Source organism: Urocampus carinirostris, chromosome 1 (genome assembly GCF_059441175.1).
Source record: "Urocampus carinirostris isolate Australia breed hairy pipefish chromosome 1, RoL_Ucar_1.0, whole genome shotgun sequence".
Taxonomy (NCBI): Eukaryota; Metazoa; Chordata; class Actinopteri; order Syngnathiformes; family Syngnathidae; genus Urocampus; species Urocampus carinirostris.
In genome coordinates this window covers 8,250,311-8,394,489 of record NC_142349.1, presented here as the reverse complement: position 1 = coordinate 8,394,489, position 144,179 = coordinate 8,250,311, and the positions used below count along the sequence as shown (strand labels likewise).

At 40.9% G+C, this 144,179-nt stretch overlaps 3 protein-coding genes across 5 annotated transcripts in view; 1 reads left to right on the top strand and 2 right to left on the bottom strand.

The window, feature by feature from the left end:
- The window catches only part of sec14l1 (SEC14-like lipid binding 1), an 18,780-nt gene extending 15,908 nt beyond the window's left edge, over positions 1-2,872 (bottom strand). Inside the window, exon 1 of one of the 2 annotated variants that reach the window (XM_088355371.1) lies at positions 2,708-2,872. The gene's annotated coding sequence lies outside the window, so the exon portion shown is untranslated. The remainder of the gene's footprint in view (positions 1-2,707) is intronic. The other variant, XM_088355454.1, reaches the window with a different exon arrangement.
- Positions 2,873-29,804: 26,932 nt separating this feature from the next.
- mgat5b (alpha-1,6-mannosylglycoprotein 6-beta-N-acetylglucosaminyltransferase B) lies at positions 29,805-133,553 on the bottom strand. The gene is made up of 17 exons (XM_088355280.1): positions 133,280-133,553; positions 127,374-127,486; positions 108,896-109,040; positions 98,882-98,991; positions 94,512-94,585; positions 93,648-93,815; positions 88,741-88,905; positions 82,796-82,965; positions 45,510-45,641; positions 43,910-44,043; positions 43,488-43,618; positions 38,339-38,494; positions 38,096-38,242; positions 36,329-36,445; positions 33,157-33,231; positions 31,582-31,853; positions 29,805-30,435 (listed from the first exon to the last, which is right to left on the bottom strand). Exons 1-17 carry the CDS (start codon positions 133,339-133,341, stop codon positions 30,237-30,239), a joined length of 2,370 nt encoding a protein of 789 aa, XP_088211406.1. The 5' UTR covers positions 133,342-133,553; the 3' UTR covers positions 29,805-30,236.
- Positions 133,554-138,608: 5,055 nt separating this feature from the next.
- LOC148373400 (uncharacterized) lies at positions 138,609-142,759 on the top strand. 2 transcript variants are annotated; one of them, XM_088353162.1, is made up of 4 exons: positions 138,609-138,663; positions 138,750-138,836; positions 140,370-140,675; positions 142,347-142,759. In XM_088353162.1, the coding sequence occupies exons 2-4, from the start codon at positions 138,761-138,763 to the stop codon at positions 142,700-142,702; spliced, it is 738 nt and encodes a 245-aa protein (XP_088209288.1). In that variant the 5' UTR covers positions 138,609-138,663; positions 138,750-138,760; the 3' UTR covers positions 142,703-142,759. The 2 variants fall into 2 exon arrangements, with proteins under 2 accessions (XP_088209288.1, XP_088209298.1); XM_088353172.1 differs by lacking the exon at positions 138,609-138,663 and having other exon boundaries at positions 138,791-138,836.
- Positions 142,760-144,179: the final 1,420 nt, after the last annotated feature.

Genomic DNA, 144,179 nt, shown 5'->3' with positions numbered 1-144,179 from the left:
TATCCTGGAGTGCCATGTCTAATCTTGTTGCACACAATATTTCACCACGTTCAAATCACCATGACAGTAAAGGCAATTCAATTCTATTATATTCATTCCTGAGCTACTTATAGGTCAAGAGCAAAGGGAGAGGAGTAAGAAGTCCCAAATGCTTTGACCTCCAGTTCCAACGTTGCTTGATGCCAACTTAAATATGTTAATATGTTTTGGTAAAACAAAAGAAGAAAATAATCCATCTACTTTTGACCACCTGTTGATTACTAGATACTATTGTTAAAATTTTATTCAGAAATAACTTTTGTGTGGGGTCACTTAACCCCTAACGATCCGCCTGCGGGCTGCCAGACTTTTGGTGAACAATTACGTGTCTGTACAATGTCACCAGTCACTGAAATATGTCATGCTACAAATCATTGGAAAGCTCAAACTCTTGGGATTCAAGTTATGACTATTATAAAATATACTCATCACAGATACATCACGATCTGTCTGAAACAGGATACCGACGTAACGCACCAGTTACGTCCCCTGGCCGTCGTGGTATTCATTTATTGTACGCAAACATGGCTTCATTACATCTGTGTAACGAATTTACTCCAAAAAACACAATAATGCAGACAAATTAAAAATAAATCTGCCTAAAAGTATGTATTCTTTGTTCGAAATTGCTTCTACCAATTTGACCGCTCCACTTTAAAACTAACCCTCTAGAAATAAAAACACTCGTAAAATTATTCCCAATATGGTAGTTAGCTTCTGATCTTTAGATTGACACGTTTCTTGACCAAGAGCAGGCTTTTTTCATGGTCCACAGCGTGCATTAGCCTATTTGATTAAAGGGATATCCCCTATAGCAGGTCTGAATATCTTCAGCCAGTAGTAACCAATTTGAATGATGATTGACACATTGGTTAGCCAATGAAATTTCCAAGATAAATGCATGCAATGAGTATTCAAATGAGAGCCGAAATTAAACGTGTCCATATCAGTTCAGGGTTCATTTTCATGGACCATTGTTACGTGTGCACAATCATTGATTTTACTTCTGTAAAGAGAAGTGAAACAATTACAACTCTTCCATGAAGACAAAAAGTGGAAAAGAATAAAATACAAACTTGCAAACGTTGTAATGTTGTAAACTGGTCGTATCCAAATGGCCACTTTTGAAAAACTTTAAACCTATTAGAAAAATGTGCTACATTCCTTTGGAGGCATTTAATTGCCAAAAAATTTAAAATAAATAAATAGGAGGGAATAGAAACCTTCTACTTCTGCGTGTTCCATCTCGGATTACTCAATGTTAGTCAAATTTGAAGTAATTATTTCTAACCTTTTAAAAGAGACCATAATTGTCCAGATTCTCCAAAGGGTTCAACAACAGCATTGAAATTACTTTGGGTACGTCTTGAACAGAGATTTTAAGCAACTTTTACAGGAACAGTAAAGTGTTAAACAGGGATTTTTTGTTTTTGTCTTACTTTTATCAGTAAAAGGGAGATGTATTATTCAGCCCCTGTCAGTGGTAAAAAACAAAACTTAATTAAAAGAAAAATGGCATAAAGTGTCAAGTCAAGTTAAATTTATTAATATAGCCCTTAATCACAAAAATGTCTTAAAGGACTGCACAGGATTACAATGACACAATTACCTGATCTTAAACCAACATGACAAAGTGTCAATCTTCATTTGATTTGGGTACTACAGGCTGAAGATATTCAGAACTAGAGGTGATTTCCTGTGGACCGAAAGTGGTGACAATCAAAGGTTCAAAAGACTGACTACCTCTTTTGGAATAATTTTACTAGTTTTCATTTTTAAAATGGAGTTTCGGGGCAAAACGAATGGATAACTACAAGGAACGTCCAACTGAGCAGATATGCTTTTAGGCAGATTTATTTTTCTTTTTTTTTTTTGTATTTGTCGGCATCATTGCGTGTTTTGGAATGAATATTTTACACGGTTGGATTCTCTGGATTGCCGTCGATGTATCAAAGCCATTCTTGTAGAAATTCAACTCATTTGACGACGGCCAAGGGACGTAAATGGTGAGTTACACCGACTTTGAAATTTTCGGATTTTCTGTTTCAGACTGATCAAGTTTTTCTGTTTTAAGTACACGCAATGGTCATAGTCTCTTGAATCCCAAGCCTTTAAGCTTTCCAATGATATGCGGCATGATATGTTTCAGTGAGTGGTGAGATCGTAGAGACGCATTTGTTTATAAAAAAAGTCTGGCGGCACACCGGTAGGCCGTCGGAACGTTAAATTGACAAATTAACAATAATGATCTGAATAATAAGCAAAAATACATGAACTATCAAGTAGACCTACATTATTAGGTATTCAGTAGTCAGGAAAGCTTTTTTTTTGCATACCGTAAGGCTTACATCTCGGTGCTAATGGTATATTTTCAGTGTTTCTGTTGACATTGAGAACATGTAAATAGTAAATTTACTTCGCAATTTAATCACTACAAAATATGTTATCTTCATGGGGTATGTATAAAAATGACACATGTAATATAATTAAAATTCAAAATGTAGATAGTAACAAACATAATTACTATATTCAAGACCTCCATTCGCGCTAATAAACTTAGGACTTGAGTACAAAGTTTCGTCCCGACCACACTCCAGGATTTCCAATGCACAAGAGCAGATGAAATCGCCAACACGTCAAGCAGGAAAAAGACTGTTCAAAATATTACCGTGTTGCATTTTAAACGCCTGATCTTCAGAACGCCAAATTTCGTGACAAAGTTCTGCTGCTAGCCATCAACAATTTCATTAAATTTACTTCCTGACCGGAAGTCAAAACACTCGTGACCATGGAGCTTTGTCCCCGTGACATCGACAGGCAGCTTGATCACGTTTTCAACTTGTTTTTTATTGGCCACGCTAAAATTCGCCATCTAAGGCAAAAATTCGTCAACATTGTGTGACATAAAGAGTTCCAGATTATTTAAAACCGGTGTCTAAAGCAAATTAGCTGTACGTTGACTGACGTCATGATGTCAAATGACGTCACGGCGTCAGGTTATTATTTTATATTTTTTAAATTTGAGTTCATTGAATGAGATTTGTGTATTACTAAATATATTATACATTACCGTTTCTAGGTCTGGCCAGAAAAAGATACTTTTGTGTGAAACCTGATGGGCTAGTCTGGTGCTAAAAATCATACCTGTCAACCTTGTCACGGGGGACCGGACCAGAACGGAGGCAGGAGGCAGGAAGGGAGAACTCATGTGCGTTGACAATCAAAACTTTTATTTAGTAAAATAAAAGTCGTCCAAAACTCAGAGACAAAACAGAACAAAAACAGGCTTTTACTCAAAACGTGAAAACACAGGTTTCCTCCGAATCAAACTAAACAAGACAGAGCAAAACAGAACGGGAAATGCAGACAGAAAATGCAATGAGCCATCACCAGCAAAACCCCAAACCCCCCTTAAGAAGCAAACGCGCAAATTAAGCGATCTGCTTCAGCTGTTGCCCAGGGGGCGGGGCCAGCCGGTTGCCACGGCGACCATGCCAGACACGACAGAGCCCCCCCTTTAAGGGACAGCTCCTGAGGTCCCAAAAAGAAGAAATTATTACCTCGCACCCCGGAATGGTTCGACGCTCTCGATTGGGGCAACCCCGCTCCCTCCTCCGAACACGCAGGAACGGGGAAAGGCAGGCGCCATCGGCGTCGGACGGATCGGACTCGGCGCTCGGCAGGGGGGGTCGGACAGGCGATCGGCAGCGGAGTCGGAATGGGTCGACGCTCTCGATTGGGGCAACCCCGTTTTCTCCTCCGAACACGCATGAACGGGGAGAGGCAGGCGTCATCGGCGTCGGACGATCGGACTCTGCGCACGGCAGGGGGGGGTCGGACAGGCGATCGGCAGCGGAGTCGGAATGGGTCGACGCTCTCGATTGGGGCAACCCCAATCCCTCCTCCGAACACGCAGGAACGGGGAGAGGCAGGCGCCATCGGCGTCGGACGACTGGACTCGGCGCTCGGCAGGGGGGGTCCGGCGGGCAAACTGGACAGGCGAAATCAAGACAGGACAGGCGAAAACAGACAGGCGGAATCAGACGGGCAAAACAGGACAGGCGGAATCAGACAGGCAAAACAGGACTGGCAGGCAGGGGAGTCGGACAGGCAGGCAGGGGAGTCGGACTGGCAGGCAGGGGAGTCGGACTGGCAGGCAGGGGAGTCGGATGGGCAGGCAGGGGAGTCGGACGGGCAGGCAGGGGAGTCGGACGGGCAGGCAGGGGAGTCGGACGGGCAGGCAGGGGAGTCGAACGGGCAGGCAGGGGAGTCGGACGGGCAGGCAGGGGAGTCGAACGGGCAGGCAGGGGAGTCGAACGGGCAGGCAGGAGAGTCGAACGGGCAGGCAGGGGAGTCGAACGGGCAGGCAGGGGAGTCGAACGGGCAGGCAGGGGAGTCGAACGGGCAGGCAGGGGAGTCGAACGGGCAGGCAGGGGAGTCGAACGGGCAGGCAGGAGAGTCGAACGGGCAGGCAGGAGAGTCGAACAGGTTGGCGTCAAATCTTCCCGGGGCAATACCCAAAACCCCCCCTCGAACCCCGGAATGGGTCGACGCTCTCGATTGGGACAACCCCGCTCCTTCCTCCGAACACGCAGGAACGGGGAGAGGCAGGCGTCGGACGGATCGGACTCGGCACTCGGCAGGGGGGTCGGACAGGCAGGCACGGGAGTCGGATGGTATCGTCCGCTGAGTTCAAATCTTGGCTGGCTCATTCTGTCACGGGGGACCGGACCAGAACGGAGGCAGGGGGCAGGAAGGGAGAACTCATGTGCGTTGACGATCAAAACTTTTATTTAGTAAAATAAAAGTCGTCCAAAACTCAGGGACAAAACAGAACAAAAACAGGCTTTTACTCAAAACGTGAAAACACAGGTTTTCTCCGAATCAAACAAAACAGGACAGAGCAAAACAGAAGGGGAAATGCAGACAGAAAATGCAATGAGCCAGCACCCGCAAAACCCAAAACCCCCCTTAAGAAGCAAACGCGCAAATTAAGCGATCTGCTTCAGCTGTTGCCCAGGGGGCGGGGCCAGCCGGTTGCCACGGCGACCATGCTGGACACGACAAACCTGTACGGTGTTGCTGTACAAAGTACGTTTACTGTACAGGTATTATGCATTTTAAGACGTGTACGACGTACGAAAAAATCTGTACAGAAAAACGCATATTTGTCAATTATGGGCACCATCCGGTATACACCGACTATTTTCAAACGGCAAATCAATCAAGTCAAATGAGTTCGCCGCGGAAGGCTCTATCTCGATATCGTTTTTTTTTTCGTTGCAAGCGGTTTGATGCTATTGTGCGCATGAGTCTGCCGCCTGGGGATTTCCCACCATGCATCATTTAGAAAAAAAATATGGTGTAAGATTATTTTGTATTTTGTACGATAAAATAGGACAGTTTGTATGGGCATGGAGCGTGGAGGTTGACAGGTATGCATTTGGCAGTTTGGTTAAACAGAACCTACAAAGCACCCGTGTCTGAGGTGAATCCGAGATGCTGGCCTTCAAGGCAGAGTAGCAAAGAAAATTCCATATTTGAGACTGGCCAACAAAAGAAAGATACAATGTGGACAAAGGAACACAGACACTGGACAACTCATTAGATAAATAAAAGTATGACTTTTTCATGGAGACCACACAATTTTCTTAATGACCCCAAACTTTTGAACAGTAGTGTAAATAATCTAAAAATCCAGAATGTGCTTCCAATATACTGTTCTTAATATTTGTATTTTAGATCACATTCACTTGACGGTTTGCTTCTGCTGATCACTACAATTGACAATTACTGTATTCTAGGACTATAAGCCGCACCTAAAAACCTCAATGTGGAAGTGCGCCTTATAAACCGGTGCGTCCCATATGCTGGAAAGTACAGTGGATAAAATTGGAAATACATAGTTACAACTAAATGACACTGCATACAGTAAATGTTCTGTATTTGAGAAACATCTAGAGTGGACTTTGAGTGTCCTCTTGTGTTTAATATCTTAATTCTTTGTTGCTAAAAACAAGAAAAAAAACTAAAGCGAAGCACAGAACTATGACAGCAGCTAAAAGTTCAATTTTCCAAAGCTTATTGCAAATCCCCTTGTGTTGTTGCTCTGGCCACTTATTGCCCTTGAGTATGAATCGTGTTGTGATACCTTGAATTGAGATTTTTGTTCAAGGTAACGTTTTTGTGCAAAATGACATACTCTTTTTTTGATTTATTCTTAAATGATACTCAATACAGTAACCTTTTTGCCTTTGAGGAACATAGTGACAAAAAGGCCCTAAACGCAACACACAAGCTCCTTCATATGAATTCAAGTTTACATTGATCTATTTATTTCCTTTGAATATAGTTATCAACTCAAATGTTTGTACAAATAAAAACTATTATGTCCGAGAACAATGATGAAAATGTGTTTTTTAGGGTGAAAAAAGAAAAAATAATGGAGGAAAATTTATTTTTTTAAGATAATATTCCACGTGGTCAAAAAAAAATTTTGTTAGTTTTTTTTAGAAAAGTTTTTGATCTGAGAATAAATTAAGTCTGAATTGTCTTTGGGTGCCAGTAGCTTAGGAGGTAATGCGCTCATGTTGAGATCAAGACGTTACAGGTTCAGTTCCCAGCTTAAGTGTGCTTTTATACGAAAAATATATTACAAAATACTTTTTTTTGGTAAGAGGGGGTTGGGGGGTGTATCTGGTGCACCTTACATTGTAGAAAATACGTTACCTTCACATTCTGCCATGATGATGACAAAATATTTTTTTTTCTCGAATCATATACTAAATTGCTTTGGAAAAGGTCACAGCCCAAATTTGTAATACTGCTCCTACTGAGTGATTGTTAATTGTTACACTCTTTTTTTCCCCAATATCCAATTAAATGAGTAAAAATGATGCATTCTCATGAAATGCATCCAATTTCCCTTTGTCTGCTTGTCTGCTTGTTCTGGTTTCACTAAAATAATGATTAATTGTGTCATGGTTTCAGATACGCACAAACAAAAGAATGCAGCATTGCAATAGAAGCGACATCCAGCAATCGCAGCTATATGACTTTTGTTTGTAGTTTTTTTATAGGTACAGTATATACTCCCATTTCTCAGTGAGCTGTTGAGAGAACTATATTTTAATGTATGGTCTCGTTTCTGAGGCAAAGTAGTTCAGCTTTTGTCCACTTGAGGTCCTCAGTCAATTAAAAAAAAAAAAAAACAGGATGCCCTTTATGCAGCTCCGCAGTATCTTCCCTTGTATTTGAGATATAATTTTCTCTGCTCGTTTTTGCTTTAGCAAATCCCACAGGCAAACGAGAATAAATGGCAATTAAATAATGGGAGGATATAAGAGTGTAAGCGCTTCAGGGTAACTGGAAAGTTCCTAATGGAACCTCACTGCTCAGCATTGTTCTTTTGCATTCTGCTTTCGTAAAAATATTTCCCATGTGTTCGTCAATTAAACAAATAATTTCCTTAGATGCTAGCTTTGTCTTATCAAACAGAATGGCACATGAGTGGTTTGCACATCTGCGGCACAGTTTTGAGGTCATGGGTTTCATGTTCTCTACGTGCTTGCAAGGGTTACCTTTGGGCACCCATTTTTCCTCCGACATTCCCCAAAAACATGCATGTCAGGTGAATTGGCCTGGTCCAGGTGAGAATGAGCGGGTGAATGGTTGACTGTCTCTGTGTGCCCAGCAACCAGCTGGCAACCAGTATGGGGTGTCCCCTGCCCACTGCCCAAAGATAGCTGGGATGGACACCAGTATCGTGTGACCCTAGTGAGGATTAGCACTTCCGAAAATGGATGGCTTTTGTTTTGTATTTTGCTGCTAAATTCATTGCAACAAATTGTATTCAAACAAGGAGGCTTCCCAGTTGCCTCAACTTTCCATCAATATTGGTTGATCAGTGATGCGTAAATTGTCTACGACACTGGTCAACTAATGGGCTAAACCAGTTTGACCGCCCCATCATTTGAATAATATTTTGTTGTCACAAAAGAAAATATATGCCAAAAAATTTGCAAAATACACAAATGAAAAAATAATTGACAAAATACACGCCAGTATAGATTACATAAAACATCACAAACTACACGACAAAATACACGTCCGAATAAATGACGAATACCAAAATTAAGAATAAGATAAATGAAAAAACACAACAAAATACACAACAAAATACATGACCAAATAGACGACCAAATAAATGACGAATACCGAATGACATAAATAACATAATTAATGACAAAATAGATAAATATATGAATACCTTGCATTTATGTCAACTATTTAGGTATTACCAACCAGTCCAGGTTTCCCCCTGCCCACTGCCCAAACATGGCTGATATGAGCTCCAGCACCCCAGCTACCCTACTGAGGATAAGGACTGGAGATACTGGGTTTAGGTATTACCTGATTTATATGGCCTTTTTTTAATGGTATACATTTATTTCTATGCATGGTCCTCGATGTATTAAAGAGTACTTTGCTGATTTCATGACGACAAACATGAAACTGGTCAATGGTAGACTCAAAACCATTTTTATTCACATATTTAACAACTTTTAAAGGTAAATTAACTTAATCTACCCTTTAACAAATTCTTATCCTTCTTATCCCAGCCAATCAATTTGAATGCAATTGCATTACATTTCATTTATGTGGCCAATCTTGTGTGTAGAGTGGTCATGCTTCCACTGCCCCAAGGACCAAAATGTTTATAGAAACATCCTGGTTTGGTAACTTGAACAGGTAAATTACTTTTTTCAGCAAGTTGATTAAATAGGAAAAATAGAGATCCTGAGTAAACCACTAATACTTGGTTAATAGCAGAAAAAGACTCCCAATCTGACTCAGATACAGTAACTTTGTCTTCCGGTTGCTGTTGTTTTTCGGTAGAAAGCGTTATCCAGATCACGGGGGGAACATTAAAACTCCACACAGGAAGGTTCGATCTCATGACCTCAGAACTGTGCTAACCAATGCGGTGCCCGTGCTATCGGATGCCCTACAACTGGTACTACTGTATTTATAAGGAACAACATCCAGAATGTCTAGAATGTCTTTCTCAACCTGGATTTGATTGAACCATAGGGGTTCGGTGAGTCAACCTAATGGGTTTGGTGAAGCCTATGAAGGTGTCTGACAAATATGTTTGATATAACTTCGCAAACTTCCCCTTCTTTACAACTATGTAAGTAAGAGCGAAGATGTCTCTGGATCTGGTGAGGTTTTTGTTCTCATGAAACTAAAACAAGCAATTGCCAGGAACTTAAATAAGCTTGCTAAGTCTTTCAAGGGATACTTCACTGTACAAGCCTATCCAGGGTGAGATACCATTCTCGTTTGATGATGAGGCAGCAGAAGTCAACGACAAATACCTTGATAATTACTGACAAGAAAGCCCTGGAATTTTTTTTATACAATTTGTGACAAGATATCTTTGCAAGCAAATATTTTCAAGGATGCTAAGCATAAAACAATGAAAAGGCATAGACTTTACTGTGAAAATGACATAAGAGTAGCACAGCCGAGGTGAAGCCATGCATACCTGAACTGTTCTCATAAAGACAATAGCAGAAGTGACAATGATTTTCAGTTCTGTATTTTTTTTGTAAGTTAATGCTTTATGTGGGCAGCACACCGGCGCAGTGGTTAGCGCATGTGCGGCACAGTTCTAAGGTCTTGGGAACCTCCTGTGTGGGTTCAAATCCAGCTACCGGACTTACTGTGCGGAGTTTGTATGTTCTCCCCGTGCTTGCGTGGGTTTCCTCCGGGCACTCCGATTTCCTCCCACATTCCAAAGACATGCATTTCAGGTGAATTGGTCGGTCCAAATTGTCCCTAGATGTGAACGAGCGAGTTGTCCGTCCCTGTGAGCCCTGCGATTGGCTGGCAACCAGTTCAGGGTGTCCCCTGCCCACTGCCCGATGATTGCTGGGATGGGCTACAGCACCACCGCGACCCTACTGAGGATAAGCGGTGCAGCTAATGAGATGAGATGAGATGCTTTATGTTGCTTTTTGTTCAATGTATGGTTTGTATCAAGGCCACTTTAGATTATCTTCCTTTACACTGACTAACTTTTTTCACTTTTTTCTTTAAAAAAGTTGTTTGGTCTTTGTTTGAATTTGATGTGAAAGTCTCAAGACCATTAATTAACAGGAGAAAAACAGCAGTGACCACTGTGACATTGCCGGCTCGCGATACTGCAACAGAGGCAACAACATTATATGGGGCAGAGACCAGCTAATGTTTTTCTTAGCTGTGTTGGTTGCGCTCCGTATGTATATTCTGTCTTCTGCCGTCCTCGCAGCGTGCCACACCAAAAGGCTGTTTGCCAGAATGCTCTCCACTGTGGCTTTGTAGAAAAACACCAGCAGCTGGGGTTACAGTATGTTCTCATGAAGTGAAGTCGCTGATGGTCTTTCCCTGCAACAACCCTGTGATGTGCTGGCCCAGATGGAGTACCAGGGAGGATGCTGAGGGGCTGTGTGGACCAGCTGGCTTTTCTATTATCTCCATCTTGTCCCTGTAACTAGCATTCCATCCTGCCTCAAAAATTCCACCATCATTCCCAAGAAGTCATCAGTGGTCAGCTTCAATGACTACAGGCCTGTCGCGCTCACGCCTGCAGTAATGAAATGCTTTGAGAGTTTGGTGTTCCAGCACATATTAATGTTTCCCCCGTTACAGTATTGAATGTTCTGTATGAAAAATGAGATCCCCTCCCCAGAGGCTCCCTGACACTTTTTGTTTGATGATGGAATTTGGTGTCTGTAGGAGAACAAACACGATACAGACATTCTTAACCATTTCCAATGAAGATAGATAAATATGGTATGTGTTGCCTTCCTTACAAGGCTTATTTAAAGCTTGTAATTTTTTGCAGCTCCAGGCATGTTTTTGGGGTCCAACAAGGCTCTTTCAACATGTTGGGTTGCCACCTGTGGTCTAAGCAATGAGGAGAGGGTCTTTTTTGTTTTGTTTTGTTTTTGTAATCATGGCACTTTGAGCTTAGTAGGTTTTGCCATATATAACTTAGAAACTTTAGATGTCATATAATTTCGCAATGGAAAATCAGCTATGGTCACTGGCCAGTGCTTATTTAGACAACAATATACAACAATATTACCTTCATTTTGACAAATATCCCTTTAGATGACCCCTTTAGATGTGCTGGATGAAGTTTGAATATTTAAAATGGCAGAATGTTAAGTCACTCAGGTCTTGAAAAAAATATCAGGATTTGGTCTGTATTTACTTTCTTATGACATGCTTTAAGTAAAGGTAAGCCCAAAATATTGAGTGATGGTTGATAAAATAAAGCACAATATTCCATCATGCAAGCAGAACCAGCACTAGGTTCGCATTTCATTGCAAAACAGAAGGTCCCGGGGAACACACTAGTGCTGACGGAAGCATCTAGTTGTGGAGGGACCATTTTAAGAACTTCTGATGTTTGAGGGAACATATTTGCACTTACTGAGGGAAAGTTGTTCTTGCTCATTTGGCGCCAACCGCTGCGGGCTCTGAACCGCTGCGGGCTCTGATTGGCTCCCTGTCCCTATTCAAACAGAGTCTTGTAAGTCCCCTGTTGTCAGTCCGTCTGCGAACCTCTGCTTATACAAGGCAAGTCTTTTTCGACCCTGACTCCCGCCTTTCCCGTTTTTGCTTCCGTTTGTCTCCGGCTACAACCTGTTTTGATCCCGACCACGTCTGCTCTCCCGTCCCGGCTTACGACCTGTTTCTGACCCCGACCACTTACTTGCTCTTCTGTCCCGGATATTGACCTGTTTTTCCGTCCCTGACACCGTCATCGCCTGCTACGGAAGATCCACTTCCGTATTCGGATCACAATCCGATTGCGAGAGCGACTTTCTTCCTGCGTCCAGCGAGCATCGGATCGCGGGCGCTGCCCTTCCTTTTTTGATAAAATTGTGAGAAAACGTTACACGATTGGGTCTACCCTGTGAGCTGGTCGTGACAGTTCTTTTCCTCAATGATCAAAAAACATTTGCAAGTTCCAGGATAACCGGACTTGCTGCCATGCCACCAACCTGGATTCCCCTGATGCACTTTTGCCTGCTTAGAAATAATGACGTAAACAATTTTGGTCCCAAAACTGAACGGGTATCTGCAAAATCTGTCATATTGAGATTTTTTTTTTTTCTAATTTCAAACATTTTTTGTCATTTTTCTGAAGAGAAAGATAAGAAATACCTCTAACCCTTGAAAAACAGGTTAAAAATATAATAAAATCCCAAACTAGTGTATAATTTCGTTTACCAAAATAAACCACAGTGACCACCAATGATAAGAAAAACTTTATTCTATCAATTAAGGCACTATGATAAGTTAACCTTTAAAAGAGTAACGGAATTAGTGCCTGGAAATAGTTTTTGATGGACGGTATGCCTCGAGATATTTTAATTGAAAAAGTGTGCCTTGGCTTAAGAGAGGTTGGGAAACACTGATTTAAACGACTGGCACAGTCTGCCAACAGCTTCTTCCATCAGTACATAATTAAACATAAACCAAATCAAGCAAGACCAATCTTAGCTATTCCATAAGATAACGGAAGACACACATCTTTTACAATGATTTTTTACATTTCATCCATAAATGCCAAATTACAACAAAAAGAGAATATGGTGTTTAGTTGCTGTTTGTCAAAGAAAATGATAAAAAAATAAGGCCACCTCTTCAGTTTGTTTAATAATCACAAAAGCTCGTCGCAATCAAAGGAAGGAAGTTTACATCTGATACTTTTGGGGACATGAAAAGTACTTTTTGTATTTAATCAGGCCTCATCAATTGACGAATCAGCTGCACACATCCAGTTTTGGAATTTAATTTGTCAAGTTCTCATTTTGATAAAAGGCATACTTTTTCAAGATGGAAAACACACAAGTCCATAACGAAAGCATTTCAAGGGATATGGAGCTTATTTAATCATACTTAAGCTTCTTAATAATGAATTGCTGTCATGGTGCGAGGCTACTTGTTTTGAATAGTGAATAATTATAATCCATTATCCAAGCGGGAGTATATTTTAAGAGAGTGGGAGTTTGGAAACACCTAAATTTGGTCATATTTACTCTCTATCTCACTCATGTTCAGCTTTTGCACGTGCAAAGGTGAAACAGCTAATGAGAAGTTGCTGCATGTTGTCTCCAGGCAGCACTGCATTTTCTCATCTTTGCAAGAACTTTGACATCTCCGCTTTGACAACTCTGAACAGCGAAAACTTGTTTTTCTGGCATTTGAACGGGATGAACTTTGTACCGTGCGCCCTTGGTTTTATGTCAAGGAATTACTTTAAAGTTAAAGCTATCTTGTCTCTCAATTGGTTGCTAATTTCTTCCCGTCATTTCCCTCCCTCTTCGTTTTATTTTCCCCCTGCCACCTGATTCAGCCACTTCTCTGTGTCAACTTCCGTTCAATCCGATTGAGGAAATTTCTTTTCACACTCAATCACCCCAGTGACAGCTTGACAGTCCACTTAGACAAAAGGGTCAGCGATGCTCGTGGACTGTCTATCAAACGTTTCTCCATCTCTTCTCCTCCTCTCATCTCGATTGCAACACATCTTCTGCTCGCTTATTTAGAAGACATGATTGTATAGAGCCACCAAAACAACCCTTATGATTCACAAGCTCAGATTGACAGACACACATTTCTTTCTTTTTTTAAGTCAGTGCCCTCTTAATATCAAACAAGTCACTGTTAATTAAAGGGACATTGTGATTTATTTGCACATCCTATTGAAAAAATCTATTCCATTAATATGGATTTGAATAACAGCAGAAATACATGAATTACCATACAAACAAACATTTTTTGAAATATTAATTGCTTGAGTAATTTTTATTTTGCTTTACCTAGAGGGAGAATACATGATCATCCGCCATCTTGCTGTTACCTCCAAAAACCCAAAACCTTGTAAAATTGTTAATTTTAAATTTTAGCAAACACTCAAAATAAAGGGGAGAACACATCAATGGATTTTGCAAAAACTGGGAAAGGGGCTTTAAGATAAGAGAATTCCATCCCGTCCTAGAGGCCCTCCCCTGAGCCTTTTATTCTAATTTAATATCCTCATTAAGAAAAGCAGATCCGCCCTGAGTATGTGGATTGTTAAGGAATGCCTTTTTCCTCGGCATGTTTGTCTGTTCTGGATTCAGAGAAGGCAGGAGATCAAAATGGAGGCCGGAAACAGATAAGAAGTTCCTTCAAAGATTTTATGTCCAGATTATATTCCGGGCACAAACATACATCGGCTATAGGCATTCAATTGTGTCAAGGCTTTGTGTTTCATCATGACTTGGATAGAAAAAGGGCCGTCCACAAGGTGATTGAAAATTCATTACAAGTCAAACATATCAATGAATGTAGCACTGTTCTACTGATGGCAACCAAGCCATCCTGCTCAATTCTTGATTAACAAATGTGTTCATTATTTTATGTTAATTTTTTTTGTTAACTATGTTTTATTTGTGTACAAAACTTTGTGTTCATCTGTGGTTGAGTTAAAGGGCTTTATGATTATAGTTGAGTTGAGTTGAGTACAGACTTCCAAACCATACACCTGAACAGAAGAAGGAAAGCTGGAAACGCAAGACTGTCAATGATAAAAATAATCTTGCTGTCAAAACAGCAAAGGCAATTGTTTGTCTTCCATTTAAATGCAGCATACAAACCACTTGCAACAAGTATACCTCCAAAGTGAATCACATGTCATTTGCCAATGGAACCATAGCTGGAAATTGTTAATGACCTAAATTGTAGAAATATTACTGTTATTTTGCAAACAACTGTGACAGTGGTGCAGCTAATGAAAAGGCAAGGAACACATGATGACTAAAATATAACAGAAAACACACTGGACCAAATACAGTCATGATGGTTTGTACAAAATCATATGGCAACGCACCACTCGGTGGCAACTCTACTTTTTTTGTGCACTGGGGACATTTTAGATAGATAGATAGATAGATAGATAGATAGATAGATAGATAGATAGATAGATAGATAGATAGATAGATAGATAGATAGATAGATAGATAGATAGATAGATAGATAGATAGATAGATAGATAGATAGATAGATAGATAGATAGATAGATAGATAGATAGATAGATAGATAGATAGATAGATAGATAGATGGATAGATAGATATTTTATTCATCCCCGCAGGGAAATTCATATTTCCAGCAGCATCCTTTCGCTGAGAACAATACAATAATAAATCAAAAAGAATACAATATACAAATACCCAATGTGACGTGCTAGAATAAAAACATTTGTCAGGTACTTTACGATTATTTTCACTGTGGACCAGTGAAATCGAAAAAAATACTTGCAAAGGCTCATTTGGCGTCTTCATACGATGCAAAACTGTATGTCAACCCTTTTCATAACTCCCATTGCCCTCACCTGGGCCTGCTCGTTTGGTGCCAGCTGCTGCTCGTTTCCTGATTGGCTCCCCTCCTTTTAAACTCAGTGCTCCCATTCACTCCTTGTCAATCCGTCAACGAACCTCTGCACTTGCAAGACTTACATTTTGACTCTGTCCGGTATCCTGCTCGTGTATCCAGTATCTGTTATCGATCCCATCTGTCCCGTCCTGTCCGGAACCTTGCTCGTGTATCCAGCATCCAGTATCGATCCCATCTGTCCCATCCTGTCCGGTATCTTGCTCCAGTATCCGGTATCGATCCCTTCTGTCGTGTCCTGTCCGATATCTTGCTCGTGTATCCAGTATCCGTTATCGATCCCGTCTGTCCTGTCCTTTCCAGTATCCTGCTCGTGTATCGACCCCATCTGTCCCGTCCTGTCTGGTATCTCTCTCCTGTAACCAGTATCCGGTATCGATCCCGTCTGTCTGGTATCCTGCTCGTGTATTCAGTATCCGGTATCAATCCTGTCTGTCCTGTCCGTTTTTTTTGTCGTCTGCCCTTGGCTTGCTGTTTTCCTGCGCCTGACTTATCTGTCTCACTACTTCTGCCCAGTGATCGCCGAATCACTGGCGTTTGTGTTCCCATGCATGACTGCGTCATCTCCGTAAAATAAAGCTTGGTGTGAAAACGGTACGTGTCTGGGTCCACCGTCTGTTCGGGTTCTGACAACCCTACCTGAAAATGCTTCCACAGAGAGCTTTGTAGCATGACTTAGCATGTTAGCTAAGACAAACGCAGCCATGTAGAATAATGATCAAGCAACTGCGTACTTACTAACTGCAGCTTCAATATAGTCAAGTCAAGTCAGGTCAGATTTATAGCCCTTAATCACAAAATGTCTCAAATGACTGCACAGGTGACAATTACACGATCCAACTGGCAATGAAAAACTCAAAAACCTGAGAATGAGAAAAATAAGAAACCTCTGCAAGGGGCCTCATAAGTGGCAGATGAGTTTTCTTTCACATTAACAAAAAATAATGTTCCCTCCCAGTCACTATGAAAAGTATACAATTTCTTTCTTCTCCTGCCATTTTTAGTATTTAGAAATCGATTTGGACTCCTTCATGATGCTCAAGATCAAGGCTGCAATTGTCATGCGCGCTCACCTCTGCCCCATGTTACGTCAGAGTTCTCATATTATCAAAGTCTGCTACTTTGAATTTTTTTTGGTTTCTTTTTATCTATATTTTTTATACTTTTGGTTTTTAATTTACATCAATGTAAATACAATTTCTTTTAGAAAAAAGCGCAACACGATTTAATCACATTTTAGACATTGGTATTTCGTGATTAGGCCTTTTTATTTTTTTAGAACGGGCCCGCGGGCATGTGATAATGTTTCCGCGAGGCTGGCGACCTCTGCTCTAGAGCCTGCAGACTCCTTCTTGGCTCCTGGAGTCACAAATAGAGGCCCAGTGTAGGAACATTGGGGCATAGCTTTGACTGCCATGACTACCCATGAAGAACTTCTTTTCCACTGGCAAGAAATCAATGTCAACCTTTGGATTGCTTCTTCTGAGCGCCAAAGAAAAAGCTGCAGGCTGTTGATTCTATTGTCAAATTTGACAGGTTACCATGAGACAGTTGAACATCGCGCTGAATAAGCTGTTCCCTAAAGGATAATACATTTCTTACTTCGAGCATTGCAGGCAAAAAAAACATTGTTGTGATATTGTAAAAGTATTAATATGCCTTTTTATTTACAGGATCAATATCTTAGTGGGTGACTCTGACACTAAAGTATTCCAAACAATGATGTGCGGTCAGGGGAAGCAATAGATGCTATGCCTCGCAATGTCATCATGCAAATATGAAAGTAAAAACATATTTAATGATTTTATTTATTCTGTGTTTTAAGATCACAATTTTGGGATTTTTTTTTGTTTTCAAAATGGCAGAATTTTCTTACGTATCATGACTATTGTTAAAACAGTTAGTATGTAACGTATTACGGTACTGAGCATCTGCAGATGCAAAATGTAGCAGTCAATCCGCTTGCCTCATGGCAGAGGGCAAAAGTGAGACCCAGGATTCTGATTTGGCACATACCCCAGCCCAAAACAATAGAATTAGTGATAACAGCAATTTAAGCCATCCAGTCATTATCTTCTCGTTGCATGGACTTTTTTTTAAACTGGAGAATTACGTATACATCAAAACATTTATCCAAACGGAGCAGTACATAAACTTGATTTAGAAGTTAAGGTAAGACAATAAACTTTTTTGTATGCTACAGTTTATATATTGCTTTCTTGTTTTGGCAATTCAATGATGAAAAAGATGCAGGTTCATATATTTGTAATTCTGTAATTCACCAGACACGAACTTCACCCAATGTGATGATTTCAAACCCTCTAACATAAGGAACAGTATCAAACTGTCCAAGGGCCTTGAAAAATAATTTATTTTGTCACTTAGAATGGGTTATGAAGAGGTTGCCATTGAAAATTGGGTGCCTGTATTTTTAAAATTAGCTTCTTAATCCATGTGACAATGTTAGAAAGTACAGTGTAAACTACAAAACAAAAGGCAGCCACCAATGCAAGGCCAAAGCCAAAGTGTATAATGACTCACAACCAGAGGTTGCTGTTGTTGTTGTTGTTGTTGAGTCACTCAAGGCGCCTAAGGTAATCCTTAGTAGCGCTAGACTCGCTTGTGGGAGGCTCTGTAGTTCTCCGAAGGAGAGGGGGCTGCGACCCTCCTGTGCCGCCAGGCCCGACGGGGTGTGACCCAAGCAAACCAAGCATACGAAGCCTCTGAATTCCTTAGTACGTTCGGACAGGCCGGTGCATGATTTATCGAAGCCCCGTGGGCAGGTAGTACAGGTGATTGGGGTGTGGTCGCAGCAAACGGTTCGAAAGCACCACTGGCATTTGGACTGGGGGCCAGGGTTGCTCCCGATGTTGCCCGCCCTAAGAAGAACAGAGAGAGGAGAGTAGAAGAGAGAAAAAGAGAGGGACAGATAGAAAGAAAGAGAGACAGGGTAAAACGCAAAAAGGGGGAAAAGAGAGTGAGAGAAGTGGGGAGAGAGTAGGAAACAGAGGGATAGAGAAAATGAGAGACAAGAGTGTAAAGGGGGAAGAGAGAAAAGGAGAGACAAAGAAGGAGAGAGGACCAAGAAAGAAAGAGAGAGTGAGTCTGAGTGGATCGAGTAGGATTCGTAAGGCTCCCGTGGGAGAGAGCCCTTCGCAGGACACCACGGGAAGGTTCCTAGTCTTTGTCCTGCAGAGGTTGCTGTGTCAGAATGCGACACATGCGATTAAAACATTTTACTACAGAAGCCCAAAGGATAGCACTTCACAAAATTCACATGTCGTCTTATGAATATTATTTCGTAAAGGAAAAGATGCATTTTGTGGTGAGTGATATGACATAAATCTCTGCAAGTGACAACAAACAAACATGCAAGCTTGATTTACCCAGAGCTGCTCAAAAGAGTGACTAGTTGGAGTTGGTCTAGCTGTAGACTGCAGAACAAGCAACTAAAAATATCCATTAAAAGCTTGCGAGAGTTAATCAAAACTGTCTAGCGGCAGAGCCCAAATCACTGAGCCTAGTAACAGTCGCTTGCATTTTTCTGCTTATGATTTAAATGAAATATATTTTAAAATCACTAAATATTTATTTTACGAAAAAGGGTCACTATGAGAAACACTAGAGTTTTAAAAAACAGTCAACCCTTTTAGGCCTTGTCCCCTGCCACTCTGGCACTAAATGTTTCATGAGTAAAATGCTTCGACATAATAATACATTTACACTGGAACTCTAAGTATCATTAGAGTAACGACTAATTCAATGCAGCAGCTTGCCTTAAAATGTAGTCCTTCGTCAGTGCAATGCGCACACATATGAAAAAAATTGGATAACATCTCCTTGTGGCTATAAAAATCTTGACAGTTTGCATCAATCGTTTAATTTGAAGCTAGAGATCCGTGAAACAGATTTTGATACCATCTGGGCTGACAGACGTGGCAGCACCGACATTCGAATGTGCTATTGTCTTGATTATTGAGCGATGGTAAATGAGATAAGCTGCGATTAAATTTTTGTCTATTTGTCTGTCTGTCCGTTCATCCGTCCATTTTTTTTTTCCCTTATATTTTATTTTTCAAATTGATTTATCTTGGCCTTGTTCCACATTGGCAGACAGTGGGATAACACATTAAATTATACTGTAACAATTTACTTATCTGTAGTTTACTTACAATTTGACAAGTATTTTTTTTACCTAAATTAAATTTGAGAGCAAGTTTTTGTATGTTTTACTTGAGTACATTTTTGATTTTCTTTAGGTATCATAATAGTATAGTATAATAGTTTTTTTCTGAAACTTTGACCCAGTGCAACGTCTCGTGATACAATGAAAATGGCAGGAAAATCAGCCTGAAAACCAGCCACCAAACACAATCTCCCTCTTTTTTGCCACCAATTAAAAACTCTATTCTCCATAAAGAGCAAGCGGAGTCAGGTTCACATCCAACCGCTAACAGTTTTAGTGCTGAATTTTCTTCTTAATTACGATTCCAGATCATTTCGTATCATTCTCATAGTGAAGGGGTCAGGAGGAAGTGGTTAAGGGGGCACATGCAGTTCTTTGGCGCTCCCTAGTGGCTCCCTGGCACTTATTAAAAAAAATTTGATAATGGAAAATCATATGGTATTTGTTGGAGGAAAACATGACTCCAAATTCCAAACATTTTCCAATTAATATAGATGTATACAGTACGTGTTGCCGTTCTTATAAGGCTTAAAAAAATGCTCTTTTAATGGTCCAATATGGCTCTTTTACCTAAACCCTTGCCTGAGTAAGTGCTTTATTGTTGACTGTCGGGGCCACAGTCCTTCAAAACCTGCACATTATTATTCAAGAGTACTCCTATCTTTAGCCTTATCAGAATTCAGTGCATTTTATAATTATCTTTCTTCAATTGTTTGTGTGTCCTTTAAAGAGTGAGCCTATGTGTCAGTTTTTCTTATCCTTTTTTCTAGGACTATCTTCTTCAATGAATGTTACTTTTCCCTCAGTAAACTGATGGCTAAAACGTACAAGTTCTTCCAATTAATCCAAATTGACTTCGCAGCTACAGTATGGACTCCAATTCACATGCATAAGAGGTGGTTATTTTTTCAATTATGTGCACTATTCGTTAAACTTCACACTGACATCACAGAAATGTGTTGACTGTATAGATCAACCAGAGCTGTTCGTATTGTATTATGAAGAGAACAATGTTTATAGCCAGTTATCTTGAATGCTGGTTAAGGTGAAGTGAGCCATAGATGCTTCAGATTGTATTGATCACGTGTTTGGGCTCATGTGACCGTTCCAAATAGACACATCAGATTCATACCATACAGCGTTGATACATGTTTTATGCGGAAACATCTCATAAATACAAGCCAATGTGCTTGAGAAGTAATGCAAGTGAAATGAAGTTGGGATGCCAATGCGACAGATACTGTGGAAAAGTACTGTGGCAATTACGGTGGCAATTAAACTCTTGAACCCTGCACTTTGTTCATTCGTGGTGGGTAGTATAGGAACTCCAGACCCCAGGATTTGGCGTAAACAAGACGTTTCAAATGGGACTGTGTGCCGGCAGGATGCAGGCTCTGATAAAACATAGAGAGAACTGTAGCGTGTTTCCAGCTGATTGATTTAAATATAGACAACTTTGATGGAACTGTGGATGTTAAAGTTAAAAGAACAAGAGCGCATTGTTGAATAGTAAATAAAGAATAACACAATTAATGTTACTGCTACTTGCTCTGAATGTCATAGTGTATGTGTATTTATAATATAATAATAATAATAATTTCCTTGTATTGTCATTCTGTGTAACAATGTACACAGAACGAAATGTCGATTGCACCTGACCCGTTGTAGCGAGCCGATGCAGCCGCAGCCAACAGAGGGCGCCGCCGACCACTTTTTAAGTCTTAGGAATGACTCGGCCGGGGCGCGAACCACCGACCTCCCAGTCTCAAAGCGGGCGCCTTACCATCTAGGCTACTGAGCTATTGCCTCTGCCATATAAGCATAAACAACATCTTAAACCAGGGGTCTCATCTCATCTCATCTCATTAGCTGCACCGCTTATCCTCAGTAGGGTCGCGGGGTAAACCAGGGGTAATACTGGTAATTTTGGCATTGATTCGATAAAAGTAAATACATAGTAGTTTTGATCAATACCTATTCGATACCAATACTTCAATACTTTTTGCTTGGAAATGTCATGATCATCGAATAATCGAACCCCCCCTCCTTGAGTGCTATTTTAGTTGTCTTGTTGACACTCTGAAATATAAAAAAAATGTGAATATGCTTGATGGCTGTGTTTTGCTGCTGTTGGTGTCAGTGGATTTGTTCAGACCGAGGACAATCGACTTTGGCCTGGACGGATCTATTGACACTAACAAAGATGTTATATAATGAAATTGTGAATATGTTTGATTTTCGAGAAGGTTTGTTCAAACCTCACTTTGTGTTTGCTGTTAAAAACGTAATATTGGAATATAATATTGTGAATGTGCTTAATTGCTGTTGAGATTGTCATGATTGTTTTCTGTTTTTAGTGTCAATAAATTTGTTCAAACCAAAAAAAATTGGCAGTGTTTAAATTTTCATTTCATTGCTGCTCTTGTGATTTGGCTCTCCTTTCTTTTGTTGTAAAACAGTTGTTGTCATTGAAGTATTTTAATTTGTATACCGTTAAAGGTTTTTACATCATATTGTGTGTGCCATGGGCAGCACGGCGGAGCAGTGGTTAGCGCGTGTGTGGCACAGTTCTGAGGTTTTGGGAACCTCCTGTGTGGGTTCAAATCCAGCTACCGGACATACTGTGCGGAGTTTGTATGTTCTCCCCGTGCACGCGTGGGTTTCCTCCGGGCACTCCGGTTTCCTCCGACATTCCAAAAACATGCATTTCAGGTGGATTGGCCGGTCCAAATTGTTCCTAGGTGTGAATGAGCGAGCGAGTTGTCTGTCCCTGTGTGCCCTGCGACTGGCTGGGAACCAGTTCAGGGTGTCCCCTGCCCACTGCCCGATGATTACTGGGATGGGCTCCAGCACCCCCACAACCCTACTGAGGATAAGCGGTGCAGCTAATGAGATGAGATGAGATGTGTGTGCCATTTGCACGTAATTATCAAAATATTGTGCAATGGAATGTATCATAGATGTCATGTAGACTTAGTTATATTTGTATTATTGCTGCATTTTCTTGGTTTGATTCTTTTGAATTTTGTTGTAATCAAAGTATTTATATTTATTTAATTCATAAGATTGCGTTGTTATTCAATGAAATGCATTTCCTCAATACAAACAGATCGCACTATTGCCCACGCTAAGGGCCCGGTCACACGGCCGTTTGCGTCTGTATCGAGGCTGAATCACAGACAGAAATTTCTGCCTGTGAAGCGGACGCTGATGGACGCTTTGAGATCGCCATACAGACGAGATACAGCAGTGCTTTACACGCAGTCGGAAATTCACACGCGGTTGGAGGCGCGAAAAAGTTTTGCGCTGCTCAAAACTTTAGACCACGTGTTAACCGCGGGTGGCACACGTGGTACACATGAGGTAATGACGTAGAAATGACGCGGAACGACGTGCTATGGCCGCGGCCAGGGCATGGTTACACGTGGGTAGGACGCGAAATTTCAGCGGGTAATCGTGGGTGGAGCACGGTCATAGCATGTTCTGCGCCTGTATCGCGGTGTTATTACGTGAAATTAGCGTGTTACGCGTGTGACGGTCAAACGCCTTTCTCCGCGTATATACAGCGCGATTTGCCGAGCACACGTCAGTTGTGCTCGAGACGTCAAGGGGTGGACATGGATCCCCGTCACCGTAGTGACCTCGTCTTAATCTATTTTTATTTCTTGACATTTCGTTTCCTTTCATAACAAGATAATAAAATAAAAATGAAAAACTATTACAATAATAACATATTGGCTTCTTCGGTGCCATAGCTTGAAATCTTCGCGGGACTGTGTCTTGAGCGGTTATGATTTCTACAGCCCGGTGTTATGCCGAGATTTGCATCCCCTCGCTACTACAACCACTTTTACCTCGTTTTATCTCACTTTTATATCACTTTTAGGGAATGTAATGGCGAACATATAACCAAATCCACTTCGTCTTGCATTTGTTGGGAATGTAATACAACTTAAACCATTCCGTTTTTGTTGTGAACGTAATCGAACAGTAATGCACACCGTATATAAATCACTTTTGAGAACTGTTATGCACTCTACCGTAAAGCTTATTATGCAGAAATAAGCTTTATGGTAGAGTGCATAACAGTTTCAATACGAGCGATTTGAATAGAAAAAGGCAAAATAAACATGTCACCTGCTCAAAAGTGGTTTGTATACGGCGTGCATTACCGTTCCATTACATTCACAACAAATACAAAGACGGAATGGTTTAAGTTGTATTACATTCCCAACAAATGCAAGACGAAGTGGTTTTGGTTATATGTTCGCCATTAAATTCCCTAAAAGTGATATAAAAGTGAGATAAAACGAGGTAAAAGTGGCTGTAGTAGCGAGGGGATACAAATCTCGGCAAAGATACATTTCTCGGCATAACGCCGGCTCGGCAGCTTTTATACCCGTGGTCCACACGAGAAAATGACGCTGAAATGACGCGATGAGGAAGCGGAACAGTCGCCGGCGTCTGTTTTGCGGGCATACCACCGATGAACAGCGGGTTGGCCAATTTTGCGCATTTTCCATCGCGGGCAACCACAGGCAAAAAAAACCGCAAAATTTTACCCGCAATACAGACCCAAACGGCTGTGTGACCGGGCCCTAAATAAGCGGGGCTCAAGGTGCACTTCATGTGTCTTCTTTGTATATATTATTAGGTATAATGCTCTAATGATGATCAAACACCCCAAAAATTCCAATGAAAATCACCAGACTGATGATGCAGACTCCCCAGCTCCAGTATTTTTCTATAGTTTTAAAAAAAAAGGCTATTGATTTTTTGAAATTTCTTTTCAGGTTCATCAATGGTATTCACTCATCCAGAAAAGGTGTTTTGTGTGCTTCAGTTTGCAAAAATGTAATCACTGACTGTTGTCTGTTGCATTTCGCAAAGATTTTGGAAAAGAGAGGAAGTTAATATGAGATGGCATGGTGAAATCATAATGGATGGATGCCTTTGCCGGCTAAAAGAACAGGAAAACTGGTCAATGGATGAATTAAGAAAGAGTCTGGTGACTTAATTTTCTAAAAGGATGGGGCACAACCACACTGGAGCCTCAGGGTTAGGCAGTTTCTGAACACAACACTGCCACAGAGATGCATTTGACGATCTGGGCAGAATGATCAAGTTTTCATGTCCTTGCTACCTAAATTGCCAGATCTCAAATCTTGCTATTACTTTTTGTGTGGATTTGTGAAAGGATTGGTCCGTGTGCACGGGCGGCATGGCAACTGAATAGTTGGCACATCTGCGGCACAGTTCTGAAGACATGGGTTATAGCGACCAGCCTTCCTGTGCAGAGTTTGCACGTTCTCCCCCGTGCTTCCTCTTACATTCCAAAATCATGAATGTCTGGTTAATTGGCCTGTCCTGATTGTCCCTGGGTGTTAATGAGCGAATGAGTTGTTTGTTTCTGAGTGCCCTGCAACTGGCGGGCAACCAGTTTAGGGTGTCCCCTGCCCATTGCCCAAAGACAGCTGGGATAGGCGCCAGCACCTCCGCGACCGTACTGAGAATGGATGGATGGATAGTATGTTCAAATACATATGAAGGAGCTGAAGGCACAAATAACAAGCTGTTGCAACCATTGACGAAGCTTTGCCGAGACGCATCCTGGAAAGAAAAAGGGTACTCACATTAAGCATTTTTGACCAATCCATGTGGAATTTCAAATTACAAGCTTTCTGAATGTATCAGATGTGTTTGAACTACTATTATTATTTCCAATATATTCAATGTCAAAATGTGTTTTGGGACACCCTGTATTGGTGAGGACTAAATAATGATCACTCAATATTGGTTTGTCCATGCCAAAACTGCGTACCCAGAAGAGTTTGGCAATGCTGGAAATTACTGAAACAAACCAAAATCCAGCCTAAAAATTCTGGGATGAAACTTACTTGACTGAGGAGAATAACCTTTGCTAAAGTAATGAAAACAGAGTGTGGAGGAAGAGAGAGCATGTACATGACTCAAGACAAGCTTATCTGTGAAATGTCAATGCTTGGGCAAGCATGGCTGTTTGTCGAATAGGTTCACTTATCTTTGCTAATGAATAAGACATGATGGAGAAAATTACAGAAGTCTATAGAAACATTTTAACCACCACATCAAAAAAAAAACGTACAATCAAATTGATTGTGAGTTCCTTCGTAATGCTCGAAAATAATGACAGCAAATGACAAAATGGCATCACAGATAATCAGGCAGGAAGGAAGAGATTTTTTTGCAGCTCACGCTTTGTTTTCAGCTTATTGATGCCAGGCTAAATATCCAACTTATCAAATAAAAAAAAGCTGTACGTATGCATGATATTTACCAGCCTGATAACAGCAAAATATCATGTGATAGATATTGGCTTAATAGCTCAGAAAGAAATACACCTAATAATTGGTCCCCTGGATTTATGCCATTATAAACAAACTATCAATAATCAGACACTCCTTGTTTAAAGAATTGAGGCACTTATGTTGGTAATTTTGATTTTTTAAACTAGTATGAGGTAGCACAACTTGTTGGCAGAAGAAGTAAAATAATAAAAACGTAAGAACAGAACTAAATGTTAAATGGTATGCATTTATATAGTGCTCCCAAAGCACTTTACAATTTGCTTCACACTTACCCATTCACACACACTCACACACAGATGCCCGAGGACACTTCAGCATGTAGAAAAACAAAAAACAGTAATAAAGAAATAATAACCACCAAAAATAATGACTTGCCGAACTGCACATTCTAAAGGGGAATTGGGCTGCTGGTTCTGGCTTTCATAGTCGTCAGGGGGCAGATGTACGAACGCGGGGTCCATTCTGGTCTGAGGATTCTGTCAAGGAAGACCAGAACAGAGCAGGAGACCCCAGAGCGTTCGTACAATTCTTGATTTGGGGAAGCGTAAGGGTTAGCGGGAGACGCGATGACCGTCGAACGTCAGCAGCAGCAACGCCGTGAAGACAACTTCGGAAGACGTAGCCAATCGTAGCGTGGGACAGAGGCAGGTCGAGTTTACCGGGACTGGAGAGAAGATCGTAGCGTGGGACGGAAGCAGGTCGAGTTTACCGGGACTGGAGAGAAGATCGTAGCGTGGGACGGAAGCAGGTCGAGTTTACCGGGACTGGAGAGAAGATCGTAGCGTGGGACGGAAGCAGGTCGGATCGGAGGCAGGCAGGCAGAATCAGGTAAACAAGAAGGCACAGGTAATCGGGAGAGTCATACAGGGTACAGAAGTATCCTCAGACGAAGAGGTCTCCGCGTAGCGTGCTTAAAAAGGGAACACAAACCAATCAGGGAGCGCATTCCAGCGCGTCAGATGATTACCCCAGGTGGCTCCATTTAGGTAATCATGACAGTATTATTGGGCTAAGCATTTGCAGATGCACAGTGAGGCAAAAAAATTCTCTTGCCACAAGGCAGAGGACACGCACCACAGCCCCGAAAAATAGAATTAGTGACAGTATTAACAGCAAGTCAAGCCATCCAGTAATTGTTTTCTCGTAGCATGGACTTTTTATCAAAATGGAGGATTAACTATATATTGAAGCTTTTATTAAAAAAGAACAGTGCATAGACTTTGTGTATAAGGTAAGGACAATAAAATGATTTGGTTTCTCTGCTATAGTAATATATATATATATATATATATATATATATATATATATATAGGGCAGCACAGCAGCGCAGTGGTTAGCGCGTGTGCGGCACAGTTCTAAGGTCTTGGGAACCTCCTTTGTGGGTTCAAATCCAGCTACCGGACTTCCTGTGCGGAGTTTGTATGTTCTCCCTGTGCTTGCCTGGGTTTCCTCCGGGCACTCCCGTTTCCTCCCACATTCCAAATACATGCATTTCAGGTGGATTGGCCGGTCCAAATTGTCCCTAGGTGTGAATGAGCGAGCGAGTTGTCTGTCCATGTGTGCCCTGCGATTTGCTGGGTGTCCCCTGCCCACTGCCCGATGAGTGCTGGGATGGGCTCCAGCACCCCCGCGACTCTACTGTGCAGCTAATGTGATGAGATGAGATATATATATATACACATATAGCTTTCCTGCGCTGCCAATCAAATGATGAATAAAATGCAGTTTCATTTATTTGTGAATTCGTGCGTCACCAGACAAGATCCACTCCGCACGGCACCGGTAAAAATCGTATTACACATCATTAAACACCAAAATACAATTCGGGATGAGTGCTTTTGACCATCTAAGTGTCTGTACAGAACTGCAAACGAAAAACAGTCCCAAATGTTCACTCGTGTTTCGACCTTCCCCATACACAAGGTTTTCAAATGGAAAACAACAATAAACCCTGAAATTTAAAAGGAAAATGGAATGAATGAGAACCCCGGAGGGCAACAGATAGAGCACAGATGCTCTTGAAAAGGTCACATCATGTTTGTGTTGCCGAAATAATGTGACATGTCACTTGAGTAGGTCCATTCAAAAACCCCCTTGACCCTTACATTGGCTGAGGGCTTTGTTGATCGCTTTCATGGTTGGGAAAGAAATAAGGCGTTCCGATGATGAAGGCATGAAATTTCCCAAAACTTGATCAAGAAAAAAAATCATAACAACTCAATCTTTTTTCATTATGAAAATGTAGCCTCGTAGATTACTAATAATAATGCTGTACAATTCATATACTGTAACTACTGAATTCATCTTTCACTTTTTATAATCTTCTGTGAAAATGAAAACATCAAAAAGAGAAGAAAATGTGAGATTAGGAACTGGGCTTCGTATAGCTAAGATAAAATGTTCCTATCTGAGGGCACAGCTGTGGGGACATTTTTTCAAAGAGATTTTCTTCAACACCAACTGAGGAAAAAAACAAGGATTCTAATCGCCCGTGATGACTTCTTCAACTTCACACAAGGAGTCTGTTTTCCTCTTTGATATCTGAGGCTTTAGCTAAAGCTGAATACTGGCCGCAATCTCAAAACCAAGGGAATGGATACATTGTGAGACGGAGCGATCAGTCAAAGAGACTCCGTCATCAAAAGAGTGCAGGCTCATTGAGATCCACTCATTCTCAGTGGAACGGCAGCTCAACTCTCTTGAATCGAATTGTGCATAATTTTATTTGTCCCCTTTTCAAAACGACAAATACTGTCCCTGCAGAAATTATTTTTCATAGGGGATTTTTATTCTGAGCAAAGGCATTGATGCCTGGGGCAAGTGGGGATTTTTTTTAAATCACATTTAAGGGTAAGGCTAATATGAGGGGAAGCAGGAATTGAGGCAGTCATGCTCAAAAAAAAGGATGGTCTTTAATTAGGTACAAGGTAAAAAACAATCAATTTTACCAGTCTGTTTATTCTTAAACGCAAATAAAGTGTCGAAACAAACGGATTACAAGAAACATCGTCCAATGTTTGCGGCGGATTCTTATTTATCTGTCAGGATTATTAGGCATTTTGGAGTTCATGTTCTACACGGTTGTATTCTATGGATTGTCTTTGATGTAACAAAGCCATTATTGTGGACATCCAGTTGAATATGGACCAGAGGACGTACTTGTGAGTTACGCCGGCTTTATTGTTTTTGGGTACCTTATTTCAGACTGATAGTGATGTTTTTCTGATGAGTATATTTTGAAATAGTCATCATATCTCGAATCCCAAGAGTTGGCGCTTTCCAAGGATGTGTGGCATGACGTATTTCAGACACTGGTGACATCGTACAAACACGTATTTGTTTATCGAAAGTCCGGCGGCCCACCAGTGTTCATGTAAGTTATATTATCAAAACTTTCGGTGCACCATCTTTCTTGGTAGATATTATGTTTTAATATAGGCAAATGTGGCTTATAGTCAGGTGAGCCTTATAGTCTGAATTTTACACTACTGAGATGAACTTTTGGTTCTAAACAAAAAAGTCAATGTTAATTGTTAGCATGTGTAATGTTAAATTTTAAAACATTTTTCAAAAACTGGCTTTTTTGGATTGAGTATTCAATATTGGCCAAGGGAAGTACATTGACCTGTAATAACTGCTACAACAGCACAAATCACAGCAGAGAATCAACCAAATAACAGGTCTTTTTTTAAAGCCAGTTCATGTATATATCAATATAACATAACATAGTCATGAGATATTTTCTCCATTTATTAAACAATTATGTACAAATACAAGACATGGAAAATAGTACATCTCAACATGGTGTAAATGGCTCTGAGTGCATCTGATACAAATATACACTTTGACCACTGAAAAAGGTTACATGATATCAAGACTCAGTCTGAAGAAATTCAAGCCTGACATCCCTTTTTTTTTTTGCTTAAGGATTTATACGTTTACAGCTCCAGTCCACAGCTTTTAGGTTCATAACTTCTCCACAACACACGCATTAGCCTTTTGACTGTGACCCATAATTAACCGTTCACTATACGTTTGGAAAGCATAATCATGCAAGTCCCTGAGAGTTTTATTTTCCCCCTACTTTGACATTTGTTCATAAGGGAATTTTCATCAACAGTTGACGACAAACCAGCTAGCAATTGAGGTCCTCCTGGTCTCACCTGGTCACAAGCAGTCCCTGCACAGCGCCACCTGCCCTTCTCGGTAGTCCCTACAGGGACAAAGGCGTTGGTATTTGATGCTGGCGCCGGCACAGCTAAAGAGCAGCGGATCCTGCTGCAGGCAACATTCCGCATGTTCTGCTGAGAAGGCGGGAAAGAGGTGATTCATCTCTGACTCCAGACCGGCACATTGAAAGTCCAGCCTACGAGACAAAGGCGGACGGCAGCGGTTGGTAACAATGCTTGCATTCTTCAATCTGATGATGTAATAAAACATATTGTATTAAAGGCTGTTCCAAATCATTAAACATGCAAAATGTAAGGGAATGGGACACGTTTTTTTGTATAACATATCTATATATTTCTTTGGCATACAGTAATCCCCCGCTATTTCGCACTTTGGTTAGCAATAGTCTACTACCACACGGATATTGAATTGAATAGTTTTTATTTTTATTGAAATTAACGTATCAAGCATTGTGTACTACAAAAAACAGCACACAGCAAATGCTATCAAGAGGGCAGGTTTTATGTGTGTGTGTTTTTTTGGGCGTGAATGTGTGCGAGACTGTGACAGGCTGGTGTATGCTGTCAGTCAAACAGTGGAGTGGGAACACCCGTCAATGTGGCCATCAAAACAAACTGCGAACTACCGTGACAGCTAGCTTTTAGCAGCTCGTAATATTGATAATAAATTTGTCGATTCAATCGGACTCTGAGGATAGTCAGGAAGGCGCAAATAAATTGTGATTAGCGGATGGGCTATGTAACAAATCTAACAAGCCACAACAGCCGAGCCTGTATCTCACCAACTCCAGATTTCGTATCCGTAAAACAGCTGACTTAGAGGTACAACTTTTGGGAAACCTCTCAATCGGGATATTGTACTTTAATCATCACTGGTAACCTGCTTATTCCAAGGATACCCAATGCCAGGGCGCAGGTAGCCGGCCGCTCTCCAACTTGCTTTCTTACACTTAAAGGAGAAACCCTCCAATTGTGTGGTGCTTTGGTATAATGGCAATAAAGATCACTAATTCAACTGCAACCTATTTTCAAGTTTGACGGGGGGGTTCTTGTCTCCATTAACCGCCATAAGCACATGAATTCGTTGTCATCCTGAACTGTGATATCTTCTCACATTTCAAGTTTTTACTTTCTTAGTTTTCGACAGTTTGGCCTTTCCCAATATTACTTCAAATATGCACAGGATTCTAAGCTGGCAGTAATATAATGCATTTAATTTTAGAAATATGTTATATGTTATCTGTTGCATCTTTATAAGAGAGCAAAGCAGCCTCGTCACATTTATTCTGCAGAACAAAACAGACAAATAAAGCACGTCTCACGCATTAAAGGCTTCCTTAATGTTGATGAAACGATACAAGGCAGGTTCGCAGATTAAGCCCGCATCCTGGCAGGCCTTCACACACGACTCGCCCTGCAGCGAAGCCAAGAGCTGCAGAGTACCGAGGGGTGGCCATGATGAGTAGGAGGTTATGTTGGAGGCCCAATTCAGGATGCTGGAGTTGGGAAGGAGCATGAAAGGAGCAAGTGGGCTGCCCTGCCACAGCTTCGAAGCGTTGACAGGAGGAAATTGAGCTTCAGGAGAACAAAAATCCTGCAGGCACCGATAAAAAAACATTCATCTGCCTGTAACCGTAAAGTGAGTGATGGCAGATAGAATATTTAAATGAGCAGATTGCCGCACATCTGATAAGAGGAATAACAAAAAGCGGTGAAAATGCAAGAGCTGCTTGACAGATCTGACAAGTGCTTGTCAAAGAAATAAAATAATGCAGTTATACCACCGAATAACAAATGAGAATTGAAAGCTGAATTAGGCTCCTGTGAGAGCTTAGATTAGATGCCCTCCCTACAGCGTGAGCTTTTCATAAGACTCAGGTAATAACATTTTTTCCGACATGTCCCTCTGGCCTCTGAAGCCGTTTATTAAAGTGCCTCAAGCAACCACAGGCAGTAACTTGTCTTCCAATCTCCTTCTGATAACTTTAAAACAAAAAGGAGGCAGACATTTACACATCTGATGTGTAGGCCCGCGATTTGAGATGGTGAGATAGTCTTAACATGAAAATTATTTGTTTTTGCACACAGACAAAAGAATAGCTGGATCTAGAGTATCTATTCATTTGTGAAAACTTCAAAGTATTTAGAACTTTCACAGTCCACTGACATCAAGTACAGGAATGTTCTATATAAAAGAAGATAATAATACAGAGATTGCCTTCAGGAAGTCATTAAAACAATATATTCTTATTTCTTTATTAATTTTATCTGATGTCTTAAAACAGACTTGGGAACTCCAGTCCTTGAGGGCTTTATATCCAACATGCTTTTTGGAGCTTTCCTTTCTTCAAATTAGGTAATACAAATTATGAGCGAGTTAGCAGACTGGCCTTCTCAATCACTTCTGCAGGCTCTAGCATAAAATAAGTGTCAATAAAACTGTTGGTTTAGCCAATCAGGTTTTGATTTGGCAAGCCAGGGCCTTTTAGCTGGCTTAGAAATATGTAAGCACTTACTGTACACTTAAAACTAAAGTTACTGCAAGTTTAAATAAACATACACAGCAAAAAAATAAATTACCATACAATTTTTTGCATGTAGTTATCTGCATGTGCACACTCGAACCAGGTGATGTTGCCAGTGACCGGTCACGATTGGTGAGCGTTTTGGAGCGTTTTCTTATGGTATCCTCTGGACCTGCTCATGACCTGAATTTTCTTTCGTGTAGTAAAAGATTTTTGTTGCAAATAAAACTTATTTATTGAAATTCCCGTGTTTAAATATGCTCGTATAAAGAGGTTCCACTGTAGATTGGTCCACATTATGAACAGAGGGGCCAATGGATCTGTTTACAATGCAGGTAAATCCTAGTGCATATGTAAGTAAGTTGAAGTCACCTGGTTCTGAATGTAGGCATGGATTCTCTCCAGCATGCCCTCACAGGTATACTCGTATGGCAAAAAAGGCTCTACCTGCAGACACACGAGGGAAAATACATGAACATACAGCAGACCCAGACAGCGGCTTGTTTTACTCCACAACTGAGCCGGTGTAATTAATGTCACCCGCCAAGGAAGTTAATCAACACTGACTTATTCATTAGCATAATTTAAAGAGGCTTATATCGTTGCGCATGCATCATATTAAAATCAATGACCTAATACATCACAGGGGACAGCTTTGAAAATTGATTTCATTATTTTGTTGACGACTCCATCAATATGTCAAAACCATTGATTGAAGTGATGGTTGTTTAAAGTCCCTCTGGAGCGGTTATGAGTGTCATTGTCAGAATGTTTTAAAATTCATCAAGAGAGAAATGATCAAGTGTTTTTTTTCGTTTTTGCTGATCTACACAGCCTAACAGTAGTCAAGATGTGACTTGAATAAAATGAACCTTTGGCCATTAGCTCACACTTTTATTTAAAACTGTTTCTTGTTCGACCATTCTTGTATTGCCCTTTTTGACTCTAATCTGGATCGTCTCGGACAACCACCTCATCGTAGATTGCTAATACTGTCGCAGTATTCTACATAGTCTGTCTAGCTTTGAGTAAATGGTGATGCATTGTGTTTGTAAGGTTTATTATGGCTTTATAATGGGATTAACAATAATGAATAAGGGGAGCAATTGGCTGAGGTTGACAGGTATGCCATAATTGCATTGGTAAAGCAGGCAATACAAAATGTCCACTTATAATTTTACATACAGTTTGAAGAAAAGAAAAGAAAAACATTTGTAAATCACATTTAAATAAGCATCCCCGTGAATTTTTGATTGTAACCGTTTACAAATTTAAGTTATTTGCTCCGGTGAAAACATACATGTATATATGTTGCCAGTTGCATTGCAGATCTACTCAGATCCAGTTATCGAATTATTTGGGCTTTTTTGTTGCTGCTAAATGTCATTGCACTACTTCTCGTTGCCCTATTGTTATGGTGCACTTTTTTTCATTACACTCTTATTACAACTTTTTTCAGTCTTTGGCCCATTTATCCTGTCATTATTTTATCTTATTTTTCTCTTTTAAGTCTTTACTACGTGTTTATGCCATTTATAGTCTCGTTGCAAACAATGTTCACTACGTAGTTATCTATAACAATAAAGACAATTCAATTCATTGTATTTTTGCATGTTTAATTTTTCCAACAGGTATATTTTGAGATTGATTTAATCCTCATAGACATATAATTCTTAGATGAACAATTTAGAGTAGTTACATTCTTCAACAATAATTACTGTTGGCCACAAACGCTTAAGCATGCACGTACATTTTATGTTTCGACTTGTAGCTTCAATTAGTATCACAACATGATCTATTGGGGGTGTTGTTGCAGAGAGGACCCTGCAGATAATTAGGTTCCAGCTCTACAGTTTTAATGAAGGCAGTTATTTGGTTGTTCAGCCCTTTGACCTGTCGTTAGGCTCTTCTCCAAGGCTTTAGCGACAGCAATTAGTCGACGGTGCAAGTGAAGCTATTACACACTTGGCCTTGTATTTCCCACGGGGCTTCAGTGAGACCACAACTCAAGTTTATGGAGCAAATTTGTCAAAAAGTTATCCATATTACCTTCATTCATTGCATGCAGTGTTGTTTTTCTTTAGAATCTGTGGTTTTCCATTGTTCGGACCACTACCAACAAAGATAAATGCTTCTTCCATGGACACTGTTACTAATAGCGTTTAACATCTGTAAATAATACTTTTCTGTTCTTTTTTTTAAATCTTGTTTTTTTATTTATTTTTTATTTTTAGTACATGTTTATCCTGAAGTGCCACGCTAAAGCTCCTAGCGCATTGCAGAAAGATGCCAAACAAGCATGGCGGCGACTTCTAGGTAGGGATTCCACTGTGTAAAAGAAATACAAATTTTATCACACAATGATTTTTAAATTAAAATTAACATTGGTATGCTAGTGGCAGGGCAGATGAGTGGTTGGTGGGTTGGCCCTGCGCTGCGGGGTTCCAGGGTTCAATTCCAGCTACCGGCCTCCGCATGTTCTGCATGTTCTGCTCTCCCCATGCCTGTGTAGGTTTCCTTCATGTTCTCTGGTTTCCTCCCACATTCCAAAAACATGCATGGCAGTTGATTGGTGTCCCTAAGTATGAATGAGCGTGTGAATGGCTGCATGTCTCCATGTGCACTGTGATTAGCTGGAAACCTGTGTCCTCCCCCCACTGCCTAAAGTCAGCCGGGATAGGATCCAGCACCCCGGCGATCCTAGTGAGGATAAGCAGTGCATAAAATAGATGGATGGATGATTGTTAATATAACTTTAGCCTAATATTCAAATGGATTTTTTTTTTAACTGAATGAAAGTTGTTCGTACCACTAAGAAGCATAAAATATTACTCACTGTCCCTTTAAGGTCAAACTCCTATTTGTTAAATGGTACCTGGAAGGCACCCAATAAAAACTGATATTGGTACTGGTACAGATCATTCATATCAGTACTTGCCCATTCATATTTAAAGCTGTTATAGTATAATAGACATTGCTAACATAAACAAAGATATAAGTAGTAATGATTGATATAAGTACTTACATACAGTGCAGAGGCTAATACTAGTATCAATAGCTGTTACGCGTACCAATCATCTCAAATACGATACCCAATATCAGTACTCAGCCGTCTTGAGTAGTAAATTAATCAGATTATTTGACTATAAGTGGAAGTCTAGCCTCAATAAAAAAGTTTTTGAAATAAAAACCCTTAAGGAAAATTACAAATACAACCCCATCTTAGAAGTGAAACCTAAATTTTAGTCGGAGTGACAATGGCGATGAACGCTATGCTTTGCCTTTAGGCTAAATTCTGTTGATTTGCATGCTGTGATGCTGTCAAGTGATTAGACCACCAGCAGAGCATTCTTTTCTGTATTGGGCATGCCGCCATGAATACCTGTGTTAAAAAGCTAACATACTCAAATTGGGTCCAAGAAGAAGAGAACCAATATCTCATTTTCTCACGACTTAAGTGTAATGTCGACCAATCGAATATAATCACAGTATGTATTAATGCAGCTGACGATTTCAAAAGGCAAGGGCGGGCTTGCATACATACGTTGGTGTTCATAATGTCATGGACAGCGGCTTCAAACTCCTCCGAGTTATTAAAGTCAACCGTAATGACGTGAGGCCTGCCAATGTACTGCTCTGCATAGGGATGCTGAGAAGACACCTGAAAGTGCAACACAAAAAATATTGACAATCAACACCCTCTAAATTTGCAATGTGTTTGATAACAATTGTATAGACCTGGGCTGCAACAATGAATCGATAAAACTGATTAGAATTGATTATGAAAAGCGTTGGTAACTAATTTTTATCTTCGATTCCTTCCTCTACACTACTCATTGCACACATAGTGAGCCATATGCCATATGAAGGTGGGATGTAAACAAAACACTCAGCTGATGAAAGCGCTACTGCTCCCTAGTGTAGTGTAGGTGCGATAGCGCTTAAGTCAACGGAAATGTAAAAAAGAAAAAGAAAAAGTTCTCCGAGGTCAAATGCACCCGCGCCCCCCTCGACGGAGCATCGCGCCTTACAAGGGGGAACCACTGCATTGAAGGGACATGCTTGCAGTACCACTTTGATCAGCAGAGCGCAACTCAAGACCGTATTCTGATGCATGAAGGATTAAATGGCCTTTATTGTCTTTATACAAGCATAAGAACATAGGAGTGATTCTCCTTACATTGCAAGTTAAACAAAGGTAAACCAGTACAAAAGGATAACAACGTAAAAATGCATGAGGTCCTCTTGATCCTAAGTACTTGCATTCTCTTCCGATGTTGCCGGTCTTTATTCTTCACTTTGTAAATTAAGTATCTTACATAATCACAGGTGTATAGCAAATATCTGTATATTTAAACTGTCAAACTCATTGACAATAATATGGAATTTTAGGTATTTGAATTATAGAATATTCTATTGTTTCTGCACTAATTATCTCTCCAAAACATGAATATTTGAAGAAAAAGGACAACATTAAAAGTGTGCATTTTTATTCTTAATTGGTAGTTGCAACCCCAGTATAGACATTTTTTACTAAATTCTTCATGTAGAATATTTGAATAAAAATAAGTATAATATTTTGATTCACTTTTTTCTCGGCTCTAGCTAAGCATTATAAGCGTTGAATATGTGGGGCCATGAACAAAATCATTTAATTTCATTTATTGACAATGTAAACATGAAGTATGACCACAATACCAACATTAAATGTACAGTGTATTTACTAAGTGTCCTTCAAAGTCGGATTCATCATCAGATGCATTAGAAAGTACTTTCCCTTATGCTTTTTTACAGGTACATTTATCTTTAAATAATGAAATAAAATCGACTGCCTTTTCATATGTTATCTATATCAATGGTGATCTAGAGCAGGGTTTCCCAAATAGTGAGTTGGGACTCAAAAGTGGGTCGCAGACCCGTTTTCAGTGGGTCCCGGGCCTTTGCCGTGGTAAAATAATGTCTAGGGAGAAGAAATCAATTTTGGGTACAAGCTTCTTTTAGCATGTAAAGCAGTTTTAGTGGCTTCTATGAGAAAGTATTTGTTACTGTTGGTCCTGCTTGTCATTTTGTTTTGGGGAGAAAAAAGTGAATATATTTGAACTGCACAATCCTTTCATTCAATACATTTGAGAAAAAGAATTTTTTAGCTTGACCCGCATTTGTTTCCAGTGGTATCCAATGTTTTGCGATTGTGGTAAAACCTTGTGTATAATGCCCAACCAAACCTGAGTTCTTTTTTAGCTAGAAAATGCACGCTATACATGAAAATATTTAGTAATAATGCTCAGAGCAAACTCGTAAGTGTACACACCTCCCTGGAAGTGGGTTTCCCTCTGAAGAACTCATGATTAAGAGAGCTGTGAGGAGGGTTGAACCTGGGCTGCAGGAAAACGCAGCCATTGGCGATGGCTTCCAAAGGGGCAGGGCCTTCATACGGAAAGCCGAATCCAATAAACAGCTTTTTAAATGGAAATGGGAGGCGGAGAGAAAAAAATTAAGTGAGTCTAAAAGGCGAAAAAAATGCATTCAATTTGTTTTTATTTCAAAGGTTCACCTTAGCCTTACGAAGGAGCTGCTGGAGATCATGTTGCGGTAGAAGGCCGTGGTTTTTCACAAAGGCGGGCACCTCTGGGGGGCGCTGTGTTTCGTAGTACACCGTACCGTGGATCTCCATATAACGGTGCAGGATGGAGAGGAAGTTCTCCTTACCCTTGTAAATGAAGTTGATTATATTATGACATGCATCCAAATAAGACGATTTGTTCAATGTAGAGTGGGCAATATGGCAAAAATATTATATTACATTTTTTTTGTAAATAAAATGATACTCTCAATTATTTTTTCCTGTTTTATTATTTTATTATTTATTATTATTATTATTTCACGGTATGGATCCAGAATGTCTTATAATAATTTTTAATTTTTAAAGTAAGCAGTCAGCTGATACCCCTGAGCAATACTGGGCAATACTGGGATATTTGGTATCAATACGCTCCAAGTAAATAGTATTGATTGATAAAGATCCGATACAAATACTGTTTGCTTTGAAATGCCATGATCATTGAGCAATTAAATCATCCCATCATTGATTTAGTTGCTTATTACAATAAACACAGCACAAACCTTTTTGGAACTACTATTTTTTAATATTGTATTTAATAAAGACATTGCAAACTTAACAGTATACTAATTTGATTGCAGTTTTTTCATATAACTGTTTCAGAACAAAAGCCCAGAGAGTCAAACAAAAGGCGGCTATGTAATGAAAGTACAAAAAAAATTTATAACATTGCCAACTAAAGAACTAAAATAGTTTCCATTGCACAATATTTTGGAAATAAATTCAGTAGTATGAATAAAGTGTCAGTTGTTTTTGACTCGTTACCCATAGTGACAACGGATTTTGTTCAGGTACAGCAACATGTTTACATTTTTATTGCAGCTTGTTGCTTTCTGCTGGGTGAGTTTTTTTTCCATGTGTTTATGTAAATTTGTGGTGTTGCGAAAGTAGCAGACCACTTTACCCCACAAATTATAGTCAAGTTATATGTATTTGTATACCCCTCAATCACAGAATCTCAAAGGGTTGCAGAGATCACAGATAATTGCAAACCACAGACTATTATTACACTATCCCTGGTATTGTCCTTTATAGTGTTTGAAAAAAAGTCCACACCACGCGGTGCTTTCTGTTTCACTGCCATTTTTAATGTATACTACAGGTGGGCACATAGATTTGGCCCTCTCTTCTGACTGGCAGGTAAGGAGGGTTGCAAAAATTCTGCACGCGAGTCACACACCTAGCCATAAACTTAGAGAGTTGCAGAGAGCGCTAGGTAAGAGAGAAAAGGGCTGCACTATCTACATAGGGGTGCGGCATTTTGAGGAAATTGGTGAAATTAACAATATAATTGAAGTAAAACGAAATTTAGTTATGTAACGCCGGTTCAATGATTCCCGTTCAACCAGCGCACCGGTTATTTAAGCAATGAAAGTTACCTCCACACATGCGCAGTTCGAGAAATGCATACCAAAATAATAGTCATCTAGTCATCAAACCTGTGTCACCAGGAATTTCTATAAATTCCTATCTCACTTTCAGAATATTCCTGCGAGAATACGAGGATTCCAAGTGACAAGATGGCGGTCGTACGAAATTCATAGAACTGTAGTTACATTCATAAAGTTTGTTCTATTTCATCCCTCCCGACCGCCAGAGACTTAGGCTCCAAATGACTAAGACAGAGATCCCTCGGTTTTTGCACTGATGGGGAGCAGAACCACCCCAAAAAGTGAAAATTCTACTGTGTTTTTTTTTCTTGATGGCCTTTATTTCACCTGACTTGCTGAGTTACCAAAGGAGAATCAGGGAGAGAGAAAGAGAGAGAACAAATTCAAACTCTATTATTTATTAACTCTCCTATTTTAAATTAGTTGATGTTTTTTGGGGGGAAAAGCGCGCACTGATCAAAGCCCTGTGAGAAAAAAGCTAAATGAGAACGAGAGAGAGGAAGAGAGAGAGAACAAAAGCATGATGGAGGAGCACGACACAAACTTGGCGAGATGCAGGGAAAAGCAGAGCAGGTGTCGGGTCACAATACAGTATGAACGACGCTATGATATGAATTGGCATCAGCGAACTTAAGTCAAGAGGTGCAGGCTGATCAGATTGAATCTTGGCCAAGGCCTGAAGACCACAACGAGACCATATGATCCTCCTAAAACAGTGCCGCCTGGCATACAAGTGGAAACCAATCAGCCACCTCAACAGAGGGCACGGCGACAGCAGCGAGACCACTGCTGACAGGGAGGTTAGCCTGCCCAAAAGCCGCAAATACGGCAACATCCAGCCACAACGACTTTAGGGGCACAAGGGCAGCCTTCACAAAGCGGGTGAACACCCGCGGGGCAAGGGCGATCCTAAAGGGAGCATCCGAAACTGACAGTGGCAACTTCTTTGGGCAAACTGCAGGAGCGATCGGGATGTGAAAGCAGGCCTCCTGGAGGTCCACAGAGGTGAACCACTCTCCCTCTGTGACTGTACACTAAAGCTTAGCCGGAGTCACCATGTGGAACGGCATTTACTTCAGGTAGTCGCTGAGCCTTGAAGGTTTAGGACAGGTTGGAAGCCACGGGTCTTTTTCGGCACAAGAAAGTATTTGAGGTGAATCCAGGGTTATGGGTCGAGGGATTCACCGGCTTGATTGCATCCTTGGCCAGTAGGGTGGACAGCACCGGTCGGCAAAAGAAGTCCCCCCCACGAGACCAGAAAAAGAGCTCGGCGTTGGAAATGCAGACTGTACCTGTGGGTCAAGACGGAGACCACCCAAGGTTTCAGAGTGCTAGCAGCCCAGTAACTGAGTTGTCGTTGGGATATACGTCCAACGGCTGTCCCCAGATCCTCAATCTCTTGACCTCCAGCAAGGAAATGTGAAGCCGGGCAGAAACAGACCAACTTAGAGGCAACGCAAAAACCGGCAACAACGCCTGGCAAACAGATCAAAACTACACCAAGAACAAGCAAGGCTAACCGGGATTGGACAAATGGCGGCAGCGGCAAGGGGAAGAACGTAAGGCCGGCCGGAAGTAACAAGACAAGGGACACTAGCCAAGCTAGCCCTGATGCTAACGGGGAGCAAATCAAACAAAATCAAATCAACTGTAACACGCGGCAAAAGGAACAAGCGAAAGTCCACAATTGCCTACTGTAATGGAGACAAAGGTAAGCCAGGAATGCAAGCAGCAGCAGTTGCAGGCAAACCAGCCCTACGCTGAGATGTAATTTGAGAAAGCGGAACACACCACTCCAACAATCCCAAGGCCACCTTCAGTATGGAAGACAATAACTCAAAAAAATTCTCAAAAAGGAAGAAAGCAGGATGCAATTCCAACGTGAGAAGATAAAAGGAAACGCAACTGTGTTGAGACTGGAATTTATAGACATTGCTGATGGCACAGGTGTGATGACCAGTGTGTTTCCCTTATTTTATTCCGGATCCAAACAGAATGTTTTTTTCATGTAAAAAAATTACATACATCCTCTTTTGGAGCTTGTTACGGTTTATAAACCTGATTATTCATTTCTCAACGGGGTCGGCCAATGGAAGATAAAATTACCATTGGAATAGAACACCCCTAGTAAAATGTCATATAAAATGGTAACCTTAAAGATATTTTTGAGCAAACTCGTGCACAAAGCAGCTTTATGACAAACCTGTTGTGTAGCTTACTTACGTGCAGCTGGTATTGTCGGCGGCCATGATGCAAATGAGGAAAGAACCAAAAAGACATTGGTGAGAAGCAACAAAATATTACCCTCTCATCATGTAGTAAAGCGCGTTGCTGCAGAACAAAAAAGATTCTGGAGACACATGTGGAGAGAATTACTTCAAAGCTAGGGATTGGGAAAAAGAAGGAGAAAAAAAATTCACTCCAAGAAAAATAAATAAAAATCTGGGCTTTTGTTTCACATTTCTGGCAGAAGAACAAGCTGGGTACTTTTTTTAAAGGGACACTGTGTATTATTTAGTGCCTACTACTGGCAAAAAAATATTCAACAATGTAAATTGAGGTGATAGGCAAAAGTACACAAATTCAGACCATTGAACAACCATTGGAGCATGGTTTTGAACTACATTCGGTGTGAGACAAGGCTGCAATTTCTCTCAAACTTTATTCAACATCTTCCTGGAAAGGATCATGTCCGAAGCTCTGGAGTAACATGAAGGTACAGTGTGCTTTGAGGGATGCAACATCACTAATCTCTGTTTTGCTAATGATATTGCCAATTTGGCAGGAGACGAGAGAAAGAGAGAGGGACGAGCGACTGAGAGACACAGAGGGAGTGACAGACAGACAGACAGACAGACAGACAGACAGACACACATACACACATACATACATACATAGTATGTGTTTCCTTCCTTATAAGGTTTATGTAGAGCACTCGTCTTGGGACCTAGAGGTCTCAGGTTCGATTATCGGCTCCGCTGAGTTAAATTTCGAAAGAGTCCTTGGGCCAGACATTGCCTCCGATAAGCAGCTAGGCACCTTGCATGGCTGTTGCAGACTATAAAAGCGCTATATAAATGCAGACCATTTAGCATTTTATCAATTTGCAGTTGCAAACAAATTTAGGGTCCAATATGGTTCTTTCAACCATTTGGGTTGCCAACCCCTGCACTACAGGATACCATACCTGTCAACCTGTACGGTCTTGCCGTACAAAGTAAGTTTTTTATGAATTTCAAGACGAGTACGATGTACAAGGAAATCCGTACTGAAAAACGCAAATTTGTCAATGATGGGTACCATCCTGTATACAGCAACTATCACGAAACGGCAAATCAATCAAGTCAAAGGAGTTCGCCGCGGAAGCCTCTATCTCGGTATGGTTTTTTTCGTTGCAAACGAAGCGAGCGGTTTGATGCTACTGTGCGCATGCGTCTGCCGCCTGGAGATTTCCCATCATGCATCATTCCGAAAAAAAAAAAATTATGGTGTACGATTATTTTGTGTTTTGTACGGAAAAATACGACAGTTTGTACGGGCATGAAGCCGTGGAAGTTGACAGGTATGGGATACAGTAGTTTGTCTTCTCAACTAATACACAGTGTTCCCTAAACAATGTTATCATCGGCTGGAAGCAGAATTACCGAGCATTTTTGTCATCATTGAGTAAAGACTTTTTGTGTTGTATTCACCTTCCACATATTGACCTCTTTGCCGTAAACGACGGCCATCTTGCTGACTTTGCCTTTTTGGATGCTGTGCCTTGCCGTGTCGTTCAACTCCTCCGCCACAAAGCCCATAAAAGAGTTGTCTGGGGTGTGAGCTGCCACAGGACAAAACAAAACCATTGGCCGGACCCCAAACAAAACATCATCTGGTGAAGCATTTCATTAGCCCGAGGAGGACGGATAAGCTCGATTGTGTGCGGCCGCATTTAGTTGCCTGGCGCGTATGCACAGAAGCAGCTGTTGTGTTGGTGCTGCCGGTTGTTTTCCCTCCGGCTCCTCTCACAAAAGCTGGACCACTCACGACACAACGGCTGTGCTGAGTTGTGGTGGTGCGTGTGTGCGTTGCAACTCAATTCAGAATCACACTGAGAAAAATATCCACATACGGAACATGGTCATGTATTGTTGGCTGTTGAGGTTCCAGTAGCCCCAGTTGCTTCTATAACCATGCAGAGTCGCGTATTCCTCGTGGTTGTATGCCGGCTCGGTGCCAAAAGTGTCGATCACACGGATGTGGCACCTGTGGGAAACAAAAAAGGAACCAGGGGTGAAGTTATAACAGGGGTCAGGAACCTTTCTGACTTTAAACATATTTAGATTTTCTTCGTTGAGAGCCACACCGTAATGTTTTAAGACAAAGTTCAACAAAACCACCAAATCCGCACCGGCTAATTCAGAAGTGTTTCCACATCACGCCAACAAGTGGAATTGAGATGTTAATGATGTTGTCAAAATGCAGAGAAAGAGAAAAGTTAATGCAGATTTTTTTTTTTACTACGATTAAATTTTCTTTTCAGTTATGACGCAACAAACATCCCATCACAGAATGAACAGATTACCTGAAAAGAACAAAAGGATGACAGGTTGAAGCCAAAGCCTTAAAAGAGAGCCACTCCCCAAAATAACTTCTTCAATCAATCATATTGTTGTGATTTGCCCATTGCCCTCCCCTGTGCCTACTCGTTTAGCCCCAGCTGTTGCTCGTTTCCTGATTGGTTCCCTTCCTATTTAAACACATCACTCTCATTCACTCCTTGTAAGCGAACCTCCGAAAATGCAAGGCAAGCATTTTTTGACTCTGGCTCCTGTCTGTTCCCTCCAGTCTGGTCTCCTGCTTGTCAGTCCCTGGCTTCCCGATCGTCTCCGGTTACCTGACTTGATCCCGTCTTCCGACCACACTTTGATCTCCCATCCCGACTGCCTTACTTGTTTCAGTCCTCCGACCAGAATCCGATCACGAGGGCTTCCTGCCTCTCCTGCCCAGCGAGCACCGGATTGCTGTCATTTATTTCCCCAAGCCTGACTTCCCCGATTCTTCAATAAAGCTTCGTGTGAAACGTTACGCTTTCGGGTCTACTGTCTGTTCTGGTTCTGACACATATAAATTATCATATATTACATCATTGTAAGAAACATTTGTTAATCCATAAAAAAATGACCACATTATTGAACTTTGATGTATACAGTATTTTACAGTTTCTGATAAATTATTATTTTGACCTCATTCTCCTCATCACATTCTAACAAAAAAAATGTAAAACCTTTGACAAACTGGCATTTTTGGGTGAAAATTTTAAAGTTAAAAGTTCGATTGGACGTGCACCAAGAGTGAGTCCAACCTGACCAGGTAAGCGCAGGCCCAGCCCCCATTCCATTGCTTTTTGCAGCTTGGATGACATCAGTATGAGGAATTCCCCAGTGACACTGTTCAGTGAGGACCAATAGGGCATCTCGGCATTACTCAAACTCAATGTAATCACTTCGTTGCTCACACCAATGTTGCTCCGATGAGCATATTGTATTTACAGGTTGAATTTAAACTGGGCATCAGTATTGAATCCTCTTGGTAGGCCAGTTTACGCTCAGCACAAAGCCTGCCAAAAGCCCTGCACCCACACCCAGTGTCACATTCCAATATAACTCCGAAATCAACAAGGTTCAATAAACCTGTCCTCAATCTAATTGCAAGAAACAGAAAGTACTAACTTATGCTTTTTCAGTGACAGCCCCATGTGGTGCTTCATTTGCTGCAGGCCGTGGTAATCTGTGTAGATGAGGTCAAAAGGCAGAGGGCCGGTCAGCGGGCAGCTTCCCCTCCCTGGAGGGACTCCCAAAAACCTGCACATAAAAAAATCAATCCCAAGAATTAAACCAAAGAATGTTTAGTATACAAATAAACAGTGGGAATATTCCCAAAAGCATGACATAAAAATGTGAATTTTAAAAGAAGAAATCCCTTCCCTGTAAATTTGGACTACCCTACTTTACGTAACAGTGGTACCTCCACTTACAAGCATCTTTCGTGACAGGATCGCGCTTGCAGCTCGAATTTCTGGTGTAATGATCTAATGTTCCCGATATCGAATAATTTAAAAACTATTGGTCCGCTCCCGTCTTACGAAAAGCATCCACCTGAACAGCTATAAAACAAATCTTCTCGATCACTAAAAAACACATTCAAATAATAAATAAACATGGAGATCCAGTAAATAGAAACGTGACATGACATGACATTCAATAAGTAAAATGTTACTTTGTGTGAGCGTGTAGCAGGCGAGGGCGTGGGGGGTATGCAAGGAGGACTCACGGAGATCGCATGCCTGACAAATTATAAGTTTGCCCGGAATTGTATTTTTGGGGGGATTATTTCACATTGTGTACGCCGTATAACATTTCTTCATATGATAAAAAAGACCGATTTCGTCTGGCCCATTTTGGCTCTAAACCAGATCGTCTGTGTCACTGGTAACAGACGCTGCATCATAAATTTATAATTTTGTCATTGTCTCGGTTTTCCATTGCCCTCACTTGGGCCCGCTCGCTTGCCGCCAGCTGCTGCTTGTTGCCTGATTGGCTCCCTTCCTATTTAAACTTAGTGCTCTCATTCACTCCTTGTCAGTCCATCAACGAACCTCCGCACTTGCAAGACTTGTATTTAGACTCCGTCCGGTATCCTGCTTGAGTATCCAGTATCCGGTATTGATCCAGTCTGTCCTGCCCTGTCCGGTATTCCGCTTGTATATTCAGTTTTAGGTATCGATCTCGTCTGTCCCGTCCTTTCCCGTATCTTGCTCGTGTAACCAGTATCCGCTATCGATCGCGTCTGTCCCGTCCGGTCTGGTATCCTGTTGTAGTATCCAGTATACAGCATTGCTCCCATCTGTCCCGTACTGTCCGGTATCATGCTTGTGTATCCAGTATCAGGTATCGATCCCGTCTGTCCCGTCCTGTCTGGTATCTGCTCGTGTATCCTGTATCTGGTATCAATTCTGTCTGTCCTGTCCAGTTTCGATCTTGTCTGTCCCTGGCTTCCTGTTTTCCCCCGCCTGACTTCTCTGTTTCACTTCTTCTGCCCAGCGATCGCCGAATCACTGTCGTTTGTGTTTCTGCGCATGACTGTCCTGTTACCGTAAAATAAAGTTTACGTGAAAACGTTAAGCGTCTGATTCCACCGTCTGTTCGGGTTCCGACAGTCATGGCACTCTACAGTCTATCTTGCTGTGTGAGTAGGTTCCGGGTATTCGTAAGGTTTGTTATTACTCATTAAGGATTTGCATTCAAAATGCTGTTGATGATGCGTAAGCACTTACCGCACACTATAAATTAAAGTTACTGTATTTTTATGTGAACATATATTGAAAAAAAGGAACAGCACAATTTTTATTTTTTTTCAACTGTTGTACTTTGCATGTAAACTGGACGAGTTGGTGTAAGCAGTCACGGGGAGTGAGCATTTTCAATCGGTCTCCAATCTTAGACTCTTTGTAAAATAGATTTTCCTTCATAGAGCGAGATATATTTTTGTTAAAAAAAAGCACGTATGTCAAAGTTACTGTATTTAAAATAGGGCTGCAACGATTAGTATATCTTAACAACAAAAATCGAATGGTCAACAATATATTAATACTCGATCATTGTGTTCAAATGCATTTTATTAAAAGAGAGGCATCTCTACATTAATATAATCTCTGTCTCTGTCTGGAGCAGTAACATAAACACAGAAAGAGCCGCATCAATATCAATTACGTGTACCAAAGCAAGAGTTTGGGAACATTTTCGTCAGGACACAGCCAATAAAAAGAAAACTTCCAAAGTTCGCAAAGCACATCTACCGTCCCATGGCTAGAGATCTGGGACGCACAAATATTTCCAGATAACGTAGGACAGTTGAACAAAACAGAGACTGAATCGCCTCAGTAAAATTCAAGTAACATTCAAACCAATGTAGTTTTGATGTCATGCATTGTGTCACAGACCAGAAACAGACACAGGACCCAATAGCGCTCGTTTACTCAGTTTTGTTAATAAAGAGGGAGAGTAGGGCTTGCTTTCACGATCCGATGGTTGACGGACAAAGGTAGCAGGTGGCTGGAGACACGGAGGTGGCACTTCCATGTCAAGCGAGGATGGTCGTAGATTTGCAGGAATACTAGTCGTTAGCCGGGACGGGAGAGCAAGGGTGGTATCGGGTTCGGAAACAAGGTCGGCAACAGGTTTTAGGCAGGGAGTGGGGCAAAACAGGTCGGATGTCGGGATGGCAGAACAGGGCAGAATCAGGTCCGGAAACAGGTCGGCAACGGGTATCAGGCAGAGGAAAACAGGGCAGGAAAAATGTCTGAAAGTACGAGCTTGCCTAGCTGGGAGCATCGGTTCGCAACGATCTGACGGTGTTCTTTTGTAAGCCGGAGGTTTAAAAAGAGTCTCTTAGGAAATCAGCTCTCAGGGCTGTTGGCGCCAATTGGGAAGTCACAGCTGCCTTGAATCGGCAATCATGACACATTGTACATTTTATACATGTATATTTTGCTTTAAGGAGAGCTTAATCGTTATGCCAGACTATGCCTGACAAACGTAATTGAAATTAAATGCATGCAGTCCGAAGAACAACCGTCAAGTCGTTAAGACAGTTTAATTTCGAACAGTTGAGAATCGTTAAGTACTTTTGTTACTGACTTTGCGGTTGACCACTGAATGTACTTCACTAAATGGACATCATATTTGTTTTGTTTACTGTTCTACTGCTGCCAATGTGCTTTTTCTTAATTTATGGGGATAAAAATGTTTACTTGATTAGGATTTATTTTTTATTTGTCTTTCCTTAAAAATAGGCAGAGGTTTATTTATGCATGTATGTCTCAACTGTGCTTAATTGGTTTTAGATGTTTGTATAAATTTTGGACAAATCCACAGTTCAAGGTTCACGGATCCCTTAACCGCATGGGTGGTTGGGGCACCAATGAGGACACAACTCTAGACAAGCCTTTTCTACTGTTGACGGTCCCTGACTTGTTCTTTGGTCACGGCAAAGTTGTCAACAGTCCATTCCTGATTGATATCGGCTCAGTTCTTTATCGGTCTTCCCCTCCTCCTGCCCCCTTGGACTGTGCCCTTGAAAATGACCTTGGTCAGTCCTGATGATCTTGTGACATGACCATACCACTGAAATTTCCAGTTCTTGGAGAGATCCAAAAGTGCTCTCTGATGGTGTTGCCAACGTTTCATTTGTCGAAGTAGCTGATGCCTAAAAGCTACCTGTAACATCGCATCTCCATGGCCTGGATTTTCTTTTACAGTTTTGCTGTGGGAGTCTCGCAAGTGTAGAGGAAAATGGAAGTAACCAGCGCTTTCATGAGTCCGACCCTTTGATTTCACTGCTATGTTCTTGTCCCTCCAGATGGGTTTAAGTCTGGTAAATGCTGCTATGGTTTGAGCCATCCTGGCCATAATTTCTGGTTCTGACGCCTACAGTATGTTCAATAAAAGATGTGTTTTTGTATCGTACAATTTTCTTCATGTTCATTATTATATTCTACACAGTTAAATTAACTTCATGCTAAATTCAAGAAAATAATAAAAATTATAAGATTGGTCAAAAATTCCAATAGTCAGTGACTGGTCAATTCTTAAAACAGTCCTTAGTTCCAGGCCTAATTTAGGGGCACTCGTATCAAGAGGTACCACTGTATCCAGGCATACAGAAATTCATTGGCTATTGTTGATCTTCCACCCATAAGTCCTGACCATAAAAGAACAATCAAAGTGGCTCATTTAGATTAATACAGTTAGTAAATACTGCATAATTAAACTTTAGATCCAGATGTTCTGGGTTGATCCATGCGACTTTCGCAGGGAAAGTGTTTGTGTGTGAGTGACTATGAAATTGTTGTGCAAGTGTTCAAACGCCGTGCATAACAAGAGAAAAAAAGCCTGATAGCTCTGTGAAGCGTTTCATCAGAAGATGATGGAGCCGCCGTTCAAGCATACAAACAGCCAGCAAGCCTCGCAACAGGGGATCCGGACAATTTGTCCACACCGCTTCTGGATCTCGTAAGAACACAGCACCCACTCGGGCGTTTCACCGTAAGTTGCTAATGACACGTCTTGAATAAAACACCCAAGCAAGATCCAACAATAACATCTGTGGGATGTGTGCCTCGATGGTGTTTGTCACGTCATGTCAAATATTGTCTCGTAGAGAATGTAGGTGTTGCTTGCAAGTCCATCGCACTACTAATAAGGGGAACAAATTCCCCCTTTGTTTCTTAAGACCCGGTCACACAGCCTTTTGCGTTTGTATCGCGGGTAAAATTTTGCGATTTTTTTTTGCCCGTGGTTGCCCGCGGTGAAAAATTTGCAAAATTGGCCGGCGACTGTTCCGCGTCCTTCCGGCGACTGTTCCGCGTCCTTATCCCTGGTAACCGTGGCTACATCGCTGTGCCGCCCGCGGTTACCCGTGGTCTAAAGTTTTGAGCAGCGCAAAACTTTTTCGCGCGACCAACCGCGTGTGAATTTCTTACCGCGTGTAATCTCGTCTGTATCGCGATCTCAAAAGCGTCCAACAGCGTCTGCTTCACGGGCAGAAATTTCTGGCCATGATTCAGCCTCGATACGTCCGTGATAGGCTGTGTGACCGGGCCTTTACAGCATGCAAGTCTACCTGAATTTTTTGTGCCAACAAATTAAGAGAATGACAGGAGAGTGGAAAGACAATGGATGGCAGCAGCTATTGAAAGATTTACAATAAACAATAAGTTTTATTCCTGTTCATTTGTTGTTTGAATATTTTGAAAACTGGAACTTTTATCGTATTTAAAGGACTATGGGGTGCACCTAAAAACCCCCATTTGGCCAGAAAATTGAAAGTGTGCCTTATATACTGCAGTATATGATGGGTACGATTGGAAATGCATGTGGAAATTATAGGTATGTGTTACCATACAGATTTTCACAGCATTTGAGAAAGATTGTGCAATGATTGGTTAATTGAATGAGTAGCATAACATTGAGTGATTCGGGAATCAAAGTGTACAACTGGCAGTAAGAGTTCTAGCACTTTAACACTAGAGCACCAGTGGTACACATGGCATAGAAAAGGCATTAGGCTGTATCTCATAATCAAACTATTTTTACTCACGGCGCCAGAAACACTTATTTGCATTGTGGATTCTGATAGGTTAAGGAGACTCCATTTCATCACCAACACATGTTAGAGAATGGAGATAATAAAGTATTTCAACAAAATACTCTACAAGCCCTTTTACGTACATATGCATATGTTAAAGTTAGTCATTATTAAGACTATTTGGTAGCTGTATTTACACAGATAAAATTCATATATTGTAAAAAACTAACCGTGATACCAAGAGCAAAATTACTTACAGCCTCCATGTTCGTTGCAAGAGGAAAAGAGACCCCGCCCACAACGTGGGCGTGATTTATTATACGTCAGGGAAGAACATTACACACATGAACACAAATTCAAAATAAAAGAATATAAGATTGATAAACGTACAAGAGATATAATTAGACTGATTCTTGAAACGTTGTTTTATGTGTGTGTGTGTGTGTGTGAGAAAGATTGTTTTTGTATTTAGGAATATAAAAAATAGTTATTTACATAATAGAAAATTCTGAGGGATTTAACATCCAAAACGGCCACCTTGACCGCATATTACACCGCAATGTTATTGTCATAAAGTTAAAGAAGTGGAGAGACTGTTTAACCCAGACATGTCGAAAGTCCAGCCGGGGGACAGGTTACGGCCCGTGATCAAATTGTCCCTGGCCCTTTGTCATGAAATAAATATTATATGGCCCGCCGGTAATGTGGTTCCTGGTATGAAATACATTTGTAGAAAATAAAATATCACTAGATGATGGAGGTAGCCCATTGGCCACCTTGGCTTTCTATAATAATTTTAGTCCACCCCATTTCCGACATTGACGATTGTAATTACAATAAGGAAAGTTGATTGTAAGGGCTTCCACGACAAGTGAAATTGGAGTCTAAGATAAGAGACCAGGTGAGGTCACCTAATCCGGCTCCGTCGCGAATGGCAGCCACTCCAGCAGCTCCCGTGTTATTTTCGCTACTTTTGTGATTTATTGTTTTGTTTTTTTGCTTATATCTTCAGTGTCTGCCTTGCAACACTTGCAGCATTTTGGATTAATTTCTATCCTATGGATATGTGTTTTAACGCACAAAAATGCATTTATTCGATGAATCAACTCCTCGACCTGAAGAATTCTCGAGCCGGCGTGGTCCCCCTTTTACCTGACGAGGTGAGGCGACCCTACCGGGGGTGCAGAGCCAGTGCTAAGGTAAAGGCTAAGCGGCTAGCGGCGAAGTGGCGATATAAGCCCTCGGTACCGTCCATAATCATGGGGAATGTCAACTCCCTACCAAATAAGATCGACGAACTGGCTGTGCTTGTGAAAGACATCAAAGCATACAGAGACTGCAGCTTGCTTTACTTTACGCAAACATGGCTCACGTCTAGCATCCCGGACGCTAACGTCGCGCTAACCGGCTTCTGCGCTGTTCGGGCTGACAGAGACACAAAAGCCAGTGGGAAGCGCAGAGGAGGGGGACTGGCTATCTACATGAACACGAGGTGGTGTAACCCCGGGCATGTAATAACAAAGCTTTCTTTCTGCTGGCGTGATGTCGAACTTTTGGCCTTAAGTCTGCGTCCCTATTACATGCCCAGAGAGTTCGGACACGCAATTGCTGTTATTGTTTACATCCCACCGCGCGCTGAAGCAAAGGTAGCGTGTGACGTCATCCATTCCGCTGTGGCAAAGCTACAAACACAACACCCGGAGGCTGCAATGTTAATCTCTGGGGACTTCAACCACGTGACTCTTGATAAGACACTGCCCTCTTTTGTCCAGTATGTGGACATGACTTCATGTCAGAAAATAACCTTTTTGAAACTGTCCAGTCAGCATTTAGGGCAAATCATTCTACTGAGACAGCCCTTGCTAAAGTAACCAATGATCTCCTTTTAACAATAGATTCTGGTGCCTCATCAATGTTACTGCTGCTGAATCTCAGCGCTGCTTTTGATACGGTCGACCACAACATATTATTGGTTCGTCTAGAACGCATTGGTATCTCAGGAACTGTACTCTCGTGGTTTAGGTCCTACCTGTCAGACAGGATGCAATGTGTTAACTATGGCAATCTGACCTCTAAACAATCTAATGTCCCCTGTGGTGTTGCTCAAGGCTCTGTACTTGGCCCCCTTCTTTTTAGTATTTATATGATCCCGCTTGGTGACATTATCCGCAAGTATAATATTAGTTTCCATTGCTATGCAGATGACACTCAACTGTATGTGCCACTGGAAAAAACTGGACATTTAAGTTTTAGAAATCTGGAGGCTTGCCTTACTGAGATTCAAAGATGGATGTCAAATAATTTTTTACGCCTTAATCCAGAAAAAACTGAAATGTTGATTATTGGTCCAGCTCACTGTCGTCAGTTGTTTTCAAACACTACCCTGAACCTAGACAAATGTAATATCACCCATAGTGACTCGGTCAAAAATCTAGGTGTTATATTTGATCCTAATCTGTCGTTTCAGTTACACGTGAAAAATATTACTAGAATAGCTTTCTACCACCTCCTTAATATTGCGAAGATTCGTTCGATGCTGTCCCAATCAGATGCAGAGATTTTAATTCATGCGTTTATTACTTCTCGGCTTGATTACTGTAATGTATTGCTTTCTGGTCTCCCGATGTCTAGCATTAAAAGTTTGCAGCTGGTTCAGAATGCGGCAGCAAGACTTTTGACTAAGACCAAAAAGTTTGAGCATATTACTCCTGTATTGGCCAACTTGCACTGGCTCCCAGTCCACTTAAGATGTGACTTTAAGGTTCTCTTATTAACATATAAATGTTTGCATGGGCTTGCACCCTCTTATCTCTCCGATTTGATTTCCTCCTATGTTCCTGCACGGAGTCTGCGTTCGGAAAATGCCGGTCTACTTGTGACTCCGAGAGCCAAGAAGTCTGCGGGCTCGAGAGCGTTCTCCATCCGGGCCCCGGTGTTATGGAACGCCCTGCCTCTGGAGATAAGATCTGCAACGTCAACGGAAGTTTTTAAATCGAGGCTTAAGACACACTTCTATTCCAAAGCATATGATTGATGCCCACCTCGTATTTTGTTTTGTCCTGTCTTTTTCCGACGCCTGCCTGGCTGATACGAAGGAGAAGGATGATTTGGGATGGGTCAGCGGACCGGCGTCTGACCTGCAGCATGTCAACCCCTGCATTTACCGGCTGGCAGAGACGGGAGGCAGCGTTGTGGCCGTCATAGACTTTCTGGACTGGTTTGCAGGCTGGGGGCGTCGTTGATGTCATGCACTTTCCGGACATTTTCAACATCTTACCTTATGTTTACTATTATGTGTACAGTAATGCTAATTGTAATTCACCCTGGTCAATCCTGGAAGGGGGATTACCACATGTGAGGTCCTTTCTCAAGGTTTCTCTTTTCTCCTCACACTGAGGTTTTTGAGTTTTCCTTGCCCGCATGCTGGTTTAAGATCAGGTAATTGTGTAATTTTGTAACTGTAATCCTGTGCAGTCCTTTGAGACATTTTTGTGATTAAGGGCTATATAAATAAATTTGACTTGACTTGACTTGACTTGGACTGCAAGACCAGGGGAAATAGGACTATTGACCTCCTGTATGCGAACATCAAGGATGCCTATGGTGCAACGACACTGCCTGCCCTTGGGAAAGGAGGCCACAACCTCATTCTGCTTAAACCTCATTACAAACCAAAAGTGAGGAGGCTACCAACAACCACACGCTCTTTTAGAAAATGGTCCACCGAGGCAGAGCAGGCTCTGAGAGACTGCTTTGGATGTACGGACTGGGATGTCCTGCTAGGGTCCAGCAGTGGGGACATTGAGGAGGTGGCAAACTACACTACTGACTACATTAACTTCTGCATGGACAATGTATGTTCCCATAAAGACTGTACGCTGCTATGGCAACAACAAGCCCTGGATCACGAGCGACATCAAGTGCCTTCTGAACCAAAAAAAGAGGGCCTTTAAAGATGGTGATCAGCAGGGGCTAAAACAAGTACAGAGGGAGCTCAGAGTCCAGCTCCGGAAAGGGAAGGAGCAGTACAGGAGGAAGTTGGAGAAAAAGCTGCAGAACAACAACATGAAGGAGTTGTGGGAAGGGATGAAAACAATTACTGGCTGCAGCACCAAGCAGGGTGTGGCTGTGGATGTAGATGTGGGGCGAGTCAACCAGTTGAACAACTTTTTCAACAGGTTTGACCACTCCGCCTCATCCTCACCCCTGAGTACTGCAGCTGTCCCTCCCCCCCCCCCTCTGGACACTAGCATGGAAGACATCCCCCCACTCAAAATAACTGCAGCCCAGGTGTGTGGAGAGCTGAGGAGGCTGCGAACCAGCAAGGCAGCTGGTCCAGATGGAGTATCCCCCCGACTGCTGAAAGCCTGTGCGTCTGAGCTGGGAGACCCTCTACAGCGCATCTTCAACCTGAGCCTCGAACAGGGGAGGGTCCCTCAGCTGTGGAAAACATCCTGCATCATCCCAGTCCCAAAGAAATCAAGACCTGAGGAACTCAACGACTTCAGGCCGGTCGCCCTGACATCACATGTGATGAAAACCATGGAGCGGTTGCTGCTGCACCACCTGAGGCTACAAGTCCGTCATGCCATCGACCCTCTGCAATTTGCTTACCAGGAGAAGGTGGGAGTGGAGGATGCTATAGTATACATGTTACACCGATCCCTCTCTCACCTGGATAGGGCTAAGGGGGCTGTGAGAAATACATTTTTGGACATCTCCAGTGCCTTCAATACCATACAGCCTCTGCTACTGAGTAGGAAACTGACAGAGATGGGAGTTAGCTCACACCTTGTAGAATGGATTACGGACTACCTGACAGGCAGACCCCAGTATGTGAAACAGGGGGGCTGTACATCGGACATTGTGGTTAGCAGCACAGAGTCTCCGCAGGGGACCGTGCTCTCTCCGTTCCTATTCACTCAGTATACATCGGACTTTAAGTACAACTCTGAGTCCTGCCATGTGCAAAAGTTTGCAGATGACACTGCGATCGTGGGATGGATCAGAAATGGGCAGGAGAAGGAGTACAGGAAATTGATTCAGGACTTTGTCCGATGGAGTGACGCAAACCATCTGCACTTGAACACCACCAAGACCAGGGAGATGGTGGTGGACTTCAAGAGAACTAGAACTCACCTGGTTCCTGTAACCATCAAAGGAGAATGTGTAGAATTTGTCCAGACCTACAAATACCTGGGTGTGCAGCTGCACAACAAACTGGACTGGACTGCCAACACAAAAGCTCTATGTAGGAAAGGCCAAAGCCGACTTTACTTCCTCAGAAGGCTGGCCTCCTTCAAAATCTGCAAAAAGCTCCTGAAAACATTCTATGAGACAGTTGTGGCAAGCGCCCTCTTCTATGCGGCAGCGTGTTGGGGAGGCATCGTCAAGAAGAAGGATGCCTCTCGTGTCATTAAACTGGCGAGGAAAGCGAGCTCTGTTGTGGGCACAGAGCTGGACAGCCTGACAACAGTAGCTGAGAGACGGCACTGGAAAAGCTGCGGTCAATCATGGACAATCCATCGCATCCACTACACAGCATTATCTCCAGACAGAAGAGCAGTTTCAGCGACAGACTGCTGTCACTGTCTTGTACTACGGACAGACTGAAGAGATCTTTTCTTCCTCATGGCATGAGGCTCTTTAACTCTACCCGGCAAAGTAAAAGCCCACATTAAACCACACCCCCTACATTGCATATTACCGCATTTTATTGCAATATGTATTCTGTGTAGCACTATTTAGATATTCTATATAACACGCTACAGTGGGCATTTGCACGTCACATTGGGTATTTGTATATTGTATTCTTTTTGCTTTATTATTGTATTCTTCTCAGCTCAGGGATGCTGCTGGAAATGTGAATTTCCCTGTGGGGATGAATATAGTATCTATCTATCTATCTATCTATCTATCTATCTATCTATCTATCTATCTATCTATCTATCTATCTATCTATCTATCTATCTATCTATCTATCTATCTATCTATCTATCTATCTATCTATCTATCTATCTATCTATCTATCTATCTATCTATCTATCTATCTATCTATCTATCTATCTATCTATCTATCTATCTATCTATCTATCTATCTATCTATCTATCTATCTATCTATCTATCTATCTATCTAGCTAGAGTGCTCACCACTTGTGACTGCTTACACCAGCATCGCTCGTCCAGTTTACATGCAAATAGGTAAATAAAAAAAAAAACATTTGCTGTAATTTTTTTTCAATATGTGTTCATAGAAAAACACAGTAACTTTTATTTAAGGTCTACAATAACTGCTTACGTATCACCAACAGCATACACTTTACACTGCAACTTGTGTTTTGGCACACACGTGATTCTATTGCAACCCGGACATCAAAGGTTAACATCCCAATGCTGAGAGGCTGCTCGCTCTATGGGGTCTGAAGCACACAGTGGCAGGAGAGTCCATGCTAGTGTCTGGTGCCATACTTAATATAAATGAGATCGTATATGCGCAGCTCAGACTGCCTTCGTTATTACATGCACTTTTATTTGGAGCAGAAGGTGTCTGTGGGCGGGCACGCGAGCCATAGATCCCCGACACATGTGGTCCTGATATTCACCCAAACAACAAGATAAGTCATTCAAAAATATTTTTGAGAGCGAAAAGAAGACCACTAAGAAAGATACCATATACGGTGAATGACTTATTTTAGTAAAAATGGACAAGTTAAGCACCAAACATTGGGACCGCTCAAAATGAGTTGAAAATCAGCATTGTATCTGCTAATGACATTTGACACTTCAATTACATCATTCAAAAAGAACACAAGCATGCATTTTGTCACATCTGCCATTCACGCGAGCAAAAATTTGTGCTTCATCCCTCAGAAGAAAGCAGAATCGTGATAGATTGTCCACTTGGTGGAGTAGATGACCTCTTTTTAGCTGTAATCTATTAACATCAGTCCGTGTCATTGACTTCAACGATAGGCAATTAAAATCTTTGGTAAAGCTGATGTACTTTTGCAGGGACTAGGAGTGAACTGTTACAAGACATTGCCCTTAAGAGATTCACTACTGCTGCTAGAGTAGTAATTGGAAATATGCAAATGTGTTAGGAAATTAGAGTGAAAGCATTAAAGCGCATTGAAGAGTTTGAAGTCACATAGGTACGTACGCATGTGAAACGGACCAACATGTATTTCCCCCCGAGAGAAGTTAGAGTAAGACTCGAATGACTCAATTGATGAAATTAAAATCCAGAAAAGGCCACTTTATCCAGTTCCTCACATTTCTTTTACGCTTGTTGTCACATTTGGAAATATTTGTTATATTCTTGCATTGAATTGCTTTACTATATTAAAACACTTCACATGGTATTTTATCAGTTCAGTTAAGGGTATACGCATTCTATGCATAAATTTAAAGTCATCTAGGAGATAAATCAAATTTTAGGAAGGAGGCAGTGTCAGGAACCGCAGTGCAAAGTCAGCAACTAATTTGTATTCCTAAACATAATTCAATTTTTCCGAGAAGCAGCGTGTGGGGCCTGCTCGTTTTAGGATACAGCAAGGTTATCAATTAAAAATGAGGCATTGAAAGTCTTTGACAAAAACTTTGAGATCGATTTTAGTATTGGGTCTTGTTGTCAAAACTTGGAATGCCACTGCATTTATTGCATTTTGCGTTACAAGACTATGGAGCGAATGCAAAAATATAAATCATAGAATTGATTTTAATAAAACATAGCAAAGCAAGTTCACATTAAGGGTAAGAAAGTCTGAATCCTTCGCAAAAGGAAAACTAGTGATGGAAGTCCCTTTTACAAAACCAGGTTGGGTGCCCCTAGTCCAGAGGCCGGCAACCTATGACACGCATGCCAGCATTGGCACGCTAGGGGCTAACCAGTGGCACGCGAGCGCACGGCAAAGTAAAAATGATTTTTTTTTTTAAATGCGCATTTTTACCTGAAATTTAGACATTTTCATTGCGCGCTGTGTTGTTTAGCGGCTTTACTGTGAGAGTGTGTCTGCGCGGTGCCTCACAGAGGAGAGATCCATGTTTTAACCCAGCCAACGAAACACACGCGCGCGATAATTGAACGAATCATGACGGCTCCTCGAGCAAAAATATCTCGTTCTTTCCAGCCAGCGTGGACAGACGGCTGGGGCTTTGTGCAAAAAATGACCGTGCTGTTGTACCTCGCGCGTCAAGTGTTAAACGTCAAAACAACGTTAAAACCATAAAGCGAGCTAATTAAAACAATTATAAAGCGTGATCATATTCTACAAAATGCGTTTGTTAAAGCGGATGCAAAAGTCACCAACACCGCAGACGAATCAATGTACGCTATGATATCCACGATCACAACTAATTGTACACAAATAGCCTTTATTTGATGTATTATAATAGCCATATGTAATGTATTTTTATTGTGAATGAAACCCTGATTGCATTGGATCCCGCGGTGGAAACAAATCGTTTTTTTTTTTCATTTAAAATCGGACTTCCCTACCTATATACTGTTTGCAAAGTAAGACACACTTTTTTTAGGCTTTGGGATCCAACTATAGAGAAATACTTCCACTTTGTGATGTGTTACTGAATAGGTGTTCCACAAATTTAGTTCGTTTTAGTATTACTATTATTATTAATTATAGTAATATTTTGTGAAATGTCTGAAACTCAATGTGCTGGCATATTTATGTCACAGAAGGCTACCCTAGAAGTCACAAGTCTGTATCTCAAACAGGGTGCATTTTAGCAGGGGAGTCAGATTTTGGCAGGTAAAATGTGCTAGTCATTAATCTTGGGTTGGCATACTGGTTTACAAAGACATTTGAAAGTGGCACTCCACACCGAAGATGTTGCTGACCCCTGCCCTAGACTATTCATTCCCTTAATCAATTATTTCCAAATGTCACCAATGTATTTTGAAAGAGTTGCCCAAACAGTTCTGTCTGGGTGAATATGAAATAAAAGCAGGTCAGTACCTCACAAGACAAATGTATTTTAGTTCATCATATCTGTGCTATCTCTATGTATTGTCAGGTAGGAGACTTGGTTACACGAACGGGAACAGGAGAAAGACCCAGATGTGTGACGTTTCTCACACAAGCTTTATTTTACGGGAAATGGGGCAGTCATTAACCCAAAACGCCAGTGATTCGGCGATCGTTGGGCGGAAAACGTAAGGCAGCAGTCTGGCGTGGAATGACAGGCAGCAAAAGGCTGACAAGATTGATACCAATTGCATGAGCAGATATCGGCCAGATGAGGTCGATACCGGACAGGATGGGACAGACAGGATTGATATCAGGCACTGGAGACTGGTGTCCAATAACAAGCAGGACGAGATAGACGTAAATGATACCAGACACTGGGGATCGAAATTAAACAGGACAAACTAGATGGGAACAAAACTGGACATCGATATTAAACAGGACAAAAACAGGCGGGAACGATACTGGACAGTAAACACAGACAGAAAACAGGACAGAGTCCAAACCGACGTCTAGCGGGTGCAGAGGTTCGTTGTTGACTTTATTTTTCAAAGGACGCTCAAAAATGCAATTTACCTTAAAGTGCATTCACTGTTTTCAGAGATAGGGATTATTTAGGTCTTGTACAGGTTCTCAAAGGAGGATCTCATCGCTGTTTTTGGTTCCTACGATAATTCATAAAAAGCGATACGAATCAATCATAAGGCCGCAAGGTGAGCACATATGTTCGAGCGACGCCACCAAAGCGAAACTCGCTTTTTAACAAGAATCATCTTTTATTGAGGGCTCGGGTTTGACACCTCATTGTCTTTGGTCCAACCCTGACTGGCTGGCCGCTTCTTGTGTGTTTGGCCGACTGAAAGTTTTCAAAATAAATCCTTAGATACAGTGACAGCATCATGCTATTAAAAGCAATTTCCAGAGAAGTGGCAACTCTGAAATTGATACCTTGGAGGAACTTGCAATACATATTTTTTTTAAATGGTGGGCAAGAGAGCAAAAGGCAAAGCAGCAAGTATACATATTTACACACACACACACACACACACACACACACACACACACACACACACACACACACACACACACACACACACACACACACACACACACACACACACACACACACACACACACACACACACACACACACACACACACACAGATTCCTTAAGTCACTGTGACCAAACAGCAATGCCAAATCAACACCCAGCATAATGATTCCAGAAACGGTGCACTCCTGCTAGGCAGTATGCATATCCTGGCATCTCTTTTCAATACTCAATGTCTTCAGGGCCATGCAAAGCTCGAGTTTTTCCCTGCTGACGTTGGGCAAACTACAGACTGCAGACTAGACGGTCAATCAATCACATCGTGACAAACAGCCACTCCAGCACGCAAGCAAAACAAACCACTACAGTATGCACATTTGGATTTCAATGACTAAAAAATACCTTCCCAAATGTCAGTTACCAAAATTATTTTGTATTTTCTTCTTTCCCATAAGTCAACCCATTGAACTGAAGTCTAAAACAGAGCGTGAGTCTCATTTCAAGCACAAAATTAGAACAACCCAACAACTAGTCTGACTCAGTATTTCTATCATATTATTCGTAGAAGATGCAATAAACTGTGGTTTTAAATCCAAATGATCATTCAAAACAAGTTCATTATATTTTCCTAGTGGTGCAATATCTGCTGTTGTGGAATAGCTGTTCTTTAAAATATCGGAATCATGTGATGTTATTTAGATTTTGTACGTGAAAATTTAAATAATTCAGCTTCCTTTCATTGCTTTACCCGAGATGCGCCGCTTCTAGATGTGTGCTTTTATATTTAAGGATCTAACCAATCACATTTCAGCCATTACTTGTTGCCAGGGTCAGAAATCTTCCAGGAGGCCATCACAATCAGCTATGAAGGCCCGGAGGCATAACATCAGTATCGATAAAGCTGTTTGTTCAGCCAATCAGTTTTGAGTTGGCAGAAGCGGGCCTTCTAGAAGATGTAAGGAAACATTAGCGGTTCCACAAACTATGATTGGCTAAGAGGGCGATAACACAAGTATTACAAAGAAAAGATCAAGGAAAAAATTCCTGTGTCCACTGTTTTTTCAACCCAAAATTGAAATAAAATGTATGCCTAAAATAGGACAGGCTCGACATTCAGCATTGGCTTTGATGGCGATAGAAAATAACTTCTTGGTGGAACTGAAATGCACAGGTAATCAGTATGGCAGAGTAATTAAAATCCTCTTGAAGAAAGAAAGGAGGATGAATTTTGTGCACAAATAACAACGATATTTGGTAAGTAAAATGTGGCTTTACTCCCAAAAAATAGCTGAATTATATGAGCTTATTTTTCATGTGTTTTCATATTTCAAATGTTTTCTAGCCATAAAATAGTTATTGAGGGCTGGATTGAGTCTGATGCAGCAACACTGATGGCCTCGGTGTGAAATGCACGGCATGCCACTATATGTATTTTTTGATTTTGTTCATGCTACAAACTTTTTCTCTAGGTAATTTTAGCACGGTATGTCATAATAATCGATGCTGCTAGTTTTTTTTCCTAAAGGGCCCGTTTTTACTGTTATGCAGGAAAAAAATTAACAAAAAAAAAAGGTTAACAATATAATTATTAATGGATGTATACCAATGTTAGGTTTTGTTTCATTACCACTCAGTTTTTGGTAAAGTGGCTGTGCATTGTAGTGTTTCTACTATTAGAAACCTAAATTTCAACTTTCTGATGGGGAGAGTGACATTTACTGTTACAGTTGTCTGCACATTTGTATCTTTATATTGAATAATTGGATGAATGCAACTTCATTGAGTGTCGTGGAACAGTATACAGACCCCCTCTTACCGCGAGAAAGCCAATATTAATCAAGTTGAAAGTTAAGTTTTAATCAGCTAGTTAGACAAATACAAATTAAAGGTTAAGCTGGGCGGCACGGCGACGCAGTGGCACAGTTCTGAGGTCACAAGATCGAACTTCCTGGGTGGAGTTTTCATGTTCTCCCCATGCTTGCGTGGGTTTCCTCCGGGCGCTCCGGTTTCCTCCCACATTCCAAAAACATGCATATCAGGTTAATTGGCCAGTTCAAATTGTCCCTAGATGTGAAAGAGCAAGTAAGTTTCTGTGTCCCCTGCGACTGGCTGGCAACCAGTTCAGGGTGTCCCCTGCCCACTGCCCGAAGATAGCTGGGTTGGGCTTCAGCACCCCCTCGACACTACTGAGGGTAAGCGGTGCAGATAAACGATGGATGGATAGTTGTTAATTGTAGCTTAAAAATATCCGGACTGGCAACGGTGGCCTATTGCAGAAGTGGAGGCTCTCTAGTAGACGTTTCTCCCAGGAGCTACAAAAGAGCAACTGAATACAATTACATTGCAATTAATTCAATGCAATATTAAAGCAAACTATTATTATGATTTTCCTTCTCCTTGATCTGCTACCTCATCGTGGTGGAGGAGTTTGTGTGTCCCAATGATCCTAGGAGCTATGTTGTCGGGGGCTTTAAGCCCCTGGTAGGGTCAATCATGGCAAACAGGTTCTACGTGAGTGGCCAGAAAAAACGCAGATCAGAAGACCCCTTATGACGATAAAAAACATTGGTCCTCAATTTCCCTCGACTGGACGCGGGTTACCGGGGCCCCCTTATGGAGCCAGGCCTGGAGGTGGTGTCTGCAGGCCAGCGCCTGGTGGTCAGACCTTTACCCACGAAGTCCGGCCGGGCACAGCCCGAAGGGACGACGTGGGTCCCGCTTCCCATGGGCTCACCACCTGTAGGAGGGGCCAAAGGGGTCGGGTGCGCAGAGAGCTGGGTAGCGGCCAAGGGAGGGGTCCTTGGCGCGATGATCCCAGGCTTCAGAAACTGGCTTTTCGGACATGGAACGTTACCTCTCTGGCAGGGAAGGAGCCCAAGTTGGTGTGTGAGGTTGAGAAATTCTGACTCGATATAGTCTGACTCACCTCCACTCACGGCTTGGGCTCTGGTACCCTTCCTGTCGAGAGGGGTTGGACTCTCTTCCACTCTGGAGTTGCCCGTGGTGAGAGGAGCAGAGCGGGTGTGGGCATATTAGTTGCTCCACGTCTCGGCGCCTGTACGTTTGGATTCACCCCAGTAGACGAGAGGGTAGCCTCCCTCCGCCTTTGGGTGGGGGGACAGGTCCTGACTGTTGTTTGTGCTTATGCACCAAATAGCAGTTCAGAGTTCCCACCCTTCTTGGAGTCCTTAAAGGGTGTGCTTGAGAGCGCGCCCCCTGGGGACTCCCTCGTACAGCTGGGAGACTTCAACGCTCACGTGGGCAATGACAGTGAGACCTGGAGGGGCGTGATTGGGAAGAACGGCCCCCCTGACCTGAACCTGAGTGGTGTTTCGTTATTGGACTTCTGTGCCTGTCATGGTTTCTCCATGACGAACACCATGTTCAGACAAAAGGGTGTCCATATGTGCACTTGGCACCAGGATACCCTAGGCCGTAGTTCGATATCAACTTTGTCGTCGTTTCGACGGACTCAATTCACACCTCCGGCAGAACTTTGCCCATGTCCCGAGGGAGGCGGGGGACATTGAGTCCGAGTGGACCATGTTCCGCGCCTCCATTGTCGAAGCGGCTGATCGGAGCTGTGGCCGTAAGGTAGTCGGTGCCTGCCGCGGCGGCAACCCTCAGAACCGTTGGTGGTCACCGGCGGTGAGGGATGCTGTCAAGCTGAAGAAAGAGTCTTATCGGGCCTTCCTGGCCTGTGGGACTCTGGAAGCAGCTGGCAGGTATCGGCTGGACAAGCGGAATGCGGCTTTGGCGGTTGCCGAGGCAAAAACTCGGACATGGGAGAAGTTTGGCGAGGCCATGGACGCCGACTTCCGAACGGCTTCGAGGAAATTATGGTCCACCATCCGGCGTCTTAGGTGGGGAAGTGGTGTGCCATCAACACTGTGTATAGTGACGATGGGTTGCTGCTGACCTCGACCCGGGACGTTGTGAATCGGTGGGCGGAGTACTCCGAAGACCTCCTCAATCCCACCGACACGTCTTCCTCTGGGGAAGCAGAGGACTCTGAGTTGGGCTCTCGCATCTCTTGGGTTGAAGTCACCAGGTGGTCGAAAAGCTCCTCTGTGGCAGGGCCCCGGGGTCGATGAGATCCGCCCGGAGTTCATTAAGGCTCTGCATGTTGTGGGCGTGTCATGGTTGACACGCCTCTGCAACATCGCGTGGACATCTGGGACAGTGCTTTTGGACTGGCAGACCGGGGTGGTGGTTCCCCCCTTTTTAAGAAGGGGGACCGGAGAGTGTGTTCCAACTACAGGGGAATCACACTTCTCAGCCTCTCTGGTAAGGTCTATTCAGGGGTACGGGAGAGGAGGGTCCGCCAGGAGGTCGAATCTCGGATTCAGGAGGAACAGTGGGGTTTTCGTCCTGGCCGTGGAACACTGGACCAGCTCTACACACTCTGCAGGGTCTTTGAGGGTGCAAGGGAGTTTGCCTGTCCGGTCTACATGTGTTTTGTAGACTTGGAGAAGGCATCCGACCGTGTTCCTCGGGAGGCTCTGTAGGGGGTGCTTCGGGAGTATGGGGTACTGCACATTCTTAACCGGGCTGTGCGGTCCCTGTATGCCCGGTGCCAGAGTCTGGTCCGCATTGCCGGCAATAAGTCGGATTCGTTCCCAGTGAGGGTTGGACTCCACCAGGGCTGCCCTTTGTCACCGATGCCGTTCATAACTTTTATGGATAGAATTTCTAGGCGCAGCCTTGGTGGGGATGGAGTTCGGTTTGGGGGCCTCAGAATTGCGGCACTGCTTTTTGCAGATGACGTGGTGCTGTTGGCTTCCTCAGGCTGTGATCTTCAGCTCTCGCTGGAGCGATTTGCAGCCGAGTGTGAAGCGGCCGGTAAGAGGATCAGCACCTCCAAGTCCGAGACCATGGTACTCAGTCAGAAAAGGGTGGCATGCTCCCTCCGGGTTGGAGGTGAGATCTTGCCCCAAGTGGAGGAGTTCAAGTATCTTGGGGTCTTGTTCACGAGTGGGGGTAGGATGGAACAGGAGATCAACAGACTGGTCGGTGCAGCGTCTGCCGTCATTCGGACCCTGTACCGGTCCGTCGTGGTGAAGAGGGAGCTGAGCCGAAAGGCAAAGCTCTCGATCTACCGGTCGATCTACGTTCCTACCCTCACCTATGGACATGAACTTTGGGTTATGACCGAAAGAACACGAGCCCGGATACAAGTGGCTGAATTGAGTTTCCTCCGTAGGGTGTCTGGGTTTTCCCTTAGAGATAAGGTGAGAAGCTCAGTCATCTGGCAGGGACTCTGTGTAGAGCCGCTGCTTCTCCGCATTGAGATGAGCCAGTTGAGGTGGCTTGGGCATCTGATAAGGATGCCTCCTGGACGCCTCCCTCGGGAGGTGTTCCGGGCATGTCCTACTGGCAGGAGGCCCCGGGGGCGACCAAGGACACGCTGGAGAGACTATGTCTCTCGGCTGGCTTGGGAACGCCTCGGGATCCCGTCAGATGAGCTGGAGGAGGTGGCTGGGGATAGGGACGTCTGGGCTTCCCCAAACCAAAAACTAGGTTCAGAGTAAAAATAAGAGACAAAAACAGAGGATTACCAGAATTAATCCCTGAAAGAAAACCCAAGAACTGAAAGAAACCAAATAACTTAATAGCCAGTATATGACAGGACAATGTGGTAAACATGGCTAACTGATTGTTGACACAGGACACTGGACTGACAATAAATAGTGAAAACAAGAAATTTAAAGGGTCAAAGAAAATGGGAACAGTGAAAACTGGTCAAAGTTCCATTGAATTAAAACCATATAAACAAAAAACATATAAACAGCAAGATTTATTCTGCAAAATCATTTTCAATTATTTTAAAATTTACAAGGTATTTCAAGTTACATTAAATCCAGTTGAATGACTGGCAATTTGATCCACATCCCCACAGACACCGTTTTGAAGATTATTCAACAATACCTAACAATCATTATATTTAAATTATCTTTCATACATTACCCACCGATCAAATTGTGATTATTGATAAAATGACGGATTTCTTTGAAAGGCCCTTTGGGAGCCAAAACAAAACATAGGAGAAAATGAATGGTTCACTGCTCACATCAAAACCAGATAAAATAAAAACATCTGATTTACGGGTACGCTATATATTGACAGAGTGAGCCTCTTCTAAAGCACGGCTGGCGAAGCTTAGCGTAGGAGATGTAAATAGAGCTGAGCCCGAGGGAATCAGTGGGAGCACAACCCACAGAATGATAAATCAATTTAAAAGCAAGAAGGTGAATAAAAAAACAAGAATTGAGAAATATTGATGTGCATTACACAGTAACCGTTATGCAAAATAAATTTACAAATGTTCTTCATGACTAAGCAATTAAGAAATACCATTAATATTAGTGGAATGTATTGTTTATATACTGTGGGTAGCAGTACAGTTCCCGCAAATCACAAGCAATTAGATTGAAGGGAAAAAAACAACCATCTATTCTACACAAATTTCACCAAGCAAACAAAAAGGGTGATGATATTTCTTCTGAGGAAAATGATGATAAAGATTGTTATTACTAATGTATAATATACCACAGTAATCAATCATCACCTAAACAGTTCCAGGAGTGCCGGTTTGAGTCCATTAAATAAGGTCAGCGTGGTATTTACCTGAGTAACCGGTTTTCTAAAAAAGACGACATGAATGGAGCAGAACCGAAGGGTCACCATGGTAACGGGCAGCAGTGATCAGATATTTGACCCTTTTCATACTAAAGATATAAGATATGATATATCTACAGAATTACAGAATGAAATAAGGCAGAAAAACAGAAAGAAAGAAAGAAAAAAAGAAGAAAAAGAAAAGAAAGAAAAAATTGAAAAAAGAAAGAAAGAAAAATATGAGAGAAAGAAAGAAATAAAAAATATGAGAGAAAGAAAGATAAAAACAAAGAAAGAGTCAGAAAAAGAACAAAGGAAAAAAGACTACTGCTGCTTTGTAAATATGATACAATCTCATTTGTGTACAATCCTGCTCACCCGTTTAGTCAAGTCTGATCTTCTTCCATTACAAAGACACACAAGCACCTATGGCCCCTCCTCTGACATACCAAGAACCCCTGATACCGAATTAACAAAGGAATTTGCTGAATGGTAGTTCATGTTTGTATTTCATTTGAAGTAATTCTGTGTGAACAAAGCGGACTTTTGACGCAGACCAAATGACAGAACTTTTCGCAAGCTCCGTGAATGAATGAGGATATCAAATCAGGTGTCTGACTGACAGGAGGTATACACAGGGAAATCCATTCAGGAAAAAACTGCTACAGAGCAGGTTAGTTTCAGAGACATTGTTACTATGGCTATGCGAACTGGTCGAGATCCCAAAATACCTCTCTTTGTTACCCATCTTTCTCTGGTTTTTGATACCCAGCCTGGTGAAACGTAAAATTCACAGTTTTACTAAATCTAAGGTTTAAAGACTCTGGTTTCTCACTCAACCTGTGAAAATATCCACAGTGCGGCAATGGCAATTTTAGGCACAGGCATGACTCATAAGGGGTGGCACCAGATATTTCAAAAAAATAATAAAACAACTACAATCAATGTGAAAAAAAAATATCTAACAACATATGACTTTGTCTAATGTCAATTGCGCGCCCGTTTCTTATGAAGGTGTGCGGAGAGACTGAGGGGGGGGGGACACTTCACCTTTGATTTAGGCAGGGGGGAAGATTCTCTCTATCACTACTATACATAAAAAATAGTTGGCAGCTCCTGCCTTCCAAATACCGCACATAATCCTTAACTTTGGAAATACAGGCCGACTGCTGCGCATTTTTATCACTCTGCCAGTACCGGTGGCTTAGGCAGAGAGGAGGTTTTCCAAACGGAAGTAGATAAAGTCATACCTGAGGTCATCCATGTTTTAGGAAAGGTTCACTGACCTTGCCGTCAAGTCATGTGAAGTCATGTTTATTTGTGACCCCCTTAATCACAAAGAGCCTCAAAGGGCTGAACAGACCACACATTATTGCAAACTACGGACTATTATGACACCATCCCCTTATATTGTCAACATAAAATATAGGCTATTCATATGCTATGGAATAGAAGGACTACCATTACACTATGCCCATGAAACATAGATGAGGGAAAGAAAAGACAATAAAGAGAAATGTACTAAGAAGTATGGACTTTCACTTTTTACAAAGATGGATCAAAGAGATGCATTTCTGCTATGATGGAAGTGAATTAAACATGTTCATGTCAAGTCAAGTCAAATCATGTTTATTTGTGACGCCCTTTATCACAAAGAGTCTCAAAAGGCTGCACATATCACAGATTATTGCAAACCACAAACTATTATGACACCATCCCCTGATCTAAAACCTACATGAGGGCAAATAATACACAGATATAGTCAACATAAAATATAGGTTATTCATATGCTAAAGAATAGTAGTGTGTTTTAAGCTTAGATTTAAACATTTCCACTGAGGTTGCAGATCGAATCTCAGGGGGAAGAGCACCAGGGCCCGAATGGAGAACGCTCTCGAAACAGAGGATCTCTTTTTGGCTCTTGGGATCACGAGTAGACCAGCATTTTCAGAGCGAAGGCTCCGGAGCAGGAACATGGGGGGAAATTAAATCTGAAATATATGAGGGAGCAAGTCCATGCATGATTTTGTATACTACCAACAGAACCTTAAAATCACATCTTAAACTAGCAGGGAACCAATGGGGTAATGTGATCAAACTTTCTTGTCTTAAAAGCCTCGCTTCAGCATTTTGTACCAGCTGAAGGCTCTTGATTTTGGACTTCGGGAGACCAGAGAGTAGTGCATTACTGTAATCGAGACGGGAAGTAACAAAAGCATGAATTATAATCCCCGCATCCGACTGAGACTGCATAGGGCAAATTTTAGCAATGTTGCGAAGATGGAAGAAAGCTGTTATAGTAATATTCTTAACGTGTGTTTGAAAGGACAGATCGGGGTCAAATATGACACCTAGATTTTTGACTGGGTGATCTTACATTTGTCAATGTTCAGAGCAGTTTTTGAGAACAAGTCACGGCATTTAGACGGACCAATAACTAACATTTTGGTCTTTTCAGAGTTAAGGCACAAGAAGTTGAGTGACATCCATTATTTTATCTTATCTTTAAATTTCCACTGTCATCAGCATAAATCAGGAAATAGGGGATCAATTTGCTTATGATGATTTTAACAATGATTTTGCATCAGGGAGTGTCAGAAAGGTCAGGTTTTAGTTTGTTTTCTTTTCTTTCTCCAATTGTTTATTGGATATTTTAAATTTTTTTAACAAATAAAAACGCAAAGTGGGTGTGCAAAATTATTCAGCCCCATTGAGTTCATATTTTGCAGCGCCACCTTTTGCCGCGATGACAGCTGCAAGTTGCTTGGGGTATGTGTCTATCAGTTTTGCACATCAGGAAACTGATATTTTTGCCCATTCCTCCTTGCAAAACAGCTCGAGCTCAGTGAGGTTGGATGGAAAGCGTTTGTGAACAGCAGTTTTCAGTTCTTTCCACAGATTCTCAATTGGATTGAGGTCTGGACATTGACTTGGACATTTTAACACCTTGATATGTTTTTTGGTGAACTATTCCATTTTAACTTTGCTTTATGTTTTGGATCATTGTCATGTTGAAAGACAAATCTCCGTCCCAGCTCAGGTCTTTTGCGGACTCCATTAGGTTTCCTTCCAGAATGGTCCTGTATTTGGCTCCATCCATCTTCCCATCAAATTTAACCATCTTCCCTGTCCCTGCTGAAGAAAAGCAGGCCCAAACCATGATGCTGCCACCACCATGTTTGACTGTGGGGATGGTGTGTTAAGGGTGATGAGCTGTGCGGCTTTTACCCCAAACATAACATCTCGTATTGTTGCCAAAAAGTTCGATTTTGGTCTCATCTGACCAGAGTACCTTCTTCCACATGTTTGGTGTGTCTCCCAGGTGGCTTGTGGCAAACTTCAAACGACACTTTTTATGGATATCTTTAAGAAATGGCTTCCTTCTTGCCAATTGCCCATAAAAGCCAGACTTGTGCAGTATACGACTGATTGTTGTCCTATGGACAGATTCTACCATCTCAGCTGTAGACCTCTGCAGTTCATCCAGAGTTATCATGGGTCTCTTGGCTGCATCTCTGATCAGTTTTCCCCTTGTACGAGCTGAAAATTTAGGGTGACGGCCCGATCTTGGTCTTGCAGTTGTCTGATACTCCTTCCATTTCAATATTATTGCTTACGCAGTGCTCCTTGGGATGTTTAAAGCCTGGGAAATCGTTTTGTATCCAAATCCAGCTTTAAAACTTCTCCACAACAGTATCTTGGACCTGCCTGGTGTGTTCTTCGTTCTTCACGATGCTCTCTGCGCTTTAAACAGACCTCTGAGACTGTCACAGTGCAGGTGCATTCATACAGAGACTTGATTACACACAGGTGGATTCCATTTATCATCGTTAGTCATTTAGGTCAACGTTGAATTATTCAGAGATCCTCACTGAACTTCTGGACAGAGTTTACTGCACTGAAAGTAAAGGGGCTGAATAATTTTGCACACCCACATTTTCGTTTTTCATTTGTCAAAAAAGTTTAAAATATCCAATAAAGTTTGTTCCACTTCACTGGATAATGGACTTCCTCTCCAACCGCCCACAGTCGGTGAAACTCTGTACCCACGTCTCTCCCACCCTAACACTGAACACTGGCTCCCCCCAAGGTTGTGCACTGAGCCCCCTGCTTTTCACCCTCTACAGCTCCGACTGCTCACCGACCCACCCCACAAACACTATTATTAAGTTTGCTGACGACACCACCTTGATCGGCCTCATCTCTGAAGGGGACGAGGCGGCATACAGGGATGAGGTTGAGTCACTTTCAACGTGGTGCTCGGAAAACCACCTCATATTGAACACAACAAAAACAAAAGAACTGATTCTGGATTTCAGAAGGAATAGCAGGAATCCAGCACCACTCATCATAAAAGGAGACTGCGTAGAGAGAGTCCACTCGTTCAAATTTCTGGGCGTGCACATCGCCGACGACCTCTCCTGGTCTGCAAACACCAGAGCGGTGGTAGGGAAGGCCCAGCAGCGACTGCACTTCCTGAGATTGCTCAGGAAAAATAACCTAAAACAGCAGCTGCAGGTGTCTTTCTACAAAGCCACAGTGGAGAGCATCCTAACATACTGCATCACGGTGTGGTATGCGGGGTGCACAGCAGCAGACAGGAAAAAGCTCCAGAGGATCATAAAAACAGCCCAGAGAATCGTCGGCTGCTCTCTGCCCAGTCTGGAGGACATTGCCTGCTCTCGCTACCTCAGCAGAGCAGAAAACATCGTCAAGGACTTTTCTCACCCCGGCCACCATCTCTTCGACCTGCTGCCTTCCGGCAAGCGCTACAGGTCACACAAAGCAAAAACGAACAGACTCAGAGACAGTTTCTTCCCCACAGCCATTACCACCCTAAACAGACACCGCACAAACAACTGAAAACTGTTGCAAAAAAAAAAAAAAAAAAAAATACCTCACACGTATGTAAAATGGTACTCACGTACATGCTGTCTGCACTATGTTTGTTCACTGCTCAACAGACACCGCACAAAAACTGAAAACTCGTGCCAACACTACCTCATACGAAATAATGTTACTCAAGTCTTGTTCTTGCACATGTCGACTGCACTACGTTTAATGCTCAAATTGCACAATGTCTGACCATTTCCTTTTTTTTGCACTATGATGTCTATGCTTGCACCAATGTATATGCGGACTATTTTTGCACCATGATGACTTTGCACCAAATGCAATATTGCACAACCGTTACGATACAACGTTATCACGACAACCCTGTATGTAACATCCCACATGCTGACATTGTTGTGTAAATACCATGTAAATTATAACTATAGCCTTATTCCCCTTGTTTTATAACATTATCTTCTCTGTTCCTTTATCTTCTTGCTCATACCCTCACTATGTGTAAAACTGGAGTGTCATGCCCAATTTCGTTGTCACAATATGTTAGCCCATTTGTAACAATGACAATAAAGGTATATTCTATTCTATTCTATTCTTCTCTATGATTGTTTGCCACTTATTGATAGATAGATAGATAGATAGATAGATAGATAGATAGATAGATAGATAGATAGATAGATAGATAGATAGATAGATAGATAGATAGATAGATAGATAGATAGATAGATAGATAGATAGATAGATAGATAGATAGATAGATAGATAGATAGATAGATAGATAGATAGATAGATAGATAGATAGATAGATAGATAGATAGATAGATAGATAGATAGATAGATAGATAGATAGATAGATGGATAGATACTTTATTCATCCCCGTAGGTAAATTCACACTTCCAGCAGTGTTGTAGGCACTGGAGAAGTCCAAAAATGTAATCCTCACAGCAAGAGGGATCAGTGTAGCTTGTAGATTATAGCATCCTCCACTCCCACCTTCTCCTGGTAGGTAAGGTGCAGAGGGTCGATGGCGTGGCGGACCTGTGGCCTCAGGTGGTGCAGCAGCAACCACTCCATGGTTTTCATCACATGTGATGTCAGGGCGACCGGCTTGAAGTCGTTGAGTTCCTCAGGTCTTGATTCCTTTGGTACTGGGATGATGCAGGATTGTTGATGCTTCACAATAAATTACACTTTTATATCTTTATCTTTTAAGTCTGAAATGTGGCAAAAGGTCACAAAGTTCAAGGCGGCCAAATAGTTTCTCAAGCCATTGTATGTATGTAGCCTAGATGGTAGGGCGCCCGCTCCGAGACTGGGAGGTCTCGGGTTCAAGCCTCAGCTGAGTCATACCTAAGACTTACAACATTGGTACTCATTGCCTCCCTGCTTGGTGCTCGGCATTAAGGGTTGGAATTGGGGGGTTTGGTCACCTAATGACTCCCAACACAGCAGTTGGGTCTAAAATGGCGGCGCCCTGTTTGGCTGCAACTGCATCGGCTCGCTACAATTTAACTGTACGGGTCAGGTGTATCGACATTTCATTCTGTGTGCATGGTTACAAAGAATGACAATAAAGGTAAATTCTAGTCTTATAAAATTGCATTTATAAAATCAACAGTACAGCCAATGTAAGTCCGACTCATGTAGGCCGAGCATCCCCAACCTTAATATACAAACTGACTGCATCCAGAAGAGGTTGATAAATCAACTTGGCTTCAATTTCAGGCAGCCCATTATATTTTCCCTCAGGCTGCACATTTTATTTCCTGATGAATAGAGTCCAGAGGAATGCTACGCAGCCTGCATTTCCAAATGTGTATTTACTAACAAGCTTTCCTCTGCACGTCTCTGAAGAGGAATCTGCTGATGCGCAAACACAAAACATTAACAGTTACGATTTAACGACCCAAAGCAGAGCATATGTTTCTTTGGCAATTCCAATTCTTGCCACATGGTTCAAATGGCTCTCGTCAAATTATTGTGGTGCAGCAATGCACCAACAGGCCTCAATAATGTAGTTTTGCCATTCTTATCGGGAATAGTTTCCACAAGGATGTTTATTTTTAAAGTTAATCAGGAAAAAGGACAAAAGGAAAAGACTTTACCTTTAACTAGCCAAGTAAATGAATGAATGCATGAATGAATGAATGAAGACTTTATTTAGAACAATATAAAATAAAAACAGGACAAAAACAACGACTCAAAGACATATATATATATTTATATATATATATATATAAATATATATATATATATATATATATATATATATATATATATATATATATATATATATATATATATATATATATATATATATATATATATATATATAGGGCAGCACGGCGGCGCAGTGGTTAGCGCGTGTGCGGCACAGTTCTGAGGTCGTGGGAACCTCCTGCGTGGGTTCAAATCCAGCTCCCGACCTTACTGTGCGGAGTTTGTATGTTCTCCCTGTGCTTGCGTGGGTTTCCTCCGGGCACTCCGGTTTCCTCCCACATTCCAAAGATGCATTTCAGGTGAATTGGCCGGTCCAAATTGTCCCTAGGTGTGACTGAGCGAGTGAGTTGTCTGTCCCCGTGTGCCCTGCGATTGGCTGGCAACCAGTTCAGGGTGTCCCCTGCCCACTGCCCGATGATTGCTGGGATGGGCTCCAGCACCCCCGCGACCCTACTGAGGATAAGCGGTGCAGCTGATGAGATGAGATGAGATGAGATATATATATATATATATATATATATATATATATATATATATATACACATATTTGTGATTATTGCTTACTGCCAAACAGGTGCTGTCCAGTTTAGTCAGAAAGAACGGATAAAAGGCCTGCCATGCAAGATATAAATTTGCCCGCCACCCCCTTCTAAGTAAGTAGCCGGGATAATGGATTGGGGCCAAAATAGTGTGGTTCATTTTAGGCAGACCATAATGGCATGCTAGAGTGAAAAAAGTGCGCTGCCAGCTCAGCAAAAGTTGATGGGGGATAAAGGATCAACGGCACGCCTCCCAACAGTAGTGCTGTCTGATGGTACCTGCTTGTAGCAATATGATAATAGGGCTAAATCACGGCCAAAAAAGTGGAGTTCATTACTGAAGACAAAGGGCCGTCAGACCCGACAAATATAATAGATCTGAGTATTTTTTCAACCACCGATGCATTGAGGCTGCGAAGTATGGGTAACTCTAATAATAGATTTGAATAAATACAGTTAGAATATTAGATAATGCCCTGCATGAGATTAAAAAAATGGAATTACACCAATGAATCAAATGTCATGTCTGCTTATGGAATTCTCAACCGAAAAGAATGACCTTGCCCCAAATCAATACACCCCGACATCAATTATAGAGGTAAATAATAGCGTGGCCAGCTAACGGCCTGTAGTGTTCCCACCGTGCCATTACTCCCAATTCATGCTTCTCCCAAAGTTGCCCTTATCAAAAGCACCTTTTCTTCACGGCCTGATATTTCAGCTCAAAGGGCAGCCCAAACTCATTAACGCTATTGCCTCTTCTTGACAGCAGCGGCTACTCCGCTCACTAACAAGCACACATTACCAGCCACATGTCAGCAGCAGCTTCTCACCGCCCACGGAAATTCAAATATCGTGCACAAGCTTTTTCCCCAAGGTTGAGAAATTCTGAGAGATCAGGGACCTGTTGGTTGTCTGAACTTCTCCTTGTGCCCCTTGCGAGTGTGACAATCGATCAAGGTCTCAGGTTTGAAGATTGGACCATGAAAAGCATGCTACTTGAAAGTCTTGTGCATGTGTGTTTGTGTGTGTGTGTGTTCCCATGACAAGCAACAAGCCTGTTATCACTCTGTAGTCAGTGAGCTGCACCAGGGTGAGGTGCATAAAATGTAGTAATGCTGTCAAGCCCTTGGGCAAAAATACTCCTTGCAGGAAGCAGGAATTATTAACACTGGTGTGGGTTAGAAGTGGCAATAAAGGTGATCGAAAAACAATGCAAGAACAGCTGGACTGTCGACTGAGTGAAGAGAACACACAGTTATGAATTAATCCGTTTCTTTTAGTGATCATGTGTTAAACGGAGCAAACCATTCTTTGGATTGTTTAATAAACAGGAACTCTTGTCAGGTATCTTTTTTAATTAGAAATCGGTATAAAATATTGTTTAGATTTTTCTTAGCTCAAACATTGTGGCAGTGGGAAGAACCCAGGTTGTGGTGGAGAGTGCATTGAACAATAACAACTAGTGGTACCGATGACAAAAGACAGTAGAAGTTTTTTTTTGTTTGTTTTTTTTTTCACGCTATTTTTGGTCCACTAGAGAGGATGTTACTTATCTTGTGCGTTTCACATGTTACCATGACAAATAATTTGATTCTATTCATCTTTCTAGTCCAAGCATTGTAAATGACAAACTTATTGTCATTGTAACACGTTAAATGCACAATGAAAGTAGCATTCGCTTCTGGTGCAGTGACTTAAGATGTGCGATAATGAGATAAAACCCAATGCCTTTCCACCTGTTTAATATATCATTGTTATATATCACTATATTTAATATATCATTAATATATCACCTCATGTGCAGTCCTTTCTCAAGGTTTGTTTATTTTTCTCATGTTAAGGATTGTGAGTTTTTCCTTGCCCTCATGTAGGTTTTAGATCAGGCGATGGTGTAAATAATAGTCTGTGGTTTGCAATCATCTGTGGTCTGTGCAGCCCTTTGAGACTCCTTGTGATTAAGGGCTACACAAATAAACATGTATGCGTGTGTGTGTGTGTGTGCGTGTGTGTGTGTGCGCGCCTTCTGCTTTTCTGCTGTTATATAAAGTTTTGATATTTTCTGCAACAAGATATCATTGACTCCTCCTTGATCTGCTACCTTATCGTGGTGGAGGAGTTTGTGTGTCCCAATGATCCTAGGAGCTATGTTGTCGGGGGCTTTAAGCCCCTGGTAGGGTCACCCATGGCAAACAGGTCCTAGGTGAGTGGCCAGACAAAACGCAGATCAGAAGACCCCTAATGATGAGACAAAACTTTGGTCCTCGATTTCCCTCGCCCGGACGCGGGTTACCGGGGCCCCCTTCTGGAGCCAGGCCTGGAGGTGGGGTCCGCTGGCGAGCGCCTGGTGGCCGGACCCTTACCCACGGGGGCCGGCCGGGCACAGCCCGAAGGGACGACGTGGGACCCTCTTCCCATGGGCTCACCACCTGTAGGAGGGGCCAAAGGGGTCGGGTGCGCAGAGAGCTGGGTAGCAGCCAAGGGAGGGGTCCTTGGCGCGACGATCCCCGGCTACAGAAACTGGCTTTTGGGACATGGAACGTTACCTCTCTGGCAGGGAAGGAGCCCGAGTTGGTGCGTGAAGTTGAGAAATTCCGACTAGATATAGTCGGACTCACCTCTACGCACGGCTTGGGCTCTGGTACCAGTCCTCTCGAGAGGGGTTGGACTCTCTTCCACTCTGGAGTTGCCCGTGGTGAGAGGCGCAGAGCCGGTGTGGGCATATTAATTGCTCCACGGCTCGGCGCCTGTACGTTGGGGTTCACCCCGGTAGACAAGAGGGTAGCCTCCCTCCGCCTTCGGGTGGGGGGACGGGTCCTGACTGTTGTTTGTGCTTATGCACCAAATAGCAGTTCGGAGTACCCACCCTTCTTGGGGTCCTTAGAGGGTGTGCTTGAGAGCGCGCCCCCTGGGGACTCCCTCGTACTGCTGGGAGACTTCAACGCTCACGTGGGCAATGACAGTGAGACCTGGAGGGGCGTGATTGGGAAGAACGGCCCCCCTGACCTGAACCCGAGTGGTGTTTCGTTATTGGACTTCTGTGCTCGTCACGGTCTGTCCATGATGAACACCATGTTCAGACATAAGGGTGTCCATATGTGCACTTGGCAACAGGACACCCTAGGCCGTAGTTTGATGATCGACTTTGTCATCGTTTCGTCGGACCTGCGGCCGCATGCTCTGGACACTCGGGTGAAGAGAGGGGCGGAGCTGTCAACTGATCACCACCTGGTGGTGGGTTGGCTTCGATGGTGGGGGAAGATGCCGGCCCGACCCGGAAGACCCAAGCGTGTTGTGAGGGTCTGTTGGGAACGGCTGGCAGAATCTCCTGCCAGAAGAAGTTTCAATTCACACCTCCGGCAGAACTTCGCCCATGTCCCGAGGGAGGCGGGGGACATTGAGTCCGAGTGGACCATGTTCCGCGCCTCCATTGTCGAGGCAGCTGATCGGAGCTGTGGCCGTAAGGTAGTCGGTGCCTGCCGCGGCGGCAACCCTCACGCCCGTTGGTGGTCACCGGCGGTGAGGGATGCCGTCAAGCTGAAGAAGGAGGCTTATCGGGCCTTCCTGGCCTGTGGGACTCTGGAAGCAGCTGGCAGGTATCGGCTGGCCAAGCGGAATGCGGCTTTGGCGGTTGCCGAGGCAAAAACTCGGGCATGGGAGGAGTTTGGCGAGGCCATGGAAGCCGACTTCCGAACGGCTTCGAGGAAATTCTGGTCCACCATCCGACGTCTTAGGGGGGGGAAGCGGTGTGCCATCGACACTGTGTATAGTGCCGATGGGGCGCTGCTGACCTCGACCCGGGACGTTGTGAATCGGTGGGCGGAGTACTTCGAAGACCTCCTCAATTCCACCGGCACGTCTTCCTCTGGGGAAGCAGAGCCTGAGGACTCTGGGTTGGGCTCTCGTATCACTGGGGTTGAAGTCACCGAGGTTGTCAAAAAACTCCTCGGTGGCAGGGCCCCGGGGGTCGATGAGATCCGCCCGGACTTCATTAAGGCTCTGGATGTTGTGGGCGTGTCATGGTTGACGCGCCTCTGCAACATCGCGTGGACATCGGGGACAGTGCCTCTGGACTGGCAGACTGGGGTGGTGGTTCCCGTCTTTAAGAAGGGGGACCGGAGAGTGTGTTCCAACTACAGGGGAATCACACTTCTCAGCCTCCCTGGTAAGGTCTATTCAGGGGTACTGGAGAGGAGGGTCCGCCAGGAAGTCGAATCTCGGATTCAGGAGGAACAGTGTGGTTTTCGTCCTGGCCGTGGAACACTGGACCAGCTCTATACACTCTTCAGGGTCTTTGAGGGTGCATGGGAGTTTGCCTGTCCGGTCTACATGTGTTTTGTGGACTTGGAGAAGGCATTCGACCGTGTTCCTCGGGAGGCCCTGTGGGGGGTTCTTCGGGAGTATGGGGTACCGCACAGTCTTATCCGGGCTGCGCGGTCCCTGTATGCCCGGTGCCAGAGTCTGGTCCGCATTGCCGGCACTAAGTCGGATTCGTTCCCGGTGAGGGTTGGGCTCCGCCAGGGCTGCCCTTTGTCACCGACTTTTATGGACAGAATTTCTAGGCGCAGCCTTGGCGGGGATGGAGTCCGGTTTGGGGGCCTCAGCATTGCGTCACTGCTTTTTGCAGATGACGTGGTGCTGTTGGCTTCCTCAGGCCGTGATCTTCAGCTCTCGCTGGAGAAATTCGCAGCCGAGTGTGAAGCGGCCGGGATGGGGATCAGCACCTCTAAGTCCGAGACCATGGTACTCAGCCGGAAAAGGGTGGTATGCTCCCTCCGGGTTGGGGAGGAGGTCTTGCCCCAAGTGGAGGAGTTCAAGTATCTTGGGGTCTTGTTCACGAGTGAGGGTAGGATGGAACGGGAGATCGACAGACGGGTCGGTGCAGCGTCTGCCGTCATTCGGACCCTGTACCGGTCCGTCGTGGTGAAGAGGGAGCTGAGCCGAAAGGCAAAGCTCTCGATCTACCGGTCGATTTTCATTCCTACCCTCACCTATGGTCATGAACTTTGGGTCATGACCGAAAGAACTCGATCCCGGATACAAGTGGCTGAAATGAGTTTCCTCCGCAGGGTGGTTGGGTTCTCCCTTAGAGATAAGGTGAGAAGATCAGTGATCCGGGAGGGACTCGGTGTAGAGCCACTGCTCCTCCGCGTTGAGAGGAGCCAGTTGAGGTGGCTCGGGCATCTAATAAGGATGCCTCCTGGACGCCTCCCTCGGGAGGTGTTCCGGGCATGTCCCACCGGCAAGAGGCCCCGGGGGCGGCCCAGGACACGTTGGAGAGACTATGTCTCTCGGCTGGCTTGGGAACGCCTCGGGGTCCCGTCGGATGAGCTGGAGGAGGTGGCTGGGGATAGGGACGTCTGGGCTTCCCTTTTAACGCTGCTGCCCCCGCGACCCGACCTCAGATAAGCGGAAGACAATGGATGGATGGATGGATATCATTGATGAATGGTATGGTAGCTGTCCGTATGGTAGCTGATTGTAGCTCATTGTTAACGAAAAATGGTTGATTCTGGTTCATTCTTGTGGCAAAAGTTGAAGTCATGGATGGGTACCGGCCATTCCACCTGTTATTTACATTCATTTTTTTTAGTTGATTGATGAACAAGAATAGTGGAAGATAAATTGGTCAGTTATACCAGTGTTTTTCAACCAGTGTGCCGTGAAACCTCATCTAGTGTGCCGCTGGAATTTGTTCAATTTTATCTTTCCAAAAATTCAGGCGATTATTCAGTATTTTTGCAATCTTCAGACGAGTCATCCATATCAGTAGGTGGCAGTAGATCTTTATATACTTTTTATGTACTATTTATCTGCTCTTGCGGTAGCACAGTACATTTAATAACTTAATTTGTTTAACAAAGCGGTTTAAGATATCACTGTAAAAAATAAAACAATTATGCACATCATTCTTTTTTTATTTTAAGTATTATTTTCTTCTTTTTGTGTACTAATTATCTGCTTATGAGGTAGTACAGTGAAATATTTGACATAACTTCATTTTCATACATTTTCGACAGACAGTGTGCCTCTGAACTATTTTATAAATAAAAGCGTACCTTGGATCAAAAAGCGTTGAAAAACATGAGTTATACGATTCAAATGTAAATCCATGTTGTATATTTGGACTGGTGTAAAATGACAGCTCTATTGGATATTAAAAAGATGTTGTGCGAGTCATTAATCTTGGTGTGGCACACTGATTTACGGGGAAACTTGAAAGTGGCACTCCACACTAAAAAGGTTGCTGACCCCTGGGTTAGAGTATACTGCTCTCACTGTGCCAATCTGGATTGGAATCTTGTTACTATCAACATCGGGCGATTAGTCGATAAAATCTTGTGTAAAACACCCACCCAAAATTTGACTTGCTTTTTTTATTAAATAAATAATTCAATATGCTAGGACGTTGGATTTTTCTAACTATTTTCATATATTTCCCAGCACTAACTCATTTGAGACCTTTCTGGATTTCTGGAAGTAACCTTTTTTTTAAACCGCGGCTGGAAAATTACCAACATTCGAACACAACTCAATGTAGATTTCTACTGCACTGCGGGCGAGATGTGTGCTGCTCACAAAAATACAGCCTTGAATCTTTTCAAATAGATCCGTCATTACCTCGTCATTCACATGACTTACACCACCCAGAACACTTCTTGTGTTCACGCTTGTTTAAGTGCTAAAACTGTTGCAATGTGACGTGTCTAAATAGTGCAGTTGAACAGCCGTATAAAAACAAACAGGAGACAAATATGATATCCGACCGACTAGGAGCCGCTACTTTTTTCCAACATTGTAAACACTTTAGATAAGGTTTTACATCCTTATGTGGATGGTCGCAGCGGTGTCTGCGGCGACTTCAGATAGACGCCGGGTCCTTCCCGTGGATCTGCCCAGATGCAGTGTCCTTTTGGACCCTGTGATGGGACTCCCTTTACTATCCCACTTATCTGATAAGTACCGCCTGAACGGCTGTGCAAAAGGTAAGATTAATGGTACGGTGGGGAACAAAAAAAGCACAAGGGCCCTTTGAACTCAGTGGGGCACTGTTAACCAATACAAAGGAGAGAACATATTTATCTTTTTAATAACACCGTAAATGATGCAATTGTTTAATCAGGTGCGGGCAGCTCGGCGGCACAGTGGTTAGCTCGTGTGCGCCACAGTTCTGAAGTCATGAGATCGAACCTCCTGTGTGGAGTTTGCATGTTCTCCCCCTCCTTGTGTGGGTTTTCTCCGGGCACTCCGTTTTCCTCCCACATTTCAAAAACATGTATGTTAGGCTAATTGGCCGGTCCAAATTGTCTTTAGGTGTGAATGAGCGAGCAAATTGTCTGTCCCTGTGTGCCCTGCGACTGGCTGGCAACCACTTCAGGGTGTCCCCTGCCCACTGCCTGAAGATAGCTGGGATGGGCTCCAGCACCCCCGTGACCCTACTGAGGATAAGCGGTGCAGATAATGGATGGATGGATAATCAAGTGTGCCTCGCAGTCCACAATTTATGGTACTCTATATCCCATAAAATAAGATAAATAACTGTATTTACAATTCCCCACCTAGAGTTTGAGCAAACAGCAAAATGAAAGTGGGGAATCAATACTCACCCGTGAAGCTCCTTCACGGAAACGGAGACCTTGAGGTCGTGGCCGAGCACATAGAGAGCTGTGAGGATGTCGGCCCACTGCACCATTTCACCCAGTGGACCTCCTTTCAGCACTTTTGGGCTGAACACATCTCCGGACTCCTCTGTCAGAAATCCCACGTGGACCAAAATCTGTATTCACAGCAAGCCCAAGGAAAGAGAGTGAAGCAGAGTACAGAAGCATTGTTTTTTGGCAAGTGTCATGCTCTGTTTCTGTTCCAAATCTTTCTTGCCAGTATTTTAGTATTTTTCTTCCTAGACAACATGTGCTCCTCTTTGGGAAGGGACTGAAGTGTTCACCTACTTTATGCCATGGAGGAGTCTCAGCTAAAATACTTCTGTTGATAAAGTAGAATAGAATAGAATAGAATAGAATATACCTTTATTGTCATTGCTACAAATGGGCTAACATATTGTGACAACGAAATTGGGCATGACACTCCAGTTTTACACATTCATAGTGAGGTATGAGCAAGAAGATAAAGGAACAGGGAAGATAATGTTATAAGACAAGGGGGATAAGGCTATAGTTATAATTTACATGGTATTTACACAAGAAATGTCGGCATGTGGGATGTTACATACAGGGTTGTCGTGATAACGTTGGTGTCGTAACGGTTGTGCAATATTGCATTTGGTGCAAAGTCATCATAGTGCAAAAATAGTCAGCATATGCATTGGTGCAAACATAGACATCATAGTGCAGAAACAGGAAATGGTCAGACATTGTGCAATTTGAGCATTAAACGTAGTGCAGTCGGCATGTGCAAGAACAAGACATGAGTAACATTATATTCGTATGAGGTAGTGTTGGCACGAGTTTTCAGTTTTTTTGTGCGGTGTCTGTTTGAGCAGTGAACAAACATAGTGCAGACAGCATGTACGTGAGTACCATTTTACATACGTGTGAGGTAGTTTTTGGCAACAGTTTTCAGTTTTTTGTGCGGTGTCTGTTTAGGGTGGTAATGGCTGTGGGGAAGAAACTGTCTCTGAGTCTGTTCGTTTTTGCTTTGTGTGACCTGTAGCGCTTGCCGGAAGGCAGCAGGTCGAAGAGATGGTGGCCGGGGTGAGAAAAGTCCTTGATGATGTTTTCTGCTCTGCTAAGGTAGCGAGAGCAGGCAATGTCCTCCAGACTGGGCAGAGAGCAGCCGACGATTCTCTGGGCTGTTTTGATGATCCTCTGGAGCTTTTTCCTGTCTGCTGCTGTGCACCCAGCATACCACACCGTGATGCAGTATGTTAGGATGCTCTCCACTGTGGCTTTGTAGAAGGACACCTGCAGCTGCTGTTTTAGGTTATTTTTCCTGAGCAATCTCAGGAAGTGCAGTCGCTGCTGGGCCTTCCCTACCACCGCTCTGGTGTTTGAAGACCAGGAGAGGTCGTCGGAGGTGTGCACGCCCAGGAATTTGAACGAGTGGACTCTCTCTACACAGTCTCCCTTTATGATGAGTGGTGCTGGATTCCTGCCATTCCTTCTGAAATCCAGAATCAGTTCTTTTGTTTTTGTGGTGTTCAATATGAGGTGGTTTTCCGAACACCACGTTGAAAGTGACTCAACCTCATCCCTGTATGCCGCCTTGTCTCCTTCAGAGATGAGGCCGATCAAGGTGGTATCGTCAGCGAACTTAATGATAGTGTTTGTGGGGTGGGTCGGTGAGCAGTCGGAGCTGTAGAGGGTGAAAAGCAGGGGGCTCAGTGCACAACCTTGGGGGGAGCCAGTGTTCAGTGTGATGTTGGATTTAACTTTATATCTTGTGCTCAAGACAGAAGTTCCTGCTTAATCAACAGCTGCAAAAAACTGCACATTTGAATCAATACCTCAAAGACAAATGGCATTTTACTTTAAAAGAAAACATTTCAAATTGAAGCTTAAAGAGATTGCAAATTGCTTATATTATTTTTGATTCCACAGATAGTTCAGTCTTGAGTTTCTTGTACTATCACATGCTCCTCAATAAAACCGTCTCGAAACACACTCGTGAAACACGATTACAAACATTTGTGGGCTTTGAGAAGATGTTGCTTAAGTGTACCCCCACAGTCACCAAATCCTGAAAAGGTTTCAGGTTGGAAACATCGGTGGGACTATTTAAACCAACAGTTTTCAAACTAGGTATACACTTTGGTCAGTGGTTTTTAAAAAATGATAACGGAAAATAATGTGGTTTCTGTTGGAGAACAAACATGACACAAACATTTTTAACATTTTTATATGACTATAGATGGACAGAGTATATATAAAAAGGATGTGTTGCCTTCCTTATAAGGCATATGTAAAGTTTTTTGTTTTTGTTTTCTTGAGGCTCCAAACATGTTTTGTTTGTGTTTTTTGGTCCATTGAGGTTTTTCTCAACTATTTGAGATTCCAAACCCTGGTTTAGTCACTCAAGGCGGTATGTGAGTAGGTTAACACATTTTGTGCACTGTTAATCTTACTCAACAACATTTTAAACCTATATTCCCCATAAAATAAGATAAATAATACATAAAATGAGCAAAATTATATTGTAGACAGAATTCCATTGGGTTTGTTGTAAACATTTTTAAGAACGTTATATTAGAAATGGGGATTAATGATGTTTCTCTTTCAATCATTGCAGCCTGAGGATTAACATTGGTCAAATTTAGCACTTATTCAGCTCAAGTTCTCAAAACAAGTCAGGTCATTGTTTATGCACAAAACCAGACACATCAGAAAAATTCATAGTTTTGACACGTCGAACAGACATACTGTATGACATTTTACAGTTTATTGTTCTGTGAGAAGGATGAGAGATACACAGGCTAGTTGGTGTTGTCTTTTAAATCCACATGAAGGGATACCACCCTGCCGTGAAGAATCTCTTTTGCTTCTTCTTGTGTGTCGGTGGGGAAGGAGGATGCACATCAGTCGTACGCCTGTTTTACTGAAGAATTGACGAATTTTGAATTGAATTTTGGCCATCTGTGATAAAACAGTCTGGGTACATTACAATTAATGTCTTATTGATTTAATTTTTAACCAATTTATTTATTAACAGTATGTTACAAATGTCCGGAGCACAGTTTGACGCTGAAAATCTCACAAACTATCAAGGATATAAAAACACATATGGTAAATTCAGAAAGCTTGTAATCTCAATTCTTACATGTAATGTCCATATATGCTCAATGTGAGCACATTGGTAATACAACACATGCCAAGCTGAGAGTCAAATTATTGCCAAACGCGCACCAGCATTGCGTTGTCAATGATTGCAACAGATTCTGTAATTCGTTCTTCACCGTTTTGTGCTATGTCGAAGAAAGCAATCTACGGACGATTCTTCATTGAAAGAGCAACAATCAATGGTGAGACCTACCTCGACATGCTGGGAAACTGGTTCATGGATAAATTGAGTGAAAAAAAGAGTCTGGTGACTTCATTTTCCAACAGAATAGGGCGTCACAACACTCAAGCAACAGGGTGAGATAGATTCTGAACACAACAATGCCAGGCAGCTATATTGGACAGTCCGGGCAGAATGATCACAATCTCATGTCCTGGCCGCTCTCACACAATGGAGAATTTGTGAAAAGATTGGTCTATGTTCCCCCTATTCAAAGAGATATGGATGATCTGAAGACACAAATAACATAAGCTGTTGCAAACTTTGACAATGCAATGCTAGGACGCGTTTGGCAAGAATTTGAACAATGGTGCTCACAGTGAGCATCTTTGAACATTCCATGTAAAAACTGAGATTGCAAGCTTTTATAATTTATCAGAAGTGTTTTTAGATCCTTAATAGTTTCTATGATATATTTAATGTCCAAATGTGCTTGAGACTTTTGGAACACCCTGTACTTATTTTTTTACAATGTCAACAATCAGACGAAAAAAATATCTCACTGGTGGTACATCAGTATAAAAATGCTAAGAAACACTGATTCAAGCAAATTAACTGAGGCAAGGAAAATTTGAAGCCCTTGATTATACTTTGGAAGCATTCCACTTAGTCACACAGAGGAGTGGTCTACCTAAATGTCACAATTTTAAAGTTCAGCCGAGCCAATCAATGCCAACTTAACTATTCACATTATGACAGTCAAGTCTAACTGTACCAATTACTGTTCACTGGACTCTGATCCAAGTAAGGAAACTTCATTCACCCATTAGTTTTGCTTTCGACATGTAACTCATTCACAGCTAGGCAGCCGTGCCCAAATGTTAAAGTAGAAACGTAACATCTAACTTGCGACCTGCTCTACTTACCTGTACTTAACCAGTGATCACATTTAGTGCCTAAAAAAAGGAGATTTTGTCATACTTCAATCGCTATCTATTCAAATTTGGAACTAAATATATACATATTGTTTTTATAGATTTCTGTGATGATAACTCATTGCCCTCACCTATGCCTGTTTGTTTGGCGCCAGCTGATGCTCGTTAACCGATTGATTCCCCTCCTGTTTAAACTCAGTACTCCAGTCACTCCTTGTCAGTCCGTCGCAAGGCAAGCACTTTGACTGTGGCTCCTGTCTGTCCCGTCTTCATCCGTATCCTACTCGTCTGCTCCCGATTTCCCGTTCGTTCTCCGGCTATTGACCCGATTTTGCCCATCGACCACGCTCTGATCTCCCGCTCCGTCTATCGACCCGTTTTTGCCCACCAACCACGTTCTGATTTCCCGCTCCAGCTATAGACCCGCTTTTCCCATTGGACCACGCTCCAATCTCCCTCCCCTGCAAATCCACTCACTTCCGGATTCCGATCAGGCTTCAATCCCGTGAGCTGCTTGCTCCTCCTGTCCAGCGAGCACAGGATCGCTGGCGTTTGTTTCCTCGCACCTGACTTCCTCGATATCCCAATAAACTTTTGTGTGAAACGTTACACGTTTGGGTCTACCATTAGTTCCTGTTCTGACAAATTTCAAGTGTTTCAGAACCAGTTAGATGAAATGGTCCATCTGTAGACAAATATGTGTTCAAATATAACATGTGGATGTAAAAGCAAACAAGTAAAATGCTTACATTATATTTTTCCCAGTTATCGCATATGAGACTCTATATCGGCATATAAAAAAATTAAACACTTTATTCATCCTTTTTTCCTCCAAGGTCCTCTGTAAAATTACTATATCCCGATAAGGCCCACGACTCAAAATAGTTTCCCAGCCCTGGTTTAGATTTTTTTTTAAAATAAATGAATGAAATGAATGAAAGGTTGTTGTTTTTTTATCACTAATACACACTGTCTCCTAAAGGATCAGTTTAGAATTAGGAATTGTTTTATTGTCTGCCACATCCTGTGGCTAGAGTCATAATTGCAGCTTCAGTCAGCTCATTCATGATGCGTGTGTAAGTATGTGCATTTCTTAGAAGCTCTCGGATAAAGTCTTCTTTTTTCATCTTTCTTGGGGTTCGAGTTGGTGTTTGGGCTGTGCTTGAAACAGGATTTCTCTTACTTTCTATTTTTTCATGCTAAACTAACAAATTTAATGAAAAAAACCTGAGGGGAGGAGCATGACGCCACTCTCCAGCACACCCCCATTCCTCAAACATTACGTAAACTGCGAGAATAGCTCTGGTAAAAATAAGATACAAGCAGAAAGATGCAATGGAAATTAAATCATGAGGGCTCTTTGAACTCAGTTGGGCATTTTTAGCACATGCTTAATAGAGAAAATATTTTATTTTCATCTTTTTAGGTACATCTCAAATGACGCACCCCACATTTAAGTCCAATCTGACTTATGATCGGATGGTCAAATTCGAACCTGGTCAGAGTGTTGGATGTTATTTTTGCTCCTGTAAATGGCACTGGATGTATTCATAGAAAAATCCCAATGTTAACGCTGCCTCAGTGTTTGTCCAATCAATTTTACGAGTGGACCAAAACGAGGCACTTGAAGCTTCACGGCAAATGTGACACTTTCCGGCGCTCACCCGCTTCTCGTCCCTCCAGTGGCTGCGCAGTCTGTCGTCCAGCCGTCGAGCAGCCGAGGCCCACTCCGCTGCCAACCCTCGAATGCGACGCTTCATGAAGTTCAGAGACTCCTTGCCAGTGCCCACCTGCTTCAATAGAGCGCCCGTGTCGAAGCGGAAAACAGCCTGCAGGACACGGGCTGCAGTCAGTATTGTTTCGGATGTTTTGGCGGGACAAGGTTTTCTTGCTTGGAACTAATTTAAAAATATGTATTTTTGTGACTTTAAAAGTAGACAAAAACAGATATAGGTTGATTTTCAAACCCTCTTGGTGCTCATAAAAATTAATTTTGCGACTAAAAGGTTTATCAACCTATATTAGAGTAGACGACTGGTTATCAAACCAAAAAAGAAATAACACATGGTTAGTACCAAACTAAATCAAACTCATCTGAAACCTTAAAACAAATCAGAGTGTTATTTTACCATTATTTATACTACATATTGTCCATAGTCTTCTTCACTGTTCATTAAATTGACGGGTAATGTTCAAATTATTGTTGTGTTTCCTCTTTGAATCTTCCCTAACATCAAACCTATAACTAGTCCGGTAGCTTTTATTTCCTCTGCCTAATAGCATCGGTGCTACAATTAATTCTGGCAAAAGGAATCCCATTGTTGTATGCAGGAAGTAATGCAGCAAAAAAGGAAAAACATACAGAAAGTAATCAACACAGCCCAGAAGATCATTGTCTGCTCCCTGCCCACTCCGTTGGACATTGCAGGCTTGCTATACTGGAGAAGAACCCTCAACATGTTAAGGGACTTTTATCACCCCTATTTGACCTGTTGCCCAGTGGTAGCCCCTACAGGCTCCTTATAAGAACAAACAGACAGTTTCTTCCCCAGTGCAATAACCCAACATAATAAAACTGTGAAACTGTGAAAATATATATCTTGCGACTAATGTTATTGCACTACTTTTTGTTGCACTATTCTTACAATGCAATATTCTTTCATTGCACTAGTATTATAACTTAGGGCACTCTCTTAGCACTACGTCGTCAATATTTTTGCTGCTTTATTCTGACTTCTATCTTTTATTTTTCTCTTTGAAGTCTGTAAAGACATTTCTATTGTACTGTATTCTAATCAAAAAGGAAACATTGAGGATAATGGCTCACGCTGAAGGCGAGATAATTTTGCGTGTAAAAATCCCGTGACGAACTTGATCTAATTTTCTTTTTGTGCTAATGTTTCTGTTTGATTTATGTCAAAGGGGAATTTTATGACTACTCAAAGTAGAAAGTCAGTTGTGTCTATTTGCCGCTACCCGTAGGTAATAGACCTTTCTAACCGAATTTGGGATTTATTACAGGTTCATACTCGTAAATACTGAGCCCGTATTTTTCTCCCTCTCCCTCAACAAAATAACGGCTGCAAGCAGTGTGTTCGTCAATCACGAGTTAATAGGCAAGTGTGAAGGCAGTAAACTTTTACTAGCCACAACATTTGGAGAAGATGCTCAAAATCATCTTTATCCACAAAAGCATATTGTTTAGTCCATTAGTTGATTCATACAACTTACAACAATTCGTTCTGACGAGTAAAAAATTCCTCATAACCCAATGTGGGGGATACATTGCTTCCTCGTTTATTCTACACCAAAAGTCTCCCATCATCTTTCTTTTAACCACTTGTGTCAAATTCAAGGTAGTCAGGCCACATTCAGCCCCCGGTATTGTATTGTATTATACACCAGCAGTGATGGGAATAACAGTGTTATAAATAACGCCGTTATATAACGGCATTTTTTTGTTTTTTAGTAACGGGTTGATTTTATCTAATTTTTTTTCCTGGCTTTACAGCGCTGCTACCTTTACTGCCAATGGTAGCGTGGCCCGCAAACCTGACGCCGTTTTCAGCAGCGCAGTTTTCTGCTCTCCTCCGAGTTGTTTGTGTCGGGTCTTTCGGATCATGTCACCATTCAAAATAGCAACTACCATATAGTTAGATAGCGATTATTAATAAAGTATTTACTAGTGCACTGGACAATGGCTTAGTCACAAAAAATGTTAGCCCTATATCTGACAGTGCTGTTGTCACTAGTGCGGGAACTGACTCGTGTAGTTCACGAACAAAACGCCTCTATGTTTGAGGGGGATTCTGTGGTGTTTACTTTAAATTTGCTGAGCATAAAAAAGTAAAACATGTATTGCATTTTTATCTTTTTTTTGTAGATTTATAAATATTTGAATTTTATTTCCTGTGTTTTTCAGTAATAAAATTTTCTTGTAAAAATGTTCTTTTTTGTTTATCTCTCTTTATACCTTTTGTTATTGCATGTTTCTGTTTATTTTCCCCTTTTTTACATTTAATTCATGAAACTCACTTTATATTGTTTATTGATTGTTAATTCATTATATTGTTTGCTGTTTTATGTGTTGCACTTCAAGTGTAGTAGAAATCTGTTGCTGGTGAGGTGCAATGAATGTAGCAAGGTTATATAACACAACTAAGTCTGTTCTCTATTCAACTGACTCAAATACTGCTCAGAAAATTTCTAATTCTTTGACATCCATCCATTCATTATCTGCACTGTTTATCCTCAGTAGGGTCGCGGGGGTGCCAGAGGCCATCCCAGCTATCTTTAGGCAGTGGGCAGGGAACACCCTGAACTGGTTGCCAGCCAGTCGCAGGGCACACAGCATGCATGTTTTTGGAATGTGGGAGGAAAACCGGAGTGCCCTGAGAAAACCCAAGCAAAGCAAACTCCGCACAGGAGGTTCGATCTCATGACCTCAGAACTTTGTCGTATGCACGCTAATCACTGCGCCGCCGTGGTGCCCATTCTTTGACAAACAACTTATTTTTAAAGAAAGGAAAAAGGTTACTCTCTCTGGTAAAAAGTTCCTTTTACTATAAAGTATTTCAGTTACTAACGTTTTGGAAGAAGTAGAGATTAAATTTCACTAATTACTTTGTTGCGGAATTGTTTCCACTGTACATAACTTCTCCTTCCACTTTACTTTATTGGTGTTTGGTGAATGACAGAAAATAGCAATATATATTTTTTGGGGAAGTGGTTTTAGCCCACTTTTGCTAAAATAGAAAATATAGGCTACTGAAGTTGCCTAAATAATTCCCGCTTCTTTCTTCAATGACCATGTAATGGGGATTTTTACATTAATGTGTCTTTTGTGCCTTTTTAAAATTAAAGATTACTGACAGAGCCACAAGAAAATATAGCTTTGTTTATGTGATCATAATGGAATATACTTGTTCAATTTTCAGTACGTTCAAATTGGTTTACGAGACCATAAGCGTCATTTTTCAACATTCAGTCCAATCCTCGGCTTGCAGCTTAATTTTTTGTTTTTGTTTGTTTTTTGTTTTACCTTGAACTTTGTACAAGGCTAATTTGTATCTTTACCGACAAAAATCTGAATACAATTTTTTTTAAATTTCTTTTTCTTTTGGGGGGAAATGCTATGGGCCGCTTCATTTTAGTTGGTGGGCTTGGAGACCCGTCTTTGCTGATCAAGAAAACTAATATTTTTTATTGAACTGGCATTTTTTGCCCAGTTCAAATGCCTTTTTTTTCATTTAACTAACTATAGTCCCTCATAGAGGGCAGAACGGCAGATGTGTGGTTAACGCGTCCGCGGCGTAGTTCTGAGTCATGGGTCCAGCTACCAGCCTTCCTGTGAAGAGTTTGCATGTTCTCCCCATGCTTGCGTTGGTTTCACTCCAGTTTCCTCCAACATTCTAAAAACATGCATGTCAGGTTGATTGGCCGGTCTAAATTTTCACTAGGTGAGAATGAGTGAGTGAGTTGTCTTTCTCTGTGTCCCTTGCCCATTTCTTGACCATACTGTAGCTGCAATGGGCTCCAGCTACCCCCACAACCCTAGTGAGGGTAAGCGGTGCAGATAATGGATGGATGGATGGGTGGATAGTCCCTCAAAAAGTAAGCGGCGCGTAATTACTGTCACAATAAAGTAAATGTGAGATCGGTCTTAAAAAAATCCAACCCAACCTGATCTGGCCCGCAGGTATTAAAGTCTAAGCCCGACAAATTATTTTTATTTGAGGGCCCGAACCACCCAGGATTTTCAGATTTAATTTGTGAGGACTCTGGATAAGCCTTGCTCGAGAGGAATAAGGAAACAATTGCCTGGATCCTCCACAAAGAAAAAGAAAAAGAGGACAGTGACGGGTGGATAAAAAAAAGTCAGCAAAAGAGAAGCTCGGCCCACACTCGGATGTAATGATCAAACCTTTAGGCCTGACCTGACCTCAATTTCAGGCCGTGCTTGGGCTTAAAATCTTACCTCTACAATGAAGGTAAAATGAAGGTCCATTGTGGGTATTGCACATCCACACATTGTGAGTTGAAACTGCAAAAATAGCAGTGTGGATACTGACCCTACATTAGAATTCAACATGGGAGCGACATTTCTCTAGGGACAGACGCTCATGCGAGAGGCTAAATGGGGGGGAAGTTATAGCACTTGGAATCTTCAAATGGTGCTGAGGACATTGTTGATGAAATGACACAAGAGGATGAAGACACCAGAGGGATGACAGCTGGGGCTTCCCGGAATGATAGTGTGCTGCTTATTCAGCCAGTCAGGTTGTTTTAATCATAATCTAAATCTAGGTATTGATTTTAGAAGTGATAAAAGCTCATCTCGAACTCAATAAGTTAAAAACGCGATTCGTATGCGGGCACTGGCCCAAATGTCCAAAGGTAGGAGAGCTGCTTGATGTTTAATATTCTGCTCTACTTAATGCCGCTTGTCGTTTTGACATATTTGCTCTTGACAGCTCTCACGCTGGCAGAGCTCTTCCCAATTGCTTATGCTTTCAAAGACAAAGATCTTCGCAGGGGTAATAAATTTTGTCCTTGCACATTAATGCCATACTTGTTCTCTGGGCAATGGCTTCATGGTGGGTGTAGCAGTCTGGTTCCTCCAGGCCAGTGGGGGGCAGAACCACTCCACTTCACTCAAGTAAATAAGAAAGGAGCAGTCCGAGCCATCCACTCCATAAAAAGCATAGCACGGGTCAGAAGTCCATCTGGAACGCATCCACTGGAACACACAAATATTTACCAACATATGAGAAAACTGATATATTTAAAAAGACAGTGTGTCCACATAATTGCACACGCATCATGAATGAGCTGACTTAAGCTGCAATTATGACCCTAGCCACAGGTTTTGCCACTGTATTGTGTAATGCAAAAAAGCACAAGGAAGAATACTGACTACGGAGACTCAAAGTGACCAAGCATGCGTCTCTTTGGAACTCCCTAGTAGCTCCGCAGCACGTTTTCAAAAATGTTTGATAATGGAAAAGGATATGGTTTCCGTGGAAGGGCAAACATAACACAAACATTCAAGTTTTTCAATGAATTTAGATCTATACAGCTTAAATCCAGTATGTGTTTGCCTTCTTTTAAAGCTTACATAACGTTTTAAAGTTGTATTTTTGTTTCAATATGGCTCTTTCAACATTTTGGGTTGCTTACCCCAGGGGTAGTCTTTTGGTAACAGAAATGTATCCATTTTATTGCAAAGATTCTCAATTCAAGTGTTTACAAAGGTACGTCTGGCTGCAAGTTGCATGTTTTTTTTTTTTGCCATTTCAAATAAACTGGAAAATTCTGTGCTCTAATTCAGAGCGCTATTCTCAGTGCAAATGTAAAAAAAACTCTTTTCCACAGAAATGGACAAGAACAAGGATGTTTTTTTCTAGACATGAATCCACACTCAAGGGAGACTTACATCCATCTTCCCGGAGCAGTCCGGATAGCGAGGGTCTTTCGGAACGTCACACTGTCCGAATATTCCTTCCCGAACTGGAGACAAGAAAAGTGGATGGTCAGCAGAGCCTCTACGCACACCCACCACGCTGCTCTCTACCTCTTTCCAGCCACCGTCAAAATGATTTAACTACACCTCGCCTTTTTCTTGGGCTTTCAGCGACATCTTTATGAGGGGTAAATTAAGACGAGATAAAAAAAAAAATCCCACATATGTTAATGTCAATGACAGTGAATTAGAAGGAATGTACAAAGCAGAGTCCCTCCACATTTTGGTGTCACAAAGAGCTGTTACCAGCTTTTCGTTCCGTTTTTGGCTCCGAAGAATAGCTTCCCAACTCTCAGTGGTGTTAGGACGTCTGAGTCAGGTGTTCTTCTAGTGCTTTTTGACAAGAAGCAGTGAATAAAGTTGTCCTGGTGTCTGTGCACGCGTAGGTGATCGCTCTTACAAGCAATCAACTAGCTAAATTGTATTTATACATGCCTCTTAATAGGCCATAAAAGCATGATTAGAAATTTCAGTGATGAGACACTCTGTCAAACATATCCCCTTGTGTAACAGCCATTATTTGATATTTTATTGGTTAGGTTGATAGGACAATTTTTTTTTTTTTAAATTCAATCCCTGGATTATAAGAAGGAACAGAATTACAAACTAACGTAGAAATCTAAGCAACTATTTGGGTACAGAATCGTGCCATAGACTGTTCTTAAATATTGAAATATTTTGATTCCTAAGAAATAGACAAGGCTTCTTTCTGGCTAAAATCCTGTACTCTCCAAAATTGTCACCTTGCCTGATCGTCAAAAACATCGTGACTGTTCAACCATCCATCCATCCATCCATCCTTTATCTGCACCACTTATGCTCAGTAGGGTTACAGGGGTGTTGGAGCCCATCCCAGCTATCTACAGCGGTGGGCAGGGAACACCCAGGGGAGACTGGTTGCCAGTCGGAGTGCACGCAGAGACAACTCACTCGCTCATCCACACCTAAGGACAATTTGGACCGGCCAATTGCCTGACATGCATGTTTTTGGAATGCGGGAGGACACCGGAGTGCCCGGAGGAAACTTACGCAAGCATGGGGAGAACATGCAAACTCCATACAGGAAGGTTCGATCCCATGACCTCAGAACTGTGGCGCACATGCACTACCCACGTCGCCGCTGCGCTGCCACTGTTCAACCAAAATACTGAATTTTCAAAATTTAATAAAAAGAGGAAAAACAAATTAATATTATTTTTTTTAAAAAGGTGCGTAAAACCATATATTTTTAACCCAATGTTTGTTTTTTTTTAAAGAAAATGCAATGTTGTTTTGAAAGACAGGAATAAATGTGCTGTCGACACAAAGATAATTTGAGGATGAACCAATATATTTCATAAACCAGTACTTTTTTTGAAAGAAAATTAAATACTTTTCATTTTGAAAGACAAGACTAACATATTTTTTTGCGGTACAAACAAGGAGAACCGGAGGATAATAAAAAAGGAAAGTTTTTACTGTTCAAAAGCTGAAATTGAAAGAATTTGGAGAATTAGTCTCTAAAACGTGATACAAATAATTAATTGATTAATTCATCGATATCCGTCAATTAATGAATTACGTTCACACCACTACATTGCATAATCAAAGGCTGCTATGTATTTTTAACTTCTAAGATTCTGTCTAAATTATATGTATGTTTTCAGGTTTTTTTTTCATATTTTGCTTTCCCTGAAACTTGTATTAGAATTTAAATTTTCCATATCGTCGTATATAACAACGTAGTCAACATTCTTTACAACCTATGCTGATGAATGTTGTGAAACGTTGCTGAATACATTTAGTAAATAAAAGTTAGTATTAAGGTTTACAATTATCAAACTAATACGAATTTAATTAGTTTGTATGTATTACAGTATTTTTGTTCAAGAAAAACAAACAATGTCATATGATTTGTGATAAAACTCACACAGGTTCCATGGCCCATGCGCTTAATGACCATGTCAGCTTTTATTATCCCTTAGCTGGATTTGCAATGTTCTTCCCGCCCATTCCACTCTCACTTATTTCCCACCATCGTCTTCTCTTTGCAGAACCTTCCATCTCCATCCATCTTTTCCTTCAAAGCCCCAGCACGAGTGAGCCCAATTAAGGGAGCAGTAGCAGCTTCCCCCCATGCATCACCTCATCAGTCACAAGGTCTTGTTAGCATTATAGCAGCATGACTCCGAAAGGAAATCGCTGTAACACTGCAACATCGGCTCAAGCTCATTTATAACACTCATTTATAACGCCAGACATTATGACACTTTAACACAAAAGCATGTCGGATTGGTGTCGCAAAGTGCAGCGTAAATTAAAAGGTGATTTGGTTTCGTACGAGAAGCAGAAATCGAAAGCGACGGCTAATGAAAAACGCTGACAGAGCCGCGTCGCGCTTGCTTGGGGGTCATTCGTCACCGTGATTTAAATATCCTTTCGGTGTACAACACCGAGAAGCACGTTGCCCGGATCACCTGAGTGCTTCCAGTTATAGCCTGACATAAATGAAGGATTCAGCATTGCTATGTATCGTGAATAATGTCCGTCATACATTGCGAGCTCAACCGGTAATGTACTCATAAATGGTGCATTAAAGAACGGTCTGATTTGACAGTTTAGCTCATTCACTCATGAAGGAAAAAGCTTCCCAAAATTGTGAGGATTCCAAATTGACTGGTGGAACTGGCCGTGTAAAGGCCTACAAGTTCCATTTGACTTTGCAAAGGTGTGATAGAACAGGACAGGTGTATCTTGTGTCTTGTATCTGTGTCTTGTTTTTGATTCTAATATCAATATTATCAGTACCAAGTAAGTACCTGAAATCAGATAGATACTAGTGTCCCAGGATCAATACCTTGCTGCTCAAACAATTTCCTCAAAGCACCACAGTAGTTTGTACAACCCATTCAGACATCTTGTGATTCAGGGCTATACAAACTGAGATGACTTGACAAGACTTCTCTAGCTGAGCTAAGAGATCACACCTTGTCTCTCTCACCCAGCGCCATTGGCAACTCTCTAGCTATATAGCTGAGTGTGTGACTGGCAGAACAACTTTATGCACCTCTACCTACCTGGCATGCTGCTGCATCCTTCCTGACAGGCAGGAGAGAGGGCCATATCTATGCAACCACCCCTACCTGAAGCTACAAATAGGAGACAAATGGGAAACGCAGCGCAGTATGGACTTTTTTTTCCGTGTAATTTGTGTGGTAACATGGTCTGATTCTGTAGCAACACCAAAAATTAACATGAGTATGTAGAAAAGGTTCACCCTTCAGAGAGCAATAAGTTAAAACAAAAAAATCTAAACATATTACTGTTCTTGGACAAAAAAAGGTCACTATTGCAACAGAGCCAGCAAGATATTGATATTTTATTTGCACTTCTGACTTCATTTCAGAATACTATGCAATGGGAAGTACTTAACATGTATTGTTTACATTGTTGTACAGTATTTGTGTTTTCGTTACATTGCTGCTTTTTTTGTTTTACTCTCTTGGCTTTTGTCCTGAAAGAGTTGTACTAGAAATATTTATATTTATTTGTTTACACTTTTAATTTCCCCCTATGTTCCGGTCCGGAGCCTTCGCTCTGAAAATGCTGGTCTACTAGTGATCCCAAGAGCCAAGAAGAGATCAGCAGGTTCGAGAGCGTTCTCCATTCGGGCCCGGGTGATGTGGAATGCTCTTCCCCCCGAGATTCGATCTGCAACCTCAGTGGAACTGTTAAAATCTAGGCTTAAAACACACTTCTATTCTATAGCATATGAATAACATATATTTTATGTTCACAATATCTGTGTATTATTTGTTATTGCAACATCCATTGCAGCCTGGTCATCCTGGAAGGGGGGTTACCTCATGTGCAGTCCCTTCTCAAGGTTCCTTCATTTTCCTCATGTTGAGGTTTTTGAGTTTTTCCTTGCCCTCGTGTAGGTTTTAGATCAGGGGATGTTGTAATAATAGTCTGTGGTTTGGAATGATCTGTTGTCTGTGCAACCCTTTGAGACTTTGTGATTAAGGGGCTATGCAAATAAACATGACTTGACTTGACTAGTTGTTTATTAAAAAGTGATACATTCTTGGTGCCTAAAATCGTTATGCTGTTTGTATCAAAAATATGAACTAACTCATGAGGTATGTGTCAACTATTCAATGTTAATGAAAGTATTGGTATAGGATTGATACTACCCAGTATATACCTCAATCAGATCGATACCAAGATTTTCAGTATCACCAACCTCTGTTGTATGTGTCCGTCTGTGTCTTTGTGTTCCTGTACTCGGTTTTCAAACTCACCTCTTTTGCTTGCAATGCTGTGCTGAAAAATCTGCTCGACCCTGCCTGCAATGTCCGTCATGTTCTGGGCAATGGCCTGGATGCGCTCCACTAGACTTAGCGGCTGAAATCTGGCATACAGATATAAAAATGCAAGTTCATAGTAGTTGTAATATTCACACAGCACACACTCAAATGCTGAATCTTCCTATAAGAAAATTTCCTCCTGTATATTGTCTGCATTGTAAATTGTTACAGTACATGAATGAAAAAGCAGGGTGTTCAAATACTTCTTTTCTTCAATGTACTGGACTGTCTCAGAAAATTAGAATATTGTGATAAAGTTCTTTATTTTCTGTAATGCAATTAAAAAAAACAAAAATGTCATACATTCTGGATTCATTACACATCAACTGAACTATTTCAAGCCTTTTATTATTTTAATATTGCTGAATTTGGCTTACAGCTTAAGAAAACTCAAAAATCCTATCTCAAAATATTAGAATATCATGAAAAAGTATACAAGTAGGCTATTCAACTAATCACCTGAATCATCTAATTAACTCGAAACACCTTGCGAGGGTTTCCTGAGCCTTAAAAACACTCAGCTTGGTTCAGTAAACTAAATCACTGCTGATCTGACTGCTGTCCAGAGGACCATCATTGATACCCTCCATCAGGAGGGTAAGACACAAAAAGAAATTTCTCAAAGAGCAGGCTGTTCACAGAGTGCAGTTTCAAAGCATATCCACAAAATGTCTGTTGGAAGGGAAAAATGTGGCCGGAAACGGTGCACAACCAAGAGAGTTGACCGCAGCCTTAACAAAATTGTGAAGAAGAGCCGCTTCCAGAATTTGAGGGAGCTTCAAAGACAGTGGGCTGAAGCTGGAGTCCAGGTATCAAAAGCCACAGTTCACAGACGTGTCCGGGAAATGGGCTACAATAGCCGTATTCCCATGGTCAAGCCACTTCTGAACTCAAGACAACGGAAGAAGCGTCTGACTTGGGCTATGGAGAAGAAGCACTGGACAGTTGCAGAGTGGTCCAAAGTCCTCTTTTCAGACGAAAGCAAGTTTTGCATTTCATTTGGAAGTCAAGGCGCCAGAGTCTGGAGAAAGGCTGGAGAAGAGCAAAATCCAAGTTGCTTGAAATCCAATGTGAAGTTCCCACAGTCAGCAATGGTTTGGGGAGCCATGTCAGCTGCTGGTGTTGGTCCACTGTGTTTCATCAAGTCCAGAGTAAATGCAACTGTGTACCAAGAGATTTTAGAGCACTACATGCTTCCATCTGCTGAAAAGCTCTATGGAGATGAGTATTTCATTTTCCAGCATGATCTGGCACCTGCCCACAGTGCCAAAACCACCAGTAACTGGTGCACTGACCATGGCATCACTGTCCTTGATTGGCCTGCTAATTCCCCTGACCTGAACCCCATCGAGAATTTGTGGGGTATAGTTAAGAAGAAGATGAAAGACACCAGACCTACAAATGCAAATGAGCTGAAGGCCGCTATCGAAGCATCCTGGGCATCAATAACACCTAAGCAATGCCACAGGCTGATTGCCTCCATGCCACGCCGGATTGATGCAGTAATCCGTGCAAAAGGATTCCCAACCAAGTACTGAGTGCATCAATGGACATTTTCAAATGTTTGATTTAGTTTTGCTGTTATAAAATTGTTTTTTTTACTTGGTCTGAGGAAGTATTCTAATATTTTGAGATAGGATTTTTGAGTTTTTTTCAGCTGTAAGCCAAAATCAGCAATATTCAAATAATAAAAGGCTTGAAATAGTTCAGTTGATGTGTAATGAATCCAGAATGTATGACATTTTTGTTTTTTTAATTGCATTACAGAAAATAAAGAATTTTATCACAATATTCTAATTTTCTGAGACAGTCCAGTATACACACACACACACACACACACACACACACACACATATATATATAAATATATATATATATAAATATATATATATATATATATATATATATATATATATATATATATATATATATATGGAGGGGTCTGAAATTTCATCGTAGGTGCATGTTTCCTGTAGTTTTTCACCAGGTTTGCACACACTGCAGGAGGGATCTTGGCCCACTCCTCCACACAGATCTTCTCTAGATCAGTCAGGTTTCTGGGCTGTTGCTGAGAAACACAGAGTCTGAGCTCCCTCCAAAGATTTTCGATTGGGTTTAGGTCTGGAGACTGGCTAGGCCATGCTAGAACCTTGATATGGTTCTTACGGAGCCACTCCTTAGTTTTCCCGCCTGTGTGCTCCAAGTCGTTATCGTGTTGGAAGACCCAGCCACGACCCATCTTCAATGCTCTGACTGAGGGAAGGAGGTTGTTCCCCAAAATCTCACAATAGACAGCCCCAGTTATCCTCTCGTTAATTCAGTGTACTCCTTCAGCCCCATGTGCAGAAAACCAACCCCAAAGCACCCCCATGCTTCACAGTAGGGATGGTGTTCTTCGGATTGTACTGTTCATTCTTTTTCCTCCAAACACGCTTCGTGGAATTTATGCAGAAAGTTCTATTTTGGTCTCAGCTAACCACAAAACTTTATCCCATGACTCCTCTGTATCATCTAAATGGTCATATGCAAACTTAGGACGGGCCTTGACATGTGCCGGTTTAAGCAGGGGAACCTTTCGTCCATGCATGATTTCAAATCATGACGTCTTAGTGTATTACCTACAGTAACATTGGAAACCGTGATCCCAGCTTTTTTCAGGTCATTGACCGACTCCTGTCATGTAGTTCCGGGCTGATTCCTCACCTTTCTTAGAATTATTGAGACCCCAGAGGTGATATTTTGCATGGGGCTCCATGAGATTGACCGTCATAGCTTCTTCTATTTTGTAATGATTGCTCAAACAGTGCATCATTGCTTGGCAATTGCTCTGTATCCCTTACCAGCCTGGTGGAGGAGTACAATTTTGTCTTTGGTGTCTTTGGACAGCTCCTTGGTCTTCGCCATGTTACACGTTAAAGTCTTACTGATTGTATGGGGTGGACAGGTGTCTTTATGCAGCTAACGACCTCAAACAGGTGCATCTGATTCAGGATGATCCATAGAGTGCTAATAGGTGGGCTAACCGGTCTTTCAGGGTCAGAATTCTAGATGATACACAGGTGTTACAATCCTTATATGCAGCTATATCACACAAATTAATCGTTAAAAAATCATGCAATGTGATTTCTGAAATTTTCTCACAGTGGAGATGAACCTACGATGATGACATGTACATATATATATATATACATATATATATATATATATATACACTTGAATAGTAGCATTAGGGTCAGAATATTATGGGTTATGTAAGGCCATATAAACACAGACAGAATTTCCAAAGCGGTCTTGCATTGACTTAAAATAGTCCGATTAAGAAGGTTGGTTCAGTGACTAACCGTTGTGCTTTCATATTCAGATATGCTTGTGTTTATTGGATGCCTTATGTGCACGCTTGTCTTCAGCTGCTTTTTCTTTTTCGATGGTGCTTTGGACTATGAGTAAAGAAAAATATCCTACAAACCAACTCTCGAAAAATGCCTTACATAAATTGGTTGACTCCTCTGTAAAATTTCCATTTTATTTTCTGTTACTACGGCAAAAATGTCTCAGTTGAATCTATATGTGTATGACGCAGCAGACGCAGCAACGAGGGCCAACTTTGAGGAGAGAACAAAACAACCGAGGGACATGAACAAAATCGTCCTTTATTTGTGGTAATATCGTAACGGTATAAAACACGTCTGCCTAATGGGGTCACTTGCACTTAGCCCCTTCTGAATGCTGCATATATGTGATTAATTCTTGTCGCTACTCATGTAAACAGATTAATCAAAATAGTCTTAAAAGTTCTGATCTCAATCAGACTATTCCCTGCATGTAGACTCCTTCATCTTTTAAGGCCCATTTGTTCCTAAGCGCACTCGATGGTTAAATAGATCAGTGATGATTAGATTCCTGGAGTGAGCCTGTTTGTATTGGGACATGACTAGTGCACCACAGTTTCCACAATTAGAAATAGAAAGCTCACTTTAATTGAAATGTCCTACTCCATAAACAGTTATGAATTATCCACCGGTTTTCTCTCTCGAAGGAATAATTGGTGTATGTTGGAGCCCCCAAAAACCTCAAAACAACAAACGAACTTTATTACGGAATGTTTCTTGGTATATTATAAAATATAAAATGTGAATTTGACCACTTATAATTTTTTGTATGTGTGTGATGTTTTGTCATTTGGTGCTGGTTAGTAGTAGAGATCTGAGATTATAAACCCGGGATGATAACTGGAGCCAAAATGCAACGTATTAGCAGACATCTAAATATTAAAATACAAAATATCCACGACTTAAATATTTACCTACTTCTGTGAAATGAATAGGTCTACTTTATCCTTGCATACAAAAAAGATTAAAAGAATGTATCATTAATAACTTTCGACAGAACGAAAACCTTGCCTGGGGTCCTCGGCATGAGACAGCTATTCTCACTTTTTCTCCAACTATTCGCGATGGGCAATTAATTGTCAGAACATGGCTTCTATTTTTTTTAATTCTTCTTTTTAATGAGCTCCACGCTTTCTCTTTTCTCTGAAAACTCTTAAAAGTAGTATAACGGTGGTTCTGTTGGTGTCTGTGGGAGCTGAGCTAATCTGCATAAGCAAGCCTGGCATCTCTTTCTTTGTTTTCCTTCATTCTTGCGGGAAGGCATGATAGGAGAACATCGGTGTTTATCCTTTCGATCAACAGAATTACTAAAATGAAAAGCTATTCATGCGGACACACGCATGGTAGGGAATGAAGAACAAAGTCACAAACACAAACACACAATGAGGGCGATAATGCGGCAGCCTAACAGATGTGTCCCCGGGGTTGCTGATTATTAGCTTCATCAGACTAAATGGAGGTTGGCATAATAATCATTCAAAAATTTGGAGCCCAACATTTAGTAGACTTGGTAAATGGTCTGCATTTAAATAGCCCTATTCAAGTCAACGAAAACTTCCCAAAGCGCTCTACAATGTGCTTCACACTTACCCATTCACACACACTCACATACAAATAGCCGCCGTGCAGCCATGCAAGGCACCAACTAATGTGATTGATATTGTCAAGCTGTTTAGGTTTATTTTCGTTTTGTTTCTGTTTTACTAAATTGTGAATTCCCCTTGTAGAGATCAAAGAGATCAAAGCCAGCAGAAAAGCTAATGTTGTGACTTATCGATTTGCAGGTAACTTGTACCCGTTTTTATACTTATTTTTTATTTTATTTCTATTTTCTCATATACATTAAAAAAGGATGATGTTGGTTAAAATTCAGACGAAAGAAAAATATGTTGAATGTTGTAAACGTAAAAAAATCCACTATACGATCTGTTAAAAGTATCTTGTTAAAATGTAAAGATGTAAAAATGTATTGTGATATTCTAAAATGTCTTTTATGTAAAGTGAAAAGAAAGCTCTTTGATATGCTTTGTTGGCAGTCTTACCAGAGAGAACTGCAATGAGATCAAAGAGATCAAAGCCAGCAGAAAAGCTAATGTATCTATCTATCTATCTATCTATCTATCATTACGGATTCAGTGTCTTGCCCAAAGACACTTTGACATATAACACGGAGGAGCTGGGAATCGAACCTGCGATCTCTTGATCCCAAGACAAGCTCTTCCTCCTGAGCTAATGCCGCTACATGGCGACTCTAACATTTACAATTTAGTCTATAAAAGGCCCAATTTATTTTTAATTTAGAAAAAAAAACTGTGTACTATTTTACCACTAGATATTGCTGTATTGCGTAACAGTAGTGCGACTGAAAACAAGCGCTACAAACAAATGTAAGATCCCAAACCATGGAGACTCAAAGTGACAAAAACTCAAAATGCTCTTTTCACTTTCTCTTCAAAGGCTAAATCAAAAAAAGAAAGAACAAACAGAATAAATAGAAAAGAAAAACGGTAGAGATGGAGAAGAAAGAGAAATATAAAAGAAAGAGGGGAAAAAATAAGAAGAGAAGGGCAAGAAAAAGGAAAAAATAATAGTGAAAAAAGTACAAGAAAAATGGAAAAATAAAGAAAAGGATAAAAGGGGGAATTAAGCTGAAAAATAAAAGGAAAAAAAAAAGACAAAAGGAGACTCAAGATAAAAAAGGATCAGAAAAAGAAACAAAGCAAGAAAAAAGTACAACAGAGACGCAAGGCAGGAAAAAAAAGGGAAAGAAGGAGGTGGAAACATGTGTTGGTTCCATCTAGCTGAGGCTCCATTACGTACGTGCAAATCTTTTTCAATAGTTTCTCTAAAAGCATCACGTCAAGAAAATGCACTGGACAGACATAAGGCCCAAAAGGCAGAGAAAGCTCATTTCTGTCAGACAAAATTGGACATCTCAAGATGCTAAAGGAAGGTAAATACATTTTTACGTCACATTTTTGTTTTCCAAAAAATTTGAATTTGACTGTACAAAAGTTATTTATAAAAAAGGACTTTTGTAAATTACAGTACTTTTATTTGTTAAACAAATCCTTGAGTCTCTATATAAGATGTGTTTTTTGGTTTCAATGTAAAATTAGATGTGAGTTGAGTAGCCAAAACATTTACTTAAAGTAGAAGAACTGTTAATTCAGAATAATATTCCTCGAGTAGATGTAAAAGTTGTCATCCAAATACTTACTTGAGTAGAAGTAAAAAAGAACTGAGTAACTCAAGCAACGTAGTATTAATAGATTTTTTTTAAACAACCATCACATCTTCAAAGAACCAATTCCATCCAATCAACAAAAAAATACATTTAATTGAAAAGTAGATTGAAATAATCAACGTAAGTTCGAGTGTTTTAATAAACAACAAAATACAAACAGTATAAATCAAATTAATAAAATAAGCACACGTAGCACCAAGTAGCACATTTTTATCTTAACAAGCTCTGCAAGCAAGAATAACAAATCAAGCCCATGGACTCGAACAAAGGAGACATTGCCTATTGTAGCTGCTGTTTCGCACCCTTTGTAAGGGGAACATGCTTTTGATGTGTGGCAAAAGGGTTTTCCTCCTCTTGTCTGTTTTCATAGTTGGTATTGCTAAGCGACATTTTCGATCTGTTTCATTCGTAAACAAATTTTCCCCCCACTGAAGTTTAATGTGGTCACGTTATGAGGCTGCTACATTTTATTGGTTAAACATGGTCAAGGCTTGGCGGAGTTTTCTGTCAAAATAAATGCGTCTAAGCGGAGGCAGACGCTTACTTAAGTGGACGCGATTCAATAAGTAACGAAGTAACGACTTTAATGTTGCCTAATGTAGCGGAATAAAAGTACCGTTTTTTTCTTCACAAATTTACTCAAGTAAAAGTTAAAGTATAGGGGTTTAATAATACTCCAGAAGTACAAAATGTCCCAAAACGTACTCAAGTAAATGTGACGGAGTAAATGTATTCTACCCACCTCTTTTTATAATAGTATTTGAGAAAAAAATAAGTTTCTACTTTGCAGGATTTGACTGTCGCGGGTCCAGTTTGGAACGCAAGGGCCCGCGAAAAACGTGATAACGGGAACATATTATGTATATTCTTAAAACAATTAGTATGTACCATATTATTGTGCTGAGGATCAGAAGATGCAAGTGAGGAACGCATTTCTCTTACCTCGTGGTAGAGGTCGATATTGAGACCAAGGATTAGGATTAGGATTTGGTGCACGATTCAGCCCTAACCAATAGAAATAGTGATGCTAATTGCAAGTAAAGCCATCCAGTAACTTTTTTTTTTATTGCATGGACTCTTTTTTTATCATGGAGGATTACCTGTTCATATATGTTTTTATTCAAAAGGAGCAGCACATAGATTTAATTATAACAAGTTGAAGTTATTTATTGCTTTCATGCTCTACCAATCAAATGATGAATATAATTTAGATTTGGGTACAGTACTAGGTAGCCCTGAAAGTTGATTATGCAAGAAAGATAAAAAAAAAAGTTATTAAGAAATGAAAATGTGAATTCTAAGTATAAGTACTATCAGGATTTGAAGCATGATGGAAATGGCTATCGCAAAAGGAGGGCTGGCCCTTTAACCTGATCCTATTGGTAATTTCAAGTCCAAAAGGGGTCTGTTGCTCTGGCAACCACACAATCTGAGCTGGCAGCCTCAGGTCTTTGTTAAGGACCAACGCTCTTATCGATGTCTTGGACCGCTTTGTGCTCACCTGCATCACACTTGAAAATGTTTTGACTTTAAGAATGGGTATTGTTCCAGTGTAGATTGCACAAAACATTTTTGACTGATATTTTAAAATGCAAGCATGTGCCAAGTGCAAAATTGGTCCATGTTCTTAATGTTAGGTTGTTTTTTATGGATAGATGTTAACAATTAAGGGACCCAAAGCGATTACTTTGAAAATGCTATGCACAAAAAAGTTAGTATACTACAATGAGATAACCTTCTCTAACTTCTATCACACAAGTGCATTCTTAGTAGTATTTTGGCCTACCTCTTAGAAGAAAGTGTGAGCATCGGTAACCCTTTTGTCTGTTTTTTAAATGCCTATATTGAATATCAACCTGGACTTTTTTTTATAACAATTTTAATTGAATATGTTCTTATTTCTAAATAAGCAATAGAATGAACCCAAATTTATTATGAGGGTTACGATTTCAAAATTACTTGTGAAATCATTGAAGTAGAAATCGTTATTTTTTTTTTTTACAAGTAATATATAATAAAATATTATACTTAAAACCAGTGTCGTGTGCTGAGGTTCGTGTCTTATAGGCTCAGTCAGATTTACAAGTAAGTGAACCTACCACTTTATTCATCATTTTATTGGCAAAGCAAGAAAGCAATATCAACTGCAGCAGAAAGAAGAAACATTTTATTGACCTCCATCCATCTTTCCATTTTCTTTCACAGCCTCAACAGGGAAGCCAAGAGCTCCCAATCCCCAGCCACTTCCTTGAGCTCATCTGACGGGATCACGAGGTGTTCCCAGGTGAGCCTTGAGATGTAGTCTCTTCAGCGTGTCCTGGGTCATCCCTGTGGCCTCATGCGGTGGGACAGGCGCGTCCAGGATGCATCCTTATCAGATGCCCGTGCCACCTCAACTGGCTCCTCTCAATGCGAAAGAGCAGCCGCTCTACACCTAGTCCCTCCAGGATGACTGACTTTTTCACCCTTCTCTAATGGAGAGCCCAGGCACCCTGCGGGGGAAACTCATTCAGCCACCTGTGTCCAGGATCTTGTTCCTTCGGTGACTCAACAGTTCATGACCATAGGTGAGGGTAGGAACGTAGATCAACCGGTAAATCGAGAGCTTTTCCATTCAGCTCACCTCCTTCCTCACCATGACAGAACGGTACAGGGTTCTCATGACTGAAGACGCTGCACCAATCCATCCCTCGATCTCCCGTTCCACCCTACCCTCACTTGTGAACAAGACCCCGAGATACTTAAACTACTCCACTTGTTGCAGGATCTCATCCCCAACCCAAAAGCAGCATGCCACCCTTTTCTGGCTGAGAACCATGGTCTCGTACTTGGAGGTGCTGGTCTACATCCTGACCGATCGGCTGCAAATCACTCCAGTGAGAGCTGAAGATGACAACTTGAGGAAACCAACAGCGCTACATCATAGTTTTTGGCTTTCTTCTCATCACACCCCTCCCGGTCTCACTATCATTGCCCACGTGAGCGTTGAAGTCCCCCGGCAGTACCAGAGAGTCCCCAGGGGGTGCGCTCTCAAGCACAGCGTCAAAGGACTCCAAGAAGGGTGGGTACTCCAAACTATTGTTTTGTGCATGAGTGCAAACAACAGTAGACCTGAGCCACTGTAGATTTTACATAAGGGGATAGCCCTTGGAGACTTTTTGTGATTAAGGGCTATACAACTAAATATGACTTGACTTGTTATCATGAAATAAACACAACACAGGCATAATTAACGAAGTAAAGAACATTTTACTTGTACGAGACAAAAATACAGCAGAGATTGAAACAGTGAAGCAGACATGCTTAGTGTACCTGTCCAGGACAGAGGCGAGTTCATCCAGCTTGTGGCTTTCAGTAGAGTTACCAAGCTTAGACAGAGTGTCCATCCGCTTCAGAATGACTTCTAGCATGTCACTGATTTTTCTCAGAACACCCCGAGATTCTTGACCTGCAAATGCTAAAAAAAACAAGAAGAATATATATATATATACATATATACTGGACTGTCTCAGAAAATTAGAATATTGTGATAAAGTTCTTTATTTTCTGTAATGCAATTAAAAAAACAAAAATGTCATACATTCTGGATTCATTACACATCAACTGAACTATTTCAAGCCTTTTATTATTTGAATATTGCTGAATTTGGCTTACAGCTTAAGAAAACTCAAAAATCCTATCTCAAAATATTAGAATATCATGAAAAAGTATACAAGTAGGCTATTCAACTAATCACCTGAATCATCTAATTAACTCGAAACACCTTGCGAGGGTTTCCTGAGCCTTAAAAACACTCAGCTTGGTTCAGTAAACTAAATCACAAGTATGGGGAAGACTGCTGATCTGACTGCTGTCCAGAGGACCATCATTGATACCCTCCATCAGGAGGGTAAGACACAAAAAGAAATTTCTCAAAGAGCAGGCTGTTCACAGAGTGCAGTTTCAAAGCATATCCACAAAAAGTCCGTTGGAAGGGAAAAATGTGGCCGGAAACGCTGCACAACCAAGAGAGATGACCGCAGCCTTAACAAAATTATGAAGAAAAGCCGCTTCCAGAATTTGGGGGATCTTCAAAGACAGTGGGCTGAAGCTGGAGTCCAGGTATCAAAAGCCACAGTTCACAGACGTGTCCGGGAAATGGGCTACAATAGCCGTATTCCCATGGTCAAGCCACTTCTGAACTCAAGACAACGGAAGAAGCGTCTGACTCGGGCTATGGAGAAGAAGCACTGGACAGTTGCAGAGTGGTCCAAAGTCCTCTTTTCAGACGAAAGCAAGTTTTGCATTTCATTTGGAAGTCAAGGCGCCAGAGTCTGGAGAAAGGCTGGAGAGGAGCAAAATCCAAGTTGCTTAAAATCCAGTGTGAAGTTCCCATAGTCAGCAATGGTTTGGGGAGCCATGTCAGCTGCTGGTGTTGGTCCACTGTGTTTCATCAAGTCCAGAGTAAATGCAACTGTGTACCAAGAGATTTTAGAGCACTACATGCTTCCATCTGCTGAAAAGCTCTATGGAGATAAGTATTTCATTTTCCAGCATGATCTGGCACCTGCCCACAGTGCCAAAACCACCAGTAACTGGTGCACTGACCATGGCATCACTGTCCTTGATTGGCCTGCTAATTCCCCTGACCTGAACCCCATTGAGAATTTGTGGGGTATAGTTAAGAAGAAGATGAAAGACACCAGACCTACAATTGCAAATGAGCTAAAGGCCGCTATCGAAGCATCCTGGGCATCAATAACACCTCAGCAAAGCCACAGGCTGATTGCCTCCATGCCACGCCGTATTGATGCAGTAATCCGTGCAAAAGGATTCCCAACCAAGTACTGAGTGCATCAATGGACATTTTCAAATGTTTGATTTAGTTTTGCTGTTATAAAATTATTTTTTTACTTGGTCTGAGGAAGTATTCTAATATTTTGAGATAGGATTTTTGAGTTTTTTTCAGCTGTAAGCCAAAATCAGCAATATTCAAATAAAAAAAGGCTTGAAATAGTTCAGTTGATGTGTAATGAATCCAGAATGTATGACATTTTTGTTTTTTTAATTGCATTACAGAAAATAAAGAACTTTATCACAATATTCTAATTTTCTGAGACAGTCCAGTAAATATATATATATATATATATATATATATATATATATATATATATATATATATATATATATATATATATATATATAATATATATGAATATAATTTTTCTCTCTTCGTCTTGACTGAATGAGTTGCTCCCAGCGATGCAGTCTTCTAACAATTTTATTCTGACAATATTGTTTTTAAGCCTTTTTAAGTAGCACGGCGGTGCAGTGGTTAGCGCATGTGCGGCACAGTTCATGTCTTGGGAACCTCCTGTGTGGGTTCAAATCCAGCTCCAGACTTCCTGTGTGGAGTTTGTATGTTCTCCCCGTGCTTGCGTGGGTTTCCTCCGGGCACCCCGGTTTCCTCCCACATTCCAAAAACATGCATTTCAGGTGAATTGGCCGGTCCAAATTGTCCCTAGGTGTGAATGAGCGAGTGAGTTGTCTGTCCCCGTGTGCCCTGCGACTGGCTGGGAACCAGTTCAGGGTGTCCCCTGCCCACTGCCCGATGATTGCTGGGATGGGCTCCAGCACCCCCGTGACCCTACTGAGGATAAGCGGTGTGGCTAATGAGATGAGATGGGAGATGAGGTGAGAATATTGTTTTTTGTTTTGCTTCTCAAATAATTAATGACCCACAAGGTGGTCTTATGCTGTTAGCAAACACCTCATCTGTTATACTTGTTCATTAGCCTACAGCAGCAGACCAAAAGGTCAGCAGACAGGATTGCGTTGCGGTGCAAGCTCAGCGCTGTTGTTTGATTACACGTATCTCTGAACGCTAATTAATACGTGATAGCATCAGTAGTCAAGTGCAGGGGCATCCGGAGAGCTACGAAAATCCTAATTAGATAAAAAACAAGGGATCAGCATGGCACACCAGTACTGATGGTAATTTTGCAGAATGACAGCACAAATATTTGCTGAGAAAATAAATTTCATTGAAGGCACACAATAAAAGCATGCTAAAATGTGCATCTTAAACTTTAACCAAGTCAGTCAATTAACCCATCTACCCAATGTTTTTTTCCAATAAGGGTCACAAGTGTACTGAAGCCTTTCCCTGCTGATTTTGGAAAATGAGCAAAGAACTTGCTCGATTGGCTTCAAATAATTTCCAAAGACTAAAATGACAAACTATATGCTGTCAGAGAACTTACAATGGTGTCCATACTAAGGTCAGTGGCCCCTCATTGGCATCCCATCCGTTTTAGTACCCAGAGAGGTGGAGTTAAAAAAATATGTTGCGATTTCATATCAGAAAAGAAGCAATTTGCGGACTTTTTAGTTAGGTCGCCCAAAGAGTGATCTACATTCAAACCATCATCATTTCGATAAGCCATATCAAACTGCAAAACATGAGTTTTGCAAAAATATTCTACCACTCTTAGCAGGTGTTCCAGTTCTTCTCTGGTGAACGAAAAAAAAGTATCAAAAGAATGCATGTTTTCTTTTTGTTGTCTACTGTTCATAGTAGAAAAAGGAGGCGGGGTGACCAAATAATTTACTTCTCCATCAATGTACACCCTCAAGCAATCTAATATATATGTCAACTATATGTCATCAAATAGGCTAACAGAAATAATAATTCAACACACTAGTTTTGTAGAAACTGATTTTACACTCTGTTTCAGTACAAACAATGGAGCAAAAAAAGTAAAATGGAAAAGAAGGGCTCAAGTGCAACATGCTAAACAAGTAGATAATTTAGTGCCCAGCATTGCCCCAATTGTGGCTTGCCTCCAGTATTTTTCAGCACGCAGTGCACAATTATTGCAGGGTATAACGGCTCCAACATTAAATAAGAGACGGGGGCACTCTGAGACGGATTCCAGATACTTGCTATAAGTTGCTCTCTGAGCTTGCGGTGCTGCAGTAAATCTAAAAGCCTCTGGGCTAAAGTGTGGGAAGGAGAACTCACAATTCTTCACAGTACCACTTCTCATAAATCACCATTACTGAGACCAAGTAGCCTTTCTTAAACACAATATTTCTGGAACCGGGTGTTATATAGCGTATGTTCGCAATCAAGTGTTTATTAGGCCAACATACTTTTGTCCCAAAACTTCTCTTTGACAACATTGTGTTCTTCACCAAAAACACCTTGTGACATGAGATCTGGGTGGTGATGTAGAGTCTGTGATTGTTCTTCTCCTGGTTAATGGACAGCTTAAATAGTAGCAGCTCATCTTATCTAATGACTCTAATGCAGCAGTGACTAAGCCATCAATAATAAACAACTTCCTATTGTAAAATGCCATTCGCACTGCAGCTCTCCCTTAGCCCGCTGCCAAGGTAACTTTAATCAATATAAAATATGAATATCTGCCATAAACACTGAGTCACGACAATCTGACCACTTGCAAAATTATTAAATTCCGACTATAGCAAAGCTATGTTACTGTCATGTTCCAGACTACTAAGTGAATTGTTTTAATGTCTTCACAAACACACACGCATATGTATATATATATATATATATATATATATATATATATATATATATATATATATATATATATATATATATATATATATATATATATATATATATATATATATATATGGTAATTTTGCATATATATATATATATATATATATATATATGAAAACAAGGTATCAAAGCAAAGTCATTAATAATAAATTCACTATGTCTACTGCTTCTGTCAAACATACATATTCCTTTATCCTTTAATATAAAATTTGAAACCATTATTACAATAGGGGGCAGCTCGGCGGCGCAGTGGTTAGCGCGTGTGCGGCACAGTTCATGTCTTGGGAACCTCCTGCGTGGGTTCAAATCCAGCTCCAGACTTCCTGTGCGGAGTTTGTATGTTCTCCCCGTGCTTGCGTGGGTTTCCTCCGGGCACTTCGGTTTCCTCCCATATTCCAAAAACATGCATTTCAGGTGAATTGGCTGGTCCAAATTGTCCCTAGGTGTGAATGAGCGAGTGAGTTTTCTGTCCCTGTGTGCCCTGCGATTGGCTGGCAACCAGTTCAGGGTGTCCCCTGCCCACTGCCCGATGATTGCTGGGATGGGCTCCAGCACCCCCGCGACCCTACTGAGGATAAGCGGTGTAGCTAATGAGATGAGATGAGATGAGATTACAATAGGGCAGGCTCAACTTTTAGCATTAGCTTGGGTGGCGATAAAAAAGAACTTCTTGATGGAACTAAAATGCATGAATAATCTAAATGACAGAATAACTGAATTATTTTTGAGGAATGAATGAATGAATGAAAACTTTATTTCGAACATTAAAATAAAAACAGGACAAAAACAATGAGTCAACAACAAAATAATGTCACATAACATGTTCGAAAAAGGGTAGTCAGAAGCAGAAGCTTTTTTTTCCCACCCCTCTATCTTCCCTATTAAATACCTTTTACAAATCCTCCTTTCCTCTTATGTCTAATATAACAAAATCTCGTGGATATACTTATTCCATTGGTCTGATATCAATAATTATAATAATTACAATAATCACATATTTTATACACTAATCTTCGCAATACCCATCCCTCAACATCATAATACGCCTAGTTACCAAATGTCACGGCAGCAACAATGATAATAACAACAATAAAAATAAACATTATATTTATAATAACAGTTTTGACATAACAATAGCAACAACAACAACAAGTTAAACATAGTTATAAACGCAGTATTTCCAATCTCCCTCATATCCCATTCTCTTCATCCCTGTATTTCGCCAGTAATGCTTTTTTTGTATTTAAATTTGAACACCCAAGAAAGGAAAGAAAGGAAGATGGATTTTGTGTACAAATAAAAACAATTTTGGTGAGTTAAAGGTGGCTTTATTCCTGAATAGTTATAAGGTTATTATTGACATTTTACAGCCATCAAATAGTTATTGATTTTTTGATTGAATCAGACGTAGCACAATCGAAGGCCTAGGTGTGAAATCCACGTCCCGTCACTGTTATTGCAAAGACATTCTATTCTTTGACAAGCTCCCTTCACCATCCAACACTCAGTCTCCAACTCACCTGAGATACGAACACAAAACAAATCTCTGTCATTTCCTTCAATCCTAATTTAAAGATTGATTACTGAGGAAGCTGATTGAGATCTGAGGTGGCTCTCGATGGAGAAGCTATCTGAGCCAACAATGGCTGTCCCTGATCCAGTGTACAACTCCTCCTTCCTATTCTGTCTTGACAGCTAGAACACAGAAACAAGCTCTACCATTTAAATGGCTTTGCTCAAAAGCTGCTGTTGTCTGCCTGTGTAAGATGTCGTTATTGTTTGATTCCCGCTAATTAAAATCCCCACTGGGATTTATAATCATATTGTCACTGCTGTAAAATTCATAATCTCTAAAAAAGAACCAGACACAAAGCTCAGCTGAGAAAACTTGAGACTGTTAGAACACAACTCGGTGGGTCGCAGCAAGCAACGGGATATGAGTTATTAAAGCTAGGGTTCCATTCTCCTTTATGTTGTCAGTGTTCTCATTGTGCCATACTGGGAGAATATGGTGAACATTTGCATGAAGGTATTTCTTGTTTCCAGGGCAGAATCACACATGCATGCTAAAGCCATACTCATGGACTGCAAATTTTAACTGAAACAATATTCAATATAAAATTTTGACCAGACATTTAAACAGCATGCAGGGTAATTATCAGCTATGACTGTCAAGAACCGGAACAGTTTTTATTTTACGGAATATGGGGAGTCATGCACGTTGGGCAGTGGTCTGGTGTGGAAAGACAGGAAGCTAGAGACCGACGAGACCGATAACAATTGCCTGATCAGATATCGGACAGATGGGGTCGAGACCGGACAGGACGGGACAGACAGGATTGCTATTGAAACAGGGAATCGATATAAAACAGGACTAACTAGAGAATAATAAACAGAGAATAATAAACAGGACAAAAATAGAAGGGAACAAAACTGGAAACCGATATTAGCAGAACAAAATAAAGGGGAACAATACCGGACAGGGAATACCAACAGGAAACAGGACCTAGTCGGCGGGGCAGAGGTTCGTTGAGGGACTGACAAAGAAAAAATGAGAGCACTGAGCTTAATTAGACGGAAAGCCAATCTGTCAATGAGCCGCAGCTGGCGCCACACGGGCAGGGCCAATTGGGCGCCCGTGACAATGACGTCACTATCTGATCCGATAGATAGAATACTGTATTTTCCAGACTATAAGGCGCACCTCAAAAAAATACAGCAGATACAACTAAAAATGCATTATGATCCGCCTGGAAAAGCGTAATACTGTAGGTAAGCATTACCGTGCAGTTGTGAGATTATTGATCGAATTGATTAACATTGATGACGTAAATTGCAAAACATAATATGCAAGAGGTATCAAACTCGAGCTGTGGCAGTGAAAGTGCGGACACTTTACCACTAGACCACCTTCTTACTGCTGCAGTTTATATTGAATAAAAAAACAACAAGGCATTATCACACAACTTTTTTAAAACACCAAATATCAAGAACTGGTCCAACAGTGCAGGGACAGGGGATAGCAGACCTAGATATCCCCAGTGGAGGTCAGGTGCAGGGGCTTCCCAGCGCTGTCTGTATGGGATACATTGACAGCTCTGGGAATACGTGAAAGGCAGCTGACTGTAGGGTGGGGGAAGCCGCGAAAAGAGCCTCTTGCTGGCTCTGGAGTAGGAGGGAGGAGTTTAGCTGGGGACCAGGAGAAGATGGGCAGTGACTGGCCATCACTGCAGGGCCGCCAACTCGATGGCGTTGTGGTTTAGGGTCGAAACGCCCGGTGACAGTTGGACAACACCTGATGACATCTTCTCCTGGTTGAAGGCTACAGTCACTTTTTGAGCGAGTGCAAAGTTAGCACTGATTAGAAGTGTATGTAATAGCTACTGTGCCATGAACACTGATTTGAAAAGTGCATTCTGACAGGTTAAGCAGTGTTTTCATCAACAAATGCGAGAGAACGGAACATTTTGAAAGTTTTTCAAGAAAATACGATGTATGCATACATAAGAAACCGAGGTTTTTTGTCACACAGGTGATGAAGTGGAGAGACTATAACATGTCAGAATGCACTATGCAAACCAGCATTCCTGGCACCGTAGAAATAAGTGTGATGATTGGATAAGCTCTAATACCATTTTGTGTATCATCTGTACAAATAGTGTTCTGGTCGTTATGTGTCGGTGCTCTCACTGGCATTGCGATTATTTTGCGATTATGATCAGCATTACATATTAATGCAGTGCCATTAAATGTACTGTACACACCGCAGCTCTTAATGAAGTCTCATTTCGTGTGCCCTATGTATGAAAAATGTATGGCAAAATTATATTTTTTGGGGTGCGTCTTATTATCCGGTGCGCTTTATACAGTAGTGCAGAAAACAGTAATTATTTTTATAGCTGAAAATTTGGAACATATATTTTTTAAGCCGGAGCTCAGTTTTGCAGTCTTGGGATTTCTACTTAATGGTTACCCACTGAAAAAAATCTTGTTCTGCAGTTAATTTACAGAAAGCATTGCAATTACGTTGTCCATTTCCCACCGGCGACTATAGGAGACAAGTGACAGAATATTGAGACTGTAAAAGCACTTAGTTGAGCCAACACTGAGCGCCCTCAGACCTCCAGCGCACATTAGAGGCAATTGAGCTGGTAGGGGGTCACATCAAAAGACAAATTATTCCACAGATATGTTCATGGCAAAATTAAAAAATGTCAATAATCTGTGGTTTTGTCACAACAACATGACAGCAAAGGCGCTGAATTAGTTAAATCAATACTATGCCAATATCTGAATCACAGCACAAAAATACAAACATACTTTAGGATAGGGGTAGGGAACACCATATAGTCTGTGTCAAGCTTCTATAGCACTGTAAATGTATTTCCCTCTCAAAAAAACTTAAAATATACAGTAGCCATTTGTAGCTAAACCCCTGGTAACGAAAGTGAAGACACCCGTAAGTAAAAGTTCCTGAAGTTAAATATTTTGGGTGGGCACCATGATTTTGCAGAACCACTCTAATCCTCCTGACCATGGATTTCACAAGAGCCTGACAAATTCCCACTAGAATGCTCTTTGAGTCCTCCATGACAACATGACTGAGCTGGGGGATATTCGGGATCATGTGCTTCTCCGCCTTCCTCTTGAGGATGCCCCAAATAGGTTCTATTGGATGTATATCTGGTGAAATTCTTGGCCAGTCCATCCTCTTTAACTATACCCCCTTTAAAAAGGCTTCAGTCATCTTAGAAGTGTATTTGGGGTCATTGTCAGGCCATGACATTGACATGCAATCCAGTTTATGGGGGAAGGGGATCATTCTCTGCTCCAGTTTTTCACAGTATATGCTTTAGTTCATGTTTTCCTCAATGAAATGCAACTACCCAACTCCAGTGGCCTTCGTGCAGCCCCAAACCATGTCATTTCCAACACCATGCTTGACTTAAGGTATGAGACAAACATGTGTGTACTCCTAACCTGGTTGCCCCCACGCGTGCTTGACACCATCCGAGCCAAATTAAGTTTTGTCTCATCAGACCAGAGGATATTTTTCCAGTAAGCCATGGCCTTTGTTAACAGATTTATTATTATTATATGTTACTTCAGTGATGTTCTAATAAACATTGTAATGAAATATCTGCAGAAATCTGAGGGGTGTACTCACGTTTGTGACACGTTGTATTTGAGATATTTGGGGCTCATTTTGGCCATCGTTTCTTCTTGAATAATGTTTTCAAATCAAGATGCAAGCAGAGCTCTTCTGTAAATTGTCACAAAATATTGCAAACGAAAAGGATACGGATTTATTTAGGGGAGTGTGCTATGTGTGCAAAGATCTGCCCACTCCTAGCGCTCACCTGATCAAATTGCTCTGGGTGCCTGGCTGACGTTTTAGGACGTTTGTAGTTGTTTCTATGGGTTTTCATTATAAGGAGTCCTAACAGTGAAAACAAATTGTTTAATGAGCCTCCATATAAAGGATTCCATAGAGATGTACAGCCAAAGCTGGGTATATTGGTGTAACACCTTGAGTGCAAACTTTAGTTGCAACTTTACCCCATATATTTTAGACAAAACAAGAGTCATTCTGTATTACTTAGGCTCAACATACACTAAAAAAGGCATGGCATAAAGAAAATAAGTGAGGCCCTTATTTAATATCCAAACCAGATGTACCTATGAAAAGAGCCATTGATGACTTGCTAGTCATACATCCCTGACCCCTGCTTTACGATGAAAGAAAAAAAAAATTATTTCAGAATTATTGGTCATCTTGTGCAGGTAGAATTTTTTACGTAGAGAATGTTTGCTGAAAAAATAGAATAATATTATCATGTAAAACGTTTCATCTACCTTGTCCAATGTAAGTATCCTGTAGGTTTTTTAGGCAATGCTGCATTAGGACCTTCAGGTTTGAAAGATACAGAGAGGGTGGTCTTCAAAGAACTTATAAGAAAGTACCTGCAAAACACTAGAGCCTTTGAGATAGCTTGGATCAAACGTTTCTGTCTTTTAATGCTTCCCACTCCTTTGAAAACGTATCCTTGTGCCAACTTTCTTCCACTTCTACTTTTTCACATCATTAGCCTCTTGTACCTTCAAGAGAATGTGTCAAGCAAAAGGCACGCATTATAATAGTAGATTAGGCTCTCATCAAGACATGAGTCAGCTAGGACGGATTTGTTTCCCTGGCAAGTAATGTAAAAACTGCATCATGGACAGCGGTGGTTCTAAAATCCATTCATTTTCAATGTTATCCCCTATGTTAAGGTTGGTGTCGTTTCTGTTCTATATATCGTCACTTCCTAAGCCGTTTATCTTTACCAGGGTCACAGGGAGTGCCGGAGTCCATCCCAGTAGGGGAGATGCTGAACTGATTGCCAGATTATCACAGGGCACATATAAGCATACAACCAATCACACATGCATTCTTAACGAGGCACAAGTTTTAAGTCATCAATCAACATGGAGCCTCTTTGGAATATGGGAGAAAACGGGAGTGCTCGAAAAAAATACAACACAGGCATGTGGAGAACAAACTCCGCACACGGGGATCTGTAGCTGAAATTCCATCCAGGACCTCTAAATTGTGAGAGAGACCTGCTAACTAGTCTTTCACCGTACAACCTCTTTACATGTCAATTAAAAAAAAAACGTTTTGGGAGTAGAATTGAATAAATAAAACTTTAAAACATTTTAAACTCTAGTTTTGAATGCATGTTTTTTGATAGTTATATCATAAAAATAATTTTAACTGGATGTAAATAAATGTAAATGTATGTAAATCAAGTAAATTAACTTCATTTTAACCATTGGGAACTATGATGTGCAGTACACTTAAATATTTGTTTCTATCCTTTCCAAATGTATAGTAAAATCAATAAACTAATCATTTGGAATGTGTCCAGAATCATCCATCCATTTTCTGCACCACTTATCTTCACTAAGGTCCCGGGGGGTCTGGAGCTCATCACAGCCACCTCGGGCAGTGGGCAGGGGACACCTTGAACTGTTTGCCAACCAGCCGCATGGCACATCTAGACATACAACAATTCACACGCTCATTCATACAAAGGGACAATATCGAGACACCAACTGACCACCCATGCATGTCTTTGGTATGTGAGAGGAAACCAGAGTGCCCAGAGGAAACCCCCACAGGAAAAGTTAGAATATGCAAACGCCGTACAGAAAGGCCAGTAGCTGGATTTGAACCCAGGAACTTAGAACTGTGGGACTGACACGCTAACCACTCAGAAGCCGAAACTGGTCTTAGGAGAGTCAGACATCCACATTATATTTACGTGTGAATGGTTAACTTTTAATTAATGTCAGATGTTCTAGTGACCTTTGCCTAACATAATAATTGGCTTTTTAGCCAAAACCCAAAAGTTAAGTTCCAACACTCACTGTTGTTTAAGATCCAATAGTTCAGAGTTCCGACTGAGAAGGAACAGCCCCTATACAAATAATCTCTTTGGTGATCATTATTGTTTTTGTTTTAGAATGACACATAAAATTGTTCTGTGTTGTTTGCATGTTGGGGATCAGTAAAGTGGGAGTAGAGAAAGAAAGGCAGGGATGCAAAGTCTACAGGTCAAAACCATTTATTCATTTACTTATTAGTTTATTTACTAGACAATAGCTGAAATAAAGCAGGAATTGAATTAGATTAGTCTTGTCATTGATGACAACCTAGTGAATATTGTTGTTCAATAAGATTATGTGTGGAAATCCAGAAAAAAACATGTAATAAAGACCTAAAAGAGGAAAATAAAATGAAAAAGATTGTTGGGATGAATAAGGAAAATGTAAAATGAAAAAGATTGTTGGGATAAATAAGGAAAAATGTTTACAAGATGTACACAAAACTCAATAGTAACCTGGAAACAAAACACACACTGCTACAAAAACATAACAACAAAAACAATCCTACATAAATCAAATGGGTGAAAAAAATGTTCAAATATTTTAAAAAGACAAAGCAACAAAGAAAACCTGGTCAAGACCTTTACGGTTATAACAGGACAGACATGTTTTTGATAGGACATGAAGAATACAGTTCACAATCTAATGAATTACAAATCGACAATGAATGACCTATATTTCCTGTTGATGATATCTGTGTATTAATTGTCATTACAACATCCATTGCAGCCTGGTCATCCTGGAAGGGGGATTTCCTCATGTGCAGCCCCTTCTCAATGTTTTTTTTTTGTTTGTTTTCCCCATTTTGAGGTTTTTGAGGTTTTCATTGCCCTCATGTAGGTTTTAGATCAGGGGATGGTGTAATAATAGTCTGTGGTTTGCAATAATTTGTGGTCTGTGCAGCCCTTTGAGACTCCTTGTGATTAAGGGCAATACAAATAAACATGACTTGACTTAACAAAACTGTTAGGTAAATGTTCCCATCACATGGCTTTGCCTTTATTTAAGTTTCAGTCAAAAACATTTGTTTTTATACTTCTGCTAATACAGAATCTTAATTCAAAACCTCAGAAATGCATTGTTGAAAAAGAAGAAGATTCTGATTTAAATACCCTTATTTTGAATTAAATAGGTGATTCAGTATGAATTTTGTTGTTATGGTTCAAATGAGCAAAAGTACTAAAATTTGAACATTTTCAATACAAATCAGCTCTAAAATATTGATTGGCCCCGATTTTTAAATGTATGACAGATGGTAAAACAAATTGGACAGCAGCAAAAACCTTTTCAGCGGGCCTTCACTGTGTGTCCAATGACTTGTATTCAACAGTGTTTTTGCATATTTGTATGCATGTACGCAGACGTGTGCACGTGTGTTTTGAGTCTGAGCTGAAGGCTGAATAGGTAGTGGAAGTGTGAACTGTGTTACCAAAGCACTTCCACCAACATGTTTATGGATGTACTCTCACACTCGTTCGCACACACACAAAAACTCACAGACTGATGTTACGTGGCTTGCAGTAAGCCTGATTTTAATGAGCTAAAGGCCAAACAAGCCTTCCCCTGGCTATAGCCCATGAGAGCTAAATTAATCAGACAGCTCTCTTGTCGTCTGCAACACACTCTTCTTCTACAACTTTGCATGTAGGGCTTCGTTAATGAGCAAGAACCATTGAATAGTTTTATGTAAGAGGACAGAGTACACATGGGTGGAGCTTCCTCTGCTACCACACTTCAAAGTACACTCAGTGGCACTGTGCTAATTATACACACACAGACATTGATTGGGTGGGTGATACAAATGAAAGATGGCTTGATTTGATAATAATAATAATAATAATAATTTCCTTGTATTGTCATTCTGTGTAACAATGTACACAGAACGAAATGTCGATTGCACCTGACCCGTTGTAGCGAGCCGATGCAGCCGCAGCCAACAGAGGGCGCCGCCGACCACTTTTTAAGTCTTAGGAATGACTCGGCCGGGGCGCGAACCACCGACCTCCCAGTCTCAAAGCGGGCGCCTTACCATCTAGGCTACTAATGAATCTGTTCTAAAGATTGCGTAAATTATAAAAAAATATATATATTATAATGAACAGTCTGTTCACAGTCGCCAGAACCGTGAGTATAATAAAATAAAAAGATAGACCAAAAAGCCAGTTCTCAGAATAACTGTTGCCATTCGTGTGTGCAGAAGCATAGCACAAACGTATGAGCTAAAATAATAATAATAATAATAATAATAATAATTTCCTTTGTATTGTCATTCTTTGTAACAATGTACACAGAACGAAATGTCGATACACCTGACCCGTTGTAGCGAGTCGATGCAGCCGCAGCATGATAAATATAACAATTTGTCCGAGATCAGTACTGATTTAATTTGTATGGTAGATTGTTAACGGCAACGTATCACTTCATTCAGAGGAGTGAAGCTCTTTACAGTCTGGAAGTAAAAAGAAAATTATAGTCCATGTGACTTCTGATTTATGTCACGCGTAAATAATATTCACAGTGATATTGAAGGAGGACAGACTTTTCTTCCTTGTATTTGTTTAAAAACCCGGAGACATGGTGGCTATAACAAACGCTGGAGTGAAGCAGTTTTCTTTAGGTTTTCATGGCAATAAAAACGAAGAAAAGGAAAAAAAAAGAAGACTATGTTTTTATAATTCCGCTATCAAAATAACTGACAGTCATTTAAATACCAGAGAGGCAGGACATGACCAAAAACAAAACAAATCCCAGCTTCACACCAGTTTTTGTCCAGATTGATTCCTGCAGATTCTAGCTACAAACCAGTCCTTTGTCCAGAGTGAATCCTACAGGTGGTTTGATAAAACTTAAGGCAAAACTCAAGGTCTCCCCTCCAACAGTAATTCTGAACACCACTATCCGAATAATCTAGAGACTGATTATGACTAGACGATTGGATACATTGAGACATCAAGTGAATAAAACAAGGACTAAATAGGTAAATAACTACATTAAAATAGAAGGTGCGTTAATTACCACCAAATTATTAGTTCAAATGGTTAAAATAATGATATGGAGATTTATATAATAAAAAAAGATAAAACGGGAGAAACTCATACATTAGCCGTACTATATACTGTAACTAAGTATCTAAAGAAAGTCTTGCAAGTGTAGAACAAATAAGCCCAGCAAATAAACGACTTACACCATTTTTTGTTTCAAACAACTCACTTTGGAATGGATGGAACGACTGTGTGCTCTTTGTACAATCCCTGGTCATACTAATTCACCATGTACCATAATGAAATCAGATAACATGAAGTTTTGAATGTAATTAAAATGTCCAAGGCTATGTATTGATAAAGTAATGTTCTCACCTTACGTAATTATGTCAATTGAAGGGGCATTCTCAAGTACAGAACAATACGCAAATTCCTTACTTATTTGACTTTTTAACAAGTTTAGCAACTTCTAACATCGCCCCCTGATACTGCGAGTATCAGATAACTAAGACCGCGCCCAAAGAGGTATGATCTGGTCAAGGGTCTCTGGTCCTCATAAAAAGAGGAGCTGATCGATAGCTCGTCCTCCTTTTCTACTGTCTCGCGTGTGGGCCTGCACTGCGGCCTTGAGTTTAGCAAGTGAGCTATACGATCCAGAGCACAGGACCAAATCTCTAAGCAACAACAAGTAAGAGGACGGTTTCAGATTTACCACCATGTTTGCTGGTTCTTGGGAATGGGCAATCCTTTTTTATTCACAAAGGAATCTCCCCAAAGCGACTAGCATTATAGCGGGAAACTTTCATTTTGTGCTACTTTCAGTGGCAGATAACTCCTATAATGTCCGGCGCCCAAACAATATATTTTTTTTAATTTCCTCCATTTTTTATATTGTGGGATTGGTGTAAACAAAAGGAGCATTACTCCTCATGTGTAAGCATGTAAAGCTTTCCTGTTTGGACAATTTATAAGTGCACTGTGTCTCAGTGGGATTTCTACTCCACATATACTAAATTTGAATGGTAAGTTAATCCTGGAGTCTAAAAATCATTAGTCGGAAATAAATTACAATATTTTACTGGAAGAAGTGAACTAGTAAATAAGAAGTACAGCAATTAACTGGATAAACCTTGATAATATTGTACTGAAAATATGGATATAGTTGCATATTTTAGACAACAAAAGTGATCTTCTAAATTACTGCAACCAGTAAAATACAGGAATTTTACCAATATTAGGTTTTACAGTATCTGTCTACAAGTAAACAAAAGAGCAAAACTGCTCATAAGTACTTTGGCTCTTCTACATACGACAATATTTTATTCCTGGATTGAGCTCCTATTAAGAATTTTCTTGTATCTCGAAATAACTTTCTCTATAAGAAATAATTAAAAACTAATTAATCCGTTACCGGCCTCCCAAAATCATCAAAGTAGACCCTATATAGCTAAAAAAAAATACTTCCTGATGACACTAAGGATAAAGGAGTGAGGGAGTGAGATTTTCTGTGTTTATTTCGATAGATATAATCCTTTTGTTTTCTCAGAAAACACCTTTCCATTTCATTGTCCAGAACTTGTGGATGAAGTCACAAAAAAGCCACAAAAAGGAGATGCAATGCGCTAAAAAAACAACAGAAGGGTGCGGGATCAGGTCTGTAGGGCTGCGACATATGTGCTAGCTGGGACAGGCTGATGCTGGCGGTAAGCGGTCTCAAAACATGGATTTTTTTTCCTTTTATATCGAGCAAGATTTTTACTCGAAAGGCATCTTGTTCCTTGAATTGCTCACAACTTCAGTAGTTTGTATGCACAGGGGCCACTGTATACTGTATGTGTAAACTTGGGAGGATGTTGTAGCACATATGCTACAAGGCAGATGAAGGGGAAGCTACTGGACTAGTTTTAAGTTGTATGAGTGATAAAGCTAATATAGGAAACACCGGGGTCAAAATTATTTTGAACAAAAGTGCGATTTAATCAACAATGGGCGATACAATAGACTTTTAACATTTAACATAAATCATATTAAAATAACACTCTTACTTGGTTTAAGGTGTTGAATGAGAAGTTTTAAGTTTGGTTAATCTTTGTTTAATAACCCTGTTTTATTTATATTTCAGTTTAATGACTGGTCATCTACTTTAATTTTGGTTGATTGTCATGACTGCCGATTCAAGGCACCTGTGACTGCCTATAGGCACCAACAGCCCTGAGAGCTGATTGGCTAAGAGACTCTTTTAAACCCCCAGCTTTCAAGAGGACGCCGACAGATCGTTGCGAACCGATTTTCCTGCCCTGTTTTCCTCTGCCTGATACCTGTTGCCGACCTGTTTCTGGACCCGATTCTACCCTTTTCTGCCATCCCGACATCCGACCTATTTCGCCCCGCTACCTGCCTGAGTCCTGTTGCCGACCTTGTTTCCGAACTCGATACCACCCTTGCTCTCTCATTCCGGCTAACGACTAGTATTCCTGCAAATCTACGATCATCCTCGCTCGACACGGAAGTGCCACTTCCGCGTTTCCAGTCACTTGCTACCCTTGTCCGTCAACCATCGGATCCTGGAAGCAAGCCCTACTCTCCCTCTTTATCAATAAAACTGAGTAAACGAGCTCTATTGGGTCCTGTGTCTGTTTCTGGTCGGTGACACTTGATAAGGCTAGCATTAGTCGCAAAATGTATTATTGCAACATCCATTGCAGCCTGGTCATCCTGGAAGGGGGATTACCACATGTGCAGTCCCTTCTCAAGGTTTCTTTGTTTTCCTCATGTTGAGGATTTTGAGTTTTTCCTTGCCCTCATGCAGGTTTTAGATCAGGGGATGGTGTAATAAGTCTGTAGTCTGCATTAGTCTGTGGTCTCTGCAGCCCTTTGAGATTCCTTGTGATTAAGGGCTATACAAATAAACATGACTTGACTTCACTTGACTTTCATGCGCATTGATAGGGTTTTTCGCATCAACCTAAATTTGTTTTCGTGTCAGAGATTAAGGTCATACAACATTACACTTTAAATTCCAATGACAATTCAAATCAACGACAAGAGGGTTCATCAAATAAGCAAAGAAAGAACTATTTCAATGTTATCCAGTTTAAGGAATCCCAAAACCACAAGTATGCGCTATAAGCACACTTGATTCTCAAAGTTTAGCAGCCCACAGTCAAGAGCAAAGGAATGGTCCGATTCCTACTAAGACCTTGATGTGGAGCTCTTTGATAAATCAAATTGTTCTTGTATTCCTGGTCTGGGTAGCTTGCCACTCATATCAGCAAGAGAGAAAAAAAACCTCGCCTTTGAAAAACGCTAGCCGAAGACATATGTTCAGTCATTTTTTAAAGAATAAACTTTGCCAACAAGCTGTCTGTGGCTATGTGTCAAGAAACATGAAAGCGGTTACTACTCATGGCCCGAGCTAATTACTTGTAAATTTACACAGAGAATAGGCAAGTCGAGTAAACAATATAAAAATATAATTAACTAAGACATCAAAAATTAAAACAAGAACTTAATTTTTATATAATGTTACAATACGTTCCAATGAACAATGTTTTCTTAGTGCCTTAAAGCAACCTTTTAAAACTACAGAGAAACGGAAAAAAAGTTTACCAAATCTTGTTTAGTTCCTGAAAAATATTATGTAAGCAAGATGGAAATCATGAACAATTTCAGATGAACAAGGCAAGCATGCTGGGCAGCAATCAAGGAAGCCCCATGCGGTTGTCAGCATGATGTTGTTTGTCCATTACCGACAAAGAGCACGGATGGGGCCAAAAGCCCTGGCGAAGAACTGCAGGCTTACCTTCTGCCCGCGTGGTGAAAGGAGACTCTGAGGGTCGCTTGGCTGAAAACTGGCCCCCGAGAGAGGTCATTAGAAAGCACAAACTGAAGAAGCCGACCCCGACCACAAAAATCCTGTGATTGGCAAAGAAAAAAAGAAAGATGACGAACATTAGAGCACGCGGATGATGGTGAATGAGTTCCTGGCAAGTTTTATTTCCATTGTGAGAATCGACCCAAAAGTGTAATTTCCCATCTCTCTGCCCCATTACATGGATTTGATAGTATCGAGTGAGCCTGTTAAAAGAACCACTACACACACTCTGTCAAAGCTTGAAATAACAATCTTTTGCATTGTCTCAGTGAAAGGAAGTGGGAATTTAGACATGCCGCGATAAACGTCTACACGGACGTGGTAGACAAAGCCCCCTTGTGACATTCCAACTACCTTTCGACAATGACTAATAGCCGTTATGCCTGCCATGTTTGATGCTAAAGCAACTCACATCAAAGTCATAGCGAGTCAGTAAAACATGTGTTGCCCTGGGGAGGCATGGGCGCCACCACGCTGTACTTGCCCACGACACACCACAGGAAATAGTGCCCCTATGATCCTAATTGTTGAAGGATACAACCACACCCAACATTGCCCAAAATCTAACAGATCTGCTTTGGTTAAAACAATATTTGGTTTGGGTTGACATTGTTACAAATTGCAAATGTACCTGTGGAGAGGTTTAACTCAAACCAAAAGAATACATTTGTACTTTTTTCATTGAGTCACCATTTTTATAGTTAGTTTTGCAGGTAGGTTTATTATTTGTTTGGATGTGTTCTTTATTTTGGATTAGAAAAGTCCGAGAGGCAACTATAAGTAGGGGCACATGCATACCTGTCAACTCTGAATGACTAAAATGTCTCAAACTAAAAATTGAATTCTTACGAGGGGATAATTTAAATAACTCTGATAATACAACAGGGATGTTGTATGTTATTTGGTGCTTTTTGGTGGTAAAAATATCCTTAATTCAAGAAATATATACTGATTTAAATCATAAGCATAAATACACAAGCTATTAAATAAGCATAAAACTTTTTTCTTATATTTGTCGAGAAATTTGTATTTATTTTACATGACATGAGGCTCACTTAGAGGCACCTGACATGACTGTATGTCATGCTGCTGCTCCGGGAACCCCCCAAAACCAAAACCCTTGTGAAAGGCTGAAAAACAAAAATGCACTTTGGTGACTTTCAGTCTCCATTGTTTGTATTCTTTCTTTAGCTTTGTCGCAAACTTTTTCAGTTGCACTATACAATTGAGCGGCGTAAAGTGGTCAAATATTACACAGTGTTCCTTTAATTAAACTTGGCTAAATTATAACTGCAAAGACCTGAATGAGGGTGTGCTAAATACAATTTTTTTCATTAAAATTATTAAATCGACTATGAGAGGAAAAACTACCATACTTACAGCATCAATTATGTTTATACAAAAATTGAGTTTAGGGTGGGGTGCATCATTTGAGGTGTCCATAAGAAGTTGGTAGTGGAATATATTCTCTATTAAATATGTGTTCACAATGCCCAAATTAGTTTGAAGACCCCTTTTATATTTTTTCCACCACTGTGTCTATCCGTTTTTATCTTACTTGTATCAATGCTGTTTGGGGCGGGACACATTAGGTAGGAGGGATGAAGGGACGGGGGTGGGGTGGAGAGTCGCTTCATGCTTAATGTTTTTGTTGCTGTTTTTATGTTAGTGTAGCATGAAAATGGTGAAAGTAAGTAGAGGCCAGTCTCGAGTACAGTACACCAAACACGAAACCCAACCTCAAGGACAATAAAAAAAAGCTTTTTTGAGCGTGTCTAAGAAATGCACGTACTTGCACATGCAACATAAGGAGCTTGACCGAGGCTCCAATGATAGATAGATAGATAGATAGATAGATAGATAGATAGATAGATAGATAGATAGATAGATAGATAGATAGATAGATAGATAGATAGATAGATAGATAGATAGATAGATAGATAGATAGATAGATAGATAGATAGATAGATAGATAGATAGATAGATAGATAGATAGATAGATAGATAGATAGATAGATAGATAGATAGATAGATAGATAGATAGATAGATAGATAGATAGATAGATAGATAGATAGATAGATAGATACTTTGTTCATCCCCGAAGGGAAATTCACATTTCCAGCAGCATCCCTGAGCTGAGAACAATCGAGAACAATCGAAAATAACACGGGAGCTGCTGGAGTGGCTGCCATTCGTGACGGCGCCGGAAGAAAAGATTCAATTTGAATCATGTACAAACAAACAAACAATTGAATCATGTACAAACAAACAAACAACAAAATATTCATGTTTCAATAAGTGGAGTGTTAATAAAATGGGGGGAAAATAATTTCTGATACTGATATAACCAGGTAAAACTAATTTTAAGTTACCTGTCCAAATGAATGTTGTGCCATCTCACCTTTCCCACTCTCTCTCCTCTCACCTTTCCCACTCTCTCTCCTGCAGTTGACTTGCTGCTGCTCGCTCCTGAAACTAATACTTACCTCTTTGTGTATTTGTCCGTTTTCAACTCCTGGTTTTGCCATGTTTCCAGATGCCTACTAACTGATAATAGTATTGCAAGTGACTCATATAGCATGAAATACACAAAGGAAATCTGAATAGATTCATCTATAGTAGATTTTTAGTAAACAAAGTGTATTACCCCCTAGGAGACAATAAAAATACACACTGTCTTGTTAAATTACCTTTTCAAAATCAAGTGTTTTTTCAACCTGTGTTTGAAATGTTTCCCCCCTCTTTTTTCGATTTTTATGCCGACAAATATACATATATATAACATTCCAAAAACTAAACATGAAAAATTGTATCTTTTGTCGCATAATACTAACATTTTTGGGGGCTTATTTAGTCGGTTGCACAATACACAACTGTATTTAATCACATTTTTTAGTGATGACACAATATGAGAGACATATTGTGTCCATTGCGTCACGACTTTCACAAGAACAAACATGTTAAGAGACAATACTTATGTCTAAAGGACGATTAGTGCCATGATAATGTGGTCTCTAGAATGCACAGTGTGTTTAAGAGGAGGAAATCTGGACCATAGGAAAACAAATAGAATGTTATGTTAAAAACATCCTTTCTGAATATAAATCATATTGAAATATTCAAGCAAAAAATCATATAAGATAACACAAAATGGTGTAAGTTTACAGGTAAGTGCATAAGTCTATTAAAAAAGCAAGTATTTATGTAGTAGTTAAAAGAAGGGTAATTTATATGAAATGTATTTTATGACAATGCCTGATTTGGTGCAAAACTGCCCCACCCCCCCAAAAAAAAACAATATTCCCATGAAATAATTCCAACTGACGAACAAGATAAATGTTGAATGAAGTTATTCTTGAGATATATTACTTATTAATAAATATTTGTTTGAAACGCAATCACTCATTCCTGCCAAAAGTAACTGGGTACAGATTACATATTTCATTTTACCCTCAATAAGATTTTTCTTTTTTAAGCAAACATCTTACCATCCTTGTTCAACACAATCCATATACATACGTATCTTATCTTTCAGCATTTCAAACAGTCATATCATGAGACTCTATCTCCAATCAAAACAGATCCATGGGAATATAATTGCTAAACATTACTTTGAAAATGTCCAATTATTTTTCAAAATCTGGAAAAAAATGTGAAAGTATGTATTAATGGGGAAAGTAATGAGTTACCGATAAGATTATTCTGCTTGATTCTTCTTTTAAATTTGAACTTGCAAGGACAACAGGAGAAGACTATAGAAAAAGCCCTTACAATGTCAAATTCCACACGTGTTCCAAAAGCCCTCCACTGGGAGATTTAGTTTGAAAAAGGGGTTAGGAGAGGGCTTTTAAAAGAAACTGTGTAGTTTTTTTGTGTAGTTCTCGCCTGTTGTTTGCGAGTTAAAAATTGAAAACAGAAACATGAAGATTAAACTTATCAGTTACTTTACAAACAACACATAAGTGGAAAAGTAAAAAAAATGGTCCCTTGGTAACACAAACACACTTAGAAGTGTATCTCTCGTAATCATTATCTGAACAGCATTTGTTTTACACATTGATTATTTTACATTACAAAGCTATTTTAACTAGGTAAAATATGATGACTACAAAGTGCTGCAAAGTACATTATGCAAACCAATGACATTTTTCTGCATTAAAAATAAAAGAAATGTCTGCTTTTATCACAAAAAGTCTCTTTCGAGTAGACATTTTTGTGTAAACCACATGTGTTGAACTCATGGCCCATGGGCCAAATGTTGCCCTCCACATCAATTTATGTGGCACACGGGACAACCTGAAAAAAGCACGAGAGAAAAATTAGACGCATCATGTCACACGATGAGTTGCAGTTTTAAATATGTGCACTGGATGTTGCCAATGCTAAGCGCCATTCGCAAAGCACCCACTGTAGTTGGATTTGCTGACTATCATTAATCAACCAGAGTAACTTGAGGAAACCCATCCCAATGTGTTTTGCTTAAAATACAAGTGACAGATACGCTGTTAATCGCAATACGAAAAATACAAAAAATAAAGAAATAGCGCTTGGGCATATTTGCCAGACTTAAAAGAATCTTTAGCTCCCTTCTTTAATGTAGATTAAATCTAACAGTGGGAAAAAAAATCGCAAAACACTTTAAATCATTAAAACACTCATTTAAATTTGTGTTTGTATGCTATTTTTGGCACTTTCCAGTCTGCATGAGGTTTACTGAATTAAACTGTGGTGGAAATTAATTGAATTGCGGTTCTGCTTTCTTTCTTTTTTAAATAAATGCACAGTTGATAAACACTACAAGAGATCACATCTTAGTGAAAGAAAAACACTTTTGAGGGAAAACACTACCAATGTTCCCTCTAAGCTGCGTGTGTGCGCAATTGCGCACTGCCCAGAGCTATTCCGCGCACAAGAAAATCTAGCCAGCTCACAAAAATCAGGGCTCGAAATTGCTACTTAAGAAGCGAATTAAGTACAAGTTACAGTGCATGAAGGTAAAAATACAAGGGTTCCCCTGAAGCTGTGTTCTAAATGCTGTATTTGAACAAAAACATTGTGTGGCATTTAAATCATTTCCAAATATATCAAGTCAATCTTGTGCCAACATTGAATTTCCACAAAAAAAATGTAATTAAATACAGTTCTGTATCGTGCAACCGACTAAATAAGCCTCCAAAAATGTTAGTATTTTGCGACAAAAGATACCAGGAAAAAAAAGAAATGGAAATCTTGTGAAAGAATTGTAAAAACAAATGACGTTTGTGGGTCGTACAACCTTTGCAATAGTATTAGTCAATTCATTCAAAAGAGAAAAATAATTTTGCATTGCCGGAAACTCAGCAAAATGTAAATTGCTGTCAAGTTTTGGACATGTTTGATAATGGATTAGTTGCCACACTTGGGATTGCTGTTGCTCACTGTTGTTTGAAGCGTTGCTCACCGACTTTGTGTGAACCCTCAGACCCGTGGAAAATTAGAGGGAACATTGAACACTACCCTCATCCCTGAATCATAATTTAATTATGAGCCCACGCCTTTCAACTTATACGTTTTACCAATGTTTTATGTTTTTTACACTGAGGTTTACATGTATGTGAGCGAGAAAACCCCCAACAATCCCAACAATCCAGCTAAGGCACACTTTTATGCCATTGATTTACAAGTCCAGCCCTCGTCAGAATGTTTTTTTCTACCATGTGGCCCGTGGGTTAAAATGAGTTTGACACCCCTGTTGTAAACACAATTTCGTTTCAATTTCAAGCTGTGGTTTCCAATATTCCACGACGCATTTGCCTCCAAAATAATGTCAACATTCGCGATGACGCCCGCTTACCTGAATGGTTTGTACGTGAGAAGACATCTTCTCGTCATAGTGGAAATGTCGCTGCTTATCATCGTGCACTCGCGTGTCCATTCATTGCGCGGTGGGAGCGGATGAGCCTACGCATAACTTTAAAGGCGGCGATAAAGAGTGGACATTAAATGAAAAACAAACCAAAAAGCATAAGTTCCGCGCGTGTAAAAACTTAAGTGTCTTGGGGTGATGCTGCTCAGGCTTACACTGCGTGGATGTAAGCTTCCCGTCTTGAGCAATGGTCTAGGATTTAGAGCCGTGCGCGGGCGGTGTGAACTACTCGTGACTAGCACCAAATTATGTCGGTTGGCAGCGCCATCTAGCGAGTCACAAGATAATTATTCTAAAAAGACCACTACTGAGACACCTCTGGGCCTCGGGACACACGTGCAGGGGCGTTCCTAGACAGGCCCCATTGCATACACCCTAAACAGATAAATAAATAGGTATGATGAATGGGCAAAGTCTTAATTATTATTACTATTGTTACATGTTCGGGCCGATATGAAACCAAAACATTAGGTAGTTATTAGGGTGAGTTGCTACAAACGTGCCTGTCAGTCACTCACTCAGGCACACACTTAAAGAGTTTCACTCGATGGAAAAGAGAAGGACTGATCTATCTATATTTAGTAGCTGCACTTTGAGGGAATTGGTGGAGGAGTGTAGTATCAATCCCCGGACAATAGTATCGATCTTATCCAATTACTTACTTGGTACCAATAATATCGATATTTAGATCGATCCGCCAACCCCCAGTAGTTATTAATAGTAATTGCTCAATATGATGAGAACAAACATGTCCATTCCCTATGCAGAAAAAATACCTGAATTTTCTCTACGATGTTTTTTTTTTTAATTTATTATTGCATTTACCCCGGGTCTTGAGAGAGTGTATGCTAACTTTTGAGTTAATTAGATAAAACAACTGGGAAAATTCTGTCTAAATTGGGACCTGTACAAAAATGCATATGTCATGTCGTTGAGTGATAGATATTTTCAAACGTGTATATCACTCGTATTCATTTTAGCTTGAGACCCCAACGGACTTTTATATGAATTGGGATTTAATATATACCTTCCTTACACTTACAAACAAGGCTAATTCAAATAAAGTGTGTAAGGAATATTACTGAGACGTATTATTTAGAATCACAAAACTATATTTCGAAATATTTGTTGGTGAAAACGCACTTGTCCATTTCAATAATGAATGTGAGGATCCCCTTCACAAGAGGATGGATGGATGGATGGCAAAAGATTAAGATGACATTATTTTACCACTATGCATGAGTCAAATTGCAGAACCTTGGAGAGTGCCCGCATGAACTTCTAAGACAACAGTTTGTTTCTGCCACCGAAAGGCTAAAACAGACACTGCAACTTTCAGAAATGCCAACTCCGGTTACCATACCGTCCAAAAAAAAACAAAATGATCTTTTGTTCATCGAGTAATATTCTGTTGTTATTCGCTTTTGAACCCCTTAACAATCCCGTGACATTTGCCCAAAATCCCAATCCAGGAAGTGTCCAAAATCAATTTTATGCGGTTCTTGAACCATTTGGAGAATGTGGATGGTTTTGGTCTCTTTTAGAAAGAGAACACCCTGGAGTTTTGTCCCAAACTGTAATTATTACTGCAAGTGCTTCTAATATTGAGTAATCTAAGTACTAACACACAGAAATAGAATGCATTTATTCTCTACTGATTTTGTTCTGCAATCACATGCCTGTAGCAGTGTGTCGTACTGTATGCAAAGGCATCATAGCTGGAAAACAGTTGTGACTATGATATGAAGCCTTACCTGGGCCCAGGTCAAATTTGATCATAAACTGAAAAAATAAACGTATTTTACACATTTTTTTAAGATATGTCGAAGCGTTTTCAAAACTGGCCATTTGGAGATGGCAAGTTTACAGCTCTAAAACATCTGCAATTGTGTATTTTCATGTGGCCATTTTTAAGACATTGTGAAATTTGTAAATGTTTGACTTTTTTTCAAGAGGTCAATCACTGATTGTGCACACTTGTGTGTGATAATTACACGTAAAAATGGATCCAGAGTTAAATTATGCACGTTTGTTTTCGGCTCTGATTTGAATACACATCATAAATACGCATACATTTATGTTGGAAATGTCAATGTGTCGATCGACATTTGAATCGGTCACCACCCGCTGAAGATTTTTGAAGCCAAAATAGGTCATATCCGTTTTCTCAATACCATCCTTCATAGGCTATCGTAGGCTAAGGACCATGAAAAATGCTTGCGAATGGTCAAGAGTGGTGTCAATCAAAAGGTCAGAGGCTAACACCCATATTAGAAATAGTCTTACGACTGATTTACTTTTAAAAGGTAATTATTGGGCAAGCAAACTGATTACAACAACAAATGTCAAACAAACACACATTCACCTAACACGCAAAAGGTTCCTGGTTAAGGGAAGTGGTTGAGAAATCCACGCACCCACCCATCCGTCAAATAATTTTTGTTTACATAACTCCAATCTTTGAGTTTTCTTTTATGTTTTGTCTTTTTCTTCAATTGGATTCGATCTGCAACCTCAGTGGAAGTGTTTAAATCTAGGCTTAAAACACACTTCTATTCAATAGCCTATGAATTATGTTGATTTTAGTAAGCTGTTAACCGGGCATTCAGTTATTACCTATATTTCATGTTGATGATGTCTGTATTGTATTTAAAGGCCTTTGAGAAATATAGGTCATTCAGATTCAAACAGTTCCACTGAGGTTGCAGATCGAATCTCAGGGGGAAGAGCATCCCACAGCACTGGGGCCTGAATGGAGAACGTTCTCGAACCTGCCGATCTGTTTTTGGCTCTGGACTGAAACATAGGGGAAATTGAATCTGAAAGACATGAGGGAGCCAGTTCATGCATGATTTTGTATACTACCAACAGAACCTTAAAATCACTTCTTAAACTAACACGGAGCCAATGCAGGTTAGCTATCTGTGTATTATTTGTTATTGCAACATCCCTTGCAGCCTGGATGGGGGATTACTTCATGTGCGGCCCCTTCTCAAGGTTTCATCATTTATCTCATGTTGAGGTTTTCAGTTTTTCCTTGCCCTTGTGTAGGTTTTAGATCAGGGGATGATGTAATAATAGTCCGTGGTATGCAATAATATGTGGTCTGTGCAACCCTTTGAGACACCTTGTGATAAAGCGCTATAAAAATTAACATGACTTGACTTGACTTGAAAGTAGTTGCCCTGACTTTATCGATCCCTGATGCCACCATCCCTACTGACTGTCCCAAAATTATTCCTGTTAAAAAAATTAAAACAAATGAGTGTTTGGAGGCTTCCCCAAGAGGTCTGTCTTTAATCCCTAATTTTTCCTCACAAATCTTCTACTTCCCCTTCTTGTAAAACATTTAGTTTCGTTTTTGTTTCCAACACCTCAATTCATGTAGTCCCTTCAGACATTTCCCCTTGATATTTTCCTTCCTACAGCATCATTCAATCTAAACTTTATCAGCACCTGCAAAAAGATAACAGATTCCTCCAAATTGTGTTTACTTCACAACAGAAAATGACAAATGTTCAGCAGGGCTTGTTCAGCATCCTACAAAACAACCACTTTAGACAAAATGGAGAGTCCTTAATAGACTTGGGTGGAACAAATGTCACACATTTGGACCATTAAAGGTCAAATTAAAGAAACAAAATCCTACCAGCTCGGTAGCCTAGATGGTAGGGCGCCCGCTCCGAGACTGGAAGGTTGCTGGTTCAAGCCTCGGCCGAGTTATACCTAAGACTTACAACATTGGTTGTCATTGCCTCCCTGCTTGGCGCTTGGCATTAAGGGTTGGAATTGGGGGGTTTGGTCACCTAATGACTCTCAACACAGCAGTTGGGTCTAAAATGGTGGCGCCCTGTTTGGCTGCATCGGCTCGCTACAGTTTAACTGTACCGGTCATGTGTATCGACATTTTGTTCTGTGTGCATGGTTACAAAGAATGACAATAAAAGTAAATTCCATTATTCTCTTCTATGTCTTTCAATTTACATCTTTTATTTTAGATTCAATGTATTTCTTTGCCGACTCTGGGATATTCCGTTAGATGCGCCGCTTATCCTCAGTAGGGTCGTGGGGTGCTGGAGCCCATGCCAGCTGTCATTGGGCAGGAGACAGCCTGAACTGGTTTCCAGCCAGTCGCAGAGCACACAGAGATAGACAATTCACTCGCTCATTCTCACCTAGGGACAATTTGAACCCTGAACCCCCATACCGTGGGGCTGCACGCCAACCAACCCAGCCGCTGTGCTGCACTGTGGAATATTTTTCTTTCAATAATAGATAATAAATAAAGTACTAAATAACAGTGGTGGGCCTTCTCTGCTAGCTTAAAGATATCTGAATCATTAGACAGTAATTATATGTTGTCCATGAGTACTTTTTAGATCATTCAAAATTGTATGTTAGCTCCCTTAATTGCTTATTCCCTGGTTGTGCGGCTTCCTGCATGTGTTTTTGTGATTAAGCATTTAATCACATGTCAGCCATTAATTGTTGCCAGGGTCAGAAATCTACCTGGAGGCCTTCACAAAGACTTCTGAAGGCCCCTAGACTTGACATCAGTGTTCGAAAAAGCTCTTGTTTTATCCAACTAGATTTCAAGATGGCCTTTGGAAACATCTCCTATTTCACAAACTCTGATTGGCTAGGGGGGGCGGTAACGGAGGTATCACAGCGAAAACATCAAGAAAAAATCTCTGTGTCACTGCTTTTGCGCAATGAACTTTTTCAGATTTAAATCAAGTAGATAAAAATACGACAGGATTGGATTAACTTTCAGCATTACCTTCGGTGTCGATAGAAAAGAAGTCGATGAAACTGAAACACACGGAATATCTGTATGACATAGTCATTAAAAGCTTGGGTATGGGTTTTGGGCACAAATAAAAATATGTTTTGGGTGAGTAAAATGTGGCTGTATTCCTTAAAAATATTGCAATTTTATGAGGTTATTTTTCACGTTTTTATATGTGTCGCAGGTGTAGCTGCATTAAATTTTTCATAACTACAAAATTGTTATTGAGGGTTGATTTAGACTTAGTCCTACTGAAGACCTAGGTTTGAAATGCACGATCCGCCCCTTGTAAATAGTAGTGCTTAACTTCAGACCTGTTTGAACATGGAATACAATTGTACTTCCTGCAAGCCCCAACTGTCATCCTGGGACATGTTGATTCACGTCCCAAAAAAATCACGCCTCACCTGAACGTTTTTGAACGCATACGAAAACGCGTGGAGCAGTTAGAGATACAGGGGGTGTAACTGTAAAGAGCTGTCACTCGGAAAACCAAAATAAGCTTTGCAGCGGGAACGTTTTGGTGAGTAACGACTAGCAACAGATGTGTTTGATCTTTGCAAGTTCCCCCATCATACATTTCATGTGACCAATACGACAATTGCACAGATGAAAAAAAAATGATTTTCTCTTCCGGAGTGAGGATTTTCAACTGGTTTTCCATCATGTGCTTGACCGTGGCAGTTTCCTCATCAGGTGAGTGCTTTTGAAGCATCAAAACTGTTTTTAGTTTTTAAAGCTTACGGTTTTAATGTATAGTATTGAGAAGTGTCGCATTAGGAAACAGCCTGTATATATGTTTTTGGGGGCTCTTTCTTTGGGTTGTCTATGAATACTGTACTCACCTTGATAAGCTGCAGATGGCAGTGGTGCAACACGTGTATTTTCTGTAGTGTCACGCTAAAACAAATGTCCTATAAAATCTGCCTTGAAGTTTTGAGGAACTCAATAATATGAAAGACCGTTTGAGAAGTAAATTATACTTGCTCTCACATTCAACATCATACTCTCACACATGCATAACTATACTCTCATACAGGCTGTCGCGCTCATGCACAAACACCACTATGTTCTCATACAGACTATCATACCCATGCACAAACACTACTATACGCTCTCATACATAAAACTATACTGTCATAAATACTACTATACTCTCTCACATATACTATACTCTCATATACATACCAATATACTCTTTCACGGGTATTATTATGTTCTCACTCACACACAATTAAACTCTCTCACACATTTTATTATGCTTTCACACAGATACTGCTATACTCTCATACTCGTGCTACCATACTCTCTCACACATATTACTATACTCTCATACACAAACTACTATATTTTCTTAAATTTATTACTATTCTTTCTCACACGTACGACTACACTGGAAGCAATTCCATTTTGACGCGGGACTACACTACATATCCTCACAGATTAGTGTGCATCGCCTTGGTTAGCAAAAGTACCCAAAGTAAAACAAAACTGAGAGGTGAGGTGATTGTTACACTCGGGGTGAAAAATATCTTTAGTAACAATGTTAATGGTGTGTGAGATGGATTATCAAAATGTGTGAGAGGGTATAGTAGTGTGTGAAAAAGTATATAGTATTTTGAGTAATGGGAGTATAGTAGTGTGTGAGTGCGGGTATAAAAGTGAGTGTGAGTCTATATTCGTGTGTTTGAGGGAGGAGAGTAGTGAGTTTATGAGAGAGTATGGTAGTTACTGTTTTTTTCTGTATCCAGGAACTGTAAGAAAAAAAATATTTGGTTGCTCTCATGCAGAAAACAAATACATTTCCATTCAGAATTGATTGACTACAACATAAATGTGCAAACACACAAGACAACTAATCAATTCATTTTAAAACAACAGTTAAATTATGTAATTCATTTTCCTTAAAAGTTCCTAAAGATTTCATAAACGAACAAAAAAGAATCACAAAAATTGAGGTTTTGGATTATCCTTTACTTAGTATTTACTGAAGTTGGGGCCTCTAGGGGAGAGGAGTGCTAAATAATTTACAATGTCCCTTTAAAATATATTTTTTGGATTCATAATTTATAATTTTACACTGAAAGTTACATATGCACATAAGCAGTGTTATTTCACTTATGAGAATTTGCCTCCCCCTCTCCAAAATGTCTGTGCATGCCACTGAAATAATGAACTCCAATTTATAATGAATGCTTTTTATCATGTGTATATTATTTGTGAGGACAGACGTGGCTGTGAGGACGAGCCCAGACAAGACAGTCCGCTGTGGGGACAACATCACATTGACATGCGACGCTAACTCCAAGGCGGTGGATTACAAAAGGTTCTCCTGGATCGGTCGAAACAAAACTTTATGTGACGCGGACGCCAAAAAGGATCCTGCAGTCGTGTGTAGGACAAAAACGGCCGAACACGACCATCAGCTGAATTTGACACTCTTTGACTTAATGCCCGTCTACCAAGGAAAGTACATCTGCAAATTTCACACACAAGTGGGAATGCAATCCAGCACCACTTTCATCACTGTGCAAGGTGATCTTGCTACCTTTGATCTTTTCTACCAGTGGTGGGCAAACTACAGCCCACTGGCCATATGCAGCCCCTCAGGCTTTTTAATCAGTTTCAGCAAATGTTGAAAATACAGGGTGTTTCAAAAATTTGTCCATCCTTTAAATATTAACCATTTATTATTGTAATAAATATAAGTATTTCCCTAACTCCTGAGCAGATACTTTGTACAAAAAATTAAAAAATAGCAATCTGCTGGAGACCGTTCCCCAAGATATATGTCAGCTTGTTTGGCAGGAGCTGGATTACCGATGCGACGTATGCCTGTCTCAGACGTTGCTCATATTGAACATTTGTTAATTTCTTCACATAATCCTCGTGCTTTTGAATATCTTATTAATATTTGGAAGAATAAAGCTTATGATCTTCAGCATCAATACTTTTCAATTGAATTTGCCCTTATCATGTAATAAATCTGATATTAACATCCCCAATTATATACTTTTTTTTAAACAACATCTATTATATATATATATATATATATATATATATATATATATATATATATATATATATATATACATATATATATATATATATATATATATATAATAGCTAATAGCTATCCATCTATTTTCATCAGGAATTTCTTTTATCTATCAAGATATTTCTCAAATTACTCTCAATATATATTTCTCAATCTTGTCAAATTGCATTTTGAGTTCTCCAATGCGTATGCAGTAATCGTATTTCGTGCTTTAATAAGAGACATAGATTATTACTTTGCTTTGACTGCTTCTATCAAATCATCTTGATTAAATGATTTATTCATAGACGCAAAAAAGGAAATACGTGTACATGTAGATGTTCGTATGTTTATTTATTAATTCTGTCACTGCTATTTAAACAAAACTTATCTCTATTTTTTGTCTTATTTTCTGTTTTGCATGATTTGGTGGCACTTTTGTCCCCAGTCTCCCCAACATTCAAATAGCTGTCTATATTTGTATTTGCTGTCTATTTTATTCAATCAAGAATGTATTTTATCTCTCAAGATATTTATCGAATCTAACAAAAGATACCACTTCTGAGCTAGCCAGAATTGCATTTTGAGTTTTTCAAGGCATATAATCAAATGTATTGCCTAAAAAAGAACATAATTTAATAACTCAATTTGACTCTGAGTCTTTCAAAACTAGCTTGATTAAATTATCTACTTATAGTTTTTTTTTAATTGAACATTATATATATATATATATATATATATATATATATATATATATATATATATATATATATATATATATATATATATGTATACATGTACATGCAGATGTCTGTTTATCCATCCATTTAATTACTTTTCTTCTAAAAACACTTATCTCCATTTTTTAGTATGTTTTTTTGCATGAATTGTATCTTTAAAAGGCCAAAAAATGAGGAAAGGTCTTTATGAAATAGCAGCGACAGTATTTTAAATAAAATGGATAAACCTCATGTATGTTGCTGAGGTATAAGATTGCAGACTGCATACGTAGATAAAAAAATCAAATAAATATTATTTTCCCCCCTGGCCCTGCCTTTCTGCCAATTTGTTTAACCAAATGTGGCCCACAACTAAAAAAAATCCCCACCCCTGTTTTATACCTGTTGTACTTTTGTAACTGTTGCCAAAGTCTTATTTTTTTCTTCCAGGCTGCCTCGGAGATCAAAACCACTTCATAAATGAGTCAATGGCAGTGTGCCGGTTCCAAGGCGTTTACAGCCGTGGTGAAATCCACTGGTTCAAGGGAAATGAGAGGTTAAACTCAAACAGCTCGGAAGAAGATGTTGACAAATATGGACGCTACAATGTCACGAGCACCATTGAAACACAGCCAGGGAAACAAATTTACAACTGCTCGTTATGGATACCTGAGCTCAGGACGTATGTCTCAAGTCAAAAAGTAGCCATGGTTCAAGATGCCAAAAACTCTATCAGGAACGAAAGCAAACTTCAGCAGCTCTGTATGATGTTGCATATTATGCTGGTGACAGTTATTGTTCAATGATCATTTGAATTACATATGGTGAGTGTCCACCTAATATACTGTATTTTCTGCAGTATAAGGCGCACCGGATCAAAAGTTACACATCCTAAAATGTTGTGTGTTATATATATATATATATATATATATATATATATATATATATATATATATATATATATATATATATATATATATATATATATATATATATGGTCAATGAGTCGACATTGCGACAACAGTAAGAGCTACCGTGTGTATTTTGTGTATAAGTGGTGGGCTCCTCATATACTTATTGTATAAGTGAATGCAACAATTGATCTGGCAGTAAGTGTCGCTGACCAAAATTTCAGAGCATTGTATGGAATGGAAATGGAACTGGTAAGAGTCTTGAAACTAGACCATTAGCGGTACAGATAACAGCTTATATCATTATCACACTATTTGTACTAATGGAGCCCGTAACTCAATTGCATTCTGATTGGTTAAAATATTTCTCCCTTTCTTCCCCTGTGCGTCAATAACGTTACAGTTCAATAACCAGCTCGGTAGCCTGGATGGTAGGGCGCCCGCTCCGAGACTGGGAGGTTGCTGGTTCAAGCCTCGGCTGAATCATATTTACACAATTGGTACTCATTGCCTCCCTGCTCAGTGCTTGGCATTAAGGGTTGGAATTGGGGGGTTTGGTCACCTAATGACTCCCAACACAGCAGTTGGGTCTAAAAACTCGGCACCGAAGGCATGAGTGCGACTGCCTGTATGAGAAGGCGATGCAAATGATTTCCTGTGTATATCATGTTTATGCTTTATACTGGCTGAATAAATAAATACAATACAATATATATACGTATGTAACAGCTTGAATAGTATTTGTTTGAAGACGTTCTGCTGTCTCCACTCTCTAACATTCAATATTGAAGAAGTGGAGTGGACTGTTTAACCTATCAGATGCACTATGCAAATCAGTGTTTCTGGTACCACGAGTGAGAAATGCACTGCACGGTGGGGCAGTGGTTAGCGTGTGTGTGGCAGAGTTCTAAGGTCTTGGGAACCTCCTGTGTGGGTTCAAATCCAGCTACCTGAACGGGATGAATTTGTTGTGGACTGATAGAGTAAAATGCCCTTCTGGGTAAGCTGCTAAGTCAGGAAAAATAAAAAATGCCAAAGTCAGCATTTCTGGGCAGTTTTCACATCTGGGATAACTCATCTGACATACTTTAAAATATGTTGTTAATATTTAGTGAATTTCTAGAAAAGAATGCTGTGTCAGCAAAACCAAAAAAGCCTGAGCTTACTTTTTGGGCATTTTTTTTTATTTACAGTGGGGCAAATATGTATTTAGTTGACTACTAATTGTGCAAGATTTCCTACTTAAAAAGATTAGAAAGGGATGTAATTGTCAACATGGGTAAACATCATGGGAGACAGAATGTGAAAAAAAAACAGATCACATTTCTTGATTTTTAAAGAATTTGTTTCCAAAATCAGAATGGAAAATAAG

Excerpts from the sequence above, each read along its gene's own strand:
- mgat5b (XM_088355280.1), bottom strand. The coding sequence starts at position 133,341 with ATGATAAGCAGCGACATTTCCACTATGACGAGAAGATGTCTTCTCACG. Across the intron at positions 45,642-82,795 it reads TCCGTGAAGGAGCTTCACGG|GTTTTTGGGAGTCCCTCCAG; the intron begins GTGAGTATTGAT and ends TTTTATGTGCAG. Across the intron at positions 31,854-33,156 it reads ATGCCTACATTCAGAACCAG|GATTTTTGTTCTCCTGAAGC; the intron begins GTGACTTCAACT and ends CGGTGCCTGCAG.
- LOC148373400 (XM_088353162.1), top strand. The coding sequence starts at position 138,761 with ATGATTTTCTCTTCCGGAGTGAGGATTTTCAACTGGTTTTCCATCATG. Across the intron at positions 138,837-140,369 it reads CGTGGCAGTTTCCTCATCAG|ACGTGGCTGTGAGGACGAGC; the intron begins GTGAGTGCTTTT and ends TTGTGAGGACAG. Across the intron at positions 140,676-142,346 it reads CACTTTCATCACTGTGCAAG|GCTGCCTCGGAGATCAAAAC; the intron begins GTGATCTTGCTA and ends TTTTTCTTCCAG.